This window comes from Salvelinus namaycush, chromosome 6 (genome assembly GCF_016432855.1).
Source record: "Salvelinus namaycush isolate Seneca chromosome 6, SaNama_1.0, whole genome shotgun sequence".
Classification (NCBI taxonomy): Eukaryota; Metazoa; Chordata; class Actinopteri; order Salmoniformes; family Salmonidae; genus Salvelinus; species Salvelinus namaycush.
This window is the reverse complement of record NC_052312.1, coordinates 5,860,788-5,988,287: the sequence shown is the minus strand read 5'-3', so window position 1 is coordinate 5,988,287 and position 127,500 is coordinate 5,860,788. Positions and strand designations below refer to the sequence as shown.

Sequence of the window (127,500 nt, the reverse complement as noted above, 5' to 3'; positions counted from 1 at the left end):
TGTCTGTCCTCTCTCTCTCTGTGTTGTATTGATGTCTGTCCTCCTCTCTCTGTGTTGTATTGATGTCTGTCCTCCTCTCTCTGTGTTGTATTGATGTCTGTCCTCTCTCTCTGTGTGTTGTATTGATGTCTGTCCTCCTCTCTCTGTGTTGTATTGATGTCTGTCCTCCTCTCTCTGTGTTGTATTGATGTCTGTCCTCCTCTCTCTGTGTTGTATTGATGTCTGTCCTCTCTCTCTGTGTTGTATTGATGTCTGTCCTCCTCTCTCTGTGTTGTATTGATGTCTGTCCTCCTCTCTCTGTGTTGTATTGATGTCTGTCCTCTCTCTCTGTGTTGTATTGATTTCTGTCCTCTCGCTGTGTGTTGTGTTGATGTCTGTCCTCTCTCTCTCTGTTGTATTGATGTCTGTCCTCCCTCTCTGTGTGTTGTATTGATGTCTGTCCTCCTCTCTCTGTGTGTGCTGTTCCAGTGGTGAGTGAGCAGGATAGTGCAGCAGCCCAGCTGTACAGTAGACAGGGGTGTCCTGCCAGCTTACGAGCTGACCTCTGGACTCTCATCTTCATCTCTACCACTGAGCCTAAGGTAACACACACACACACACACACACACACACACACACACACACACACACACACACACACACACACACACACACACACACACACACACACACACACACACACATATAAACACACAAACACACAGACTAACTGGTCAGCAGTGTTTTTGTAAATTTTACGTATCATTATGTCAATGAGAGAATGATGTTGAACCTGCTGTTGGGGTTTTTCCCTCAGTCTGCTTGTGTTTGGTCTGAAGCTGCCAGGTAAACACAGATGCTGTGGTTCCCAAGATCCGTGTTTTCTACCCTCTCGTTCACTCTGTGGACCCTCTTCAGTGTTACAGATTCTTACAATCACTTTGGCACTAATTTCAGAACCTTGTGGTCATTTTTCAAAACTCTAGACACAAAACTCAAAACGGTCATCACGTGTAACACAGGCTGTCCAATGTTAAAAACATTGCATTGTGTATTTCATAGCTTTAAAGAAACTTTGCACTTGCAGAATCATTGATTCAAATAACTTATTTATCATGAAATACCATAGGAACATTAATTTAGATCATCCTTTTCCTCTACCACGTTCCCCCACAACTCTCAAACGAGGCGCACGACCACCTCTCAGAAGGGGTGCTTGTCCCCTGCCATTCCTTTGACCACCATGTCTTGCTCGTCTTCCTCCTCCCACTGCTTGACCTCTATTGTGACCTGGATCACCTGCCGGCTCCATGTTATCGCCATGTTGTTGTAGGTGGATACCACTCATTTCACTATATACTCGTACCACAATGTGAAATCAATCATCAGTAACAAGTTGGCAGTATTGGAAAAGCAATTACAAGGGCCTGCATTCATACCCTCACCGGCCACTTTATTAGGTACACCCGCGTGTTAACGCAAATAGCCTGCTCCTTCGAACAGCGAATCATGTGGCTGCCTGCAACTCAATGTATAGAGTATATAGAGTAGAGAACCAAACATTAGAACGGGCAAGATGCGTAATCTAAGCAACTTTGACCGTGGTATGATTGTTGGTGTCACACATGTTGATTCCAGCATCTCAGAAACAGCTGCCCTCCTGGGATTTTTACGCACTACAGTCTCTAGAGTTTACAGAGAATGGTGCGACAAACAAAACACATTCAGTGAGCGGCAGTTCTGTGGGCAAAACACCTTGTTAATGAGAGAGGTCAGAGGAGAATGTCCAGACTCATTCAAGCTAACAGAAAGGCCACAAACGCTCAAATAACAGCCGTTTAAAACAGTGGTGTGCAGAAGGGCATCTCTTAACGTACAATACCGTGAATAATTCAGGCTGTTGTGGAGGCAAAAGGGGGTCCTAACCAGTACTAGATAGGTGTACCTAATAAAGTGGCCGGTGAGTGTACAGTAATGTCAAATCTGAAACATGGTCTGGAAAAGTGGTACATGGGACCATAGAAACAGTGTCTGATAAAGAATGATGATGAAATATTACATCCATAGATAATGTAGTCCAATTGGTTCATGTTCCACGGTAATTGGTGTCAATGGATCTCGTTATCCTGAAACTTTCATGATCCAAACATGGAATATTAAGAGTAACGCAACAGTTACTTATCGTTTTGAGCAGTTGTATCAATTGATAGTTAGATCGTTCTAATGAAATGAATAGACAGTCATCCCAGATTTAATGTTGTTAGGTTCTTATTCTCGGAGTAAAAAACTGAGCAGACACTATGATAGCTTCACCAAGTTTATTCTTCCAAGAGGATCAATACAGCTGCATTGGACAAAACATGTTTCCACCACCACAAGTATATATATACCCCAATTTACGCAGTCCTCCTTCTCTCCAACCCTTACATCTGTTATGGTCCGACAGGAAGAGGAAGTGATGTGTAATAAACCATTCCTTCTCCCTTAAGGTGACCTGACCTAAACCCCCTTGATGCCTAATCCAAAGCTCTCCACCCATATCACCTATAGCACTCCTGTGATTGCCTCCCGTCTACCCAGCACATTCCAAAGCCATCTGGCTCCTATAGATAACCATTAACTTATATATCTAAAAACCAGTCTCTATCACTCCTCAGATACTATAGTCTTACTTCTGATGCAGCATGTCTCTAGGATAGCGATGTTCCTAGTTTAACCCAGTATCCAACGTTGTGAATTGCATTTTGAAATGGTAAAACTTTGATGTTAAATTGTGTCATTTTGAACAGGTGATTTTAGTTCAATGAACAAATGATCTTAGCTTTATGTGTATTGTATCCAAACAATTGGAAAAAGTGTTAGAGTTTTGATCATAGTTTGTGAGTTTTGTGTCTGGAGTTTTGAAAAATGACATCAAGGTTCTGAAATTGGTGTCGAAGTGATTGTAAAAAACTGTAATGACAGGGGTGGAAAAAGTGCCCAATTGTCATATTTGAGTAAAAGTAAAGACACCTTAATAGAAAAGGACTCAAGTAAAAGTGAAAGTCACCCAGTAAAATACTACTTGAGTAAAAGTTTTAAAGTATTTGGTTTTAAATATACTTAAGTATCAAAAGTAAATGAGTATATCAAACATTAAGAACACCTGCTCTTTCCATGATAGACTGACCAGGTGAATCCAGGCGAAAGCTAAGATCCCTTATTGATGTCACTTGTTAAATCCACTTCAATTAGTGTAGATGAAGGGATGGAGACAGGTTAAATAAGGATTTTTAAGCCTTGAGACGATTGAGATGTGGATTGTGTACTTTGCGTTCGGAAAGTATTCAGACCCTTTGACTTTTTCTACATGTTGTTACGTTACAGCCTTATTCTACAATGGATTAAATAAAACATTTTCCTCATCAATCTACACATGATACCCCATAATGACAAAGAGAAAACAGGTTTTAGACATTTTTGCAAATGTATTAAATATAAAAAACAGAGACCTTATTTAAGTATTCAGACCCTTTGCTATCAGAATCGAAATTGAGCTCAGGTGTATCCTGTTTCCATTGATCATCCTTGAGATGTTTCTACAACTTGGGGACAAGTCTCTGAACGTCCTTGAGTGGCTCAGTCAGAGCCCGGACTTGAACTCGATTGAACATCTCTGGAGAGACCTGAATAGCTGTGCAGTGACGCTCCCCATCCAACCTGACAGAGCTTGAGAGGATATGCAGAGAAGAATGGGAGAAACTCCCCAAATACAGGTGTGCCAAGCTTGTAGCGTCATGCCCAAGAAGACTGGGGTTATATCCTGCCTGGTTGGCCCTGTCCAGGGGTATCGTCGGAAGGGGCCACAGTGTCTCCCGACCCCTCCTGTCTCAGCCTCCAGTAATTATACTGCAATAGTTTGTGTCGGGGGGCTAGGGTCAATCTGTTATATCTGGTGTAATTCTCCTGTCTTATCCGGTGTCCTGTGTGAATTTAAGTATGCTCCCTCTAATTCTCTCTCTCTCTTTATCTCTCTCTTTTTCCTTCTCTCTCTCTCTTTCGCTCTCTCTCTTCTCTCTGAGAACCTGAGCCCTAGGACCATGCCTCAGGACTACCTGGCCTGATGACTCCTTGCTGTCCCCAGTCTACCTGGTTGTGCTGCTGCTCCAGTTTCAACTGTTCTGCCTGCGGCTATTGAACCCTGACCTGTTCACCAGACATGCTACCTTGTCACGGACCTGTTGTTTTCGACTCTCTATCTCTCTACCGCACCTGCAGTATCTAATTCTGAATGATCGGCTATGAAAAGCCAACTGACATTTACTCCTGAGGTGCTGACCTGTTGCACCCTCTACAACCACTGTGATTATTATTATTTGACCCTGCTATTCATCTATGAACGTTTGAACATCTTGGCCATGTACTGTTATAATCTCCACCCAGCACAGCTAGAAGAGGACTGGCCACCCCTCAGAGCCTGGTTCCTCACTAGGTTTTTCCCTAGATTCCTGCCTTTCTAGGCAGTTTTTCCTAGCCACCGTGCTTCTACACCTGCATTGCTTGCTGTTTGGGGTTTTAGGCTGGGTTTCTGTACAGCCCTTTGTGACATCAGCTGATGTAAAAAGGGCTATGTAAATATATTTGATTGATTGACTCAAGGCTGTAAATGCTGCCAAAGGTGCTTCAACAAAGGACTGAGTAAAGGGTCTGAATACTTATGTGAATGTGATATTTCAGTTTTTATTTTTAATACATTTGCAAAAATGTCCAAAAACCTGTTTTTGTTTTGTCATTACGGGGGTATTGTGTGTAGATTGATGAGGGGTAAAAAGCAATTTAATCAATTTTAGAATAAGGCTGTAACGTAACAAAATGTGGAAAAGTCAAGGGGTCTGAATACTTTCCGAATGCACTGTACGTGTGCCATTCAGAGGGTAAATGGGCAAGACAAAAGATTTAAGTGCCTTTGAACTGGGTATGGTAGTAGGTGCCAGGCTCACTGTTTGTGTCAAGAACTGTGTATCAAGAACTGTGTATCACCCAAAGGACATCCAGCCATCCTGACACAACTGAGGGAAGCTTTGGAATCAACATGGACCAGCATCCCTGTGGAGTCAACATGGACCAGCATCCCTGTGGAGTCAACATGGACCAGCATCCCTGTGGAGTCAACATGGACCAGCATCCCTGTGGAGTCAACATGGACCAGCATCCCTGTGGAGTCAACATGGACCAGCATCCCTGTGGAGTCAACATGGACCAGCATCCCTGTGGAGTCAACATGGACCAGCATCCCTGTGGAACGCTTTCAACGCCTTATAGAGTCCATGTCCTGACGCATTGAGGCTGTTCTGAGGGCAAAAGGAAGGTGTTCCTAATGTTTGTTATACTCAGTGTATGTCAGTTATACGTGTGTGTGTGTGTGTGTGTGTGTGTGTGTGTGTGTGTGTGTGTGTGTGTGTGTGTGTGTGTGTGTGTGTGTGTGTCTATACTTCAGAATCAAAAGTAATAGTATAAATATTTTGCATTCTGGAAGAGAGGAACTGTTTTAGGGGGCCATTCTGGTAGAGAGGAACTGTTTTAGGGGGCCATTCTGGTAGAGAGGAACTGTTTTAGGGGGTCATTCTGGTAGAGAGGAACTGTTTTAGGGGGCCATTCTGGTAGAGAGGAACTGTTTTAGGGGGCCATTCTGGTAGAGAGGGACTGTTTTAGGGGGCCATTCTGGTAGAGAGGAACTGTTTTAGGGGGCCATTCTGGTAGAGAGGAACTGTTTTAGGGGGTCATTCTGGTAGAGAGGAACTGTTTTAGGGGGCCATTCTGGTAGAGAGGAACTGTTTTAGGGGGCCATTCTGGTAGAGAGGAACTGTTTTAGGGGGCCATTCTGGTAGAGAGGAACTGTTTTAGGGGGCCATTCTGGTAGAGAGGAACTGTTTTAGGGGGCCATTCTGGTAGAGAGGAACTGTTTTAGGGGGCCATTCTGGAAGAGAGGAACTGTTTTAGGGGGCCATTCTGGTAGAGAGGAACTGTTTTAGGGGGTCATTCTGGTAGAGAGGAACTGTTTTAGGGGGCCATTCTGGTAGAGAGGAACTGTTTTAGGGGGCCATTCTGGTAGAGAGGAACTGTTTTAGGGGGTCATTCTGGTAGAGAGGAACTGTTTTAGGGGGTCATTCTGGTAGAGAGGAACTGTTTTAGGGGGCCATTATGGTAGAGAGGAACTGTTTTAGGGGGCCATTATGGTAGAGAGGAACTGTTTTAGGGGGCCATTCTGGTAGAGAGGCACTGTTTTAGGGGGCCATTCTGGTAGAGAGGAACTGTTTTAGGAGGCCATTCTGGTAGAGAGGAACTGTTTTAGGGGGTCATTCTGGTAGAGAGGAACTGTTTTAGGGGGTCATTCTGGTAGAGAGGAACTGTTTTAGGGGGCCATTCTGGTAGAGAGGAACTGTTTTAGGGGGCCATTCTGGTAGAGAGGAACTGTTTTAGGGGGCCATTCTGGTAGAGAGGAACTGTTTTAGGGGGTCATTCTGGTAGAGAGGAACTGTTTTAGGGGGTCATTCTGGTAGAGAGGAACTGTTTTAGGGGGCCATTCTGGTAGAGAGGAACTGTTTTAGGGGGCCATTCTGGTAGAGAGGAACTGTTTTAGGGGGCCATTCTGGTAGAGAGGAACTGTTTTAGGGGGCCATTCTGGTAGAGAGGAACTGTTTTAGGGGGTCATTCTGGAAGAGAGGAACTGTTTTAGGGGGCCATTCTGGTAGAGAGGAACTGTTTTAGGGGGTCATTATGGTAGAGAGGAACTGTTTTAGGGGGCCATTCTGGTAGAGAGGAACTGTTTTAGGGGGCCATTCTGGTAGAGAGGAACTGTTTTAGGGGGCCATTCTGGTAGAGAGGAACTGTTTTAGGGGGCCATTCTGGTAGAGAGGAACTGTTTTAGGGGGCCATTCTGGTAGAGAGGAACTGTTTTAGGGGGCCATTCTGGTAGAGAGGAACTGTTTTAGGGGGCCATTCTGGTAGAGAGGAACTGTTTTAGGGGGTCATTCTGGTAGAGAGGAACTGTTTTAGGGGGCCATTCTGGTAGAGAGGAACTGTTTTAGGGGGCCATTCTGGTAGAGAGGAACTGTTTTAGGGGGCCATTCTGGTAGAGAGGAACTGTTTTAGGGGGCCATTCTGGTAGAGAGGAACTGTTTTAGGGGGCCATTCTGGTAGAGAGGAACTGTTTTAGGGGGCCATTCTGGTAGAGAGGAACTGTTTTAGGGGGCCATTCTGGTAGAGAGGAACTGTTTTAGGGGGTCATTCTGGTAGAGAGGAACTGTTTTAGGGGGCCATTCTGGTAGAGAGGAACTGTTTTAGGGGGCCATTCTGGTAGAGAGGAACTGTTTTAGGGGGTCATTCTGGTAGAGAGGAACTGTTTTAGGGGGCCATTCTGGTAGAGAGGAACTGTTTTAGGGGGCCATTATGGTAGAGAGGAACTGTTTTAGGGGGTCATTCTGGTAGAGAGGAACTGTTTTAGGGGGTCATTCTGGTCATTACATCTGCAAAATATGTGTACTCGACCAATACATTTGCTTTGATTTGACACACACACATTCCACTTTTGACATTATGGGTTATTGTGTGTAGGCCCGGGGGACACAACATCTAAATTGAGTAAATGTTTAATTGAGGCTGTAACACAACAAAATGTGGAAAAAGTCAAGGGGCGTGACTACTTCCTGTTTATAGGTTCTAATATGTTTATGAACGTTACCACCTACGTGGCTTCCAAATAGGCTCTCCAGTAAAACAAAAAGTAAGGGTTGCATGCATCAATAGTTTGGAAGCTTTGCAGTTGATTGAACCGTCCTTCCGTAGACCCTAGAGAATGTTTCACACACTTTACATGTAGATATGCACATACATCTTTCATTATACTGAACGCCATAGGCCTAGTTCACCGGACAGGTTTCTACAGTTGGATGCCATCCCTTGGCCATAATAAATTAGCTTGGCTTGTGTTTACCCCATCCTGCCGTAACTCGTCCCGGGGCGCTGTGACCGCCAACGTAATCAAAACGGGTGCGATTTAGCAAAGTTAGCTCAAACAAGAGGGCCAGCTCCCTGTGTGGCAAATGGCTTTGCCCCCCCCCGTGTTTGTATAACCCAGGGGAAGGACCTCCGCCTTGCCGCAGGCCCGATCAAACAAGGTCCCTGCCGTAGCAAGATTGATCCTCGATGAGATTATAGGGGTCCAGAGGAGGTCTGGAGAGTATCCCCTTCACCAGGTTTGACAGTAGGATAAACAGAGTTACGTTCAGGACAGGAGAGAAAGCAATCCGCTACCCATACTCTATGTTTACCACTGTCTGGGGTCTAGTGTGACATGGAGCTTTTGTATGACATAGAAGGACACTCGGGATATCGTGTCAATGCACAGAGCTTTATGTTACTAGAGTATAACCTAGACGTCTTCAAGGACAGCCTCCAGGTTGTATTAACCAATCACCACCATCCTCTTACACAGAACACGCCCACTATGTCCCAGATATCAACCATCCATCAAATCTCCTTCCCAGTCGGTGACACACTGTTGCCTGCATGCTTCCCCCAGTCCTTCGTGTTGGTAAGGGTAATTGTTGTCTAGCGCAGACAGGCTAATGGATGGACGCCTTTAAGGGGCCTCGCACAAGAGACAGGGCTTTCCACGGGGTGATGGATGGAGGTGGTGGTGGGCGGCCATTCCTCACCCACTATGTATGGCATAGCCTCCTTATGTACAGTCTCTTAAAGCTGGTTTGAGGCACAGAGGCAGCTGTATGTATACTCAATGTCCCTAAGGTAAATCAAGCAGTTAAGTTGGAATGTCAAGGGCTGAAACGTCAATCCGAAAGACTTCTGCAAATATTTGTTGTGGATATATTTGCCATCTCATCTAAAGGACCGGGAGGAAAGTTCATGTGAATGTTAAGTTTCAGTTACAATTAAAAAATAAATAAATTACAAATAAATTATATTGCTAAATATCTTAATTAGTCTGTGAATGGAAATTAGCCTCATATCTAAGACAGTAAAATAAGATAGTTATTTGTTAATGTTTTAAAGGAAATGTTAATGTCTCAAATTGACGATATCCAGAGAATTTAAAATCTCATCTTTGTGTTTTGAATATGTCTGGGAAGCCCTACCTTTTGACTCGGACGAGAAACCCGAACCCCATCTCAATTTTCCTCCCCACCGTTCTCTCATTTCCAAAAGTGCTTGAAGTCTGTCAGAGTTGAAGTTGTATTCCTTTTTTCCTCCCTGTCTTCTGTCCCCTCGGTCTTTTATGATAGCTCATCTCAGACCGGAGACATGTCTGATGTTAACTATGTGGAGAGAAGTGTCAAAGTACTTCCCGTTGCAGTAACCTCGTCTCCTTGTCTGAATAAATCACTGTCAGGTCAATGTCAACGAGCACATAAATAACAAAATACACAAGGTGATTTAAGGACATCAGCCAGTAGGCTTTCTTAAGTAGATTCAGATAGATTATTGTATTATAAGAGGGAAAACATGGAATGAATGCTGCCATCTTGAATTCAGTGGGGGCTGCTGAGGGGAGGACGGCTCATAATAATGGCTGGAACGGAGTACATGGAACGGCATCAAACACATAGAAACCATAGAAACCATGTGTTTGATGTATTTGATACTGTTTTTTGTCTTCTCATCATCAGATATGTAAAAAGAAAAATGTATATTTAAGTTACAAAAACATAAATGCAGCATGTAAAGTGTTGGTTCCATGTTTCATGAGGTGAAATAAAAGTTTTGTGCACAAATGTGTTTACATACCTGTTAGTGAACATTTATCCTTTTCCAAGATAATCCATCCACCTGACAGGTGTGGCATATCAAGAAGCTGATTAAACAACAGGTGCACCATGTGCTGGGGACAATAAAAGGCCACTCTAAAATGTGACCGACCTGCTCGATTTGGTCTTATGTAGCAACATTTGAAATTGTGTTTTTTACATTGGATAAAAGTAGAGACTCATAGCTAGAAAATGGTATATCATACACTACAGTTGAGGAACAATGGCAAAGTAATTCTGCTTTGAAAGTTGATTAACTTGTAACCCCACTTTTGAGAAAATGGCGCTTGAATGTTTTGGTACTACTATTGGAGAGCCCTTCTTTGTCTACACCCATTCAGCATTGTTCACACCCTCTTAAGCCTTAGCCCCACCCATCTCTGAAGCCTAAGCCCCACCCATCTCTTTAAGGGTTCACATGCATGACATCAGCAGCTTGGTGGTCAAAAATAGCATAACTGGTGTATTTTAACACCAATAAACCCATCCGTTTGAACATGAATTTAATATATATCATTCTAGCAAACCAGGCAACTAAAAGCAACTTAAATTTTTGTTTTGTTTGTTTCTAGCTCGTTAGCTAGCTAGCTAAGGTTAAGTCGTTAATCCCAACTCATAATGTTACTTTACTGACTTTATTGTCCCCATGGGGAAATTTTGTTGCAGTGTCATGTACACGTTTAATGTGGTGTTTAAATACAAAATAAATTGACAATACAACTTTCATAACAGTTACATACCAATAAAAAGAGACTAGCCTGCTGACCTTACTGGGTCAATAGGAACATTAGCCTGCTGGCCTTACTGGGTCGACAGGAACATTAGCCCAAGATATTTAGGAGGGATATCACACCTTACTACCCTGCATTAATCTGCAGGTAGCTAACCAACTAGATACAATGTTAGCTAGCTAGCTAACATTATGTATTAACTAGCAATGTAAATGGCTCTGAGATATGAATAATATTACTACACAGATCATACACGTAACGTTAGCTAGCGAGCCAGCCAGCTAACATTAGCTAGCTAAATTGCAACGATTTAAAAATATATATATATATAATCTTTATTTAACTAGGCAAGTCGACTTTCTGACAAAATTAGAAACGTATAATATCTGAAAATGTAGCTAGCTAGACTATCTTACCGGTATACATCGATGGACTCTTCTCCCTCTCTGTCACGGATGCCATGGTTGCCTTAGTTTGAAGATGTAATCCGGAGACAGGTGTTTTATACAACAGCCTTCTGTGTGTTCTCTGTTCGACTCCCTCCGCATATTTGCAATCAAACGCCAGAATTTTCTCCATCTCCTTAGCTATCATACTCTGCTTCCACCGGCATTTCACTGATTTCAAAACTTGGTGCTCCAGAAAGCTGAAAGCAACACGTTTGCAGTTATTTGTGATATATTTCAAAAAGCAGCGTTAGAAAGTATTACCTACACATACTGAGCAGCCCTTTGTTATAGACATAAGCGCGCTACATGGCAGACCAATCCGAACTCATCTCTTGGCATGTCCAGCCCATCCAATCATAACTAGAGGGAAGGTTCCTTCCTTTTTCTGTGGCTAAACCAATTAGGCTCGTAATTTAACAATTGTATTCGTATTTACAGATGGCATACAAGCTTGGTATTAAGGCACATGGAAGTTCACATGTTCCAGAAGACTTTTCTGCATTTTGATTAAAAAAAAAAATGTTTACGTTCAAATGCCTCCCCTGTGAAGTAGTGACGCTTGAGCGTGACATACGCCTAGTTTCCTGAAACGAGTCACAAATGTGCAGTTTAGTCACACAACACAATGCCAAAGATGTCTCAAGTTTTGAGGGAGCATGAAATTGGCATGCTGACTGCAGGATTGTCCACCAGATCTGTTGCCAGAGAATTTAATGTTAATTTCTCTACCATAAGCCGCCTCCAACGTTGTTTTAGAGAATTTGGCAGTACGTTCAACCGTCCACACAAACGCAAACCATGTGTAACCACGCCAGCCCAGGACCTCCACATCCGGCTTCTTCACCTGTGGGATCGTCTGAGACCAGCCACACGGACAGCTGATAAAACGGAGGTGTTTTTCTGTCTGTGGGGAAAAACTCATTCTGATTGGCTGGTTCTGCCTCCCCAGTGGGTGGGCCTGGCTCCCAAGTAGGTGAGCCTATGCCCTCCATGGCTCACCCATGGCTGCGCCCCTGTCCAGTCGTGAAATCCATAGATTAGGGCCGAATGAATTTATTTCAATTGACTGATTTCCTTATATAAACTGTAACTCATTAAAATTGTTGAAATTGTTGCATAGTGTGTTTATATTTTTGTTCAGTATAGTAGTGATGTGTCAGATATTTATTTCTTCTGGATTTGAAAATAACTCAAAATAATGATGACTACAACTTTGTGCTTGAAGGTTTCCTGTATCAGGTGAGGGTGACAAATTTTCCCTCTTTCATTTCTCTCTCTCTTTCTCTCTCTCCCTCTCTTTCTCTCTCTCTATCTTGCTCTCCCTGTCTCTCTCCCACTATACTCTTTCTCTGCTTCCCTCTTTCTCTCTATCAACCACTCAGCAGTATGACTCTATACCATTACCATGTTTTTGTAACGCTAGACATAAGTAAACACATCCATACAGTAGCTGGAGTGTTATCTATGTAGGGGGTGTTAGAGCGTATACATAATGGTTATAATATTAACATGGGCATGTATATTAATACCACTATACTAAACTACTCCCTCTCCTACATACACAACCTTCCATTGTAACACATACAGTTTTAGAAAAAAGGGCTCTAAATGGGTTCTACGGCTGTCTCCACAGGAGAACCCTTTTGGGTTCCATGGAGAACCCTCTGGAGAGGGTTCCACATGGAACCCAAAATAGTTCTACTTGGAGCCAAAAGGGTTTTACCTGGAACCAAAAAGGGTTCTTCAAAGGGTCCCCTATGGGGACTGCCAAAGAACACTTTTAAGTTCTATTTTACAAAAAAAAATTCTGAGTGTATAGTTACACGCACAATTGTACAGATGTAGGATCTTAATTTGAGCCAGTTTACTACAACAGGATTTTTTTGTTTCAGTGAAAGATAGTAACTATTTTGCCAAATCTTGCGAGCGGTTTACTGAGTGGCAGTGGCACGAAAGGTTATGCCATCTGTATGGCGGCTTATCAGCTCGGCCCAGGTGTGACCCGATAAACCACAACATCATCAGTATTTGTTGAAGAATTCTGCCAACATGCGGCACAGGTCTGGGTCTACTCACAAAAGAGGCAGTACATCAGAGACACAATTCCATTTTATGTGCAATTAAGAGTTGAACTGCACTCCAATGTGGGAAATACCACGTCCGATTTTCCTGACTGGAATTGACCCCAGCTCAGCCGTTCAAACACAGGCCCCATCTGCCGTGACTCAACAATGTTAACTGAGAAAATCGGTTGATAAATTATTTTGGGGGATTGTGCGGTTGATTGAGCGCCTGTATATTTTTCTGAACATAATGAAACATAATCATTATTTAGTGGGTCTAAGTAATTGAAATGCATTCCCAATCGGAAAGAGAAGATGAAACTACCATCTAAAATCTCCTCTCATGTTGTCGTTTGAAGAACCGAGTTGCCACTTGAGTTTCTGGTATTTTCCCAGTGATTTCTCCTCAGTAGATCTTGGAATGCTAGAGCAAGGCTATGCAGACCTTTTTAAAAATACTTTCTCCTTGAGCGAAATGAAGAAACTCAGAGTAATTTGCCACTGACCAAATAGCATATTAATGTGTATCAGGTAAGCGGAAGTACAAATGTGTATGTGCATGCGTGGCTGTATACTCTGTGTGTGTGTGTGTGTATACTTTGTGTGTGTGTGTGTGTGTGTGTGTGTGTGTGTGTGTGTGTGTGTGTGTGTGTGTGTGTGTGTGTGTGTGTGTGTTTGTGTGTGTGTATACTTTGTGTGTGTGTTTGTGTGTGTGTATACTTTGTGTGTGCGTGTGTGTTTGTGTGTGTGTAAACTTTGTGTGTGTGTGTATACTTTGTGTGTGCTTGTGTGTGTGTATATACTTTGTGTGTGCGTGTGTGTTTGTGTATACTTTGTGTGTGCGTGTGTGTTTGGGTGTGTGTAAACTTTGTGTGTGTTTGTGTGTGTGTGTATACTTTGTGTGTGCTTGTGTGTGTAAACTTTGTGTGTGTTTGTGTGTGTGTGTATACTTTGTGTGTGCTTGTGTGTGTGTGTATACTTTGTGTGTGTTTGTGTGTGTGTGTGTGTATACTTTGTGTGTGCGTGTGTATTTGTGTGTGTGTGTGTATACTTTGTGTGTGTGTGTGTGTGTATTTCTATAGTTGCTGCTATGTTTTTTTGAAGACACTGCTTAGCAGTGTTGTAGCTAAGGAGCACCTAAGCTACAACAGTGCCAGGTGTCATCCCATTCCATGGTTTCTCAATGTTTGGTACGTGTGTTTTCTACCTTCTATATCATGATACCAGCTGAAATCAGAGAGAGAAAGACAGGCTGAGAGAGAGAGACAGGCTGAGAGAAGGACAGGCTGAGAGAGACAGGCTGAGAGAGAGACAGGCTGAGAGAGGGACAGGCTGAGAGAGAGACAAGCTGAGAGAGAGACAGGCTGAGAGAGAGACAGGCTGAGAGAGGGACAGGCTGAGAGAGAGACAAGCTGAGAGAGAGACAGGCTGAGAGAGAGACAGGCTGAGAGAGGGACAGGCTGAGAGACAGACAGGCTGAGAGAGAGACAAGCTGAGAGAGGGACAGGCTGAGAGAGAGACAGGCTGAGAGAGGGACAGGCTGAGAGAGAGACAGGCTGAGAGAGAGACAGGCTGAGAGAGAGACAAGCTGAGAGAGGGACAGGCTGAGAGAGAGACAAGCTGAGAGAGGGACAGGCTGAGAGAGAGAGACAAGCTGAGAGACAGACAGGCTGAGAGAGGGACAGGCTGAGAGACAGACAGGCTGAGAGAGAGACAGGCTGAGAGAGAGACAGGCTGAGAGACAGACAGGCTGAGAGAGAGACAGGCGGAGAGTGAAAGAGAGATGCACAAAGTGATCATCATAGAGAGAGAGAGAGAATTGAATTGAAATTGAGAGAGAGCGAGGGGGAGATGGAGAGGGAAGGAGAGAAATTAAAGAGGGAAAATAAGAGTTGACAGTTGTCTCTCTCTTCTCTGTTCATACTTTTGTTTCTATGTATATGTGTTTATGTATTCACTAAAGTATGTTGTCTTGGTTGGTTAAGTGTTTGGTTAACTGTGTTAGTATGGTTCAGTGTTTCTGTGTGTGTGTGTGTGTGTGTGTGTGTGGTGTGTGTCTCTGTGCCTCAAGTTTGAGATGCTGCTACAGATCCAGCCGTGGGCACGCACACACACACCAACCTTCATAAAACTCTTTCGAAATGTGGCAGTATTTTAAGCAATGCTTCCATCTAGTGGCAAAATACCGCAAACAAGTTATTTTGGGGCTTTTTGGAAATGAATGTGGCTTCATATAAAATATAATGTTCTTTGTCACATGCTTCGTAAACAACAGGTGTAGACTAACAGTGAAATGCTTCGTAAACAACAGGTGTAGACTAACAGTGACATGCTTCGTAAACAACAGGTGTAGACTAACAGTGACATGCTTCGTAAACAACAGGTGTAGACTAACAGTGAAATGCTTACTTACGGAACCCTTTTCAACAATGCAAAGATTAAGATAAAAAAAATATTTGAAATAGTGACACGAGGAATAAATACACAGTAAATAACGAATAACGAGTAAAAATAACATGGCTTTAAGTCAAGTCAAGTCTATTTGTCATATGCACAGAATGCACATGGTACACAGTACAATGAAATGCTTACCTGCAGGTTCACCCTCGACAATGTGAATAATATAAGGAATAATAAAATAAGCTCAATGGAATAAAATTACACTAATTTGCAGGAATAAAGATACGGAGAAGGCACTCAAATGTACAGTAGGTTTAGAGTAGGGTTTTCACACGTGCAGAGGAGGGGGAGAGGGGAGCAAAGTGTTGAGCTGTAAAAAATGGTGCAATAATAGTATGGTCAGTTTGCCGCATTCTATGCGAGAAAATAATATTAATCTCAAGGCCCTTTCAAACTGCAAGTTCCCCACAGGGAGAGAAACACGGCCTGTCATTGTACCACATTCTTAAGAATGCAATCGTGGGAAAACACACCTCTGAAAGCAGCTGATGGCCACTGTTAAAAGAAGGAGGAGCACAGAGCTTTTTAGGGTCACAACACTTATTTAACTAGCAACAAGACAATGTTTAGAGTTTGCGATCTAGCTAATGATTGGCCCAATGAGGTAAATGCAGATAGCAACCGTCAGTCTATTTATAGCCACTCTACTGCATCAGTTGGGCTAACGATGATGCTTTTTGCTCAATAGCACACCTGCCTGATAATATGGACCAATATGTTATTGGGCTCATTTCTGGAGGGGGAAATTATATTTTAGATGTCCTTTTAAAATGTCACCAGAATTGACCTTCTCACAGTCATTCTCCCCAAAGAAATTGTAGGTCCCTCCACGACCTGTAAAATGCTGTGATATGTACTTTTGTCAGTACAGCGCCTTCAGAAAGTATTCACACCCCTTGACTTTCTCCACATGTTGTTGTTGTTACAGCCTGAATTGAAAATGGATTAAATTGAGATTGTTTTGTCACTTGCCTACACAGAATAACCCCATAATGTCAAAGTGAAATTATGTTTTTAGATTTTCTTTTTACAAATGAATTAAAAATTAAAAGCTGAAATGTCTTCAGTCAATAAGTATTCAACCCCTTTTATTATGGCAAACCTAAATAAGTTCAAGAGTAAACATTTGCTTAAAAAGTCACATAATAAGTTGCAAGGACTCCCTCTGTGTACAATAATAGTGTTTAACATGATTGTTGAATGACTACCTCATCTCTGTACACCACACTGTAAGGTCCCTCAGTCGAGCAGTGAATTTCAAACACAAATTCAACCACAAAGACCAGGGAGGTTTTCCAAAGCCCTGCAAAAAAGGGCACCTATTGGTAGATGGGTATATAAAAAAAGACATTCAATATTCCTTCGAGCATGGTGAAGTTGTTATTAATTACGCTTTGGATGGTGTATCAATACACCCAGTCACTACAACGATATAGGCGTCCTTCCTAACTCAGTTGCCGGAGAGGAAGGAAACTGCTCAGGGATTTCACCATGAGGCCAATGGTGACTTTAAAACAGTTACAGAGTTTAATGGCTGTGGTAGGAGAAAACTGAGGATGGATCAACAACATTGTAGTTACTCCACAATACTAAACTAGTTGACAGAGTGTAAAGAAGGAAGCCTGTACAAAATATTCCAAAACATACATTCTGTTTGTAAATACATTTTTGTCCTGAATACAAAGTGTTATGTTTGGGGCAAATCCAGTAGACACATTACTGAGTACCACTCTCCATTTTTTCAAGCATAATGACAGCAGCATCATGTTATGGGTATGCTTGTAATCGTTATGGACTGGGGAGTTTTTGAGGATAAAAAGAAACGGAATGGACCTAAGCACAGGCAAAATCCTAGAGGAAAACCTGGTTCTGTCTGCTTTCCAGCAGACACTGGGAGATTAATTCACCATTCAGCAGGACAATAACCTAAAACACAAGGCCAAATCTACACTGGAGCTGCTTACCAAAATACACTGAATGTTCAAAGTGGCCGAATTACAGTTTTGACTTAAATCTACTTGAAAATGTATGGTAAGACCTGAAAATGGTTGTCTAGCAATGATCAACAACCAATTTAACAAAGCTTGAAGAATTTTGAAAAGAATAATGGGGAAATGTTGCACAATCCAGGTGTGGAAAACTCTTAGAGACTTAGCCAGAAACACTCCCAGCTTTAATTGCTGCCAAAGGTGCTTCTACAAAAGTATGGACTCAGGGGTATGAATCCTCAATAAATGAGCAAACATTAAAAAAAACTTTTTTTTATGGGGTATGTGTAGATGGGTCATTTTATTCAGGCTGTAACACAACACAATGTGGAATAAGTCCAAGGGTGTGAATACTTTCTGAAGGCTCTCTATATAGTGTTTAGGCTAGTATATTATGTCACATCGGGGCCATCTGGGCAAACGGCTTTGTGAGTGTTCACTCTTGAGAGTTTTCCTCACGTCTGCCTCGGAGAGCGAAATCACATGGTCGTCCAGAGCAACGAGAGTCTTCCAGGTTAGTTCAGTGTTGTCCGCCTCGAAGCATAACATGTATTATGCTTGTCTGGGAGCGCAGCCTCGATGGACATCACACGGCTGGATTTTCCTCTGCAGTCCGTAATAGCCGGTAATCCTTGCCACATGCGCCACACGTCTTCGTTGTCATACTGTGATTCCAGTTTGAGTCTATATTTTATTTGATCTTTTTGTGTCCCTAATGGATTTTCGGGGCTCGCGCCTGCTTGCCTTGTACACATCAAGGTCACCGGTGATGAATGCTGCAGTACGGGCCGTCAGCGCGGATCTCACTGTTAATCCAGGGTTTTTAATTGGGGTATGTCCGGATTGTTATTGTAAGTTCAACATCATCAACACATTTCCTGATGAAACCTGTGACTGATGATGTCTAATCCATTGATGCTAAAGGATGAGTCCTGGGTGGATGAGTCTTTGAACATATTCCAATCAATACCATCAAAGCAATCCTGCAGCATTGAGTCCTCCTCCTCCAGTCAGCGCCTCACTATTCTCTCTGATGGTTGGTCCTCTTGAGTAGCTGTTTGTAGGCGTGGAGTAGGAACAGAGATATGTGATCTGATTGGCCGAAGTGGGGGTGGAGGATTGTTGCGGATGTTTATGTAAACATGGTCTAGTACACGTAGCTCTCGTGTGGGACAGGAGACATGCTTATGATATTTTGGAAGGACTCGTTTTAGGTTTGCCTAGATTAAATATCCTGCGATGATAAAGACTGCTTCTGGGTGAGAGGATTCTTGCTGGCTAATGGTCTCATACAGTCCGCTGAGTACCACCGTGGTGTTGGCTTGTGGCGGTATGTAAACATTGGTGTTGATAACAGACGTGAGTTCCCTCGGCAGATAGTAGGGCCGGCATTTTAACATCCGAAACTCCAGTTTGCGTGAGCAGGAGCTTGGGATGACTTCCACATCATTACACCAAGAAGAGAAAGCTCCTCCCCCTTACTCTTGCCATAGGCCGCTGTTCGATCCCATGAGAAAAATGGAGAACCCATCTTTCGGTGTAGTTTCCGTCAGCCATGTTAACTTGAAGACAAAAACACAGCATTCCTTGATGTCTCGTTGTGATGTTAGCCGCACTCTGAGTTCGTCTACTTTATTATCCCGTGATCGGACATTAGCCAGAATAATACCAGGAAGAGAAGGATGTTTTGCCCGACATTTCAGCCTCGCTCGGAAGCCTGCTTTTCTTTCTCTTCTTAGCTGGCGCTTGCTTCGGTCGTCTCGATCGCGTGATCACATAACAGTTAAACCCGTTGTACAGGGCACTTGCTTCGGTCGCCTCGATCATGTGATCCAGATGGCCAGAAGAGTTTGGTGGTTGTAGGAAATTTGAACAAAAGCGTCTTAACGTAGAAATACACATGAAATAGCCAAGTGGAGCGGGAGCCGGCATCATACGTTTAAATATGGAAGAATCCAATTGGTTGTCTTTCATTCAGATATAAAAGGTGCATGTGCAAATATACAGCACATTTGGACCCAGAAGATGGTACATGAAAGCACGATGCAACAGTGTCTAACTGTTGTGTGGTTGTAAACGTACCCTCAGGTTGCGTATTGGTTTCAAGTGGATGGTGAGGGCGTTTTCTGGGTACCTCTCCACTGACCGGCTTCTACTGCAGTGGGACTGAATCCTGGGGTACGATTCACTGGAGATAGCTGCAGGTATGGCAGCCCTCATAGAGATATGTAGGCACATATTAATAACACAATACACCTTGTGACAGTGCATTCTAGTGTTAAAAGTTAGTTCACTAGTTGCTACATAATTATTTAGATGTGTGTTATATAAAGGGCTGCATTGATGCTTAAGTGTAGTGAGGGCAATGCCCCTCTCTCCTCTCTCCCTCTTTGGCCTCAGCTGAGGTGAGTGTGCCTTTCACTGATGAGGAGAGGGGGTGAGAGGGGGTGGGTGACTCTCTGGTTCCAGCTCGGTCCGCTTACCACCCACCTACTGGGACGCAAGCAGCCCCCCCCCCCCCCCTCCCTCCCTCTCTCTCTCTCACACACGCGTGCGCACAGGCACACACACACTGGACTCCACTCTGGCCCGGGGTGACTCAAATAGCCCCAGACTCCCAACCAGCACCAGTAACCCAGTCTTCTGCATGCACATGCCCTAAAAACGCTGAGTGGTCATTTCAAACCTCCTGCCCCTCAACACCCTGCTGCCGCCCTATCCCCCAATAGCCCTGAAATGCTCACGGGTCTGTACACAGGTTGTGTGTGTGTGTCTATGTGTGTGCATATGAGAGAGAGAGAGAGGTGACATTTTATTTTTTACAGACGACACGAAAACAGACAAAGAACACATGTATTGAGCATTACTAAGATCCCAATCTGTACGAACCATGAACCCACTTAAGACAGACCTTACACTGTTTCCCCATTAGACTGACAGCCATAGTAAACCTTAAACCAGGTGAACCTCCCACTGTCCTTTCTTGCCTCCCCCCTCCAGAATGTGACACACAGGCATCAGGTTGACCTAATGCTAAGATGCTGGCCCACAGTATTTCCTTGCTCATTTACCACCTGATCCACTGGAGAAGGTTTCATAACATGGCTTCTTATTTTTAGAGTCAGAGCCGAGGGCCTGAAATATTAGACCCTTTCTGTAAATCCCAAAAGGCCAGGGCGGGGGAACGGCACATTCCCTGCATGAAGCATGCGAAAAGGCAATCTGCAGCACAATAGTGTTTTTAAAAATGTGCCCCTAAAAAGAGTTTCTGGAGAGACTTTATTACATGGATTTTTTTTTTTTCACTGGTTGGTTTGTGTGAGTCTGCTGTTGGTGTCTGTGTTTTGACAAAATGGCCGCTGACTGACTTGTGTTCTCTTTGACGACCACCCTCACCACAGGCCGTCCTCGCCGACCTTTCAACTATGAAGGTCATGCCCCTCATCCAGATATTTCTGTTCTACACTGTCATCTGAAGACCTGTGTGTGTGTGTGTGTGTGTGTGTGTGTATGTGTGTGTGTGTGTGTGTGTGTGTGTGTGGGGGGGGGGGGGGGGGGGCATGTTTCCATGCCAACGCCAGCGATCATCCGTCAGTCAGAGATGCCAACCACACCTTGTATGAAAAGGCAAAAGAAAGACCTCTGAAACCATGTATATTCATCCTGACATATTCCTTTGACTGTGTCAAAGTTGCATGTCCTTGCATTTCTGCATGCTACAGAAATAGTTATTGACATGTATCATATTATTAGATATATTATATAGTATGTAAGTCTAGCCCTCAGATAAGCTAAGCTAACCTAACCTCCTTAAGCTATGCCCTCTAAGTAAGATGATACATACAGTATGCCAAATTCTTGGAACCAGCTTGAGGAGTCCAATGAAAGCTGGATTCCATGGAACAGTATTGTATTGGGTTGTAATTGGCATTGTGAGAGAGGACAGTGGTAGCTATCTACAGTGTGACCATTGATAAGTGTTAATGAAACACTGATAAGTGTTTAAATGGGGTCTTAAAAGTCCTATTTTAGTGAAGCGCACCCTACAATAATAATCCTGTGTTAGGAACAGATTGGAAGCTGCCGTGTGCCAGTTAAAAACTTCTTATGGCTGCAAGCCCGACATCGGTACACTTATGACAACAGCCAGCTCAAGTGCAGGGCGCGAAATTCAAAATATATATTTTTTAAATATTTAACTTTCACACATTAACAAGTCCAATACAGCATATGAAAGGTACACATCTTGTGAATCCAGCCAACATGTCCGATTTTTAAAATGTTTTACAGCGAAAACACCACGTATATTTATGTTAGCTCACCACCAAATACAAAAAAGGACAGACATTTTTCACAGCACAGGTAGCATGCACAAAGCCAACCTAACTAACCAAGAACCAACCAAACTAACCAACAAACAACTTCATCAGATGACAGTCTTATAACATGTTATTCAATAAATCTATGTTTTGTTCGAAAAATGTGCATATTTCAGGTATAAATCATAGTTTACATTGCAGCTACAATCAGAAATTGCACCGAAAGCAGACAGAATAATTACAGACACCAACGCCAAATAACTAAATACTCATCATAAAACATTTCTGAAAAATACATAGTGTACAGCAATTGAAAGACAGGCATCTTGTGATTCCAGACAATATTTCCGATTTATCAAGTGTTTTACAGCGAAAACACAATATAGCGTTATATTAGCTTACCACAATAGCCAAAAACACAAGCAATTTCCCAGTAGCAAAAGTAAGCGATCGTAACAAACAAGCAAAAGATATATAATTTTTGACTAACCTTGATTTTCTTCCTCAGATGACAGTCCTATAACATCAGGTTATACATACACTTATGTTTTGTTCGAAAATGTGCATATTTAGAGCTGAAATCAATGGTTACACATTGTGCTAACTTAGCTACTTTTTCCCACTACGTCCGGATTTTTCCTGACACTTTTTCTGACACACATATTCTGACCAAATAGCTATTCATAAACATAACTAAAAAATACATGTTGTATAGGAAATGATAGATCCATTAGTTCTTAATGAAATCGCAGTGTTAGAATTCTAAAAATAACTTCATTACGATATGCAGCTTCGGTATAGCTAGAGTACCCAAACGTTGGGCGTCGGCGACTAGTTCACATTTACGACAGATATATGAAATAGCATCATAAAATGTTTCTTACTTTTGCTGATCTTTCATCAGAATGTTGGACAAGGTGTCCTTTGTCCAGAACAATCGTTGTTTGGATTTAGAACGGCCACTTTCCCTCTTGATTTAGCACGCGCACTAGCCAAGTGGCACGGATCTCTCCATCGTCAACAAAGTCAGAGAACGGAACACGGCAAAACTCCCGGAAAAATTTCAATAATCTGATTAAACTATATTGAAAAAACATACTTTACGATGATATGGTCACATGTATCAAATAAAATCAAAGCCGGAGATAGTAGTCGTCCATAACGGCAGCTAAACAGAAGGCAATCCCACTGTCCACCTCGCGCTCCCAAGAGTACCGGAAATGAGGGACACGTCATACAAAGAGCTTGTATTCCAATTCAGACCAAGATAAACACTAAATTTCTTCTCTCACAGCCTCTTGACATCCAGGGGAAGGTCTATGAAGTGCACGTAGACTCTTACGTATCATGCCCATGTATAGGCAGGAAGAAGAACAGAGCCTCGATTTCAGACTTTCCACTTCCTGGTCAGGAAGTTTGTGCCAAATGAGTTCTGTTTGACTCACAGATATAATTCAAACGGTTTTAGAAACTAGAGAGTGTTTTCTATCCAATAGTAATAATAATATGCATATTGTACGAGCAAGAATTGAGTACGAGGCCGTTTGAAATGGGCACCTTTAATCAGAGCTACTCAATACTGCCCCTGCAGCCATAAAAAGTTATTAACTCAAACGAATTATATCAGTTCATTATCTAGGTCTTAATTAATCATCTTAATAATTAATAGGTCTTAATTCATAATTCTTAAACTAATATGATGTTTGTTTTTAATATGCAAGATATTATAATAAGACATGACTTGTGTTTATAAGTATTACAATACTACGAGTTTTTGTCTCAGTATTGTTTTATACATAAAACAATTATGTTGTAAAAAATGTTTTATGGATTTCCTGAATTATTGCATTCACATTCTATATTTAAGCAATAAGGCACGGGGGGGGGGGGGGGGGGGGGGGTGGTATATGGCCAATATACCACAGCTAAGGGCTGTTCTTAAGCACGACGCGATGCGGAGTGCCTGGACACAGCCCTTAGCCGTGGTGTATTGGCCATATACCAAAACCCCCCGAGGTGCCTTATTGCTATTATAAACTGGTTACCAACGTAATTAGAGCAGTAAAAATACATGTTTTGTCATCCCTGTGGTATACGGTCTGATATACCATGGCTTTCAGCCAATCAGCATTCAGGGCTCGAAACACCCAGTTTATAATTGTATTTGTCTCATCATACTATTTGATCCCATAACCTATTTTATTCAGTTTTGTACCCATTGTCAAATGTATCTGCCCAGATTACGTACGTTTCTTTCTATGTCAATGATATCAATGTCGCTGAGTTAAGGGGATATAAATCAATCATAGCATGTTTTAATTTAGTTTTTCAATTAAAATACAATGAGAATAACTGTATATCTACTAGTTTGTATCTTCAATTTGACTTCTCCTCTGTAGAATAGCTTAAAACCTTGACAAACTCATTATTTCATCGCCCCCTAACCCCAAGATGTAACATATGGCTCCAGGATCTCTGTTTGGCAGCCTCCTTCCATTCTGCCACAGCAGTAGCATACTCCATCGTCCAACATAATTAAATGTCAGTCTTCTTATTGGATAGGGTAAATATTTGGACGTGGTGTACTGTACTTTGGCCACTCACCAGAGCATTGAGCCTGAGGAGTCAGTAGGCAGAATCAGTAATTGACAGGTAGCAGCACTGAGCAACTACACATGATCCGCCCCCAGTACACCCGAGCATCTGCGCTGCCTTCCCCCCATCCATTCTGTACGCTCCTATCCAATTATGCTGCTCTTCTTTTTACTGCCCTCCTTCTCTCCCTCATTCCTTCTTCCTTCTTCCCCTCTCTCATGCTGGTCGCTGCGGTCTGGTCATGCCTGCTACCTGTCTAACCCAGACTCCCACGGCCTTTCCTGCTTATCGCCACCCTCCCCGGGGGCCACTGGCTTCCCTTTTGGTTTCCCTTCGTCCCACCACTGGACAAGACACCACCTTTGGCTCCTTGCAACAGCGCCCCTTTGGTTGAAACGATGCACTGCAGGAGCGATGTGCCATGATGACTGTTATTCCATCCGTCATCACTCTGGCTCTTCCCGTTGTTGAAAGATTACATGTAGATGGCTCTATCAGGTTGCCTGTCTCACTCACTGTGGTACTCTCAATATAAAATGTGCAAGTATGGTCCAGTTGATAGTAATGATACAGATATGGGAATAGTGGGCCAAATATATTCATTTCAATGTCAAACAAGCAGAAGGGCGGACTGGGACTAGAAATCGGCCCTGGAATTTCTATCACGCCGGTCCATTTTTTTCCTTGAGGCCCCCATAATTAGCTAGATTATTTTGCCTGCCTAAACAAAACAAGTTAGACTGGCCCACTGGGCTAACGATAAATCTGCCCATCTGGCATTTGCCCGAAATGCCAGATGGCCAGTAAGCCCCTGAAGAAGCATCTAAGAAAGCATATTGGCATACATTTTAATTTGTTTTAAGCTATAACATGAAAATGTAGCCTATAATTTGCCACTTTTCGAATTTACAGAAGCCTATATGCATATGAGTTCGAATTTACAGAAACCTATAACCTGCTATATGAGCAGCTAACCGATCGCTGCAGCTGTACATTGTCCATCTGTAAACAGCCCACCCAATTTACCTACCTCATCCCCTTACTGTTTTTATTTATTTACTTTTCTGCTCTTTTGCACACCAGTATCTCTACTTGCACATGATCATCTGATGATTTATCACTCCAGTGTTAATCTGCTAAATTGTAATTATTCGCTCCTATGGCCTATTTATTGCCTACCTCCTCATGCCTTTTGCACACAATGTATATAGACTCATTATTTTTTTTCCTACTGTGTTATTGACTTGTTTATTGTTTACTCCATGTGTAACTCTGTGTTGTTGTCTGTTCACACTGCTATGCTTTATCTTGGCCAGGTCGCAGTTGTAAATGAGAACTTGTTCTCAACTAGCCTACCTGGTTAAATAAAGGTAAAATAAAATAAATAAAATATGCATATGAGTCATTACTATTAGTCTAATGAAATGTATAGCCTAAACGGGGATATATTAGCCTACTGTAGCCTGGCTAACAATTTTCTTCAGACCATGAATGCAAACTTCCCACAGGGCACACACTGGTTTAATCAACGTTGTGTCCATGTCATTTCAACGTGGAATAGACATTGAATTGACGTCTGTGCCCAATGGGTTTATGGGCTACTGCATTAAAATCGGTCTCCTAATATCATTTTTTAAATGTTTTAATTAAATCCGCTGTCATCTGACAGCTAATACTATGACTTTATTTTGTTGCCAATAGGCTACATTACATCTTGTGGGTTTTAGCTCCAAACCCAGTTGTTAGTGACCTGATTGTTTATCGACCAACTATCTATACGCATCGTGTATGCTAGATTTTGGTTGGAGTGAAAATGTACAGGATGACTCGCCGAAAACTGGGTTAGAGAGCTCGGGGCTACAGAAATGCTGGCCAATGCATGTTTGATCTATACATGTACGAAACGCTTTCTCCCCCGCGTGTTAAAAAGTGGCAAAGGGTGTCTCGATTAACCAATCACACTCTGCCATGTTGGACAGTCTGACCAATGACAGCGCTCAGCAAGGAGGAAACCGTGGATGATTCGATAAGTGTCGCACGATGGGAAGCAAAACAAAAAGGGAAGTGGCGGATGAACCTCGTTAAGGTGGCGAGAAAACACCCACGAAGTTGCTGAAAATTCCTCTGCTTTGAAGGCAGTTGAACATAGGGAAAAGCCCCGGGGGGAAAGTGAGTCTTTGGCGTGGGCTTCTGCAGTGTTCAGAACACGACACTATGTAACCGCCAAACCCCCACGGCAAATTGTTACTATGTAGCCTAGCATATCATCCCCACGTAAAAAAAATTCCTCCACACATCAGGGAGAGAATAGGCAAGTTCGTTTTGAATCGGCCGGTGCCCCGGGTGAACCGTGTTTAAGTATTTTGGACGATTCCATTCGTCCTAAAGAGAGAGATACCATTCCGGGGCAGCGGGCAATGCAAAACGAACTCGCTCAATCCATTTGCTGTGGCTGATGTCAAGTGACCGACTTCCGCCCCATGTCTTCAGTTCTGCATCAGCCGGCAAGCAGTTGAGAAACGACGCCAGGGGAGGTAGACGGACAGATGTTGTCAAACGAAGGAATGGAAACCTGACATTAACTTTGAATAGGAAAAGAGAGTAAACGTCGTCGTGGGCAGCTGTCGTATGTGGACGCGGTGGTGAAACTGGAGGGAATAGGGCGACAGAGAGAAGCTGATGAATACGTTTCATTTGAGGAGGCGGACCCCTGACTGCGTCTTCGATATGCGGAAAGCAGGCCCGGTGTGTTCATACTGTATGTGGAAGTACAGATAGGCTACTATTTTGTCTTTATTCAATCATGAGGATCGGATACATTGTACTTTAAACCGCGTTGGACACACCGCGTATTATTTCCTGGCCGCGAGCTAGAGCCAATTTATTTGGTCGTGTGTTTTTTCAGATAGAAGATACCATACTTCTACCCATTTGCACTTTTTTCTTTGGAAGTTGACTTTAAAGTAGAGTATGCTACCGGTTTGTCTCAGAGCTAGCTTTAAATCGTTCTATAAGATCTGAGTAACGGATGAGGGGAATCGCTTGAGGTCTAGCCTACTTCATGCCACGCACCTGAGCAGGCCTATCATTTTTGGATGGAGTTTTGAAGTATTATGGCCTAATTTTTGACGTTGCGAACACTTGAATTAGATACCTTTTGTAGATAGGCCTAGCCTATTCATTGTCATTATCTATAGCCTATAGATGCAAATAGTGGAGCATTTCTAAACACCAACAGCTCCTAGTCTATTTCGCTGTTATCTATTCATATGTGGTATTTATCTAAACACAGCGTTTTTTTTAAAGGTGATGCATTTTATCTAACTGTCGTCTGACGTTTCATTCTTGTGGCTCGACATATTCGAATATTTATATCCCAAACGCAATTCTCCGGGTAGTCTTTACACCCGGTGGAATCCTTGGAGAAAGCGTTCCATTTCGGAATAGCCATTATTTTTGTATTTATTCTCTCTTCACACGGAAAATAATTAGTGGCTTCCCCCACAATGAGTTACTTCTACCAAGCAGTGCTTCTATTGCTACGTGGACTCGTCATCTCTGCGGTACTGGGATTGGAAAGCAGTTACTCAACCGATCTGTCGACCCGTGCTTCTAATGCCGCAATTGTAGCCACTACAGGTAAGTGTGCCAATCCAAGATACACTGTTACCGATTATTCACGCATGTTTATCGCTTCGCATTCTCACATAATGCCACCCTGACGCACAGTCCTTCTGAGAGACTGATGGTAAGCGGGAGTTGTGTCTACGTAGGCAGTCACCTTTCCCCCCCTAGCTAGCAGGTTGTAACGGGCTAATGTGATGCTTCCAGTGGTGGGGTGCATGGAGAAGTCGGTATACTCTAATTTTGCCAAAACATTTCTAAAAGGCCGCCCGGCAAGGAAAGGCTTGGAACGGAAGGGTTCTACCTGGAACAAAAACGGTTCTTCAAAGTATTCTCATATTGGGACAGCCAAATAACCCGTTTAGGTTCTAGATATCACCTTTTTTCTAAGAGTGCAACCGAAGCTGTACTGTATAGGCTAATAGTATAGGCCTACTATTGAAATAGATAAATGCGGCTGTCCGCTCATTCACAGGATTTCCCATTGTTTTCAGGTTTTTGCTCTGTCACACTGTTTTAATAGAAAGAACATCCAACTTTGTTGTTCTAAGTCCACAACAATGCTTAAACCACCTCAGACATCTCTAAAGGCATTTTCACACTGTGTTGTTCTTAGTCCCAGGCTATCTTGGGCTCCCGAGTGGCGCAGCGGTCTAAGGCAATGCATCTCAGTACTGGAGGCCTCACTACAGACACCCTGGTTCGAATCCAGGCTGTATCACAAACGGCCGTGATTGGGAGTCCCATAGGGCGGCGCATAATTGGTCCTGCTTCGTCTGGGTTTGGCCGATGTAGACGTCATTGTAAATAAGAATTTGTTCTTAACTGACATGAAAGTAAAAAATGTTTTTTTTGCCCTAGGTTAGACAGGCCTTGGGCCAGTTTAGTCTGTGTTCACACAAACATTTATTTACCCTGGACTAAACTTTAGCCCTGGGCTAAGGATTCACACGTATATTCCAAAGCCCTGGGCTAACTGACAAGCACAACATGCACCCAACATTCTATCTCTGTCTCGCACCAATGTTATAAGCAATAAGACAGTTATTAACAAATTTTTCCCCCTCTTGCTTCTGGATTAGCGTTTGATTTCCAACAGTGATGGTTTGTATAAATGTTACTGTCTAACCTCGGAAACAATGTTTCACTTTTGAAATTCGATCTCGCCCCTGTACAGAGAACGCTGTGCAGTGCACAAACGAGACATCAACTTTTCGGATTCAGGCAAAATCATGCAATAAGTATTATCTTGGATATATCCAATTAAATGTCAATATAAAAGCTATGGAAACAGAGGAAAATGTAGCTTTTTCTGTCCTTTGAGCTGCAGAGTTTGGGGGAGGTTCTACTGATGTTCAGTTTGTGAGGGAGAGTGCAGTTCATGGGTGCTGAAAGTAGGCTAATTCGAGAAGATTTAAACATTTTAATTTGACTTTATGCTACTAACAACAAGAGAGCTTTGTGTTGGAGCCCATTTCTTCCTATTTAAGAAGAGGTAGGACTACCTGTTTGATATACAACATTATAGTCGACTATCCATGGACTTTGTCAGCCAATTCATTCAATCACCGTGCACCTCTTCAATAGCTCCGTGTCAGTGAAGAGCTTAGTGTGTTAAGTTAAAACCAGGGCTTGAATTGAGCGGTGTATGTGAGGGTATTGTGGGTTTTGTTCAAGAAAATGTCTAAAAGCATAGGCCTACCCTTTGTTAGCTTAAAATAAAACCAAAAATATTGGACCTGATTTATATAAAGCGATCTATAACGACGCTTTAGTTCACAATGCTTTGAACTAGAAACAAGCTGTAAAATGTCGGTGCGGGGCGGCAGGTAGCCTAGTGGTTAGAGCGTTGGGCCAGTAACTTAAAGGTTGCTGGATCAAATCCCCTAGCTGACATGGCAGTTAACCCACTGTTCCCCGGTAGGCCATCATTGTAAATAAGAACTTGTTCTTAACTGACGTCCCTAGTTAAATAAAAGTTAAACGTAAAAAGAAAAGTGTGACTCCAGTCCAGTTTGTCTCTGCCATTTGGACCATCAATAGCCCAGGAGACATAGAAAAAAAAAAAAAACTTTGTTTGGGAAGTCATTTGTGATTCTGTCACTATCAATTGACGTTTGACATTTCAATAGGCTATTAAACAACATACTAACTCTAAATGTGACCTGTTTAAAGAAGCTAGGTGTATGTTGCAAGTCACTACTTTACAGGAGAGGCATTATATATATATATTTTTTAATCAAAATGCATTTTTTGGGCTGAAATGCCTTCTGGAACGTGTGAAATTTCAAGTGCCTTAATAACAAATATGCCATCTGTAAATACGAATACAATTGTTCAATCACGAGCATAGTTAGTTTAGCCACAGAAAAAGACAGGAACCTTCCCGCTAGCCATGATTGGATGAGACCTACACCTTCTCTGGATTGGTCTGCCATGTAGCATGCTTCTGTCTATTACATTAGCTGCTCAGTATGTGTAGAAAATCCTTGCTACTGCAGCTTTTTTTAAAGATATAACGTTAGCCACGGAGAACTGCAAAGGTGTTGCTACTGCTCTCAACAACATTGCTGCCCTAAATTCAGCAGGTGCTATCGACAAAGATCAGTGGGAATAAGTTGAGATGGACAACTTTCTGCACACAGTCAGTGTAAACCAGAGTGACTTGATACAACAGTCCAAACAAGCTGTAGCTAGGTACAAACAACGGAAAAGACAGGTTGCTGTGAATCGTTCATCCATGTATATGGGTAAGAGTCTAGCTACATTTTCAGATATTATACATTAAAAAAATTCTCAGTCGTGTTTATTGCAAGTTAAAGCGTACTGTTTCCTAGCTAGCGAACGTTAGCTTGCTGGCTCGCTTGCTAACATTACGTGTATGACATCTGTACTAATATTATTAGTATCTCAGAAAGACATTTGCATTGCTAGTTATAGCCTAATGTTAGCTAGCTAGTTAACATTGAACCAAGTTGGTTAGCTTTAGCTACTTGCTGATTCATACTACAGCATTTTATGCATGTGGCTAGCTATGACAATCCGTTTGTACTGTAGCTATGGGTTGGGATTATGGTTTATTGTTTAGCTAGCTAGCTATCTACATGTCTAAACAAAAGTCTCCACTTCGCCAGATGATTACATGACCCATCAAGTTAGCCAGATGTGTCTGCGGGTGATTACAACCATCTATTGTATTTCATGAACATGTGTACATGTCTAGACAATAGTAACCCATCCACTTAGCTAGATGTGGCTGGGGGGCGGTTAGCTATAGCATGTATTTCACATGACCCATCAATTTAGACAAGTTTGTCGGGGTAAGCATCATCTAACAATTATAAAATATGTTTATCTGGACACTTTATTTTTGATATTGCTATTATGCAATTGTGCAAGTAACCATTTCACTATACCGTTTACAGCTTCTGTATCCTGTGCATGTGAAAAATAATTATTTTATTTGATAGTGTGTGTTTACCGGAGACGGTAATGTAAAGAACAACATGACCTGCACCAACGTCAGATTAGGACAAAGGCCAAGGACTAGATCAAGTGTATTTATACCTGGAGTGTTTCCTTATTGTAGGCTACTACTTTTAACACTTTTAGTCTTAATCTTTGGTTGTTTACTACACTACCTCGCTCACTCTGTTTAGCACATGGCCTCAGGGGAATTCTTAAAGAGATGGGTGGGGCTAAGGCTTAAGAGGGTGTGAATGATGTCGAATAGGTGTAGACAAAGAAAGGCTCTGAGGTGTAACAAAATATTCAAGGGCCATTTTCTCAAAGTGGTGTTACAAGTTTATCTACTTTCAAAGCAGAATTACTTTCCCATTGTTCCTCATTTGCAGTGTATGATATACTATTTTGTAGCTCTAAGTTTCTACTCTTATCCAATGTAAAAAAATAAAAAATAAGGCGGTCGGTCCCAAATCAGTCAGGATCAAGCCAGGTAGCCTGAAAAGGAACAAAAATGAATTGTTCATGGCTTTATTCTGTCATTTAAGAAATAAATTGTGACGCATTTGTGACATGCTACAGGCTGACAGGAGCACTCAGGATTTCAACAACTCATCAACAACAGCACTTCAACATGCCTATATATTAAGCATTTAGGATGTAAAAAATGCCTTATTAGGCTATACATTAATTCTACAGTGGATTTGAATTCACTTTTAGAAACAAGACTTTGGGCAGTCTTTGGTTTGAGGATCATGTGGTGAGCTATGCATGCCTAGTTTGTTAATTTAGGCTAGCAGCTGCTCTTATATTCCCCATAACCTAATCACAGTCAACACATCTATTTTGTAACAACAATATCATGGAATAAAATAGAATAATTTAGAAAATGATAGTTTCCCAAATTAAAAAGGTTACTGCATATAGACCTACCTGATGATATGCGGCTGCTGTGTTAAACAACTAATGGCTTTTTCTCGAATTCATTGTTGATCAGATACTTCAGTTGTAACTGGTTCTGTTGAGCTCCATTTGTACAGTTGATAGACGACTTCATCACAGTTCCAAACTTAGACTATCGTCTGTTTTAGTTTTTTTAACAGCCTGTATAGGAATCAGAAGGGACCTGGTGCTGCAGCATGTGCTCATTCGTTGTCATGCTCTGTTGTGGTATTAAGAAATATTCTGCTTATCTCCAGTCATGTAAAACGACGTAGAATTGAATGAAATGCGTCTATAAAAGTTTTTTTTCTTTTCTCAGACTGCAAATAAGATGATAGATTCATGCAGTGCTTTTATTCTAATGGATATCTTTTCATCCACAACCTTCCATATAATGCTTACAAAATAAAAAACAGTTTCTGAAACTGCATCTCTAAGGCTCTGGTCTGTCCTAGGAGTGATGGTAAACGGTAGGCATGTTCTCTGCTATCAACTAATAATGAAAACAAAGGGTTCTTTCTAGTGTTCAGGTAGGGTCGTGTAAAATATATATTTTACTGAAGGCAAGGCCATCCATTTTCATTTCACAGAGGTCTGATTTTTCTCCAGGTATCCCTCATTATAAATAGGTTAAAATCCCCCCTTAACCCCGGGCTAAAATCCCCCCTTAACCCCGGGCTAAAATCCCCCCTTAACCTAGGGCTAAAATCCCCCCTTAACCCCGGGCTAAGGTGCAGTGTGAACGCATTAAGACATTTTGATTTTTGAGTGTAGTTACCCTTTAATTCAAGTGTTCAGGCACCTAGCACTGTTTGGTAAGCAGTGTTTCTATAGCACACATGGAGATGGAGTTTGCAAAATTTAAAAAAAAAAAGGCCACCGGATAGAAGCAAATGATCATGATGTCATTCTGCCAGGTCAGCATAGGCTACTTTGTAGCTAGTTAACATTTCATTGAGAAGTTTTTTGGTAAAGGCTTTCCATCTACCAGAAGACAGTTAGGTTGATCATTACCATCTCTATATTTTTCCTGTTCCTAATTTGTTTGAAACCTGGACGTTTTACTTCACATTGAGGCATGTCTTACCTTGCTTCAAAGTAGCTGAGACAAAACCACACCATTAGAAATGATGAGGGAAATGTTTTATGAACACTTCCTCATACGCGCTCTCCAGTATTGGTTTTCTTATCAGCTTTCTTTCATTGTCTAGCAGCCAAAGGCATTATCCTAGTCATATTAGCTCGCCATGACAGTTGCTGGAACTTTAGAACTGTCAACATTTCTAATGGGTATTGCCATCTCTGTCCATCAAATCGCTCCTGTGTGCGTTTTTAGAACTGTGTTTTTTCCCCCGCAATTTGCATTTAGGAACATTTTGCGCATAGTCAAACTGCCGTGTGCACATTGCTGCCCTTAAAATGTGAAGAAATAATGGTTTGTCAACATTTTTTAAGCTAAATATTCTGATCTGTTCCATCAGCCTTATTAATTTATATGGTGTATACCTCCACTACACTATGTTGAGACGCATCAGTGGGGATTAAGAAGTGAATATACACGTTGTCTACCGGGGAAAAGGTTGGGTGCTGTTGGGTGTAGTGCAGAGACTTTTCATCCACCGTTAAAGTGGCACTCAGGTCTCCTTCCTTTTATCACCTCATATAACACCTGGTTTACTTAACCTAGTTTACTTCTCTATTGGTCGATGACATCACAACTTCCCATCAGGCCAACTCCTTGCCCATGACATGCAGGACTTTGGAGTTATGAGTAACTGCATACGTGGAGTGTGTCTGAAAGTGGGCGTTGTGAAATAAGTGGGAGGATCAACACAAGTGGGTGTATGGAAACCTAACAGGTAATTGGGCAGATTGGTATGCATTGTCTATTGTTTTTGATGGTAGGTCTACATTATGATCAAATAGCCACAGTAACCTACTTGGCCACTGTTTAAAACTAACTTAAAGCGGGTGCAGCCTCAGTGTTCACAGTAGAACTGTAACTTAAAGCAGCTACAGCCTCAGTGTTCACAGTAAAACTGTAACTTAAAGCAGCTACAGCCTCAGTGTTCACAGTAAAACTGTAACTTAAAGCAGCTACAGCCTCAGTGTTCACAGTAGAACTGTAACTTAAAGCAGCTACAGCCTCAGTGTTCACAGTAAAACTGTAACTTAAAGCAGCTACAGCCTCAGTGTTCACAGTAAAACTGTAACTTAAAGCAGCTACAGCCTCAGTGTTCACAGTAGAACTGTAACTTAAAGCAGCTACAGCCTCAGTGTTCACAGTAGAACTGTAACTTAAAGCGGCTACAGCCTCAGTGTTCACAGTAAAACTGTAACTTAAAGCGGCTACAGCCTCAGTGTTCACAGTAGAACTGTAACTTAAAGCGGCTACAGCCTCAGTGTTCACAGTAGAACTGTAACTTAAAGCGGCTACAGCCTCAGTGTTCACAGTAGAACTGTAACTTAAAGCGGCTACAGCCTCAGTGTTCACAGTAGAACTGTAACTTAAAGCAGCTACAGCCTCAGTGTTCACAGTAAAACTGTAACTTAAAGCGGCTACAGCCTCAGTGTTCACAGTAAAACTGTAACTTAAAGCGGCTACAGCCTCAGTGTTCACAGTAAAACTAACTTAAAGCAGCTACAGCCTCAGTGTTCACAGTAAACGTGCGCTGGAAGTTGCACAGAATTTTCACAACGTTGAAGTTTGTGCTCAGCAGACCTGAAATTTGCTCAGTACCGGGAAAAAATAGAGGGAACATGGCTGGTAACCCAGTATCAGGTCTGGATTGGGTTTTACAGTGGTGATGATGACGGGGGTTTGGTTTACGCCCTCGCAGGACAGGAGCCTGTAGGATCAGTGAGGGACACGCAGCCAGCTTAACAAAAGGCCATGCTACTGGGATGGGCATGGGCACCCTGTCACTTTCACACACATCTTTATGTAAGTGGGAAGGCAGATTAGGTAGTAACTACTTATAGATGAAACGTGCTCACTGAGTTTCTCTTATAGATGAAACGTGCTCACTGGGTATCTCTTATAGATGAAACGTGCTCACTGGGTATCTCTTATAGATGAAACGTGCTCACTGGGTATCTCTTATAGATGAAACGTGCTCACTGGGTTTCTCTTATAGATGAAACGTGCTCACTGGGTATCTCTTATAGATGAAAAGTGCTCACTGGGTATCTCTTATAGATGAAACGTGCTCACTGGGTTTCTCTTATAGATGAAACGTGCTCACTGGGTTTCTCTTATAGATGAAACGTGCTCACTGGGTTTCTCTTATAGATGAAACGTGCTCACTGGGTTTCTCTTATAGATGAAACGTGCTCACTGGGTTTCTCTTATAGATGAAACGTGCTCACTGGGTTTCTCTTATAGATGAAACGTGCTCACTGGGTATCTCTTATAGATGACACGTGCTCACTGGGTTTCTCTTATAGATGACACGTGCTCACTGGGTTTCTCTTATAGATGACACGTGCTCACTGGGTTTCTCTTATAGATGACACGTGCTCACTGGGTTTCTCTTATAGATGACACGTGCTCACTGGGTTTCTCTTATAGATGACACGTGCTCACTGGGTATCTCTTATAGATGAAACGTGCTCACTGGGTATCTCTTATAGATGAAACGTGCTCACTGGGTATCTCTTATAGATGACACGTGCTCACTGGGTTTCTCTTATAGATGACACGTGCTCACTGGGTTTCTCTTATAGATGACACGTGCTCACTGGGTTTCTCTTATAGATGAAACGTGCTCACTGGGTTTCTCTTATAGATGAAACGTGCTCACTGGGTTTCTCTTATAGATGAAACGTGCTCACTGGGTTTCTCTTATAGATGAAACGTGCTCACTGGGTTTCTCTTATAGATGAAACGTGCTCACTGGGTATCTCTTTTGGCACATGATTTTGAATCGTGATAGAAGTGGTCTGTGGAAGTCTCTAACGTTCATTAAGTATACCCTGAACAGCATCACAAGTGAAATGGAGCCGTATTTGGAGCCATGTCAAAATAAAGACAAGTCCTACAAGCGTCAAGTGCTCTTCTCCACTGAATGGTATGAAGGTTGTCAGGTCCTATTGAAAGTACACTGGCTTGCCACACAGCTTTCAAAAAATCTAAGTAAATATTTGGTTGAAAGTGTTCAGTCCCCTGTGAGATATTGTGGGTTGTTCTAAGCAGAATGGTTGGAGACCTACGACACAGACAGACCCAGTGTGGTTGAATATGAGTTCGACAGTAGGCATTAGAAGCCTGCTTCTCCTGTCATCCTTATCCAGAGCAAATAGACAAGGCCTCCATAAACAAGGCTCACTTTGTGACTTGCATAACTCATATTTACATATAGTGACTTGTGTACTCAGCTGGGTATTAGCTGAAGTACAGGAGGTTACCTGCCCAGATAAACTCTCTTCTTCTAGTTTTTCCTTATTGGCTGTTAGTTGACAATGATCTGTGATGAAATAAGAGATGAAAGACACTCATTTCTGCAGAACTGCCACTTCCCACAGTTTAAATATTTATGGAGAATAATTATTCAAATGTAAAACTAGGCCATGAAATTTGTAAAAAAAAAGAAAAAAGGTTTAGCTGACACTTGAAAGATAAGCCTATAAACCCAATCTTAAAGTTTTCAAAACATTTCTCCTCTGTAATATCTGTTTAAGCTATTTGTGAAATAAATCATTTACATCTGTTTTAAAATGACAAAACCATGGCCTTAAAATAAAGTGATATCTTTAATTAAGGTGAAAGCATGCTTGCCTTTTCCACATCAACTGTGGAAAGGGATTTCTTACAGCATAGGAGTCAGGAGGGCTGTCCGCTTTTCAGGAGGGCTGTCCGCTTTTCAGGAGGGCTGTCCGCTTTTCAGGAGGGCTGTCCGCTTTTCAGGAGGGCTGTCCGCTTTTCCTCCCAGTGGGCCTTGGACACTTTGATTAGGGAGGACAGACTCATGGTAATGGCTGAAGTGGAATCATATCAAATACATCAAACACATGGTTTGATACTATTCCATTCGCTCTGTTCCAGCCATTACTATGAGCCGTCCTCCCCTCAGCGGCCTCCTGTGATGCTGATGGTGGCGTGTGTGTGTCAAATTAAATGTATTAGTCGCGTACACATATTTAGCAGATGTTATCGCTCGTGTAGCGAAATGCTTGTGTTCCTTCCTGTCGCCAACACTACAAAACAATACACGCAAATCCCAACAATAAAAATAAAGGAATTAAGAAATATGTAATAGTCCGGAATATAAATATATGTACAGTATATGATGTGTATAGACGTTATGGACAGTATACAGTATGAATAGAAATGGTGTGTATAGACAGTAGTTATAAAGGATGGTGTGTATGGATGGTAGTTATATAGGATGGTGTGTATGGACAGTAGTTATATAGGACGGTGTGTATGGACGGTAGTTATATAGAACGGTGTGTATGGACGGTAGTTATATAGGATGGTGTGTATGGACGGTAGTTATATAGGATGGTGTGTATGGACGGTAGTTATATAGGACGGTGTGTATGGACGGTAGTTATATAGGACGGTGTGTATGGACGGTAGTTATATAGGATGGTGTGTATGGACGGTAGTTATATAGGATGGTGTGTATGGACGGTAGTTATATAGGATGGTGTGTGTAGACGGTAGTTATATAGGACGGTGTGTATGGACGGTAGTTATATAGGATGGTGTGTATGGACGGTAGTTATATAGGATGGTGTGTATGGACGGTAGTTATACAGGATGGTGTGTATGGACGGTAGTTATATAGGATGGTGTGTATGGACGGTAGTTATACAGGATGGTGTGTATGGACGGTAGTTATACAGGATGGTGTGTATGGACGGTAGTTATACAGGATGGTGTGTATGGACGGTAGTTATACGGGATGGTGTGTATGGACGGTAGTTATACGGGATGGTGTGTATGGACGGTAGTTATACGGGATGGTGTGTATGGACGGTAGTTATACGGGATGGTGTGTATGGACGGTAGTTATACGGGATGGTGTGTATGGACGGTAGTTATACGGGACGGTGTGTATGGACGGTAGTTATACGGGACGGTGTGTATGGACGGTAGTTATACGGGACGGTGTGTATGGACGGTAGTTATACGGGACGGTGTGTATGGACGGTAGTTATACGGGACGGTGTGTATGGACGGTAGTTATACGGGACGGTGTGTATGGACGGTAGTTATACGGGACGGTGTGTATGGACGGTAGTTATACGGGACGGTGTGTATGGACGGTAGTTATACGGGACGGTGTGTATGGACGGTAGTTATACGGGACGGTGTGTATGGACGGTAGTTATACGGGACGGTGTGTATGGACGGTAGTTATACGGGACGGTGTGTATGGACGGTAGTTATACGGGACGGTGTGTATGGACGGTAGTTATACGGGACGGTGTGTATGGACGGTAGTTATACGGGACGGTGTGTATGGACGGTAGTTATACGGGACGGTGTGTATGGACGGTAGTTATACGGGACGGTGTGTATGGACGGTAGTTATACGGGACGGTGTGTATGGACGGTAGTTATACGGGACGGTGTGTATGGACGGTAGTTATACGGGACGGTGTGTATGGACGGTAGTTATACGGGACGGTGTGTATGGACGGTAGTTATACGGGACGGTGTGTATGGACGGTAGTTATACGGGACGGTGTGTATGGACGGTAGTTATACGGGACGGTGTGTATGGACGGTAGTTATACGGGACGGTGTGTATGGACGGTAGTTATACGGGACGGTGTGTATGGACGGTAGTTATACGGGACGGTGTGTATGGACGGTAGTTATACGGGACGGTGTGTATGGACGGTAGTTATACGGGACGGTGTGTATGGACGGTAGTTATACGGGACGGTGTGTATGGACGGTAGTTATACGGGACGGTGTGTATGGACGGTAGTTATACGGGACGGTGTGTATGGACGGTAGTTATACGGGACGGTGTGTATGGACGGTAGTTATACGGGACGGTGTGTATGGACGGTAGTTATACGGGACGGTGTGTATGGACGGTAGTTATACGGGACGGTGTGTATGGACGGTAGTTATACGGGACGGTGTGTATGGACGGTAGTTATACGGGACGGTGTGTATGGACGGTAGTTATACGGGACGGTGTGTATGGACGGTAGTTATACGGGACGGTGTGTATGGACGGTAGTTATACGGGACGGTGTGTATGGACGGTAGTTATACGGGACGGTGTGTATGGACGGTAGTTATACGGGACGGTGTGTATGGACGGTAGTTATACGGGACGGTGTGTATGGACGGTAGTTATACGGGACGGTGTGTATGGACGGTAGTTATACGGGACGGTGTGTATGGACGGTAGTTATACGGGACGGTGTGTATGGACGGTAGTTATACGGGACGGTGTGTATGGACGGTAGTTATACGGGACGGTGTGTATGGACGGTAGTTATACGGGACGGTGTGTATGGACGGTAGTTATACGGGACGGTGTGTATGGACGGTAGTTATACGGGACGGTGTGTATGGACGGTAGTTATACGGGACGGTGTGTATGGACGGTAGTTATACGGGACGGTGTGTATGGACGGTAGTTATACGGGACGGTGTGTATGGACGGTAGTTATACGGGACGGTGTGTATGGACGGTAGTTATACGGGACGGTGTGTATGGACGGTAGTTATACGGGACGGTGTGTATGGACGGTAGTTATACGGGACGGTGTGTATGGACGGTAGTTATACGGGACGGTGTGTATGGACGGTAGTTATACGGGACGGTGTGTATGGACGGTAGATATACGGGACGGTGTGTATGGACGGTAGATATACGGGACGGTGTGTATGGACGGTAGATATACGGGACGGTGTGTATGGACGGTAGTTATACGGGACGGTGTGTATGGACGGTAGTTATACGGGACGGTGTGTATGGACGGTAGTTATACGGGACGGTGTGTATGGACGGTAGTTATACGGGACGGTGTGTATGGACGGTAGTTATACGGGACGGTGTGTATGGACGGTAGTTATACGGGACGGTGTGTATGGACGGTAGTTATACGGGACGGTGTGTATGGACGGTAGTTATACGGGACGGTGTGTATGGACGGTAGTTATACGGGACGGTGTGTATGGACGGTAGTTATACGGGACGGTGTGTATGGACGGTAGTTATACGGGACGGTGTGTATGGACGGTAGTTATACGGGACGGTGTGTATGGACGGTAGTTATACGGGACGGTGTGTATGGACGGTAGATATACGGGACGGTGTGTATGGACGGTAGATATACGGGACGGTGTGTATGGACGGTAGTTATACGGGACGGTGTGTATGGACGGTAGTTATACGGGACGGTGTGTATGGACGGTAGTTATACGGGACGGTGTGTATGGACGGTAGTTATACGGGACGGTGTGTATGGACGGTAGTTATACGGGACGGTGTGTATGGACGGTAGTTATACGGGACGGTGTGTATGGACGGTAGTTATACGGGACGGTGTGTATGGACGGTAGTTATACGGGACGGTGTGTATGGACGGTAGTTATACGGGACGGTGTGTATGGACGGTAGTTATACGGGACGGTGTGTATGGACGGTAGTTATACGGGACGGTGTGTATGGACGGTAGTTATACGGGACGGACGGTAGTTATACGGGACGGTGTGTATGGACGGTAGTTATACGGGACGGTGTGTATGGACGGTAGTTATACGGGACGGTGTGTATGGACGGTAGTTGAATAGAAAAGTTCCTCCCCTTCACTTTTTTAACATTTGCTGTGTTAAAGCCTGTATCAAAAATGTTATGGTCACTGGCCTACGCACAATACCCGATTAATGTCAAAGTGGAATTATACATTTTAACAAATTAATTAAACATTTTAAAGCTGAAATGTCTTGAGTGAATAAGTATTCAACTCTTTTGTTATGGCAACTCTACATAAGTTCAAGAGTAAGAATGTGCTTAACAAGTTACATAATTAGTTGCATGGACTCACTCTGTGTGCAATAATGGTGTTTAACATGATTTTTGTCAATGACTACCTCACAGCTGTACCCCACACATACAAATATCTATAAGGTCCCTCAGTTGAGCAGTGAATTTCATACACTGGTTAAACCAACAAATCAAATCAAATGTTATTGGTCACATACACATGGTTAGCAGATGTTATTGCGAGTGTAGCGAAATGCTTGTGCTTCTAGTTCTGACAGTGCAGCAATATCTAACAAGTAATATCTAACAATTCCCCAACTACATAATACACACAGATCTAGTAAAGGAATGTAAAAACCACGGAGACCAGGGAGGTTTTCTATTGCCTCGCAAAGAAGGGCACCTATTGGTACATACAATTTTAAAAAGCAGACATTGAATTTCCCTTTGAGCATTGTGACGTTATTAATGACACTTTGGATGGTGTATATTAATACACCCAGTCACTACAAGGTACAGGCGTCCTTCCTAACTCAGTTGACGGAGAGGAAGGAAACCACTCAGGGATTTCACCATGAGGTCAATGGTGACTTTAAAACAGTTACAGAGTTTAATGGCTGTGGTAGGAGACAACTGATGATGGATCAACAACATTGTAGTTACTACAGAATACTAACCTAAATGACAGAGTGGAAAGAAGGAAGCCTGTACAGAATAGAACAATATTCCAGAACATACATCCTGTTTACAACAAGGCACTAAAGTAATACAGCTCGAAAATGTGGCAAAGCAATTAACTTTTTGTCTGGAATACAAAGTGTTATGTTTTGGATTTCCCCCCAACACATTACTGAGTACCATATTTAAAGCATAGTGGTGGCTGCATCATGTTATGGGTATGCTTGTAATCGTCAAGAACTGGGAGTTTTCAGGATAAAAAAGAAACTGAATGGAGCTAATCACAGGCAAAATCTTAGAGGGGAAAACCTGTTTCAGTCTGCTTTCCACCAGACACTGGGAGAATAATTCACCTTTCAGCAGGACAATAACCTAAAACACAAGGCCAAATCTACACTGGGGTTGCTTACCAAGAAGAATGTTCCTGAGTTGCCGAGTTACAGTTTTGTCTTAAATCTGCGTGAAAATCAATGACAAGACTTGAAAATGGCTGTCTAGCAATGATTGACAACCAACTTAACAAAGCTTGAAGAATTTTTAAAAGAATCGTATGCAAATGTTACTCTTAGACTTACCCAGAAAGACTCACAGCTGTAGTCGCTGATTCTAACATGTATTGCCTTAGGGGTGTGAATACTTATTTAAGTGAGATAGTTCTGTATGTCATTTTCAATACATTTGCAAACATTTCTAAAAACACGTTTTCATTTTGTCACGATGGGGTATTGTGTGTAGATGACTGAGATGAAAAAGTCAATGTAATCCATTTTGAAATCAGGCTGTAACACAACAAAATGTGGAATAAGTCAAGGGGTATGAATACTTTCTGAAGGCAAGTAGGATGATCATTGACTAGAAACCCCCAAAATATAAATAGACATGAATAAATATCAGAATGAGCAAGGAGTCCGTAATATATGTAAGGGTGTGTTGCCAGTATATGAATAGAAAAGGTGCGTACAGCAGTAGTTATATAGGATGAGCCTTGACTAGAATACCCACGGACCCCTCACACCCCATGCCAATCCCACCCCGGCAACCAGAAAACAGTATCGGTTATCTATGCTTGACAAGTAGTCTGAAGCTGCGGATTGGATTATTGCTTCTTCAACCTTTTTTTGTAACGTATTCCCTGTGAATCTGGTGATGTTTTTCCCCTGTGATGTTTCGCAGTTCAAGGAAACTAAGATGGTTGAGAATTGATGCCTGATGTGGTTATTATTAGGGTTACTAGTGTGCTAGAACTAATGATCACATGGACCGTCAGACCAAGCGAGGTTAGAGGATATGTCACGGAGCTAAGCTTATGTGCTTTTATACATGGTGGGGCCTACTGACATGTCTTACCACTTGGTCGTTTTTATGGTTGACCAGAGTGGTTTTCTGTGGTTCGTCAGTGTAAAGAGGCCTTTCTGGGATGTTCATATAGGATAGTGGTGGGTAGCTCATGCTGCACATGCTGAATGAATGTGGTTGTTATATCAAAGTTCCACAACTGTCTAACTCTAACAACTTGTTATATGAGAAAACCTCCTAACTCAGCAAATGTATGAAGTTATTGGTGAAACTTGTCGTCTAATGAGCATATACTGTACAGTACCTTCAGATACATCCTCTCTCCTCTTATAAGGGGGTGATTTGAATCTCTAAGGGTGGTTGGTGGCTGGGGCTTGCTTGAGTGACAATGGGTGTTTCTCAAAAGTGGTCAACCGCGTTATCTTGAGTACGTTCTTGTGAGGACGAGTGTGTGGAGAATACATAAAACAATACATATGAGAAGCACTCACACTTCCCCTACTGTATTAGCTCACTCATGACAGATTCACTGAACCGTCTTCCCGCCAGGACAGCAATGGCTGAAACAAAACAACATGTACACAAAGCAGCTCTTTTACTTCATAACTATCAGTTAGCTATATGTGAATCGTCATGTAGCTAACCAGCTAGTTAAACAGGCAAAAATGACACTAAAACGAATATTATGCAAGATAGATGTCAATTATTCGTAGGTAGCTAGCTATCAATTCTTTGTGGCTAACGAAAAGTGCTAGTAGCTAGTCAGTTATCCCTATTGACTTATTATGGACTTGCTATCTACGGTACGTAGGCAGGTAAACATGCCAAAATTAACACGGAATGTATTTATTAACGTATCAAGATAAAATATTGTAGACAGGCAACATATGAGATGTGAATAGGCAACATTTCATTTTGAGGTCCGAGTGTATTTTCTTTCGCTTTAGCTCAAATAATAACTGCCATTGATTTTAAGAAATTGTGCGTAATTTTTTTACGTGGTTGAGTCATATTTCTTTGCATACTTCATGTTGAAGCTTGCATCGACGCATGATTCCAAATGTGTACAAACGGAGTACACATTCGACAAGTGCCCTCCCTGCTCCTTTTCACATACTTTGATTTGGACTCGATGCTGCAATTTGCGTGCTCACTGCACGGTAGTATGCATTTTGAGAAACACCACATGTCTATGTGGACTTCCTGACATTTGAATGAAATGCCGCTGTTTATTTAACTTGTTTAGTGTTTCAACAAAGCCCTTGCCTCTTTCTCCCAGAGTGGAACACAGTGTTCTGAAATTATGTCTGGAAGAGGACAGTCCTTAAGAGAGAAGTAACTTTTTACATAAGCTTTCATTGGACTCCGAGAAACTCCTGTCTTTACTGTAACAGGTTTTATGAGTGGGTTACTCATAGATGGATGTTTATAACATTTTGAAGAGGCTGAAATATTTTTTGGGCTATTTTTACAGTGTTCGTCCCTCAACGTTGTTAGTAAGAGCCCACTAAAAGCCTGTGAGTTTGGAGAAAACCCACTCTCTCTATTGCTCTGTTATGAAGCTAAGTGCACAGCGTCCATCTCAGCATTGATATGGTTATCTCTCTGAACAGAGCAGGAAATAATGAGGTGATTTGTTTGAAAAGAAAGTGAACATTTGCCTCTCCCCTAGAGCTTGTTGACTCGGACTCGGAAGTTTGGTGGAAAGAATTGGAATCAGGATTTGCATTTTAGGGACTCTCATTTTGTTCTTCGTTTCTTTAGTTTTTCTTTTTTGACCAAAACCAGGTATTATCTGCTGCTGCAAGGTCAGGGGTCAGGGGTGAATTTCAGGGTTCCGCGTGACAGCGTGGCCGTCGAAAGTGGACCGCCTCACAATTCTGTGGCTCTATGTATAAGCTCCTTTTAGTGTTTGAACAAACTAACCCATTCTGTCTCTACAGAGAGGAACACACAGTTCTCAAGTGATCCATCCAGAGGAAACTAACACTTCAAACGGAATGAACATTCAGTTCAACCGTACAATGATATCAAATCCATAAAAAAACGGACCTCGCCAAAGAACTCAACAGTCAAGCCACCAACTCAATAACTTTGAAACATTAAACAGAGATTCCTTCTCCAAACTAATGTCTTGAACAACCCCTTGTCTCAATTTCCATACTGAATGCACTTATTGTTAGTCACTCTGGATAGGGGTTATCTGCTAAATGACAAGATTGCATACTGTAACCCTGCCCTGACCACAGAGTCCATCCATTGAGAGTTCTCTTAGGTAAGGTTGGTGGGACTGTGACACAGGCCCAGAGTTTCACGTCACTCCGTCAGACTGTTCTGCTGACCCTAGGCAGCTGGGTGTGATCTCCATCAGGGGCTTCGGGGGTAGAGAGCCGCCCTATTAGGGACAGACTCCAGGCCCAATGAAACCAGGGTGTATTTATAACCAATGTTCCCTCTAAGCTGCACGCTTGCGTGGGCGTGCAGCTCCCCGGGACTGCTGTGCAGAAGCAATATCGACGCGTGCAGAGAACCACGAGATTGGACTCCTCAACGTTCTCGAGATTTCCCTGTCAACACTATCAACGTTTCCCTTCACTGTGGAAATTGCGATTGAATCAACGCAATATTAGCCACTTTCAATGCAACGTACTGAAACTAAATGAACTATGCAAGAATGCAAAACTAACTATACAAGAGATTTTTGTTGTAGGCAGAATGCATTGACTGGCACCACTCAGGCATGTGCTCTACACAGACCGAGAAAGCGAGAGCTACATGAAGTGCCATGTGCACTTGTGCTCATATCCTTTGCGAGTGAGTGAATTATTAGCCCAGTTATAGGTCATTTGTAGTCAGCAATGGGGGAGTGATTTTGCTTCCTACAAGAGCACAAAACATGTGCATTTCTTATGGAGCCAGATAGCTGCCAAACGGCTGAACGTACGTATCGTTAGGATCGGAAGAAAATCCATATGTAAATTGTTAGGATCGTAAGGAAAACCATGCTTGAAACATGAAACGTTAAATTACATCCTGTAAACGTACAAACCCTACGAATGAACACTTACACATTCACTTCTTACTGCATGCCTCCTGAGACTGAGGGGGGCTTTCCTGAAGGCGCATGGTGCTGCATGGAGATCACAAGCTACTCAACTGGGCAGCAGTGTCGCTATGAGAGGGAATAGCCGAAACGGAGACTACCTAAGACCACTGCAACAGAGTTATTGTAAAGTGTGAGAATAAGATTATGCCAGACTAGCCTACGTTTTAACCTCTCCCTTGTTCATTTCAATGTCCTATATATATGTTCATGACCCGATTCATATAAATCACATCAAAATATTGTGTTAAAAAAATATTTTGAGTGGCAAAGACTCCAGTGGGGTCATACATAATTCATAGATTTAACAAACATCTATTATTATGCTGATTCATTATTCTGATAGATACTACTGGTTATGTTTCATTATTCCTGGTAGATACTACTGGTTATGTTTCATTATTCCTGGTAGATACTACTGGTTATGTTTCATTATTCCTGGTAGATACTACTGGTTATGTTTCATTATTCCTGGTAGATACTACTGGTTACGATTCATTATTCCTGGTAGATACTACTGGTTATGAGTCATTATTCCTGTGATATACGACTGGTTATGTTTCATTATTCCTGGTAGATACTACTGGTTATGAGTCATTATTCCCGGTAGATACTACTGGTTACGATTCATTATTCCTGGTAGATACTACTGGTTATGATTCATTATTCCTGGTAGATACTACTGGTTATGATTCATTATTCCCGGTAGATACTACTGGTTACGATTCATTATTCCCGGTAGATACTACTGGTTATGAGTCATTATTCCTGGTAGATACTACTGGTTATGATTCATTATTCCCGGTAGATACTACTGGTTATGATTCATTGTTCCTGGTAGATACTACCGGTTATGATTCATTATTCCTGGTAGATACTACTGGTTATGACTCATTATTCCTGGTAGATACTACTGGTTACGATTCATTATTCCTGGTAGATACTACCGGTTATGATTCATTATTCCTGGTAGATACTACTGGTTACGATTCATTATTCCTGGTAGATACTACTGGTTATGATTCATTATTCCTGGTATATACGACTGGTTATGATTCATTATTCCCGGTAGATACTACTGGTTATGATTAATTATTCCTGGTAGATACTACTGGTTATGATTCATTATTCCTGGCAGGTACTACTGGTTATGATTCATTATTCCTGGCAGATACTACTGGTTATGATTCATTATTCCTGGTAGATACTACTGGTTATGATTCATTATTCCTGGTAGATACTACCGGTTATGATTCATTATTCCTGTGATATACTACTGGTTATGATTCATTATTCCTGGTAGATACTACTGGTTATGATTCATTATTCCTGTGATATACTACTGGTTACGATTCATTGTTCCTGGTAGATACTACTGGTTACGATTCATTAATCCTGGTAGATACCACTGGTTACGATTCATTATTCCTGGTAGATACTACTGGTTATGATTCATTATTCCTGGTAGATACTACTGGTTACGATTCATTATTCCTGGTAGATACTACTGGTTACGATTCATTATTCCTGGTAGATACTACTGGTTATGATTCATTATTCCTGGTAGATACTACTGGTTACGATTCATTGTTCCTGGTAGATACTACTGGTTATGATTCATTATTCCTGTGATATACTACTGGTTACGATTCATTGTTCCTGGTAGATACTACTGGTTATGATTCATTATTCCTGGTAGATACTACTGGTTACGATTCATTATTCCTGGTAGATACTACTGGTTACGATTCATTATTCCCGGTAGATACTACTGATTATGATTCATTATTCCTGGTAGATACTACCGGTTACGATTCATTATTCCTGGTAGATACTACTGGTTACGATTCATTATTCCTGGTAGATACTACTGGTTATGATTCATTATTCCTGGCAGATACTACTGGTTATGATTCATTATTCCTGGCAGATACTACTGGTTATGATTCATTATTCCTGGCAGATACTACTGGTTATGATTCATTATTCCTGGTAGATACTACCGGTTATGATTCATTATTCCTGGTAGATACTACCGGTTATGATTCATTATTCCTGGTAGATACTACTGGTTATGATTCATTATTCCTGTGATATACTACTGGTTACGATTCATTAATCCTGGTAGATACCACTGGTTACGATTCATTATTCCTGTGATATACTACTGGTTATGATTCATTATTCCTGGTAGATACTACTGGTTATGATTCATTATTCCTGTGATATACTACTGGTTACGATTCATTGTTCCTGGTAGATACTACCGGTTATGATTCATTATTCCTGGTAGATACCACTGATTATGATTCATTATTCCCGGTAGATACTACTGGTTACGATTCATTGTTCCTGGTAGATACTACTGGTTATGATTCATTATTCCTGGTAGATACCACTGGTATTGATTCATTATTCCCGGTAGATACTACTGGTTACGATTCATTATTATGATAGATACTACTGGTTATGATTGCAGACAGAGCCCAAAGAATGGGATGGTGCAATATTGAATGAGTCATATGTTGATAAGGTGCATGCATGGGGATGTCCACTTTACCCAGAGATATGTCCATGATGTAGAGATACACCTAGCGGACTGAAACTTCACTGTTGTAGACATAATACAGCCAGTGCGATCTAGACTCGTGCTGGCAAACAAATCCATTACATTAGCTACCTAAATGTGAAGTAAACTCAACTGACGAGTCATAGAGAGAACATGCAGGATACCTTTTTCTGGTTTCCCTGTTTGTTTTATACTGTGTTATATTAGTTTGTGTAGCACTCCTCACAGGCTGTTTGGTGTATGTTTTTTGTTGTTGTTGTTGGTGAGATGAAACTGCCAAAACTCTGAAAGGTATTATTGTACATCAGAATTGCAACACAAGATTTGTTCGAGCCTAAAATGTTAGTCCGTAATCGTAACATGGTGTTTGTCAAATCAAATCACATTTTATTGGTCACATACACATGGTTAGCAGATGTTAATGCGAGTGTAGCGAAATACTTGTGCCTCTAGTTCCGACAGTGCAGTAATATCTAACAAGTAATCTAACAATTTCACAACAACTACCTAATACATACATCTAAAGGGGTGAATGAGAATATGTACGTATTAATACACTGCTCAAAAAAATAAAGGGAACACTTAAACAACACAATGTAACTCCAAGTCAATCACACTTCTGTGAAATCAAACTGTCCACTTAGGAAGCAACACTGATTGACAATAAATTTCACATGCTGTTGTGCAAATGGAATAGACAAAAGGTGGAAATTATAGGCAATTAGCAAGACACCCCCAAAAAAGGAGTGATTCTGCAGGTGGTGATCACAGACCACTTCTCAGTTCCTATGCTTCCTGGCTGATGTTTTGGTCACTTTTGAATGCTGGCGGTGCTCTCACTCTAGTGGTAGCATGAGACGGAGTCTACAACCCACACAAGTGGCTCAGGTAGTGCAGTTCATCCAGGATGGCACATCAATGCGAGCTGTGGCAAAAAGGTTTGCTGTGTCTGTCAGCGTAGTGTCCAGAGCATGGAGGCGCTACCAGGAGACAGGCCAGTACATCAGGAGACGTGGAGGAGGCCGTAGGAGGGCAACAACCCAGCAGCAGGACCGCTACCTCCGCCTTTGTGCAAGGAGGTGCACTGCCAGCGCCCTGCAAAATGACCTCCAGCAGGCCACAAATGTGCATGTGTCTGCTCAAACGGTCAGAAACAGACTCCATGAGGGTGGTATGAGGGCCCGACGTCCACAGGTGGGGGTTGTGCTTACAGCCCAACACCGTGCAGGACGTTTGGCATTTGCCAGAGAACACCAAGATTGGCAAATTCGCCACTGGCGCCCTGTGCTCTTCACAGATGAAAGCAGGTTCACACTGAGCACATGAGCACATGTGACAGACGTGACAGAGTCTGGAGACGCCGTGGAGAACGTTCTGCTGCCTGCAACATCCTCCAGCATGACCGGTTTGGCGATGGGTCAGTCATGGTGTGGGGTGGCATTTCTTTGTGGAGCCGCACAGCCCTCCATGTGCTCGCCAGAGGTAGCCTGACTGCCAATAGGTACCGAGATGAGATCCTCAGACCCCTTGTGAGACCATATGCTGACACATGCACATTTGTGGCCTGCTGGAGGTCATTTTGCAGGGCTCTGGCAGTGCACCTCCTTGCACAAAGGCGGAGGTAGCGGTCCTGCTGCTGGGTTGTTGCCCTCCTACGGCCTCCTCCACGTCTCCTGATGTACTGGCCTGTCTCCTGGTAGCGCCTCCATGCTCTGGACACTACGCTGACAGACACAGCAAACCTTTTTGCCACAGCTCGCATTGATGTGCCATCCTGGATTAACTGCACTACCTGAGCCACTTGTGTGGGTTGTAGACTCCGTCTCATGCTACCACTAGAGTGAGAGCACCGCCAGCATTCAAAAGTGACCAAAACATCAGCCAGGAAGCATAGGAACTGAGAAGTGGTCTGTGGTCACCACCTGCAGAATCACTCCTTTTTTGGGGGTGTCTTGCTAATTGCCTATAATTTCCACCTTTTGTCTATTCCATTTGCACAACAGCATGTGAAATTTATTGTCAATCAGTGTTGCTTCCTAAGTGGACAGTTTGATTTCACAGAAGTGTGATTGACTTGGAGTTACATTGTGTTGTTTAAGTGTTCCCTTTATTTTTTTGAGCAGTGTATATGGTTGAGCAATGGCCAAGCGGCATAGGCAAGGTGCAGTGGATGGTATAAAATACAGTACATACATGTGATATGAGTAATGTAAGATATGTAAACATTATTAAAGTGCCATTATTTAAATTACCATTGTTTAAAGTGACTAGTGATCCATTTATTAAAGTGGCCAGTGATTGGGTCTTAATGTTGGTAGCAGCCTCTGAGTTAGTGATGGCTGTTTAACAGTCTGATGGCCTTGAGATAGAAGCTGTTTTTCAGTCTCTCGGTCCCTGCTTTGATGCACCTGTACTGACCTCACCTTCTAGATGATAGCGGGGTTAACAGGCAGTGTCTCGGGTGGTTGTTGTCCTTGATGATCTTTTTGGCCTTCCTGTGACATCGGGTGCTGTAGGTGTCCTGGAGGGCAGGTAGTTTGCCCCCTCCTGGAGGGCAGGTAGTTGTGCAGACCGCACCACCCTCTTAGGGCCTTGCGGTTGAGGGCGGTGCAGTTACCGTACCAAGCTGTGATACAGCCCGACAGGATGCTCTCGATTTGTGAATCTGTAAAGTTTGTCAGGGTTTTGGGTAGAGGTTGACCGATCATGATTTTTCAACGCCGATACCGATTATTGGAGGACCAAAAAAAGCTGATACAGATTAATCGTCCGATTTTTATTTATATATATATATATGTAAAACAGTGTTGGAGAAGAAAGTAAAAGTGCAATATGTGCCATGTAAAAAAGCTAACGTTTAAGTTCCTTGCTCAGAACATGAGAACATATGAAAGCTGGTGGTTCAATATTCCCAGTTCTTCAATATTCCCAGTTAAGAAGTTTTAGGTTAGTTATTAGTAGTTATTATAGGAATTATGACGCGTCGACTATTTCTCTCTCTACGATTTGTATTTCATATACCTTTGACTATTGGATGTTCTTATAGGCACTTTAGTATTGCCAGCCTAATCTCGGGAGTTAAAAGGCTTGAAGTCATAAACAGCGCTGTGCTTCAAGTATTGCTAAGAGCTGCTGACAAACGCAGTAAAGTGCTGTTTGAATGAATGCTTACGAGCCTGCTGCTGCCTACTACCGGTCAGTCAGACTGCTCTATCAAATATCAAATAAGACTTAATTATAATTTAATTAACAGAGAAATATGAGCCTTTGGTCATTAATATGGTCAAATCCGGGAAATATCATTTAGAAAACAAAACATTTATTCTTTCAGTGAAATACGGAACCGTTCGGTATTTTATCGAACGGGTGGCAACCCTAAGTCTAAATATTGCTGTTACATTGCACAACCTTCAATGTTATGTCATAATTATGTAAAATTCTGGCAAATTAATTACGGTGTTCACACAGTTTGCAACGAGCCAGGCGGCCCAAACTGTTGCATATACCCTGACTCTGCTTGCACTGAACGCAAGAGAAGTGACACAATTTCCCTAGTTAATATTGCCTGCAAACATGAATTTCTTTTAATTAAATATGCAGGTTTAAAAAAAATATACTTCTGTGTATTGATTTTAAGAAAGGCATTGATGTTTATGGTTAGCTACATTTGTGCAACGAATGTGCTTTTTTCGCAAATGCGCTTTTGTTAAATCATCACCCTTTTGGCGAAGGTGAAGTAGGCTGTGATGCGATGATAAATTAACAGGCACCACATTGATTATATGCAACGCAGGACAAGCTAGTTAACCTAGTAATATCATCAACCATGTGTAGTTAACTAGTGATTATGTGAAGATTGATTGTTTTTTATAAGATAAGTTTAATGCTAGCTAGCAACTTACCTTGGCTCCTTGCAGCCACAAGGTCCTTTTGACGCTGCACTCGCGTAACAGGTGGTCAGCCTGCCACGCAGTTTCCTCGTGGATTACAATGTAATCGGCATCTAAAAAGGCTGATTAACGATTGTTATGAAAACTTGATATCGGCCCTAATTAATCGGCCATGCCGATTAATCGACCTCTAGTTTTGGGTGACAAGCCAAATTTCTGTTGCACCTTCTTCACCACACTGTCTGTGTGGGTGGACAATTTTAAGGTTGTCTGTGATGTATTCGCCCAGGAACTGATAACTTCCCACCTTCTCCACTGCTGTCCCTAGAGGTCAATGTTGTTTTCTGAGGCTGACCGGAACATATTCCAGTCCGCGTTGATCAAAACAATCTTGAAGCGTGGCTTCCGATTGGTCAGACCAGCGTTGAGTGGTTGTATGTTCACAGATGGAATTTTACATTTCACGTTTCATGCATGGCTTTTCTTACGATCCTAACAATTTCCGTATAGATTTTCTCACGATCCTAACGGTGCGTATGTTGAACCTTTTGGCAGCTATCTGGCTCCAAAACGTCTAGACATCTTTGAAAAGCTAGTCAGATGAAGAGCTTTTTTTTTGCCTTAATTAAAGGGGCAGTGTTGTATTTTTAGGTAGGCTTGATTAAGCTAAGTAGCCAATAGGTAGAGGGTAGCATAATTTGTCTCATTCTCTGTAATAATGTCATGGGAATAATGATGCATTTTATTTTGTAAAGTGGTTTCTTGCATTAAAAAACACAACATGTCCAGTCACCACCTTGTCTGAAGGACAAGTGGATAAACAGGTTGATGTCAAGCCCTGCATTTCTCATGGAATGTAGGCCTACATTGAACACCACACATTGGCTGCTACTGTAGGCTGAATGATAGAACAGCTATTTCCATGTTAAAATGTTATGGGATGCATTTTCTCCATTGTTTTTGATGGTAGGCCTCTCTGGTAGACCTACATTATGATCAAATAGCCACTGTTAAAACTGTAACTTAAAGCAGCTACAGCCTCAGTGTTCACAGTAGAACTGTAACTTAAAGCAGCTACAGCCTCAGTGTTCACAGTAAAACTGTAACTTAAAGCAGCTACAGCCTCAGTGTTCACAGTAGAACTGTAACTTAAAGCAGCTACAGCCTCAGTGTTCACAGTAAAACTGTAACTTAAAGCAGCTACAGCCTCAGTGTTCACAGTAAAACTGTAACTTAAAGCAGCTACAGCCTCAGTGTTCACAGTAAAACTGTAACTTAAAGCAGCTACAGCCTCAGTGTTCACAGTAGAACTGTAACTTAAAGCAGCTACAGCCTCAGTGTTCACAGTAGAACTGTAACTTAAAGCGGCTACAGCCTCAGTGTTCACAGTAAAACTAACTTAAAGCGGCTACAGCCTCAGTGTTCACAGTAAAACTAACTTAAAGCGGCTACAGCCTCAGTGTTCACAGTAAAACTAACTTAAAGCAGCTACAGCCTCAGTGTTCACAGTAAAACTAACTTAAAGCAGCTACAGCCTCAGTGTTCACAGTAAAACTAACTTAAAGCAGCTACAGCCTCAGTGTTCACAGTAAAACTAACTTAAAGCAGCTACAGCCTCAGTGTTCACAGTAAAACTGTAACTTAAAGCGGCTACAGCCTCAGTGTTCACAGTAAAACTAACTTAAAGCAGCTACAGCCTCAGTGTTCACAGTAAAACTAACTTAAAGCAGCTACAGCCTCAGTGTTCACAGTAAAACTAACTTAAAGCAGCTACAGCCTCAGTGTTCACAGTAAAACTAACTTAAAGCAGCTACAGCCTCAGTGTTCACAGTAAAACTAACTTAAAGCGGCTACAGCCTCAGTGTTCACAGTAAAACTAACTTAAAGCAGCTACAGCCTCAGTGTTCACAGTAGAACTGTAACTTAAAGCGGCTACAGCCTCAGTGTTCACAGTAAAACTAACTTAAAGCGGCTACAGCCTCAGTGTTCACAGTAAAACTAACTTAAAGCAGCTACAGCCTCAGTGTTCACAGTAAAACTAACTTAAAGCGGCTACAGCCTCAGTGTTCACAGTAAAACTAACTTAAAGCAGCTACAGCCTCAGTGTTCACAGTAAAACTAACTTAAAGCAGCTACAGCCTCAGTGTTCACAGTAAAACTAACTTAAAGCAGCTACAGCCTCAGTGTTCACAGTAAAACTAACTTAAAGCGGCTACAGCCTCAGTGTTCACAGTAAAACTAACTTAAAGCAGCTACAGCCTCAGTGTTCACAGTAAAACTAACTTAAAGCAGCTACAGCCTCAGTGTTCACAGTAAAACTAACTTAAAGCAGCTACAGCCTCAGTGTTCACAGTAAAACTAACTTAAAGCAGCTACAGCCTCAGTGTTCACAGTAAAACTAACTTAAAGCAGCTACAGCCTCAGTGTTCACAGTAGAACTGTAACTTAAAGCGGCTACAGCCTCAGTGTTCACAGTAAAACTAACTTAAAGCGGCTACAGCCTCAGTGTTCACAGTAAAACTAACTTAAAGCGGCTATAGCCTCAGTGTTCACAGTAAAACTAACTTAAAGCGGCTACAGCCTCAGTGTTCACAGTAAAACTAACTTAAAGCGGCTACAGCCTCAGTGTTTACAGTAAAACTAACTTAAAGCAGCTACAGCCTCAGTGTTCACAGTAAAACTAACTTAAAGCAGCTACAGCCTCAGTGTTCACAGTAAAACTAACTTAAAGCAGCTACAGCCTCAGTGTTCACAGTAGAACTGTAACTTAAAGCAGCTACAGCCTCAGTGTTCACAGTAAATGCATGCTGGAAGTTACACAGAATTTTCACAACGTTCAAGTTCGCGCTCCGCTGACCTGAATATTTTTCAATGATGAAAACAATTGTTTATAACCTCGGTGATTTGTTCCCGATAAGAGAGCAGCCTTGCGTTTTCCTTTCCGCGGTCCGTCATTAAGTGTGCCGGCAGTATCCGGGTCGGGATGCATGGCCGACCCGACGATGATACGGACGCAGGCTCCGAGCGTTCCTCATAGCTGGGCTCTGGTATCACTAACACGGGGCCTACTCGGCTTTCAACCTCGCTCGCCGGCCGGAGAACTAATTGGACTTTAATGGCTTACTTTGGGCCGCTCTGTTTCTAGTCACTCAACACCCTGCCACCAGGACAGCTTTAAATGAGACAGGACTAGGTGCTTAAACATGTCATTAACATGTACTTTAATGTATAATTAATACGAACTTTAATGTATAACTAACCTGTACTTAACATGTATTTGTTAATCAATGATCACATTTGTGTGGCCTGAAGGGATATTGGCTATCTGAAATAGAATGTACTTGCTCTACAATATAATTGATATAGAATGCATTTGATAAAAATGTAATTGATGATGGCATTGGCCATCCTGTCGTAAGAGGTCACATGTAAATACACGGAGTATCTCTCAGTGTCTGGGTCAGACAGTCCTTTCCCATGGTGTCTCCATCAGACCATGAGGAATGGCATCCTCACTATGGTGCGACACTGCCCCGTTGAGACACCAGGCCATTGAGTCGTTAACCACAATTTGGTCATCGAACTGCCGGTTGTATTCTGACTGTCGTGTCATGATATGTTGTGGATTACGTACGTGATGCATTCAGTGTTTAGTTTACTAACAACAGTCAAAATATGGATGCTAGATATGTAAAACTAATGTTTTGAACTCTTTACGCGCATATATTTACACAAACCAATGCACCATTATTATCTTCTAATCATTTTCTGGTACTCCTTCTTCCTGACAGTAAAGTAGAAACCACGACCAACCTCCCACTGGTTGCTTAAGTGACCCCTTGATTTAGGTCACCAGCTGTACTGTACTCGACTTCCTGCTGTGAGTGGCCTGTTAGCAACAGTCAGAGCAGAGGAACCTGGCCTCTCAGCCTGCCGGCTGTCAGACAGGGCTTTTGTTGTTCCACGTCCCAAGGCGTTGATCCCTGAGCTGGCGTCTGCTCGGCTCCTGTCTGTCTCTCTGTCTTCCGTTGTGATGCAGATCGGTCCCCTGAAGGACACACTCATTGACTGGCATGTAAACACACACTTGTACAAGCTGTCAGTATTTGTTTTGATGATGTGGGACACATGTTATGTAAATACTGAGACATACACATGCATGTATTTCACATGGTGTGGCATGACTATGTATACACACACACACACCACACACACACACACACACACACACACACACACACACACACACACACATACATACATATAGGGATGGCACAATTATTGTATAACTGGTAAAAAAAAAATGACTTCATGAAGTTGGTTGAGAGAATGCCAAGAGTGTGCAAAGTTGTCATCAAGGCAAAGGGTAGATACTTTGAAGAATATTAAATATATTTTGATTTGTTTAACACTTCTTTGGTTACTACATGATTCCATATGTGTTATTTCATAGTTTTGATGTCTTCACTATTCTACAATGTAGAAAATAGTAAAAATAACGTGTTTGTATTTTGGAACGAACAGCTGACTGAAGACGGTACGGCCCGACATTCGTGCGGTTGAGTCTGTTTCTGCGATAATATAGACTCTTAACAACGTGATGAAACTTTGTTGCCCCTTGCTGAAACAAGACAGCTGTTGTAGTCAACAGTGAATAGAATGGGCTTGGAACCTTGAACACTGGCAGTATGACTGGTAAACTCATGGCTGCAATGGCTGCCTGGTATTGTGATGCAGTCATTTCCATGGTAATGTAGAATGTTCATTCAAATTATGGTAACTGATGTGGCTCATGCAATGGAATGTCCTTTTTTGTAATGTCCGTTGAATCAACAAATCACAGCACATATTGATGGGTACACTTCCTGCTTTTACTTCCTGCTTTGCTCCTACAGTATGGGTACAGTCCTCCCATTACGCTATCATTGACTTGAATATGGACACCGTTCTACTCGTTCTATTTACATATATACATGCAGTCAGGAGCGAAGGAAAGGAGAAAATGTGCGACACAAATAAACACAAAATTCTATTTTGATTTTTTTTTTGGCCATTCGGACGGTTGTTATGGAGACCGCAGTCATTTGGCTGGCCAATTACCGTCATCCAAAATTCCATCCCATCAGACACATGCACACGACACACACGTGTCTGATAAATGGGGGTCATAGTGGTGGCTGAAGTAAGATAAGGAGGGGATTATGGCATGTTAATACCGAGTACAGGAACAACCCACTGTGAAAGGGGCTTCATGATGACATGTCCTTCACTGTGACATGTTGCTATTGGCAGCCAGTCTTCTCATTGTGACATTACAGGCATATTTATCAATCCTAGACCACTGACCAGGCCTCTCTTGCAGAAGAGATTTCTATCTCAACGAGACTAACCTGGATAAACGCAGCTGTAGAGACCTGTTGTAGTCTCCATTTTTCTTTTTGAATGTGTGAAGAAGAAAGATACAGGAAGCCATTGACATCTCGCTGCTGGTGTTGCCACCCTACATATAGAGCGGGTGTGAAAAGAACCACAACACCCTACACTAACTTCACTGCTGTCTGCTGTCAACAATATTGCACAAATGGAACTCTCTTCAACCGTACAAGGGCAGAGTGTTTTGCCTTCCACCAGCTCCCCATGCAAATCCAGTCAAATGACAACGGCTGCGAACATCTGGATGGAGGAGAGGTTCTGAGGAGGAGAGGTTCTGGTATGCAGGTTAGGCCATGGATGTTGGGGGGGGGGGGGGGTTAGAGTGGTGTGATGAATCACACTTGGTCCTCCAATACCAACAAGACCAAAGAGATCTGCATAGACTTCAGGAAGCACATACCTCTGCAACCTCAGAACATAGAGATCGTAAAGCAATCTGTAAATGTACAGACCTGATATACAGAAATAGTAAACAGAGATCTTTAATGTTGACTACTACATTGACTCTGTTTTTACAAATCTTTCATTTGAGAATATTTAAACTTTTCGTGTTTGTTTGTTGGTTTGGCAATCCCACCGTCAGCCAGAGAAATATGTTGAGAAGGATTGTCACCACAGCAAGCAAGGTACTAGGAGTCAAACAAACAGGCTTGGATGAGATCTTTAAGGTCAGGGCCTTCAGCAAGGCTCACAAAATCATTTTTGACCAATGCCACCCCCTGTACCCGGACTTTGAACTCCTCCCCTCTGTTTGCAGGTACTGTATAGCCCCCCCCCCCCCCCCCCCCCCCCCCCGGCAGGAAAAACACAACTAGATAATAATTTGTGCCAGGTGTGATATCCCTCATAAACAGCCCGGGCTAATGTTCCTATTGACCCAATGAGGCCAGTAGGCCTCGAAACAAAATGTCCACATGGGGACAAAGTCAGTTAGGTAGAATTTTGGATGGGCATAGCAGTGCCCTCTGATTTCAGGGACTTTCCCTTGGCAGGAGGATGTGGTGGGGTCGGCGGGTAGGGGAACGAGGGGACCGGGTGCAGATTTCTTAGGCATGCTCTCTGCCCTGGCTCCTCTGTAGCTCATATAACTCAGCTATGCATACTCACTCACAATCCAAGACTAAGCATAAACTCTCACTCCCACACGTGGGGAGAAAGAGAGGTGGAGTGATGTTTTGTTATGTGTCTCTGGCATACAGTTAGCTGCATGTGGAACGCGTTAGGGATTCTATATAGGTTTTCTAAGGACTGCTCTCTCACTCAATGATGAGAGGTGTGTGAAAGAGATGTTCCCTCAAGACTCACAACTACATCCAGACTCTATATTAGTGTGGGTGCCAACCTTTAGAACTGCTGTGGGCTAGGATTCCTGTGTCACCACATAACCAATCCACTTTACCATTCAACAATGCCGTTGTCTGACTGTGGGAAGTGCTAGCTGTCTATCGAGTACATCAAATACATGTGTCATGCTGACTAACTAGTAGATACACTACATGACCAGAAGTATGTGGACACCTGCTCGTCGAACATCTCATTCCAAAATCATGGGCATTTAATATGGAGTTGGTCCCCCCTTTGCTGCTATAACAGCCTCCACTCTTCTGGGAAGGCCTTCCACTAGATGTTAGTACATTGCTGCGGGGACTTGCTTCCATTCAGCCGCAAGCATTAGTGAGGTTGGGCACTGATGTTGGGCGAGTAGGCCTGGCTGTCAGCATTCCAATTAATCCCAAAGGTGTTTTGATGGGGTTATGGTCAGGGCTCTGTGCAGGCCAGTCAAGTTCTTCCACACTGATCTCATCAAGCCATTTCTGTATAGACCTCGCTTTGTTTATGATGGCATTGTCATGCTGAAACAGGAAAGGGCCTTCCCCAAACTGTTGCCACAAAGCTGGAAGCACAGAATCATCTAGAATGTCATTGTATGCTGTCGCATTAAGATTTCCCTTCACTGGAACTAAGAGGCCTTGCCCAAACCATGAAAAACAGCCCCAGACTATTATTCCTCCTCCACCAAACTTTACAGTTGGCATTATGCATTGGGGCAGGTAGCGTCTCCTGGCATCTGCCAAACTTTACAGTTGGCATTATGCATTCAGGCATGTAGCGTCTCCTGGCATCTGCCATACCCAGATTTGTCCGTCGGACTGCCAGATGTCGAAGCGTGATTCATCACTCCACAGAATGCATTTCCACTGCTCCAGAGTCCAATGGCAGCAAGCTTTACACCACTCCAGCCGACACTTGGCATTGCACATGGTGATCTTAGGCTTGTGTGCGGCAGCTCGGCCATGGAAACCCATTTCATGAAGCTCCCGACAAACAGTTTTTGTGCTGATGTTGCTGCCAGTTTTGAACTCGGTAGTGAGTGTTGCAAACAATGACAGACAATTTTTGTATGTGCTTCATCACTTCGTGGGACCGTCCTGTGAGCTTTTGTTGCCTACCACTTCGCGGCTGAGCCGTTGTTGCTCCTAGACATTCTCATTTCACAATAACAGCACTTACAGTTGACCGGGGCAGTCTCTAGAAGGGCAGAAATTTGACGCATCCTATGACGGTGCCATGTTGAAAGTCACTGAGCTCTTCAGTAAGGCCATTCTACTGCCAATGTTTGTCTATGGACATTGCATGGTTGTGTGCTCAATTTGATACACTTGTCAGCAGTGAGTGTGGCTGAAATGGAAGAATCCACTATTTGAAGGGGTATCCACATACTTTTGTCTGTCTGTTTAATGTAATGTCCTTTGACTACTTCCTCTTAGCTACATTTTGTATTGTCTTCTAGAAAGGGGGAGGAGGAAGTAGACTGGTTCCAAGGCGATTGAAAGGTCACTCAAACCCATTTCGTAACGTGGCGTTGTGGATTTAGTTGGCGGCCGAGGGTGGTAATCCATTTCAGCGCTAGAAAACAGTGGTGTGTGTCCGGGCGAAACAGGTGCGTTCTCAGGAGCTGCTTAGCCACCCCCTTGATCACTGTCCAAAACTCACCGCGGCTATTATTACACATCGAAGGAGACCCAGTAGCACTGAAAATAATCACCTTTTTATTTAGCTTTTTCTGCCTTTCTTGACTCTTTTCAAAAGGCACTGGGGTCGTGTAGGTTATGGGTTCAGTTTTTCCATCAGCACCTCGTTTGTAAGGGCTACGTTTCACTCACAGTACGGTAGCTACTGCTTTCCTCTCTGAGCCCTCACTGCTGTCTGTTCCAGTTGTTGAGCGATCGGTCTGGTAACCTTCACAAGTGTGGCGATGCTAATCGCCTGTTTCATGTCACTTGACGGCTTGACATTTTGTGTCTCAGATTCCGCCTGTGGAGTTGGAGGCGTCTGTTTCATGTTTGTCCTTGGCATCAAATGGATGAGAGAGATGTAGGTCTTCACACATCCCATGTGTAAAGAGTCATCACATTTTGCCCATGAAGCTTTGCAAATGGTACAGATGCAATTCTGAGGTAAAGTACAGTAGAAAATGAATAAAAAAGTTTCTAATTTTAGTGTACCGTGGAATGCTAGCACCAGTTGCAGCGTTGAAGAAGCATCAGATTGACAGGAAGAGTCCGTTCTTTATTTAACAGGAAGTTCATCCAATGTGACAGAAGTGAGACAAACCAGTAGTCGTCTTCTTACTGGCTGTCGATATGGCCGGGTGCTCTGCTGTTTCTCAGGACATCTAAGCCTGGAGGTTCCCATTAAAGTCCAGGGAAGAGGAGAGTATATGCTGAAATAACATTGAAAGTAGAGCTGGGTACAAAGATGTACAACTTAACTCTCATTCACCCTGCTGCTGCTTACAGGAACAGGAAACCAATATGTCATTTTGTAATTTGGGTGTACTATCCCTTTAAGACTTAACCTCACAAAGCCATGGAACATTTTAAAGTTGCATACAATTTAAAAAATATATATATATATTAATTCAGGTATCACAGTTATCTTATTAGAAACTGTGTTTCGAGCACTGAATGCTGATTGGCTGACAGCCGTGGTATGACAAAACATTTATTTTTACTGCTCTAATTACGTTGGTAACCAGTTTATAATAGCAATAAGGTACTTTGGGGGTTTGTGGTACATGGCCAATAAACCACGGCTAAGGGCTGTGTCCAGGCACTCCGTGTTGTCGTGACTAAGAACAGCCCTTAGCCGTGGTATATTGGCCATATACCACACACCCTCTGGCCTTATTGCTTAAATATAGAGTTTAGTATTTATTTGCTTGTTAGTTGGCAGTATAAACTGGTGTGTGTGTTGGCTGCCTTGCTGCTCACTGGACTGTTTGTTTTGGTGTACTACCCAGGTTAATGGGTCCAATGTGGAGGGACTGTTTGTTTTGGTGTACTACCCAGGTTAATGGGTCCAATGTGGAGGGACTGTTTGTTTTGGTGTACTACCTAGGTTAATGGGTCCAATGTGGAGGGACTGTTTGTTTTGGTGTACTACCCAGGTTAATGGGTCCAATGTGGAGGGACTGTTTGTTTTGGTGTACTACCCAGGTTAATGGGTCCAATGTGGAGGGACTGTTTGTTTTGGTGTACTACCCAGGTTGATGGGTCCAATGTGGAGGGACTGTTTGTTTTGGTGTACTACCCAGTGTCGTGTTGTTAATTATGCCAGATTAAGTCATATGACCGGCTATTCTATAAAATTATTTCTCTGTAAATTAATAATACCTGATTAAGCTAATCAGGTAGGTAATTAACTAGAAAGTGGAGGCACCACGAAATAATGTTTATAGAGCTGTTATCTTCCGAATAAACTCTTAAAGACCTGGTAATCTTTTACGTCAATTAGCAGTCAATATTTAATCGGCACCTTATTCAGTCTCATCTGAAAGTGGTAAATTATTGGTTATCTTCACGAACCCTAGCTAACAAGTTAAATCAGCAATACAAAATTGGGTTTAATTATTTACTAAATACCTAACTAATCACACAGATTTACATATAACGACTAGATAATACATTGATTACAAATTGTCATAAAGAAAAAGTCCCTGGCGGACGCAGCCAAAGTTTTAGTAACGTTGTTGTGTGGTAGACGGTATACTCTGTCTGTCCTTTCCCAGTCCACGCTTGGCGGCTGGAGTGAATCAGAGTTCAAAGTTCCTACCCCGTTGCCGTGCTTATATGCTCATGCTATATTCTGGCTGGTATTGTCGAAATTCATCATATTCGACGTGTCGATCGTCCTCTTCACGTGGGAATTCAATGCTAATTTCGTTAGGTAGCGGAGATTGGCTTTGCTCTGTAGGTGTCACCTGTCCTTCTAACGTCAAGGCCGTCGCCTTAATGTCCCCGGAACAGGAAGTTATATTGTTGTCAAGGCTTTATATAGGAATGCAGAGGAGGGCGTGTTTCATAGTTTATAAGCAATGTCTCTTTATGTGGGCGGGCCACTGAGTCGGGCCTAATTCACTCATGAAAACCCAATTCTCACATTTTAGAAGCTAAAATTACATTTCATCGATTCACAAATAATTTCATATTTAAACATTTCAATTGCACAACAATAACATGTGAATCTGATAACTATAATGTGTAGACTTTCCACTGTACAGTTTGTCATCCTATCATTGATGAGTATGTCTCAGATGACAACCGAACTGACATCATATTTATTAAGTACCAACGCATATGTTCAACTGGTTGGATTACCAAAATATGGTTCATTTCCCCCCACCTTCTGATGTTCCCAGAATCTCTATGTTAACCAAGGCATTTTCAATAGTCACATCAGTATGGTAGAGAGAGGAAAAAGGGGGGAGAGGTATTTATGACTGTCATATACCTACCCCCAGGCCAGCGTCATGACACCAGTTTAATGGGTCCAATGTGGAGGGACTGTTTTGGTGTACTCCCCAGGTTAATGGGTCCAATAAGTACCGGTGGAGGGACTGTTTGTTTTGGTGTACTCCCCAGGTTAATGGGTCCAATAAGTACCGGTGGGGGGACTGTTTGAGCTGGCTGTTGTCTCTCTCTCTCGGCTTCTTAACACAGACGTGTGTCACAGTTATAGTCTTCCCCATATTAAACACAGACCTGTGTCATAGTCATGGGGTGCGTTCGAGCAGATCACTTTTGTCAAGTCTGTGACCATCGTCTTTCACCGCCTTTCAAAGTGTGTTGCATTATGGGGATGAAAATTGTCCGACTTGCACCTACATGTCGACTGCATGAACTTTAAATAAAAAAAATCCTGTGATCAAAGGTCGTGAAGTTCTGAGTTCAGTCGACTGCAAGTTTCTGCAGTTGGTCTTTACCAGCTTCATCCTGCAGCCAAAACCTGCATTGTGGTAGGCTCTATTGTCACGTGACCAAAGACGTGACTGAAAAAGGAACCAACTTTGCCGCAATTGATATACAGTATATACAGTGGATATGTACAAATGTTGATATTTGAGGCTCGGTCTCACCAATTGATTGTACAATGTGTACACACACTTTCAGTTTGCGAGTGTGTGATACGGGGGTTGGAGACATGTTTGTATTTTTTATTTGTATTTATCGATCCCCATTAGCTGTTGCCAAGGCAGCAGCTACTCTTGCTGGGGTTTATTATGGATCCCCATTAGCTGTTGCCAAGGCAGCAGCTACTCTTCCTGGGGTTTATTATGGATCCCCATTAGCTGTTGCCAAGGCAGCAGCTACTCTTCCTGGGGTTTATTATGGATCCCCATTAGCTGTTGCCAAGGCAGCAGCTACTCTTCCTGGGGTTTATTATGGATCCCCATTAGCTGTTGCCAAGGCAGCAGCTACTCTTCCTGGGGTTTATTATGGATCCCCATTAGCTGTTGCCAAGGCAGCAGCTACTCTTCCTGGGGTTTATTATGGATCCCCATTAGCTGTTGCCAAGGCAGCAGCTACTCTTCCTGGGGTTTATTATGGATCCCCATTAGCTGTTGCCAAGGCAGCAGCTACTCTTCCTGGGGTTTATTATGGATCCCCATTAGCTGTTGCCAAGGCAGCAGCTACTCTTCCTGGGGTTTATTATGGATCCCCATTAGCTGTTGCCAAGGCAGCAGGTACTCTTCCTGGGGTTTATTATGGATCCCCATTAGCTGTTGCCAAGGCAGCAGCTACTCTTCCTGGGGTTTATTATGGATCCCCATTAGCTGTTGCCAAGGCAGCAGGTACTCTTCCTGGGGTTTATTATGGATCCCCATTAGTTCCTGCCAAGGCAGCAGCTACTCTTCCTGGGGTTTATTATGGATCCCCATTAGCTGTTGCCAAGGCAGCAGCTACTCTTCCTGGGGTTTATTATGGATCCCCATTAGCTCTTGCCGAGGCAACACCTACTCTTCCTGGGGTTTATTATGGATCCCCATTAGCTGTTGCCAAGGCAGCAGCTACTCTTCCTGGGGTTTATTATGGATCCCCATTAGCTGTTGCCAAGGCAGCAGCTACTCTTCCTGGGGTTTATTATGGATCCCCATTAGCTGTTGCCAAGGCAGCAGCTACTCTTCCTGGGGTTTATTATGGATCCCCATTAGCTGTTGCCAATGCAGCAGCTACTCTTCCTGGGGTTTATTATGGATCCCCATTAGCTGTTGCCAATGCAGCAGCTACTCTTCCTGGGGTTTATTATGGATCCCCATTAGCTGTTGCCAAGGCAGCAGCTACTCTTCCTGGGGTTTATTATGGATCCCCATTAGCTGTTGCCAAGGCAGCAGCTACTCTTCCTGGGGTTTATTATGGATCCCCATTAGCTGTTGCCAAGGCAGCAGCTACTCTTCCTGGGGTTTATTATGGATCCCCATTAGCTGTTGCCAAGGCAGCAGGTACTCTTCCTGGGGTTTATTATGGATCCCCATTAGCTGTTGCCAAGGCAGCAGCTACTCTTCCTGGGGTTTATTATGGATCCCCATTAGCTGTTGCCAAGGCAGCAGCTACTCTTCCTGGGGTTTATTATGGATCCCCATTAGCTGTTGCCAAGGCAGCAGCTACTCTTCCTGGGGTTTATTATGGATCCCCATTAGCTGTTGTCAAGGCAGCAGCTACTCTTCCTGGGGTTTATTATGGATCCCCATTAGCTGTTGCCAAGGCAGCAGGTACTCTTCCTGGGGTTTATTATGGATCCCCATTAGTTCCTGCCAAGGCAGCAGCTACTCTTCCTGGGGTTTATTATGGATCCCCATTAGCTGTTGCCAAGGCAGCAGGTACTCTTCCTGGGGTTTATTATGGATCCCCATTAGTTCCTGCCAAGGCAGCAGCTACTCTTCCTGGGGTTTATTATGGATCCCCATTAGCTGTTGCCAAGGCAGCAGCTACTCTTCCTGGGGTTTATTATGGATCCCCATTAGCTCTTGCCGAGGCAACACCTACTCTTCCTGGGGTTTATTATGGATCCCCATTAGCTGTTGCCAAGGCAGCAGCTACTCTTCCTGGGGTTTATTATGGATCCCCATTAGCTGTTGCCAAGGCAGCAGCTACTCTTCCTGGGGTTTATTATGGATCCCCATTAGCTGTTGCCAAGGCAGCAGCTACTCTTCCTGTGGTTTATTATGGATCCCCATTAGCTGTTGCCAAGGCAGCAGCTACTCTTCCTGGGGTTTATTATGGATCCCCATTAGCTGTTGCCAAGGCAGCAGCTACTCTTCCTGGGGTTTATTATGGATCCCCATTAGCTGTTGCCAAGGCAGCAGCTACTCTTCCTGGGGTTTATTATGGATCCCCATTAGCTGTTGCCAAGGCAGCAGCTACTCTTCCTGGGGTTTATTATGGATCCCCATTAGCTGTTGCCAAGGCAGCAGCTACTCTTCCTGGGGTTTATTATGGATCCCCATTAGCTGTTGCCAAGGCAGCAGGTACTCTTCCTGGGGTTTATTATGGATCCCCATTAGCTGTTGCCAAGGCAGCAGCTACTCTTCCTGGGGTTTATTATGGATCCCCATTAGCTGTTGCCAAGGCAGCAGCTACTCTTCCTGGGGTTTATTATGGATCCCCATTAGCTGTTGCCAAGGCAGCAGCTACTCTTCCTGGGGTTTATTATGGATCCCCATTAGCTGTTGCCGAGGCAGCAGCTACTCTTCCTGGGGTTTATTATGGATCCCCATTAGCTCTTGCCGAGGCAACACCTACTCTTCCTGGGGTTTATTATGGATCCCCATTAGCTGTTGCCGAGGCAGCAGCTACTCTTCCTGGGGTTTATTATGGATCCCCATTAGCTGTTGCCAAGGCAGCAGCTACTCTTCCTGGGGTTTATTATGGATCCCCATTAGCTGTTGCCAAGGCAGCAGCTACTCTTCCTGGGGTTTATTATGGATGCCCATTAGCTGTTGCCAAGGCAGCAGCTACTCTTCCTGGGGTTTATTATGGATCCCCATTAGCTGTTGCCAAGGCAGCAGCTACTCTTCCTGGGGTTTATTATGGATCCCCATTAGCTCTTGCCGAGGCAACAGCTACTCTTCCTGGGGTTTATTATGGATCCCCATTAGTTCCTGCCGAGGCAGCAGCTACTCTTCCTGGGGTTTATTATGGATCCCCATTAGTTCCTGCCAAGGCAGCAGCTACTCTTCCTGGGGTTTATTATGGATCCCCATTAGTTCCTGCCAAGGCAGCAGCTACTCTTCCTGGGGTTTATTGTGGGTTTACAATGTTTGGCTTTTTATAATTTGGTCAGATATACTTGGATGTGTAGTGTTAGCCTTGACATGCCAGCAATAAACGCTAAGTTTGCAACATCAGTGGGTTTTGACACTGAATTGGAAACAATTGGCTTTGAATGTGTTGCATTCTGTCACGTCACCATTATATACAATGGTTATTACTATGTAGTTAAGTAATATTGTACATCAGATTTTTCAGCTTGGTCTGGTGGTTGATAAATGTAAATAACAGAGCGATGGGGACATCATATGGACAAGTGGCTAAAAGGGTTCAAAATGGGAGCACTTTGTCTACCTCGTGCGCAGGGCTTCTGAGTCAAGTGCACCTACCGCCAGCAGCGCAACACGAATGAAAAAAGGAGCGCAAGCCTTTATTCTGATCTCAAAGTAGTTCTGTGTAGCTCTGTTGGTAGAGGATGGTGCTTGCAATGCCAGGGTTGTGGGTTGGATTCCCACGGGGGACCATTATTAAAATGTATCCACTCACTACTGTAAGTTGCTCTGGGTAAGAGCGTCTGCTAAATGACGTGAACGTAAATGCAATCTACTGGTTGGTGACCTCTGGTCTAAGGGGTCACTTAAGAGGAGTAGAATAGTAGCCTGGTTCCAGATGTGTTTGTGCCATCTTGCCAACTCCTATATGAGAATGGTGTGACAATGATCGTAGGAGTTAGCAAGGTAACACAAACACATCTGGAACCAGGCTAGCATTATCACCCTCTGCATTAGCATTCATTATCATTCAAAGCTAGCATTATCACCCTCGGCATTAGCATTCAAGGCTAATATTATCACCCTCGGCATTAGCATTCAAGGCTAATATTATCACCCTCTGCATTAGCATTCAAGGCTAGCATTATCACCCTCTGTATTAGCATTCAAGGCTAGCATTATCACCCTCTGCATTAGCATTCAATGTTGTGTCTCATGAGTTCATAGGGAGAGGAGTCTGGCTCTTTGCTGCTTCACAAGGCTCTTCCTCCCCTAGGCCATGAGACGCATGAGGAAACCGTTAGGCTCAGACCAGTGCTTAGTGTGTATACTCTGTTTGTTCTCTCTCTGTTTGTACTCTACTCTCTCTATCTCTGTGTGTGTTCTCTCTCTCTCTCTCTCTCTCTCTCTCTCTCTCTGTGTACTCCGTGTGTACTCTCTCAGTGTCTACTCTCTCTCTCTGTGTGTGTGTGTACTCTCTGTCTGTGTCTGTGTCTGTGTCTGTGTCTGTGTCTGTTCTCTCTCTCTCTGTCTCTCTCTCTCTCTCTCTGTGTCTGTGTCTGTTCTCTGTGTCTGTTCTCTCTCTCTCTCTTTTTTTTGTTGCCCGGCTGGCTGCACACATCACATCCCCTGTTCCGTCGTTGATCCAAGCATTCCAGGGACGCCAGGCCATGAGGAGTGTCTCCTTTTCTGGAAGTTTTTGGATCGGGAGGCCTCGTGTGCTGCCTGGTTGCATGTAGCTTAATTTTCCTCCCCTCTCCTTTGTTTTTGCCCATCTAGGCAGATGTTGATGAGATTTATAAGGATCCCCATTAGCGACAGCTTGTCTTACTGCGGTCCGACAGATAACAAAAAATACATTTTTACATTTTATTCATTTAGCCGACACACTTACAGCAGCGAGTGCATACGTTCTCATACTATTCTGTTGTACATTACAGACAAAATACACCACTCTGTGGTGGACTGGGGTTGTGTTGGCTGATAGGCGGTGGACTGGGGTTGTGTTGGCTGATAGGCGGTGGACTGGGGTTGTGTTGGCTGATAGGCGGTGGACTGGGGTTGTGTTGGCTGATAGGCGGTGGACTGGGGTTGTGTTGGCTGATAGGCGGTGGACTGGGGTTGTGTTGGCTGATAGGCGGTGGACTGGGGTTGTGTTGACTGATAGGCGGTGGACTGGGGTTGTGTGGACTGGGGTTGTGTTGGCTGATAGGCGGTGGACTGGGGTTGTGTTGGCTGATAGGCGGTGGACTGGGGTTGTGTTGGCTGATAGGCGGTGGACTGGGGTTGTGTTGGCTGATAGGCGGTGGACTGGGGTTGTGTTGGCTGATAGGCGGTGGACTGGGGTTGTGTTGGCTGATAGGCGGTGGACTGGGGTTGTGTTGGCTGGTGGTGGGAGGTTGATAGGCGGTGGACTGGGGTTGTGTTGGTTGATAGGCGGTGGACTGGGGTTGTGTTGGCTGGTGGTGGGAGGTTGATAGGCGGTGGACTGGGGTTGTGTTGGCTGGTGGTGGGAGGTTGATAGGTGGTGGACTGGGGTTGTGTTGGCTGGTGGTGGGAGGTTAATAGGCGGTGGACTGGGGTTGTGTTGGCTGGTGGTGGGAGGTTGATAGGTGGTGGACTGGGGTTGTGGTGGCTGGTGGTGGGAGGTTAATAGGCGGTGGACTGGGGTTGTGTTGGCTGGTGGTGGGAGGTTGATAGGTGGTGGACTGGGGTTGTGGTGGCTGGTGGTGGGAGGTTGATAGGCGGTGGACTGGGCTTGTGTTGGCTGGTGGTGGGAGGTTGATAGGCGGTGGACTGGGGTTGTGGTGGCTGGTGGTGGGAGGTTGATAGGCGGTGGACTGGGGTTGTGGTGGCTGGTGGTGGGAGGTTGATAGGCGGTGGACTGGGGTTGTGTTGGCTGGTGGTAGGAGGTTGATAGGCGGTGGACTGGGGTTGTGTTGGCTGGTGGTGGGAGGTTGATAGGCGGTGGACTGGGGTTGTGTTGGCTGGTGGTGGGAGGTTGATAGGCGGTGGACTGGGGTTATGTTGGCTGGTGGTGGGAGGTTGATAGGCGGTGGACTGGGGTTGTGTTGGCTGGTGGTGGGAGGTTGATAGGTGGTGGACTGGGGTTGTGTTGGCTGGTGGTGGGAGGTTGATAGGTGGTGGACTGGGGTTGTGTTGGCTGGTGGTGGGAGGTTGATAGGTGGTGGACTGGGGTTGTGGTGGCTGGTGGTGGGAGGTTGATAGGCGGTGGACTGGGGTTGTGGTGGCTGGTGGTGGGAGGTTGATAGGCGGTGGACTGGGGTTGTGTTGGCTGGTGGTAGGAGGTTGATAGGCGGTGGACTGGGGTTGTGTTGGCTGGTGGTGGGAGGTTGATAGGCGGTGGACTGGGGTTGTGTTGGCTGGTGGTGGGAGGTTGATAGGCGGTGGACTGGGGTTATGTTGGCTGGTGGTGGGAGGTTGATAGGCGGTGGACTGGGGTTGTGTTGGCTGGTGGTGGGAGGTTGATAGGTGGTGGACTGGGGTTGTGTTGGCTGGTGGTGGGAGGTTGATAGGTGGTGGACTGGGGTTGTGTTGGCTGGTGGTGGGAGGTTGATAGGTGGTGGACTGGGGTTGTGTTGGCTGGTGGTGGGAGGTTAATAGGCGGTGGACTGGGGTTATGTTGGCTTGTGGTGGGAGGTTAATAGGCGGTGGACTGGGGTTGTGTTGGCTTGTGGTGGGAGGTTGATAGGCGGTGGACTGGGGTTGTGGTGGCTGGTGGTGGGAGGTTGATAGGCGGTGGACTGGGGTTGTGTTGGCTGGTGGTGGGAGGTTGATAGGCGGTGGACTGGGGTTGTGGTGGCTGGTGGTGGGAGGTTGATAGGCGGTGGACTGGGGTTGTGGTGGCTGGTGGTGGGAGGTTGATAGGTGGTGGACTGGGGTTGTGGTGGCTGGTGGTGGGAGGTTGATAGGTGGTGGACTGGGGTTGTGGTGGCTGGCGGTGGGAGGTTGATAGGTGGTGGACTGGGGTTGTGGTGGCTGGTGGTGGGAGGTTGATAGGCGGTGGACTGGGGTTGTGGTGGCTGGTGGTGGGAGGTTGATAGGCGGTGGACTGGGGTTGTGGTGGCTGGTGGTGGGAGGTTGATAGGCGGTGGGACTGGGGTTGTGGTGGCTGGTGGTGGGAGGTTGATGGGCGGTGGGACTGGGGTGAAGAGACTCCTATATTACATCATGTTCTTTAGTACAAAACTTAGACTCACGTGTAGCTTGTTACCAGCTTGTCTTCAGTACAGGATATTCCAGTGTGTTTCAACAGAGCACATTCAGACCCACATTTCTGTAACAGCCTGTGTCAGCCTCAGCCAAGATCAGAGCTGCTTTGCCATTTCGACCCCTCAATCCCCTTACTATGCAGAGGTGTGTGTGTGTGTGTGTGTGTGTGTGTGTGTGTGTGTGAGCCAGTGATCGGCAGAGCTTGTATTTTACAGGAGAAACTTGATCCTTTTGACTCTGTATGGGCGGCACTTGAGAAATGTGGCTTGTGTTTGCACCCGTGTGAATTTCGAAGTGTTCACCCCTGTCTGGGAAAGCAGTGTGTGTGGCGCCCCAGTACTACGCACAATTACCGTCTAAAACAGACCACCATGAAAATAAAATATCCTCCATAATCATTTAATAAATACAGATTCCAGATGTGACTCTTGGCATTCAGGCCAAGGAGATCAATCTTGATTTCATCAGACCAGAGAATCTTGTTTCTCATGGTCTGAGAGTCTTTAGGTGCCTTTTGGCAAAGGACAAGAGGGCTTTCATGTGCCTTTTACGGAGGAGTGGCTTCCGTCTGGCCACCCTACCGTAAATGCCTGATTGGTGGAGTGCTGCAGAGATGGTTGTCCTTCTGGACGGTTCTCCCTTCCCCACAGAGGAACTCTGTCAGAGTGACCATCAGGTTCTTAGTCACCTCCCTGACCAAGGCCCTTCGACCCCGATTGCTCATTTCGGCCGGGCTTCCAGCTCTAGGAAGAGTCTTGGTTGTTCCAAACTTCTTCCATTTAAGAATGATGGAGGCCACTGTGTTCTTGGGGACCTTCAATGCTGCAGAAATGTTTTGGTACCCTTCCCCAGATACAATCCTGTCTCTGAGCTCTACGGACAATTCCTTCGACCTCATGGCTTGGTCTTTGCTCTGACATGCACTGTCAACTGTGGGACCTTATATAGACAGGTGTGTGCCTTTCCAAATCATGTCCAATCAATTAAATTTACCACAGGGGGACTCCAATCAAGTTGTAGAAACATCTCAAGTATGATCAATGGAAACAGGATGCAACTGAGCTCAATCTCATAGCAAATTATCTGAATACTTATGTAAATGTATTTCAGTTTTTTTATTTATAATACATTTGCAAAAATGTCTGAACCTGTTTTCCGTGTGATTGTGTGATGAATAGAACTGAATCTCTAACCCTGGCAATTTGACTGGTAAACTCAGGTACGCTCACAATGGCTGCCTGGTATTGTGATGCAATCATTTTCATGGTAATGTAGAACGTTCATTCAAATGATGTTAACTGATGCAGTGGAATGTATTCTCAGTTGAGTTGAATCAACAAATCACAGCACTATTGATGGGTTCACTTTCTGATTTTACTTCCTGCTTTGCTCCTATGGGTACAGTCCACCCATTATACTATCATTGACTTGAATGGGGACACCTGTTCTATTCATTCTATTTCTATGGCAGTACATGCGGATGAGAAGAGAATGTGGGTCTTTAAGAAATGATCTATTTGAACGGTTATTAGGGTGACCACGGTCATTTGGCTGGCCAATAAGCGTCATCCAAAATCCCATAACCGTCACAGCCATACCCACAATTCCAGCTGCTTTTGTATCAGTTCAGTGAAGATTCTGCTGTAATACCACACGTCTGACAATGACTTTCGCCATGCCTCAAGGCACCATGGGTAGGGTAGTGTCCAGTTGTCACCGTTGCCACGCCGCCTCACTAACTCAGATTTGGACTCCCGTCAAACAGAAACCAAAATGTTGGCGGCGGTTCAATCATAACAAAAACTGACAGCCGGGCGAATAAACATTAGCTGTGTATTTAAACGGGGAATCAAGATACATCTCCTCACTGTCATTTCATTAAGGAAGTTAACACACAGGGACATGGAACTCTTTAACACATTTAACAATGTGCTTTTTGGTCCACTTATCAAGTACTGTTAAGTCCAACTTCAGTTTTATGGGCTCTGGATTTGGCTGAATAACTTTGCAGTAATTGGAACTCGAAGAGAAACTAAGTCAGTACAGGAACAAACAAAGTGGAAGACCAGTGTCAGGTGTGTGTTCCTGTACTAAGTGGAAGACCAGTGTCAGGTGTGTGTTCCTGTACTAAGTGGAAGACCAGTGTCAGGTGTTTGTTCCTGTACTAAGTGGAAGACCAGTGTCAGGTGTGTGTTCCTGTACTAAGTGGAAGACCAGTGTCAGGTGTTTGTTCCTGTACTAAGTGGAAGACCAGTGTCAGGTGTGTGTTCCTGTACTAAGTGGAAGACCAGTGTCAGGTGTTTGTTCCTGTACTAAGTGGAAGACCAGTGTCAGGTGTTTGTTCCTGTACTAAGTGGAAGACCAGTGTCAGGTGTTTGTTCCTGTACTAAGTGGAAGACCAGTGTCAGGTGTTTGTTCCTGTACTAAGTGGAAGACCAGTGTCAGGTGTTTGTTCCTGTACTAAGTGGAAGACCAGTGTCAGGTGTGTGTTCCTGTACTAAGTGGAAGACCAGTGTCAGGTGTTTGTTCCTGTACTAAGTGGAAGACCAGTGTCAGGTGTGTGTTCCTGTACTAAGTGGAAGACCAGTGTCAGGTGTGTGTTCCTGTACTAAGTGGAAGACCAGTGTCAGGTGTGTGTTCCTGTACTAAGTGGAAGACCAGTGTCAGGTGTGTGTTCCTGTACTAAGTGGGAGACCAGTGTCAGGTGTGTGTTCCTGTACTAAGTGGAAGACCAGTGTCAGGTGTGTGTTCCTGTACTAAGTGGAAGACCAGTGTCAGGTGTTTGTTCCTGTACTAAGTGGAAGACCAGTGTCAGGTGTTTGTTCCTGTACTAAGTGGAAGACCAGTGTCAGGTGTTTGTTCCTGTACTAAGTGGAAGACCAGTGTCAGGTGTTTGTTCCTGTACTAAGTGGAAGACCAGTGTCAGGTGTTTGTTCCTGTACTAAGTGGAAGACCAGTGTCAGGTGTTTGTTCCTGTACTAAGTGGAAGACCAGTGTCAGGTGTTTGTTCCTGTACTAAGTGGAAGACCAGTGTCAGGTGTGTGTTCCTGTACTAAGTGGAAGACCAGTGTCAGGTGTGTGTTCCTGTACTAAGTGGAAGACCAGTGTCAGGTGTGTGTTCCTGTACTAAGTGGAAGACCAGTGTCAGGTGTGTGTTCCTGTACTAAGTGGAAGACCAGTGTCAGGTGTGTGTTCCTGTACTAAGTGGAAGACCAGTGTCAGGTGTGTGTTCCTGTACTAAGTGGAAGACCAGTGTCAGGTGTTTGTTCCTGTACTAAGTGGAAGACCAGTGTCAGGTGTTTGTTCCTGTGGAAGACCAGTGTCAGATGTGTGTTCCTGTACTAAGTGGAAGACCAGTGTCAGGTGTTTGTGTGTGTGTGTTCCTGTGGTGCTAAGTGGAAGACCAGTGTTTAATTTGACACATGCCCCTCTGGATTTTAAGCGCTTGTGCAAGTTGAGTGACAGCCATACATTTGTGAAATTTTACTCTCGCTCGCTGCTCTCTCTCTCTCTCGCTCCCCGCTCTCTCTCTCTCTCGCTCCCCGCTCTCTCTCTCTCTCGCTCCCCGCTCTCTCTCTCTCTCGCTCCCCGCTCTCTCTCTCTCGCTCCCCGCTCTCTCTCTCTCTCGCTCCCCGCTCTCTCTCTCTCTCGCTCCCCGCTCTCTCTCTCTCTCGCTCCCCGCTCTCTCTCTCGCTCCCCGCTCTCTCTCTCGCTCCCCGCTCTCTCTCTCGCTCCCCGCTCTCTCTCTCTCGCTCCCCGCTCTCTCTCTCTCGCTCCCCGCTCTCTCTCTCGCTCCCCGCTCTCTCTCTCTCGCTCCCCGCTCTCTCTCCCCGCTCTCTCTCTCTCTCGCTCCCCGCTCTCTCTCTCTCTCGCTCCCCGCTCTCTCTCTCTCTCGCTCCCCGCTCTCTCTCTCTCTCGCTCCCCGCTCTCTCTCTCTCTCGCTCCCCGCTCTCTCTCTCTCGCTCCCCGCTCTCTCTCTCTCTCGCTCCCCGCTCTCTCTCTCTCTCGCTCCCCGCTCTCTCTCGCTCCCCGCTCTCTCTCTCGCTCCCCGCTCTCTCTCTCTCTCCCCGCTCTCTCTCTCTCGCTCCCCGCTCTCTCTCTCTCGCTCCCCGCTCTCTCTCTCTCGCTCCCCGCTCTCTCTCTCTCGCTCCCCGCTCTCTCTCCCCGCTCTCTCTCTCTCTCGCTCCCCGCTCTCTCTCTCTCTCGCTCCCCGCTCTCTCTCTCTCTCGCTCCCCGCTCTCTCTCTCTCGCTCCCCGCTCTCTCTCTCTCGCTCCCCGCTCTCTCTCTCTCGCTCCCCTCTCTCTCGCTCCCCTCTCTCTCGCTCCCCTCTCTCTCTCTCTCTCGCTCCCCTCTCTCTCTCTCTCTCGCTCCCCTCTCTCTCTCTCTCTCGCTCCCCTCTCTCTCTCGCTCCCCTCTCTCTCTCGCTCCCCGCTCTCTCTCGCTCCCCGCTCTCTCTCGCTCCCCGCTCTCTCTCGCTCCCCGCTCTCTCTCTCGCTCCCCGCTCTCTCTCGCTCCCCGCTCTCTCTCGCTCCCCGCTCTCTCTCTCGCTCCCCGCTCTCTCTCTCGCTCCCCGCTCTCTCTCTCGCTCCCCGCTCTCTCTCTCTCTCTCTCGCTCCCCGCTCTCTCTCGCTCCCCGCTCTCTCTCGCTCCCCGCTCTCTCTCTCTCTCTCGCTCCCCGCTCTCTCTCGCTCCCCGCTCTCTCTCTCTCTCTCGCTCCCCGCTCTCTCTCTCTCGCTCCCCTCTCTCTCTCTCTCTCTCTCGCTCCCCTCTCTCTCTCTCGCTCCCCTCTCTCTCGCTCCCCGCTCTCTCTCTCTCTCTCTCTCGCTCCCCGCTCTCTCTCTCTCTCTCTCGCTCCCCGCTCTCAATCTCCTCTCTCTCTTGGTCCCTGCTAGCCTACAGTTAACGACTAGCTGGCTAATGAAATGTGTCTTAATAGCTGTGCTGAGGACCTGAAATAGTAGACCCTTGAGAATCGTTATTTACTGTTCTTTAAGAGTGGCTGGCCTGTCCAGTTGAGTTATGACACTGCCATGTGGTTACAGTTGACAAGGAGCTAGTTTGTTCCAAGTTCACGCCACTTGTATACATGTGCTCACATGCTATTGTTGCCTTGATAGAGTCGGGGGGCCTTGATAGTCGGGGGTGTTTTCCCAGTCCTCTGTTTGGTTTAGACCCCCTGCTCCATCGCTCCAGAAACACCGAATCCTTAGATTACGGTAGATCCAATATTGAGTTAAGGGATCAGAATGTGTTAACATAACACAGTGACGTGTATGAAAGTGTTCACGTACAGGTGAGAGTAAAGTATACATGTCGTGTTGTCATTGGATAATGCTAGCTAGCCAATGAATGAAGCCACAGGAATTTCTGGTGAATAGTGCCATCTTTGGCCAGGGTACGTTGGAGAAGTCCTGGTGAGAAAGGCTGTCTCTTTTGGTATCAATACAATGGACCCATGTGTCTGCTGAGGCTGGGTAGACTCATGGCATTTTAGGGTGGTGTGGATGTTTTAAAGGTTACATGAGACTGTGTGTGACCTGACAGGTAGGATGTCCCTTGCGTTGCATGTCAGGTAATATTTGTCTGTGTCAGCATATGGCCTTTGACCTCTTTTCTCTCCTCTGACTACCACATAATCTACACCATCCACAGGAACCCACAACCACACGCAGATCCAGTTCCCCTGCTCATAGGGACCCAGCGTCCCCGGTGTCTGTGTGCATGCTTGTGTTGTTTGTGTGTGTGTGTGTGTGTGTGTGTAAGCGAGTGATCTGTGCCTAAGGACAACTACAGAATGAGAATTACAATGCTTTATCTTTTAGCTCGTCCCAGTTAGTAACTCTGGTATTAGCTGTCTGAGTAGAAGTGGTGGTTACTACTGCTTCTCTCTGCTTCAGCTCTTTGACATTGATGTTCTTTCACCTTGTAATAAAGAGGTGTATTGTGATGTGCTGACTATAGCTGTTCTCTCTGTTTTGGTGGTTTATTTATATACATGGGGAGGGGAATTAGTGTCATGTTGATAACTTCAACAATTGATATTGTCGTTAAGGTAAGGAGAACCGGTACACTGTATCAGTTAGAAGACAACAAGATAACACCAGGAACAACAAGTAGCGCAACCAACACATCTCACATGAATGGAAAACATCTCGTTTATGTCATCTCGAAATAGACTTCTTCCTTTATGTCCTTTCATCTTGCCGCCCACTCACCCAGAATGCTTTGTGACCCTGCGAGCGCTGAGTTTATCGATTTTCCCTGTGAAGCCAGAGACGGCGTACCACCAGACGACCGCGTCACACAGGAAGTTGTCTTCATAAACAACGCGTCCTCATAAACCCACAAGCAGATGTGGCGTCGGTCAAACCCACAAACACTTTCAGATATGACTCGGTGTTTCACACCTTTTACAAACGGCACCAGAACAAGTTGTATCTGCTCTGTCAGCAATACTTAATAGATTCAGATGTTTCCTTATGCATTCAGGACGTCTTTCTTCAGATGGGCCATTTTACTGCAGATGTTTAGCATAGTTTCATATTGGCAGTAGATCTGCTGTAGTTGTAACAGTGACAGGACTACAGTACACATTTGCTCTGAAACAAGCTGTTTCCTTCATGTTGTGAGTTTGTTCGCGTGTGTGAGAGAGAGAGCGAGCGAGAGGGAGACGTTCCATTGTTGAGGTTTTACAAGATAAGCCAACTGGTTTCCAGGGACTATTTTTAGTTAATTGGACCCCTTTTTTGTCGTATTCTGACGGGTGTTTTTATTTAGCATGAGTCCCCCGGAACACCGTGTCACCACGGATCACTTCACTTCCTGTCACATGGGTCATTGTAGGGTCAACACGTCACACACATACATACACTCGCACACTGAGAATGATGTGACACACACACACACTGAGAATATGACATCTGAGCGGAAAGGAATGGGAAGGTGAGATTTGTTTTCCTGAATTGCAGCAGGTGGCCTTCCCAAGTTCCATTGTTATTTACCAAGACTTTTGATAATAACTTTTCTCAAATTGGGCTCAACTTAAACAAATTAGTAGTATTACTGTACAAGGTCTACAGGGTTTCTGTCTTCTGTACAGCGATAAAACATGAGCCTTCATCACCATCTCTTTCCTCGGGTGGACAACATAACATGTCTTTGTAGAACGGATGTTCTGTAAGAAGTGGTGAGTGAGTTGGACTTGAGACCCGACCAATGGTTGTTGTCACACTGATGCAATACGGAATGCACTGGACGTCGTGCTTAAGATCTCACCAGGTAGCCAAATAGATGCTATGTAAATATGTACATTTCTGTGACGGAGGGCGCCTGCTAAGCAAATGGATTATATGATCTTTGTAAACATTTAGATATGATAAGCCTCCCTCAAAAACGTTTTGTCTTCATGACAGGTTGCTTTTCATTATTTAGCTGCATTACTTTGGTTATGTCAATGATTTACTGAACATATTTTCTATATATTTTTTCCAGTTAAGTGTTATCGTCCAATCACGCACCCTTGACAATAGTTTTGCCAAGTAACATGGGTTTCTTACCCAGTGTCCTCTCACCTGAACCTAGCCTGGGCTGTGGTCCAATCAAAAGTCTCCGTTAGCTATTGCGTTGCTGCTTGGCAATGTGGCAGCTAACGTGTCAAGTCTTGTTTCAGTAAACAGATCCTACATTTAAAAAAACATCTTACCCTGCCTACGCAGTCTACACTTACTTTGAACTTCAACTTTCTAACCTAAGCAATATGTTACTAATGGTATGCATTTTATTTTACCTTTATACATCTTGTCTCATCGCTGCAACCCCCCAACGGGCTCGGGAGAGGTGACGGTGGAGTCATGTGTCTTCAACACACCCGCCAGCTTAACCCGGAATCCAGCCGCACCAGTGTGTCGGAGGAAACACCGTTCAACTGGCGACCGTGTCAGCCTGCAGGAGTCGCTAGGGCGTGATAGGCCAAGTAAAGCCCCCCCCTCTGGGCCAAATCATCCCCTAACTCGGCCGACGATGGGCCAATTGTGCGTCGTCTTATGGGACTCACAGCCAGGTGTGACACAGCCCGGGAATGAACCTGGGGCCTTAGACCGCTGCGCCACTCGGGTGGCCCCATTTGACCTTTAATTTAACAGGGAGTCGCAAGGAGTCCTGGATCTTAAAATTACCAACAAATTACACATTGGAAATACACACAAACAAAACAGACAATACAAAAAAAACAATCACATTCCTCAGCAAAGAGGTCCTCAATCAACACTCTGAACTGCCGAAAGACACCATTTGTAGGGAACTCTGAAAATTGCACACCATGCATGGAACAAAGAAACTAAAGGTATACAGTGGAAATGCCCAGATATTTGTAAGCATGGACATGATCAATGTGGGTACCATCCAAGGTACATATGCTTTAATCATTAGAATAATTTTGTGTGCTCAAGAAAACATCTACTTTGTTTTACCTGCATTCAATACTAATTTAAGGTCAAAGGTTTTCTGTAAAACAATGAAAGCAGACTGGAATACACAACAGTATCATCCACATACAGGTTCAGGTTAATGTTATTGACAGACAAGCCAATATTGTTAATGTATACAGTAAAAAGTACTGGACCCAGAACTGACCCCTGTGGGACACCTTTTGTTATATTCAGAAAACTTGATTTAACACCATCCGTAGACATGCATTGAGTTCGATCTGTCAAGTAGTTTCTAAACCAGTTGCATGCACTCTGGTCTAGGCCAATTGAAGAAATCCTCTGAATTAGCAATGAGTGATCAACAGTATCGAAGTCCTTCGACAAGTCTATGAAGAGGGTAGCACAATGTTGCCTTTTATCCACACAGTTAACCACATCATTTATAAGATAGGGACGCAGCAGAGATAATGCCATGACCTGGTCTAAAGCCAGACTGATGAACATTCAGAATACAATTCATAGATGAGAAGGATCTTGGCTGAGAATTAATCAAGAATTCTACACCGAACAAAAATATAAATGCAATATGCAACAATTTCAAAGACTTTACTGCGTTACAGTTCATACAAGGAAATCAGTCAATTGAAATGAATTAAGCCCTGTTCTATGGATTTCACATGACTGGGAATACAGATATGCATCTGGTCAAAGATACCTTTTTAAAAAATGTTACGTAGGGGAGTGGATCAGAACACCTGTCAGTATCTGGTGTGACCACCATTTGCCTCATGCAGCACGACACAACTCATTCGCATAGAGTTGATCAGGCTGTTGATTGTGGCCTGGGGAATGTTGTCCCACTCCTCTTCAATGTCTGTGCAAAGTTGCTGGATTTTGGCAGGAACTGGAACACGCTGTTGTAGACATTGATCCAGAGCATCCCAAACCTGCTCAATGGGAGACATGTCTGGTGAGTATAAAGGCCACGGAAGAACAGGGACATTTTCAGCTTCCAGGAATTGTGTACAGATCCTGGCGACATGGGGCCCGGCATTATCATGCTGAAACTGGAGGCGGATAAATGGCACGACAACGGGCCTCAGGATCTCGTCACAGTATCTCTGTGCATTCAATTTGCCACCGATAAAATGCAATTCATCCATGAAGAGCACACTTCTCCAGCGTGCCAGTGGCCATCGAAGATCAACATTTCACTGAAATTGATAACGATGCCAACCTTTAGTCAAGTCAAGACCCTGGTGAGGACAACGAGCTCGCAGATGAGCTTCCCTGAGACGGTTTACAGTTTGTGCTGAAATTATTTTGGTTGTGCAAAACCCACAGTTTCATTAGCTGTCCAGGTGGCTTGTGAAGAAGCCGGGTGTGGAAGTCTGATTTTAACACATTTTTAGAGAAAAATGCTTTTTGTGCGTATTGAATATTTCTGGGATCTTTTCTTTCAGCACATGAAACATGGGACCAACACTTTCCATGTTGATGCAGTGTTTACGTTTCTGTGTTATTGTGTATTGTTCAACAGATAATGCCTTACTCATTGTATGCAGTGGAATATTGTTTAAAGAGAGTCTTATTCTATAGATCCCAGCTGGTTTGACACTCTGCACTCACTAGCCTGTCTGTCCTGACTAACATAGTCTGGTTTAGAGTAATGACTGGTCCATGTGCAGTATACACTACATTATCAGCTGTGTGTAGGTTGTCAGCTGTGCATGTGTCTGCTCACAGTGTGTGTGTGCACTTTTGTGTGTTTATAGTGAATACGTAGCCATGCTTTTGTGAGTGTGTATGTGTTCTATTGGACTGTATAGCTAATGTGTGGCACTCGCTCAGACAGTTTGGCGCAGGCCTAGATCACACTGTCCTTTTGAAAAGGATACAGTGGCTTGCGAAAGTATTCACCCCCCTTGGTATTTTTACTATTTTGTTGCCTTACAACCTGCAATTAAAATTGGGGGGAAAAAAACATTTGGGGGGGGTTGTATCATTTGATTTACAAAACATGCCTACCACTTTGAAGATGCAAAATACTTTTTCTTGTGAAACAAACAAGAAATAAGATTAACTGAACTTGAGCGTGCTTAACTATTCACCCCCCAAGTCAATACTTTGTAGAGCCACCTTTTGCAGCAATTACAGCTGCAAGTCTCTTGGGGTATGTCTCTATAAGCTTGGCACATCTAGCCACTGGAATTTTTGCCCATTCTTCAAGGCAAAACTGCTCCAGCTCCTTTAAGTTGGATGGGTTCCGCTGGTGTACAGTAATCTTTAAGTCATACCACAGATTATCAATTGGATTGAGGTCTGGGCTTTGACTAGGCCACTTAAATGTTTCCCCTTAAACCACTTGAGTGCTGCTTTAGCAGTATGCTTAGGGGTCATTGTCCTGCTGGAAGGTGAACCTCCATCCCAGTCTCAAATCTCTGGAAGACTGAAACAGGTTTCCCTCAATAATATCCCTGTATTTAGCACCATCCATCATTCCTTCAATTCTGACCAGTTTCCCAGTCCCTGCAGATGAAAAACATGGTGTTCTCGGGGTGATGAGGTGTTGGGTTTGCCTCCAGACATAACGTTTTCCTTGATGGCCAAAAAGCTCAACTTTTGTCTCATCTGACCAGAGTACCTTCTTCCATATGTTTGGGGAGTCTCCCACATGTCTTTTGACGAACACCAAACGTGTTTGCTTATTTTTTTCTTTAAGCAATGGCTTTTTTTCTGGCCACTTTTCCGTAAAGCCCAGCTCTGTGTGGGGTGTACGGCTTAAAGTGGTCCTATGGACAGATACTCCAATCTCTGCTGTGGAGCTTTGCAGCTCCTTCAGGGTTATCTTTGGTCTCTTTGTTTCCTCTCTGATTAATGCCCTCATTGCCTGGTCCGTGAGCGTTGGTGGGCGGCCCTCTCTTGGCAGGTTTGTTGTGGTGCCATATTCTTTAAACATTTTTATAATGGATTTAATAGTGCTCCGTGGAATGTTCAAAGTTTCGGATATTTTTTTATTACCCAACCCTGATCTGTACTTCTCCACAACTTTGTTCCTGACCTGTTTGGCGAGCTCCTTGGTCTTCATGGTACCGCTTGCTTAGTGGTGTTGCAGACTCTGGGGCCTTTCAGAACAGATGTGTGTGTATATAATGAGATCATGTGACAGATCATGTGACACTTAGATTGCACACAGGTGGACTTTATTTAACTAATTATGTGACTTCTGAAGGTAATTGGTTGCCCCAGATCTTATTTAGGGGCTTCATAGCAAACGGGGTGAATACATATGCACACACCACTTTTCAGTTTTACATTTTTTAGAATATTTTGAAACAAAAATAAAAACGTATTTCACTTCACCAATTTGGACTATTTTGTGTATGTCCATTACATGAAATCCAAATAAAAAATCTATTTCAATTACAGGTTGTAATGCAACAAAATAGGAAAAACGCCAAGGGAGATTGCAAGGCATTGTAGGCTGTACTGTTGGACTCATTTGCTGAAGGATTCTCTAGAGCACAAATGAAAACAATGTGGCCTCTTGGGATGTGAGTGGAATATCATCCCAGAGTGTAAAATGGAAACATTGCTGGAAGAGGGTATCTCAGACGGGATGTTTTTGACAGGGTACAATAGTGCCCATGCTGAAATCCAATGACACAGTTTTGCTCTCTGATGCTGTTAAATGTCTTCAATACAATCTCTAGAATGAAGTTTGAAAATTGCAGACACTCCATTTTTGAGACGTTCTGTTCTTTGTGACTTGGAGTGACGTGACCTTGTGGTCCAGCAATATTCACCCATCCCATTTGCAAAGCACAGTGTTTTTAAAAACAGATCATGTCAAATAAATATGTACAGAATACATTATGTAAATAATACATTATGTAAATCTGTCTGGACGTGAATTGTGAACATCTGTCAACGTCTTGCCAAATGAATGTTTATAGATGTGATTATACCATGGCATTATGGAATTCTCATTTCTGATTGGCTTGAAGGGCATTCTAGAGCGTTCATTATTTCCTTACAGCGCACGGTTTATCTGCCCAGGTCAAATTCAATGGCTATAGTTCATTCTTACATGTTCTATATTTGAGCTGCTTTTGAAAGCAAAAGTCAAATTTGGCATTGTTGAGTTAGATTTTCCTAATAGCAAGCTAGGACTGATGGTTTGGTTAGCTAAACGAGCAAGTATGTGTTTGGTTATCAAGGCAACTACTGTATCTATCTAGTCAACTCGCTAGCTACTTCAGTGGATGTTGAACACATTTCTAGTGCCAAATGAAATTAAAATATAACCATGGTATAATAGGGATAATCAAATAGAGGCTCTATGCATTTTCTGGAAAATAATATAACTCTGTGGAAGGTGAGTTCCACCTCTTCCACGTCATTAATTATTTTACGCATAGGCCCTCGTTGATTATCCCTTACTTAATACACAAGACTTGACGCCTGCGACCTTTAACCTGAGTATGACCTTTAACATTTGATCTTTGAACTCTCTCTCCAGACCCCTGTCTGACAGTGATGCCTCCATGCATGGGTGACGCAGACCGTTTCAGCCTGGAGGCCCTCCGGGTCATTCACAAACAGCTGGATGACGACAATGACGGGGGAATCGAGGTCAACGAGAGTGTAGAGGTGAGTAATACTAAAACTGGATTAGTCTATGTATGTGACATTCGCTGATCATTTGTGATACCAAGTCATTGGTGTTATCAAGTCATGTATGTGACCTGCTTATTTCTGTTACAAATCATGTGTGTAATTTGGTCATTGTTGTTATGAAGTCATCTCTGTTACCAAGTCACTGGTGTTATCAAGTCGTCATTGTTCCCTGGTCATTTCTGTTTTCCAAGTTATTTATTTTTGAGGATATTGTTTTGAGTATGCATTAAGGTGGGAATGCTTTGTGGCTTTAAAGGTTGATCTGAACCTGGCCTTAAAGCCTTACAGCCTCATAAACAACGCCATAAACTAATGGAATAATGTTTGCAAGCCATTATCAGCTTAGGAAGCTAGTGGATAGATAGTGGAGATAAGAGAGGGAGAGAGATAATTATAATATGATAGGCCTTTCTCAGTGTGATTGACAGTAAGACCACCATGACCTGGTCTGACCTATACCCTCTTAGTGCCCTCTTAGTTGAATAAAAAAACAAATTTATTGTGTGTGTGTGTGTGCTTACACATTTGTGTTTGTGTGCCCATGTGGGATGACGGAGCAAGGTATTGCCCTGCGACTTTAAGGGTAAAGAGAAGCTGAGTAAAAGCCCATGTTTATGGCCCCAGTAGGATTTGATGGCTCTTCTGGAGTGCAAGGAAGCAAAGAGTTGCCCATTCTGCCAAGACATGAGCTGTCCTCAGATCAGCCCTTAAGAGGACGGTTGTAGTGTCACTAGAGATCCCCAGTGGTGTACGACTAGGTGTAGGGTGAAGTTGCACCTAGATGCTGATCTTGGGTGATTTTTTTTTTTTTTTAATTTTCTCCGCTAATGGTTAAGGTTAGGATTTGGGGAGGGGAATTTGATCCTACATCTGTACCCCAAGCGAAACTTGACCATGGAATGTGTGACTTCCCAGGGAGATTGGATTGACACACTCAGGCCTACATGTGACATGGTCTGCTCTTTTCTGTTCATGCTGTTTTAGGAGCCTAAGCGTCTTAGAAAATTCACCCAATTTATACACTGAGTGTACAAAACATTAAGAACACCTGCTCTTTCCATGACATAGACTGACCAGGTGAATCCAGGTGAAAGCTATGATCCCTTATTGATGTTAGATGAAGGGGAGGAGACAGGTTAACCTTTTATGGCTGCAGGCCGGTGTCGGGCTCAATATGACAACAGCCCGTCCAAGTGCAGGGTGTGAAATTCAAAATATATTTTTTAGAAATATTTAACTTTCACACATTAACAAGTCCAATACAGCATATGAAAGATAAACATCTTGTGAATCCAGTCAACATGTCTGATTTTTAAAATGTTTTACAGCGAAAACACCACATATATTTATGTTAGCTCACCACCAAATACAAAAAATCACAGACATTTTTCACAGCACAGGTAGCTTGCACAAAACCAACCTAACTAACCAAGAACCAACCAAACTAACCAAGAAACAACTTCATCAGATGACAGTCTTATAACAAGTTATACAATAAATCTGTTTTGTTTGAAAAATGTGCATATTTGAGGTATAAATCATAGTTTTACATTGCAGCTACAATCGGGAATAGCACCGAAGCAGCTAGAACAATTACAGAGACCAAATTGAAATACCTAAATACTCATCATAAAACATTTATGAAAAATACATGGTGTACAGCAAATTAAAGACAAACATCTTGTGAATCCAGCCAAAATTTCCGATTCTTTAAGTGTTTTACAGCGAAAACACAATATAGCATTATATTAGCTTACTACAATAGCCAACCACACAACAGCATTGATTCGTTAGGCACGTTAGCGATATCGAATAAACCATCAAAAGATATTAATTTTTTCACTAACCTTCTCAAACTTCATCAGATGACAGTCCTATAACATCATATTACACAATACATATATGGTTTGTTCGAAAATGTGCATATTTAGAGCTGAAATCCGTGGTTATACATTGGGAAAACTTAGCATCTTTTTCCCAGAATGTCCGGATATATTTCTGACACTCACCTATTCTAATCAAATAACTATTCATAGACTTTACTAAAAAATACATGTTGGACAGCAAATTAAAGATAGCTTAGTTCTTAATGCAATCGCCGTGTTAGAATTCTAAAAATAACTTCATTACGACATGCAGCTTACGTTATGGCGAGAGAGCGCCCAAAATCTGGGCGCAAACTAATAGTACACATGTTCGACAGATATATGAAATAACATCATAAACGGGTCCTACTTTTGATGATCTTCCATCAGAATGTTGTACAAGGGGTCCTTCGTTCAGAACAATCGTTGTTTGGTTTTAGAACGGCCTTTTCCCCTCTCGATTTAGCAAGCAAAACTTGCCAAGTGGCGCGAAGCTCTCCATCGTCAACAAACTCAGAGAACGGAACACGCCAAAACTCCCGTTTTTTTTTTTTTTCCAATAATCTGATTAAACTATATTGAAAAAACATACTTTACGATGATATTGTCACATTTATCAAATAAAATCAAAGCCGGAGCTATTAGCCGTCTATAACAACAGCTTTTCAGAAGCCAATCCGGAAGTCCTTTCCGCGTCTTCCTGAACAAAGGAAATTGGGGTCCTGTCATTCCAAGCGCTCTCTTTTGACCATAGAAAGAGCTAGAGACCCCATTTCACCTCTCACAGCCTATTGACATCTAGTGGAAGGCGTATGAAGTGCATGTATACTAATAGATTTCAAGCAAAAGATTAGGTAGGCCCTGGAACAGAGCCTCGATTTGAGATTTTTCACTTTCTGACAGGAAGTTTGCTGCAAAATGAGTTCTGTTTTACTCACAGATATAATTCAAACGGTTTTAGAAACTTAAGAGTGTTTTCTATCCAATATTAATAATAATATGCATATTGTACGAGCAAGAATTGAGTACGAGGCCGTTTGAAATGGGCACCTTTCATCCAAGTTACTCAATACTGCCCCTGCAGCCATAAGAAGTTAAAGAAGGTTTTTTTAATCCTTGAGACATGGATTGTGTATGCCATTCAGAGGGTGAATAGACACAAGATTGAAGTGCCTTTGAACAGGGTATGGTAGTAGGTGCCAGGCACATCAGTTTGTGTCAAGAACTGCAATGCTGCTGGTTTTGTCACTCTCAACAGTTTCCAGTGTGCATCAAGAATGGTCCACCAGCTACAGGACATCCAGCCAACTTGACACAACTGTGGGAAGCATTGAAGTCAACATGGACCAGCATCCCTGTGGAACGCTTTCGACACCTTGTAGAGTCCATGCCCCGACGCATTGAGGCTGTTCTGAGGGCAAAAGGAAGGTGTTCCTAATGTTTGGTATACTCAGTGTATATACATTTTTCCCAATGACTTAAATGCCTTTTTGAGAGTTTGTTAAAAAATTGGTGAAGTACGTGTTAACGGTGACGGGGTTGACGGTGTTGGCGGTGACGGGGTTGGCGGTGACGGGGTTGGCGGTGACGGGGTTGGCGGTGACGGGGTTGACGGTGTTGGCGGTGACGGGGTTGGCGGTGACGGGGTTGGCGGTGACGGGGTTGGCGGTGACGGGGTTGACGGTGACGGGGTTGACGGTGTTGGCGGTGACGGGGTTGGCGGTGACGGGGTTGGCGGTGACGGGGTTGGCGGTGACGGGGTTGACGGTGTTGGCGGTGACGGGGTTGACGGTGACGGGGTTGGCGGTGACGGGGTTGGCGGTGACGGGGTTGGCGGTGTTGGCGGTGACGGGGTTGGCGGTGACGGGGTTGGCGGTGACGGGGTTGGCGGTGTTGGCGGTGACGGGGTTGGCGGTGACGGGGTTGGCGGTGTTGGCGGTGACGGGGTTGGCGGTGACGGGGTTGGCGGTGACGGGGTTGGCGGTGTTGGCGGTGACGGGGTTGGCGGTGACGGGGTTGAGGATACAAGGGTTGGGGAAAGGGGGCCACTTTAGGGATGTCCTCACCCCCTGCCACACACATCTTGGCCCATAATGTGGGAGTGACACCAGCGTTTCCCCTCTACTTCTCTTACACACACACACACACACACACACTCACACTCACACACACACACGCACGCACGCACACACGCACTCACGCACACAACCTTACTCAGTGATGATGTAACGGGGTTGACAGTAACCTTGTCACAGAGGGACAGGGGACATAATATGGTGATAGTGACATCAGTAGTGAGGTGGTTCTAGTGACACCAGTAGTGAGGTGGTTCTAGTGTAGGGCTACTGGATAGTGACACCAGTAGTGTGGTGGTTCTAGTGTAGGGCTACTGGATAGTGACACCAGTAGTGAGGGGGTTCTAGTGTAGGGCTACTGGATAGTGACACCAATAGTGAGGGGGTTCTAGTGTAGGGCTACTGGATAGTGACACCAGTAGTGAGTTGGTTCTAGTGTAGTGTAGGGCTACTGGATAGTGACACCAGTAGTGATGGGTTTCTAGTGTAGGGCTACTGGATAGTGACACCAGTAGTGAGGGCGTTCTAGTGTAGTGTAGGGCTACTGGATAGTGACACCAGTAGTGAGGGGGTTCTGGTGTAGGGCTACTGGATAGTGACACCAGTAGTGATGGGGTTCTGGTGTAGGGCTACTGGATAGTGACACCAATAGTGAGGGGGTTCTGGTGTAGTGTAGGGCTACTGGATAGTGACACCAGTAGTGATGGGGTTCTAGTGTAGTGTAGGGCTACTGTATAGTGACACCAGTAGTGAGGGGGTTCTACTGTAGTGTAGGGCTACTGTATAGTGACACCAGTAGTGAGGGGGTTCTAGTGTAGTGTAGGGCCACTGGATAGTGCCACCAGTAGTGAGGGGGTTCTAGTGTAGTGTAGGGCTACTGGATAGTGACACCAGTAGTGAGGGGGTTCTAGTGTAGTGTAGGGCCACTGGATAGTGACACCAGTAGTGTGGTGGTTCTAGTGTAGGGCTACTGGATAGTGACACCAGTAGTGAGGGGGTTCTAGTGTAGGGCTACTGGATAGTGACACCAATAGTGAGGGGGTTCTAGTGTAGGGCTACTGGATAGTGACACCAGTAGTGAGTTGGTTCTAGTGTAGTGTAGGGCTACTGGATAGTGACACCAGTAGTGAGTTGGTTCTAGTGTAGTGTAGGGCTACTGGATAGTGACACCAGTAGTGATGGGTTTCTAGTGTAGGGCTACTGGATAGTGACACCAATAGTGAGGGGGTTCTGGTGTAGTGTAGGGCTACTGGATAGTGACACCAGTAGTGTGGTGGTTCTAGTGTAGTGTAGGGCTACTGGATAGTGACACCAGTAGTGAGGTGGTTCTAGTGTAGGGCTACTGGATAGTGACACCAGTAGTGATGGGGTTCTAGTATAGGGCTACTGGATAGTGACACCAGTAGTGAGTTGGTTCTAGTGTAGTGTAGGGCTACTGGATAGTGACACCAGTAGTGATGGGGTTCTAGTGTAGGGCTACTGGATAGTGACACCAGTAGTGAGGGCGTTCTAGTGTAGTGTAGGGCTACTGGATAGTGACACCAGTAGTGAGGGCGTTCTAGTGTAGTGTAGGGCTACTGGATAGTGACACCAGTAGTGATGGGGTTCTAGTGTAGGGCTACTGGATAGTGACACCAGTAGTGAGTTGGTTCTAGTGTAGTGTAGGGCTACTGGATAGTGACACCAGTAGTGATGGGGTTCTAGTGTAGGGCTACTGGATAGTGACACCAGTAGTGAGGGCGTTCTAGTGTAGTGTAGGGCTACTGGATAGTGACACCAGTAGTGAGGGGGTTCTAGTGTAGGGCTACTGGATAGTGACACCAGTAGTGTGGTGGTTCTAGTGTAGGGCTACTGGATAGTGACACCAGTAGTGATGGGGTTCTAGTGTAGGGCTACTGGATAGTGACACCAGTAGTGAGGGCGTTCTAGTGTAGTGTAGGGCTACTGGATAGTGGACCATCACCTGTTTGACTGAGTGCGAGTTGGACCTCGGTCAACAAAGTTATACGAATAGATTAGCTATTTTTATAGACGTGAATTATTCATATTATGACCAATTTTCTTAATATTAAGTTACTTTAAAGTTACTTTTTACTTCAGTTGGGGGTTGTTGCTTTGTTGTGATTTCCTAGCTGGTCTCCAGTGTAAATTATAAGGGCTTTGTGGTACCCATAGACATGCCTGGAAGCGTACACACACACACACACACACACACACACACACACACACACACACACACACACACACACACACACACACACACACACACACACACACACACACACAGGCATAATTTATTGAGGGAAGGATAGCTCAGTGAGTTGTTGACATGTGCTACTGGTCACCACCAGAGGATCCATGGCTAGATATTCAGACCTCCTAAAAACACACACACACTGCCCCCCTGCCCCATCCAGCCCCTTCATCTCTCACGCACACACTGCCCCCCTGCCCCACCAGCCCCTTCATCTCTCACGCACACACCGCCCCCCTGCCCCACCCAGCCCCTTCATCTCTCACGCACACACTGCCCCCCTGCCCCACCCAGCCCCTTCATCTCTCACGCACACACCGCCCCCCTGCCCCACCCAGCCCCTTCATCTCTCACGCACACACCGCCCCCCTGCCCCACCCAGCCCCTTCATCTCTCACCACACACTGCCCCCCTGCCCCACCCAGCCCCTTCATCTCTCACTACACACTGCCCCCCTGCCCCACCCAGCCCCTTCATCTCTCACTACACACTGCCCCCCTGCCCCACCCAGCCCCTTCATCTCTCACGCACACTGCCCCCCTGCCCCACCCAGCCCCTTCATCTCTCACTACACACTGCCCCCCTGCCCCACCCAGCCCCTTCATCTCTCACGCACAACCTTACAGAAGTTCCGAGTGTGTTGTTTGAAAGGGCAGGAGAGGCTCATGGGATGACTCCTTCGACCCAACTGGAATCCAACTCAGACAACCAGCCCCTTTGTATTGTGTGCGTGCGTCCTGTCCATTTGAGCTAATGTCCTAGTCATTTGTCAGGTGACTCAGCTATTTTCAAAAACTCCCCTTGGATAACAACATCAATAGCAAACAAACTGAAGTTGTGCAACTTGTCAATGTGTTTGTTAACAAATAAACGTCCACTGTTTTAACTTTGTCATTGTGTTTGCTAGGAAACCAACTCAAGTGGAAATGGCAATCATTTTCTCCTGTTCAGCCATTTAGGAGAATTACAGCTGATCGATTTGACTAAAACACTGAATATTAACAGTCACACTTGTCTCACTAGCACTGATGTTACTGACAGTTGGTTTGAGTAAAGGTTTTACGTAATTCACTTACCTAGCTACCTTGAGATAAATACACTGGTCGTTGCTCTGGATAAAATCGTCTGCTAAATGACTAAACCATCTACTGTATCTATGACCCATATTCATTCCTGAAACATGAGGAAGTTATTTATTCTCAGTATGCTTGACATTGCCTTCCAGTCACTGATCTCAACCCACAGCAGACCACAAATGATCACAGCAATTAATACCGTAGACGGCCCAACCCACAAAACCCACACTGAGAACCACATTGAGCTAGTCCTCGAAGGTAACCACTGGTTTAGAACCACGTTGAGCTAGTCCTCGAAGGTAACCTCTGGTTTAGAACCACATTGAGCTAGTCCTCGAAGGTAACCTCTGGTTTAGAACCACATTGAGCTAGTCCTCGAAGGTAACCTCTGGTTTAGAACCACATTGAGCTAGTCCTCGAAGGTAACCTCTGGTTTAGAACCACGTTGAGCTAATCCTCGAAGGTAACCTCTGGTTTAGAACCACGTTGAGCTAATCCTCGAAGGTGACCTCTGGTTTAGAACCACATTGAGCTAATCCTCGAAGGTGACCTCTGGTTTAGAACCACATTGAGCTAATCCTCGAAGGTAACCTCTGGTTTAGAACCACGTTGAGCTAATCCTCGAAGGTAACCTCTGGTTTAGAACCACATTGAGCTAATCCTCGAAGGTAACCTCTGGTTTAGAACCACGTTGAGCTAATCCTCGAAGGTAACCTCTGGTTTAGAACCACGTTGAGCTAATCCTCGAAGGTAACCTCTGGTTTAGAACCACGTTGAGCTAATCTTCGAAGGTAACCACTGGTTTAGAACCACGTTGAGCTAATCCTCGAAGGTAACCTCTGGTTTAGAACCACGTTGAGCTAATCCTCGAAGGTAACCTCTGGTTTAGAACCACGTTGAGCTAATCCTCGAAGGTAACCTCTGGTTTAGAACCACATGATTTAGCCCCTGTAGTCCTTATATCCTACCTTTATGGTGTACAGCGCTGTTATTGGTCAATGCAAAGGGGTAGGAGGGGTGGGGTAGGGGAGGGGTTTAGGGTGAGGTAGGTTGCAGAATAGCAGTGCTTTATTATGGCGTAGCAACACAACTCGTGCCAAATCAACTCATGCTGTTCCCAAGGCGATTGGAGCTTTTAAGGTTTTGTTGTGTTGCCCATACCTGTTTCCTTGGCAATGGCTGTTGGTGCTGTGGCTATTCAGGGGCTGTTGTGAGGGCTCGAGAAAAGCAGGTTGTTGATGGTAGGGTGTTATGGAGGAGATCTAGTGTACCAGAGAAAGACCTCTGGCGGTTAGGCTGCTATGTGGGAGGAGAACACACAGTCTAGTCTGCTCAAGCACCATATTCACAACACCTGTGGTCTGACCATAGAGACTAGAGGTCGACCGATTAGGATTTTTCAACGCCATACAGATTATTGGAGGACCATAAAAAGCTGATACCGATATATCGCCCAATTTAAAAAAAATAAAAAATAAAAAAATAAAGTTCTATACACTGCTCAAAAAAATAAAGGGAACACTTAAACAACACAATGTAACTCCAAGTCAATCACACTTATGTGAAATCAAACTCAATTTAGGAAGCAACACTGATTGACAATACATTTCACATGCTGTTGTGCAAATGGAATAGACAAAAGGTGGAAATTATAGGCAATTAGCAAGACACCCCCAATAAAGGAGTGGTTCTGCAGGTGGTGACCACAGACCACTTCTCAGTTCCTATGCTTCCTGGCTGATGTTTTGGTCACTTTTGAATGCTGGCGGTGCTTTCACTCTAGTGGTAGCATGAGACGGAGTCTACAACCCACACAAGTGGCTCAGGTAGTGCAGCTCATCCAGGATGGCACATCAATGCGAGCTGTGGCAAGAAGGTTTGCTGTGTCTGTCAGCGTAGTGTCCAGAGCATGGAGGCGCTACCAGGAGACAGGCCAGTACATCAGGAGACGTGGAGGAGGCCGTAGGAGGGCAACAACCCAGCAGCAGGACCGCTACCTCCGCCTTTGTGCAAGGAGGAGCACTGCCAGAGCCCAGCCCTGCAGAATGACCTCCAGCAGGCCAAAAATGTGCATGTGTCTGCTCAAACGGTCAGGAACAGACTCCATGAGGGTGGTATGAGGGCCCAACGTCCACAGGTGGGGGTTGTGCTTACAGCCCATCACCGTGCAGGACGTTTGGCATTTGCCAGAGAACACCAAGATTGGCAAATTCGCCACTGGCGCCCTGTGCTCTTCACAGATGAAAGCAGTTTCACACTGAGCACATGAGCACATGTGACAGACGTGACAGAGTCTGGAGACGCCATGGAGAACGTTCTGCTGCCTGCAACGTCCTCCAGCATGACCGGTTTGGCTGTGGGTCAGTCATGGTGTGGGGTGGCATTTTTTTGTGGGGCCGCACAGCCCTCCATGTGCTCGCCAGAGGTAGCCTGACTGCCATTAGGTACCGAGATGAGATCCTCAGACCCCTTGTGAGACCATATGCTGACACATGCACATTTGTGGCCTGCTGGAGGTCATTTTGCAGGGCTCTGGCAGTGCACCTCCTTGCACAAAGGCGGAGGTAGCGGTCCTGCTGCTGGGTTGTTGCACTCCTACGGCCTCCTCCACGTCTCCTGATGTACTGGCCTGTCTCCTGGTAGCGCCTCCATGCTCTGGACACTACGCTGACAGACACAGCAAACCTTTTTGCCACAGCTCGCATTGATGTGCCATCCTGGATGAACTGCACTACCTGAGCCACTTGTGTGGGTTGTAGACTCCGTCTCATGCTACCACTAGAGTGAGAGCACCGCCAGCATTCAAAAGTGACCAAAACATCAGCCAGGAAGCATAGGAACTGAGAAGTGGTCTGTGGTCACCACCTGCAGAATCACTCCTTTTTTGGGGGTGTCTTGCTAATTGCCTATAATTTCCACCTTTTGTCTATTCCATTTGCACAACAGCATGTGAAATTTATTGTCAATCAGTGTTGCTTCCTAAGTGGACAGTTTGATTTCACAGAAATGTGATTGACTTGGAGTTACATTGTGTTGTTTAAGTGTTCCCTTTATTTTTTTGAGCAGTGTATATATATTTGTAATAATGACAATTACAACAATATTGAATGAACAATGAACCCTTTTATTTTAACTTAATATAATACATAAATAAAATCTATTTAGTCTCAAATAAATAATGAAACATGTTCAATTTGGTTTAAATAATGCAAAAACAAAGTGTTGGAGAAGAAAGTAAAACTGCAAATGTGTCATGTAAGAAAGCTAACGTTTAAGTTCCTTGCTCAGAACATGAGAACATATGAAAGCTGGTGGTTCAATATTCCCCGTTTTTCAATATTCCCAGTTAAGAAGTTTTAGGTTGTAGTTATTATAGGAATTATGACGCGTCGACTATTTCTCTCTATACCATTTGTATTTCATATACCTTTGACTATTGTATGTTCTTATAGGCACTTTAGTATTGCCAGCCTAATCTCGGGAGTTAAAAGGCTTGAAGTCATAAACAGCGCTGTGCTTCAAGTATTGCTAAGAGCTGCTGACAAACGCAGTAAAGTGCTGTTTGAATGAATGCTTACGAGCCTGCTGCTGTCTACCACCGCTCAGTCAGACTGCTCTATCAAATATAAAATCATAGACTTAATTATAATAAACACACAGAAATACGAGCCTTTGGTCATTAATATGGTCAAATCCGGAAACTATCATTTCGAAAACAAAATGTTTATTCTTTCAGTGAAATACGGAACCGTTCCCTATTTTGTCGAACGGGTGGCATCCATAACTCTAAATATTGCTGTTACATTGCACAACCTTCAATGTTATGTCATAATTACGTACAATTCTGGCAAATTAATTACGGTCTTTTGTTAGGAATAAACAGTTCGCAACGAGCCAGGTGGCCCAAACTGTTGCATATACCCTGACTCTGCTTGCACTGAGCGCAAGAGAAGTGACACAATTTCCCTAGTTAATATTGCCTGCAAACATGCATTTATTTTAACTAAATATGCAGTTTTAAACATATATACTTCTGTGTATTGATTTTAAGAAAGGCATTGATGTTTATGGTTAGGTACATTTGTCAACGAATGTGCTTTTTTCGCGAATGTGCTTTTGTTAAATCATCATCACCCTTTTGGCGAAGTTGAAGTAGGCTGTGATGCGATGATAAATTAACAGGCACCACATTGATTATATGCAACGCAGGACACGCTAGATAAACTAGTAATATCATCAACCATGTGTAGTTATAACTAGTGATTATGTGAAGATTGATTGTTTTTTATAAGATAAGTTTAATGCTAGCTAGCAACGTACCTTGGCTCCTTGCAGCCACAAGGTCCTTTTTACGCTGCACTCACGTAACAGGTGGTCAGCCTGCCACGCAGTTTCCTCGTGGATTACAATGTAATCGGCCATAATCGGTGTACAAAAAGGCAGATTACCGATTGTTATTACAATTTGAAATCGTCCCTAATTAATCAGCCAACTTCTAATAGAGACACAACTAATAGATCTCACATCACACTGAAAGGCACGTCTGCTGGTATCCATGATTCTCTACAATGTCATAACTCTATACCTCTATTTAACTTCAGTTAGTTTATGTTCACACTGTGTCAGTTTCATTGCAGTCTGTAATGATAGAATAACCAGTAATAATAACCAAATGTGTTTTTCTTCTTGCAGTTTATTAGAGAAGATATGAAGCAACAACAAACGAACAAACACAGTAACCTTCACAGGGAAGACCAACACATCACTGTGGAGGAGCTGTGGAAGGGCTGGAAAACCTCCGAAGGTAGGAGAGAGATGGAGGGAGGGGAGAGAGATGGAGGGGCTGGAAAACCTCCGAAGGTAGGAGAGAGATGGAGGGAGGAGAGAGGGGAGAGAGATGGAGGGGCTGGAAAACCTCCGAAGGTAGGAGAGAGGAGGAGAGAGGGGAGAGAGATGGAGGGAGGAGAGAGGGGAGAGAGATGGAGGGAGGAGAGAGGGGAGAGAGATGGAGGGAGGAGAGAGGGGAGAGAGATGGAGGGAGGAGAGAGGAGAGAGATGGAGGGAGGAGAGAGGGGAGAGAGATAGATGGAGGGGTTTAAAATAGGGAGGGAGATAGATGGAGGGGTTTAAAATAGGGAGGGAGAGAGATGGAGGGGTTTAAAATAGGGAGGGAGAGAGGGTAAATGGGAGGGAGGAAGGGAGAGAGGGTGAATGGGAGAGAGGGAGGAAGGGAGAGAGGGTGAATGGGAGAGAGGGAGGAAGGGAGAGAGGGTAAATGGGAGAGAGGAATGGAGAGAGGGTAAATGGAAGGGAGAGAGGGTAAATGGAAGGGAGAGAGGGTAAATGGAAGGGAGGAAGGGAGAGAGGGTAAATGGGAGGGAGAGAGGGTAAATGGGAGGGAGGAAGGGAGAGAGGATAAATGGAAGGGAGGAAGGGAGAGAGGGTAAATGGGAGGGAGAGAGGGTAAATGGGAGGGAGGAAGGGAGAGAGGGTAAATGGGAGGGAGAGAGGGTAAATGGGAGGGAGAGAGGGTAAATGGGAGGGAGGAAGGGAGAGAGGGTAAATGGGAGGAAGGGAGAGGGTAAATGGAAGGGAGAGAGGGTAAATGGGAGGGAGGAAGGGAGAGAGGGTAAATCAAATCAAACTTTATTTGTCACATGCGCCGAATACAACAAGTGGAAACTTTAACGTGATACGCTTTCTTACAAGCCCTTAACCAACAGTGCAGTTCAAGAAGAAGAACATATTTACCAAGTAGGCTTAAATAAAAAGTAATAATGAAAAGTAACAATAACGAGAATATATACAGGGGGCACCGGTACCGAGTCAGTGTGCAGGGGTACAGGTTAGTAATGAGGCTATATACAGGGGGCACCGGTACCGAGTCAGTGTGGAGGCTATATACAGGGGGCACCGGTACCGAGTCAGTGTGGAGGCTATATACAGGGGGCACCGGTACCGAGTCAGTGTGCAGGGGTACAGGCCGGTTGAGGTAATCTCTACATGTAGGTGGGGGTGAAGTGACTATACATAGGTAACAAACAAACAGCGAGTAGCAACAGTGTACAAGAGGAGGGGGGTGTCAATGTAAATTGTCCGGTGGCGATTTTTATGAATTGTTCAGCAATCTAATTGCTGGGGAGAGGGGGTACATGGAAGGGAGAGGGGGTACATGGAAGGGAGAGGGGGTACATGGAAGGTAGAGGGGGTACATGGAAGGGAGGAAGGGAGAGAGGGTAAATGGAAGGGAGAGAGGGTAGATGGGAGAAGAAAATGTCAATTTCAGTCTCTCTGTCTGTAGTTCATAACTGGACGACGGAGGACACGGTCCAGTGGCTGAAGGAAGCTGTGGAGCTGCCTCAGTACGAGATGAGCTTCAGAGAGTTCCGGATCAATGGAAACACTCTTCCTCGGTGACTACATTATCACACAACACAAGACACCAACAACATCCAGAACACCACTGAACTGAATCGTGTCTTACATGATGCGTAAACAGTGGTGATTTTGTGTGATGGGGAAGATGTCGCCTTGCACTGCTTTATCAAGATGTAGATATATGCTACACGGTTTCAGGTTCAGGTTGAGAAGTTGAACGGCACATCATAAACACAGCTCAATATGTTACTCGGACCAATGCTTCCTTCTGCTGGATATGTGAGGTAGTGCAGGTGGAATGGGAGAGAAATGATCAAATATCACACACACATAAAACATATGCCCACTTCGACTAACAATCTCCCCACCCGTGTAGTCAGATGGTCACGTTAGTGCAGTTTAGACATCCCAGTTTATGTCATGACTCCGGAGTCAGCAGGTGATTGTTATATCAAGGTGTCACCTTTAAATGGACTTGAACTTGTTTAGACGGGACCAATGACACGAAGGGGAGAGTCAGAGCAGTTATATTAGAATCTCTTCAGGAACGAGACTCGCTGAGACCATGTACTCATGTATGGAATGACTACATGGGTTGAAGAGGAGGGTTGAAGGGGGTCAAGGGTGTTGTTTTACCCCCGTACCCGTGGGGTGCTGACTCATTAAATGATGTCACAGGAGTGGATTGGGTGTCGCTGGCTGCCATGTTGTCTGATCCTGTTTATGATGGTGGTGGTGGCACGAGTACACCGACATGTTCAGACACGCACTGACGCACACGCACTGACGCACACGCACTGACGCACACGCACTGACGCGCACACGCACTGACGCGCACACGCACTGACGCGCACACGCACTGACGCGCACACGCACTGACGCGCACACGCACTGACGCGCACGCGCGCGCACACTGACGCGCACACTGACGCGCACACTGACGCGCACACTGACGCGCACACTGACGCGCACACTGACGCGCACACTGACGCGCACACTGACGCGCACACGCACACTGACGCGCACACTGACGCGCACACTGACGCGCACACTGACACGCACACTGACACGCACACGCACACGCACACTGACACGCACACGCACACTGACACGCACACTGACACGCACACGCACACTGACACGCACACTGACACGCACACTGACACGCACACTGACACGCACACTGACACGCACACGCACACTGACACGCACACGCACACTGACACGCACACTGACACGCACACTGACACGCACACTGACACGCACACTGACACGCACACTGACACGCACACACACACGCACACGCACACTGACACGCACACTGACACGCACACTGACACGCACACACACACGCACACGCACACTGACACGCACACTGACACGCACACTGACACGCACACACACTGACACGCACACACACTGACACGCACACGCACACTGACACGCACACTGACACGCACACTGACACGCACACGCACACTGACACGCACACGCACACTGACACGCACACGCACACTGACACGCACTCAGATGCCAACGCCTGTTCAAGACAGACCTTGTCTTGCTTGGTCATGTATCACATACTGTGTAGTTGGTTGATCAGAGTTCTATTCTAGTTCTCAGTGGAGGATGTCGTTCTCAACACGTTTCATTTTCTCTCTCTGTTTCAGATTAGCGGCGAACGAACCGTCGTTTATGTCGGGTCGGCTAAAGATATTAGACCAGCGGCACAAACAGAAACTGAATCTCAAAGCACTAGACGCTGTGCTCTTTGGCCCTCCCTCACGTAAGTACAACATACGTGTATATATGAGAGTGTTTGGTGCCACTACGGGGGTGTCTGGGTAAGAACCATGATTACTCATCATATGTCATCATACTCAGGAAATGATCAACAATATTACTCTGATCTGCAGACCCCCTTCTCTACATTCACCAGGACCTTTTTACCAAACCATCAATCCAAAGATACCATACATACTATAGTACAGTTTTCCTGTAAGGTCAATACGTCCGTAATGCTTTTTAACGTATGGGTGGTCACGGGAATCGAACCCACTATCATGGCATTGCAAGGGTCATGCTCTACCAACTGAGCTGTGCTGGACCGCCAATAAACAATGTTCCATTCCATCCCTCTCTCCCCCAGGTCCGCAACACAACTGGTTGAAGGACTTTGTGTTGATGGTATCTATAGTGATTGGGGTGGGAGGCTGCTGGTTCGCTTACATCCAGAACAAGTCTTCCCGGGTCCACATGGGACAGATGATGAAGGACTTGGAGAGCCTGCAGAGTGCTGAGCAGAGCCTCATGGACCTACAGGGACGGTACGTAACCTAGTAGTTTTTATTAAGGTTTTATAAAGGGTGTGTATACTTTTATATAGATGTTACAGGTATTGTCCTGACCTCACTAGAACACCTAGCCACCTTGTTAAAAGGTTCCGATCTCTTTGTGTAACATCTGATGCATTGGACTGGGCCCAAGGTTCGGGTATATTACGTGAAGTAGGTTGTTTTTGGATGGTGATGATGTCAGGTTTTCATGGCTCTCCCCAGGTTGGAGAAGGCGCAGGAGGAGAACCGCACAGTGGCGGTTGAGAAGCAGAACCTGGAGCAGAAGATGAGAGACGAGATCAGCGGGGCCAAGAAGGAGTCGTACCGCCTCCGGGAGCTCCGTCAGGGTGCCGAGTGTGAGCTCAGCCGCCTCAAATACGCAGAGGAGGAGCTGGTGCAGGTAGGAACCATTGAGAGTGTGTCGCATGTCATTAAGGTTGCAAAACTACCGGTCATTTACCAAAGTTACCAGAATGTTAACTAATTTTGGTAACTAACCGGTAATTTATGGAAACCGGTCATTTAATTTAGTAATTTTTATAAGGATCCTCCTTAGCTAACGCCATAATTAACAAGACATTACAAACAACCACAATCAAGACATAAACATTCAACAAGTAGACAATACAGATAATTAAAATACCTGACAGGAAACACATTTAAACTTCTTATGGATCAAATCTCTGCGGGATCGATTTGACAACATCCGATAAAAATGCAGATTTTTTTTTCATACATTTACAAGTACAATACACCAAATTAAAGCTTAACTTCTTGTTAATCTAGCCAACGTGTCAGATTTCAAAAAGGATTTACGGCGAAAGCAAACCATGCGATTATCTGAGGACAGCACCCCATCAAACAAACACATGACAATCATATTTCAACCCGCCAGGCGCGACACAAAACTCAGAAATAACGATATAATTCATGCCTTAACTTTGAAGAGCTTCTCCTGTTGGCACTCCAATATGTCCCATAAACATCGCAAATTATATTTTTGTTCGATTAATTCCATCGTTATATCCCCAAAATGTCAATTTATTTGGCGCGTTTTATTCAGAAAGACACTGGTTCCAACTCGCCCAGCATGACTACAAAATATCTAATAAGTTTACCTGTAAACTTTGTCCAAACATTTCAAACAACTTTCCGAATCCAACTTTACGTATTTTAAAACGTAAATAATCGATCAAATTTAAGACGGGATAAACTGCGTTCAATAGCGGATAAAATGAAAGTGGAGCGAGCTTCAGGTCACACGCCCCAAACAAAAGAGTACACTTGGCTATACACCCAGAAAGGAAAGGAAAGCTACTTCTTCGTTTCTCAAAAGAAAAACATCAACCAATTTCTAAAGACTGTTGACATCTAGTGGAAGCTATAGGAACTGCAAGCATATTTCTATTAAAACGGGCTTGCCATAGGAAATCAATGGAAAACAGATTGACCTCAAAAAATGTTTTCCCTGGATGGATTGTGCTCAGGGTTTCGCCTGCCAAATCAGTTCTGTTATACTCACAGACATTATTCAAACAGTTTTAGAAACTTCAGAGTGTTTTCTATCCAAATATACTAAAAATATGCATATCCTAGCTTCTGGGCCTGAGTAGCAGGCAGTTTAGTTTGGGTACGCTTTTCATCCGAATGTGAAAATAGGGCCCCCTATCCAAGAGGGGTTTTAACATTCAGTTGATACTATCTATTTCCTGTCCAGTCATATGGTCTATCACATTAGATGTTCTTTAATTTTTTTCTTGAAGGTGGATTTACTTTTTGCCTGAGAAATATGGATTGGTAAAAGTTCCATTCGGCTATAGCTCTATATAAAACTGTAGATTTTTAGGCGATTTGTCCTTGGCTTGAGTTGTTTGTAGCTGCCCTGAATTTGCCTGTCTGGTTTTGTGGTTATGCGTGTTGCTAGTATGTACTAATTGGACTGAAAAATATATATATATATTTTTAAATATAACATTCCTAAAGGAAATCAGAAGACTAGATAGTAATTTGTTTTTAATGTGAAGCCATGAGAGATTCTGATGCATTTGGATAATATTCATATGGTTAGAGCAATGAAGAGGTAATCTGCCAGCCCTGTTCTGAGCCATTTGGAGATTTTTTATATCTCTCTTTGCTGCAGATGACCATATAACTGGACAGTACTCTAAGTGTGATAGGACCAGGGATTAACCATATAACCGGGCAGTACTCTAAGTGTGATAGGACCAGGGATTAACCATATAACTGGGCAGTACTCTAAGTATGATAGGACCAGGGATTAACCATATAACTGGGCAGTACTCTAAGTGTGATAGGACCAGGGATTAACCATATAACTGGGCAGTACTCTAAGTGTGATAGGACCAGGGATTAACCATATAACTGGGCAGTACTCTAAGTGTGATAGGACCAGGGATTGACCATATAACTGGACAGTACTCTAAGTGTGATAGGACCAGGGATTAACCATATAACTGGACAGTACTCTAAGTGTGATAGGACCAGGGATTAACCATATAACTGGGCAGTACTCTAAGTGTGATAGGACCAGGGATTGACCATATAACTGGACAGTACTCTAAGTGTGATAGGACCAGGGATTAACCATATAACTGGAAAGTACTCTAAGTGTGATAGGACCAGCGATTAACCATATAACTGGACAGTACTCTAAGTGTGATAGGACCAGGGATTGACCATATAACTGGACAGTACTCTAAGTGTGATAGGACCAGGGATTAACCATATAACTGGGCAGTACTCTAAGTGTGATAGGACCAGGGATTAACCATATAACTGGGCAGTACTCTAAGTGTGATAGGACCAGGGATTGACCATATAACTGGACAGTACTCTAAGTGTGATAGGACCAGGGATTGAATCACCTGATTCAGAGTGCTAGATGTTACATACTCTGAACATTTTCTTGTAACAGCAATTCCCTTACCCATTTTAACAACAATATTATCTATGTGTTCTGACCATGATAAAGCTGCGTCCAAGATGACGCCTAGTAGTTTTGTTTTTTTCCACTTGCTCTACATGTATTCTATTCATCAACTAATTCAATTGGGGGTCATCAGCAAGCATATATCTTGAACCAAATACAATACATTTAGTTTTAGAAATGTTCAACACCAATTTGTTCATATCAACCCACTCAGACACCATTCTTATTTCACTGCTCAGTACATCTGTTAGCTCATTACATTCTGATGCTGCGGTATACATTGTAGAGTCATCAGCATACATGACCACTCTTGCTTTGTTCATTACTGAAGGTAAATCATTAGTAAAGATTTAGTAGAGCAGTGGGCATAGGCAGCTTCCTTGAGGAACACCACGATGTATATCTTTACTATTTGAAAAGCTACCATTTTAAAGAACACTTTTTGCCTTCTCCTGGATAGATATCTTTCTATCCAGGACAGAGCTACATCCTTAAAACCATAACATTTGAGTTTTCCTAGTAACAGTTCATGATCAATTACATCAAAAGCAGCACTGAAATCCAGCAACACTGCACCATCTAACTTCCTGCCATCCATACTCTTTAACCAATCATCTGTCATTTGTGCTAAGGCCGTACTCATAGAACGCCCTTCTTTGTATGCTGGAAACCTGTTATCAGACCATTACATGAGAAATAATCCTTGATTTGTACAGATACAATTTTTTCCAATAATTTACTTAACACAGGCAGCAAGCTTATAGTATGACTATTAGGACCAGTGAATGCAGATTTTTTTATCCTTAGGTAGTGGAATAACCTTTGACTCTTTCCAGACTTCTGGGCACACCTCATACATCAAGCACTTATTAAAAATATGAGAGATTGTGTAGATATTTGGTTAGCTGTGACTCTAAGCAATTTGGTGTCTAGATGATCTGTACCAGGTGACGTGTCATCAGAAAGAGACAACAGCATCCTTTCTGCCTCTTCTTCTTCTACTGGATGACATTTGAACCTGTATAGCCTCTCCTTCATGATACAATCTTTTATAAGGGTATATGACACGGAGCCATCAGTTGGAATCATAGCATTCCTCAATTTGTCCACTTTGCCTGTAAAATATTCATTAAAGTAGTTTGCGTTGTCATGTGGTTTTGTAATAAATATATCCTCTGATTCAACAAAAAGAGGCGGACATGTTAGAATTCCTACCCATAATAGTGTTCAACGTTCTCCACAGCTTTTTTCCCATCACCCTTCACTTCATCAATTTGGTGCTGATAGAATCCTTTCTTCTTTTCTTTGTTTAGCTTGGTCACAAGATTTATTCATTTACAATAACTTTGCTTATCAAACAAATTACCAGAATTATCTGCTACTTTTTTGGCATCATACCGTTGAATCATTAAATTTCTCAGCTCATCATCAATCCACGGGGCACCGTTTGACGTCACAGTGCATTTTCTTAAAGGGGCGTGCTTATCAGCTATACTCATAAATAATTCATAAACAAGTGTGATAGTGACATTTCAGGATCATCCGTACTACACACTTCTAAACATGGCACATTCTTAATCTCATCCACAAATGAGTCCTGATTGAACCCTCTGTAGGACAGGCGGTAGATTACCTTAGAGACAGCCTTGGGTATTTTAGTTTTCCTAGTGAGTGCAACCAAGTTATGATCACTGCAACCTAGTGCCACTGATACAGCTTTAGAACAACGTTCAGCCATGTTGGTAAAAATGTGATCGATACGAGTTGATGATGTGATACCAGACCTATTAGTGAACGTTCTGGTTGGTAATGTCATAACTTGGGTCAGGTTACATACATTGGCAACAGAAATAACTTTCTCTTTGGACAGTTTGTATTAAAAAAAATCACCCATTGCGCCTCTATTCCATTGAACATTAAGTCCTTACGTTGTTTTGCTTGAATATGCCTCTGGATGTAAACTGGAACTCCACCTCCATATCTATTTCTGTCCCTCCTGAACATATTGTCTCCATGTATAGAGATCTCAGCATCCTCAAAATAAGAGTCCAAGTGAGTCTCTCATATTGCCAATACATGAATATTGTTTGACTGCACTAGACAGCATATTTCATGACTTTTGTTCCTTAAACTGCATATATTCAAGTGAGCAATTAACAGACCTTTCTTTGGTATATTTACAGTATTTATACGTCCATTCATGAATCAGTAGCTGGAATCTGAGAGAGAGAGATACTCAGTGTGTGTATGTGGGTAATGTATACTTGAATAACAGAATTTTCTTATTTTTCATATAAAATATTCATTTTTGGTATAATCTATGTGTCAATATTGTCCACGAGTTTTAGTGGATAGACCATTTGGTGAAAGAGAAAATAGCCTAATTTAATAAAAAAAGCATCTAATCAACATTTAGAAAGCTTTTATAGAAATCAGATGCAACAATGTGGAGTGGCTTTCTAGTTAGTTGCGTGATGACATCACGTCCCCCCCGAGTACCTTCAAAATTATTTGGCAAAAATAATTTATTTGAAGAACCGTCTTTTTCATCATCATTTGTCGCAAAAAAAGAAAGTTAGACAAAATAATAATCCATCCCTGCCAAACAGCATTTTTATTTTTATCGTTCTTTAGAGCGTTTCTCCTATCTGCCGTTTCCATTACACACGTCACAATGTTTTAGTTTTGAGATATTGCTTTTGTCAATGGAGACCTGCCTAATGACATAATTAGCTATTAACTCTGCTACTCTTCCAACTATAGACTACGTCTGCCCCCAGTTTAGCCCCAAAACATTGACAACAAAAACATATAGACATAGTCAAATAAGTGTAAAAATGATAAAGGGTAGTTCATGCTGAAACCCTCATATTAAACACCAATGGTATTCACTAAGTTAATATTTAAGATAATGTTTTACAGCTTTGTCAATCTATTTTTCATATTTAAAACATCTTGTTTTATTATTCGATCTTTTACATGTTATGAAAATGACCTAAAATCCTTGAACGTTTCCGTACATCTGCTAGTTTACTGGTACATTTTCTCACCGGTACAATTCCCTCCCTTTGAAATGATAAACAGAATACTGTCCACCTGTGTCATGTGAAATACTGTCCCCCTGTGTAGCGTCAAATCCTGTCTCTCTGTGTCACGTGAAATACTTCCCCCTAGTGGCGCGTACAGTACAATGCATTCATATGGTAATTGGGATTGCAGTGTGGAATTCAGATCATATGCTTACCACACATAGAATACTATTCCTCTGTGTATACTGGTATTCCACAGTAAAGCATTTGACACCCTTCCCCTGTGCATTGCATAATACCATCCCTTATGTACAGTAACAGTACTGCCCCCACTTTTATGCCATGATACCGTTTTATTTCATACTTGTGCGACGCCTAAATGTGTCCCCCCTCCTGTCTCCAGGTTCGTATGGCCCTGAAGCGGGCGGAGAAGGAGATGCAGACAGAGTGGTCGGTGCCAGACGCCCTACAGATGTGGCTACAACTCACCCACGAGGTGGAGGTCCAGTACTACAACATCAAGAAACACAGTGCGGAGCTACAGCTCATGGTCGCTAAGGAAGAGGTAACTTCCTGGAGAACAAATGACATCGCTAAGACATCACGTCCTTTGAGAGAGTTTTTCTAAGTAGGAGCAGACTTTAGGGGGATTTTGGGGTGTAACAGGATTTGGTTCAAACCTCACTGGGTTCTGACTTTGTAAACGAGTTGAGTGTTCAATTCTGAGGTGCAATTTGGAACAAGCGTTGCCCTTGTATAATTGAAAACTTACACGCACGTAAGCACACACACACACACACACAAGCACGCACACAGATACACGGACAGGCAGACGCGTGTGCACACAGATACACGGACAGGCAGACGCGTGTGCACACAGATACACGGACAGGCAAACGCGCCCACACACACACAAAGAAACAAAATTAAAGTTTTTTTTTCCTAATGAGTTTTTTTTAATGACACAGCTAAATTACTTTTTAATTGCATTGTTTGTTTTTGCCTTTGTTTTTGCCTTTGCAGCGAGACTGACTCATCAGGCAATTTCAGAAGTCAATTAAATGCGGCGCTGTGATAGCAGAAACCAGGAGACACAGCAATATGTTGCTCTCATTAAAGTAGATGTGGCCCAATTTGAGGACTTATTGATCAAACTAGTCGCTGTAGTAAATTGTATTGTGTATCAGTCTAGATACCAGTCTGTTTCTGCTCTAGCCAACAGATTGTGGTCTTGGCAAGAGATGTACAGTACCTTCAGAAAGTATTCATACACAATATGTATTCACATACACTTATTACACATTTTGTTGTTACAGCCTGAATTCAAAAAATGGATTACATTGACTTTGTATCTCACCCATGTACACACAATACCCCATAATGACAAAGTAAAAACATGTTTTTAGAAATGTTTGCAACTGTATTGAAATGCAGAAATACTGTATCTCATTTACATATGTATTCACACTTCCTTTAGCAGCGAATACAGCTGTTAGTCTTTCTGGGTAAGTCTCGAAGAGCTTTGCGCACATGTATTAAACATTATTCAAGCTCTGTCGAGTTGGTTGTTAATCATTCTAGCCAGCCATTTTCAAGTCTTGACATTTTCAAGTCAAGCCGATTTTAAGACAAAACTTTAACTGGGCCACACAGGAACATTCAATGTTGTCTTGGTAAGCAACTCCAGTGTATATTTGTCCTGGTGTTTCAGGTTATCATCCTGCTGGAAGGTGAATTTGTCTCTGTGTCTGAAAGCAGACTGATCCAGGTTTTAAGACTGTGCTTAGCTCTATTCTGTTTCTTTTTATCCTCGAAAAACTCCTTAGTCCTTGCCGATGACAAGCATACACTCAACTTGATGCAGCTACCACCATGCTTGAAAATATGAATAATGGTACTCAGTGATGTGTTGTGTTGGATTTGCCCCAATACATAACACTTTGTATTCAGGACATAAAGTTAATTTCTTTGCCACATTTTAGCAGTTTTGCTTCAGTGCCTTTATTGTAAACAGGATGCATGTTTTGGAATATTTGTTTTCTATACAGGCTCCCTTTTCACTCTGTCAACTAGTTTAGTATTCTGAAGTAACTACAATGTTGTTGATCCATCATCTGTTTTCTCCTATCACAGCCATTAAACTCTGTAACTGTTTTAAAGTCACCATTGGCCTCATGGTGAAATCCCTGAGCGGTTTCCTTCCTCTCCAGCAACTGAGCTAGGAAGGACGCCTGTATCTTTGTAGTGACTGGGTGTTTTGATACACCATCCAAAGTGTAATTAATAACTTCATCATGCTCAAAGGGATATTCAATGTCTGCTTTTTGAAATGTTTTACTCATCTACCATTAGGTGCCCTTTGCGAGGTGTTGGAAAACCTCCTTAGTCTTTGTGGTTAAATCTGTTTGAAATTCACTGCTCGTCTGAGGGACCTTACAGATACTGTAATTGTATATGTGGGGAACAGAAATGAGGTAATCATAAAAAAATCATGTTAAACACTATTATTGCACACAGAGTGAGTCCATGCAACTTATGTGACTTGTTAAGCACATTTTTACTCCTGAACTTATTCAGGCTTGCCATAACAAAGGGGTTGAATACTTATTGACTCAAGACATTTCAGATTTTCATTTTTTAAATACATTTTTTAAAAGGTCTAAAAACATAATTTCACTTTGACATTATGGGGTATTGTGTGTAGGCCAGTGACAAAACATCTCAGTTTAATCCATTTTAAATTCAGGCTGTAACACGACAAAATGTGGAAAAAGTCAAGGGGTGAGAATACTTTCTGAAGGCACTGTAGGAATGTATTCATGAACAGCTGCTACAATGGGCCGATTTTTCACAAGATAAGGCATGAACATGTAGCATAGAATGGATATATTGAATGATAGTGGAGATCAGCCATATAGTGTTGTTAGGTTCTCAGTCTCAGAGTGAAAACTCAATCGACACTATGAAAGCTTAAAGATATACTTCTCCTTAATGCAACCGCTGTGTCAGATTTCAAAAAAGCTTTACTCAAAAAGCACACCATGCAATAATCTGAGTACAGCGCTCAGGCACCAAAACAAGCCATACAGATACCCGCCATGTGGAGTCAACAGAAGTCAGAAATAGCATTATAAATATTCACTTACCTTTGATGATCTTCATTGGAATGCACTCCCAGGAATCCCAGTTCCACAATAACTGTTTGTTTTGTTCGATAAAGTCCATTTATGTCCAAATACCTCCTTTTTGTTCGCGCGTTTAGTTCACAAATCCAAATTCACGAGGCGCAGGCACTTAGTCCAGACGAAAAGTCAAAAAGTTCCATTACAGTTCGTAGAAACATGTCAAATGATGTATATAATCAATCTTTAGGATGTTTTTATCATAAATCTTCAATAATGTTTCAACCGGACAATTCCTTTGTCTTTAGAAATGAAGAGGAACAGAACTCGCTCTCACGGCCGCGCGCCTGACTTAGCTCATGGCATTCTGCCAGACCCCTTAGTCAAACAGCTCTTATTCTCTCCTCCTTCACAGTAGTAGCCTGAAACAAGGTTCTAAAGACTGTTGACATCTAGTGGAAGCCTTAGGAAGTGCAATCGGACCAAATTTACACTATCTTGGATAGGCAAAGACTTGAAAACCTACAAACCTCAGATTTCCCACTTCCTGGTTGGATTTTTTCTCAGGTTTTTGCCTGCCATATGAGTTCTGTTATACTCAGACATCATTCAAACAGTTTTAGAAACTGTTTTCTATCCAAATCTACTAATAATATGCATATCTTAGCTTCTGGGCCTGAGTAGCAGGCAGTTTACTCTAGGCACACTTTTCATCCGAACGTGAAAATAGCACCCCCAGCCATAAGAAGTTAACCTGACCTGATCTCGATGCCCCTTCATCACAAATCCATGTCTCTTTCCCCTAATCAATGCCTGCCATATGTGATCACTTCCCTGCACTCACTATTTCAATAGGATACCTGACATAATGTAAATGTTATACATTACCCTCTCTCCCTCAGTGAAATGAATAAGTATATTTCATATTGTCAGAACCCAACAGTGTCTATGTCTTTGTGTCAGGCAGAGAAAATCAACAGAAAGAGGAGTAGTGTGTTTGGGACCCTTCACGTCGCTCACAGCTCATCACTGGACGAGGTGGACCACAAGATCCTAGAGGCCAAGTAAGAGAAGACGCATGCTCACCATTCATTTACTCTGCTGTCAAGTCATGGTGCTGTGCATTGTCACCTTGATCCGTATGTCTTTGTCCATTGAGCTGAATGGATGTGAGACGGCTGATGTGGAAAGGCTTGGGGATTTATGCCAGATCTATTGCTTACTGACGGAGGCTAGCAGGATCCCCACATATGTCAAACTCTACCTATCGGGTATAAATACCTATTAGAGTAACTTGTCCATGCATTAGTGGTATCTGCTTCAAATATAAACACACAAACCCAGGTTTCTGGATAAAGGCCAGTACTGCCAGAAGAGGATGGGCCTCCCCTCTGAGCTGGGTTCCTCTCTAGATTTCTTCCTTCTAGGGAGATTCGCCACCGTGTCTCTGCTTCTGCTTGCTCTTTGAGGTCTAGGCCGGTTTGCTGTGAAAGCACATGGTGATAACTATTGGTATAAAAATGGCTTTCTAAATACATTTGATTGTTTCCAGGAAGTCCCTGTCGGAGGTGACTGCCTGCCTGAGGGAGCGCCTCCACCGCTGGCAGCAGATGGAGAAGCTGTGTGGTTTCCCCTTGGTGCACAACGCTGGGCTTCCCAGCCTGACTGCCACCCTGTACTCAGACCACAGCTGGGTGGTCATGCCCCGCGTCTCCGTGCCCCCCTACCCCATCGCCGGTGGGGTGGACGACCTCGATGAGGACACTCCTCCAATCATTCCACAGTTAACCTGTAAGTGTGGAGGTTGTCATGGAAATGCAAAAATACTCCATTTACAGTTGTAAAGTGACAGAGTGTGTGGTCAGTATGACCTCAACAAGGCTCAAATAGATTTAAGATGTGTGTTTTTAATTTGTGTGTATTCAGTATCCACTATGTATGATTATGATAGTAACCATACAAACCCCTCTCTCTCTGGTTTTTCCCAGCAGCCTCTATGATGCGGCCCCCTTTAACACGCAATAGCAGCCTGTGCCGTTCCCGCCGGAGCCTCTACAGCACTTCAATGACGTCAGCTGACCCCGACCTGCTCTCCATGACCAGCTCACCCCTCTCCTATCATCCCGAGGGGGAAGAGGGATATATCTTCTTCATGGAGAGAAAGGGGTATGTTACCTTAAACCACTTCTGCCCTATTTTTGTGCGGGTCCGTTTATGATAATGCGTTCAGAATAGAAAGGGGAAAGGGAGATACCTAGTCAGTTGTATGACTGAATACATTCAACTGAAATGTGCCTTGTGCATGTAACCCAACCCCTCTGATTCAGAGGGGTCTGAATCTTTGAATATGTGCTGATCTGACTTTCAGTTTCTTGCTCCCTCCTTCATTTTGCTCTCTGCTCTCTCTCTCTCTGCTCTCTTACTTTCTGTTCTCTTACTTCCTCTCTCTCTCTGCCTCATACTCGCTCTCTCTGCTCTGTCTCATACTCTCTCTCTGTCTCTCTCTGCCTCTCGCTCGGCCTCTCGCGCTCTGCTCTCTTTTTTGTCTTCTCTCTCTGCCTCTCGCTGTGCCCTTTCTCTCTGCGCTCTATCTTACTCTCCCTTACTCTCTCTTGCTCTCTCTCTCTGTGTGTGTGTTCTGTCTCTGTCTCTTATTATCTTTATCTCCCCCTCTTGGAGACAGGGATACTCAGGACACGTGTTCAGACACAGACTCTCTCAACTCCTCCAAGGGGCGTAAACAGTCCTACACCAACCCCTGCACACCGGGCCCAGAGACCCCCTACCGCAAGATCTCCCGTGAGGAGCTGATGATGCTGAGCCAGCAGGAGCCTCAGTCTTATGTCCGGGACTCACCTCCTCCTCAAGGGGGATCCTCGGCCCCCTCCCCAGCCCTGGAGCACCACAGACACAAACACAAGGGTTCGCCCGACCTCACCCGTGGATCTATCCCAGAGTCCCACAGCATGTCCTTCGCCACTTCGTCAGCAGGCAACAAGGCCATGTACAACGGCATCCTGGAGAAGTCCTATAGCATGGGCCAGCTGCACGCGAGCATGACAGGGGCAGGCGGGGTAGCGGTCGGGCGCTACCCGTCCCTCACCTCAATGGACAATGAGGGCAGGGGGACGGGGGCCAAGGAGCAGAAGCAACCGAGTACCTCCTCCCAGGACTCCAGTGGCAACGGAGACAAGGCCAAGAGGTCCTCGTCCAAAATCAAGAGCTTGTTCAAGAAGAAAAAATAGTCCTACACACAGAGAGAGAGATTCTAGCCTTAATAAAAAATGGCCGTCATCAAACGAAGCCAAAACATTATTTTTGTTCCTTTTTTTTCTCTTCCAAGATGGAATGTATCTCTGGCTGGACCCCTCAGACCTCTTCCAGATCGGTAGCCTTATTTTTCAATAATGCCTTTTTTTTTTCACTCATAGGGCGCTGCTGATGCATACCAGATCTGACATACACCTGGATAGGTATTTTACTTATCAGCTGACCACATCATATGTTGTAGCAATCTGTCAGTCGATGATGTGGCGCGCAAACATTGGTTGATGCATGCAACGTATGAGTAGGGTAACGCGACCATAGCTTCACATTCAAGCCTTCAAAGGTCACAGAAAAGTCAAAAGGACAAGGGTCGTGCCAGCTGCCGTCGCCCAGGCAATCGTGAAGAGCATTAGCCTGGTCACTTCTCTTGTCTTCTCTTGTTCTTTTTGAGTTAAAGAACCCCAAAATAAATAACACTTGTTCTATCTGGAAACTGAGGGGGGTTTACATGGTGGGCTTGTTAGCTTGACATCACTTCCTGTCTGACAGAGGCTCCTGAGCTCTGGACTCATTTCCTTTGAGAAATAAAAATCCTGCTGAGTTTGTTGCACTACTGCCTTCCTGTTTTCTGGGAAAGGACCGCCGCTGTGTGCGGAGTAAATATTGATGTGTAGAAGAGAATGATGTATGGATAGAGGCCTTGGGGAGATGCAACATGTGGTAGACTATTGCAGCCAGAACCAGTTGGTGCGTTTTCCAATGTCTCTCGTTATGGATTGTTCTATATATATATATACACACACACACACACACACACACACACACACACACACACACACACACAGAGAGTGAGGTTCGAAATTATTGACACCCTTGATGAAGATGAGCAATAATGACTATAAAATAAATAATTCAAATAATGAGCTATATTCTATTCTAAAAACAATTCTACTATACTGAACAAAATATAAACAACAATTTCTATGATTTTATTTAGTTACAGTTAAGGAATTCAGTCAATTTAAATAAATGAGGTAGGCCCTAATCTAGGCCCTAATCTCACATGACTGGGAAATACAGATATGAATCTGTTGGTCACAAATACCTTTATAAAAGGCAGGGGTGTGGATCAGAAAACCTGTCAGTATCTGGTATGACCACCATTTGCCTCATGCATTGTGGCACATCTCCTTCGTATAGAGTTGATCAGGCTGTTGATTGTGTTCTGTGAAATGTTGTCCCATTCCTCTTCAATGACTGTGCTAAGTTGCTGGATATTGACGGGAACTGAAACACGTTATCGAACATGTCGATCCAGAGCATCCCAAACCTGCTCAATGGAAGACATGTCTGGTGTGTATGCATGCCATGGAAGAACTGGGACATTTTCAGCTTCCAGGAATTGTGTACAGATCCTTGCGACATGGGGCCGTGCATTATAATGCTGAAACATGAGGCAATGGCGGCGGATGAATAGCAGGACAATGGGCCTCAGGATCTCGTCACGGTATCTCTGTGTGTTCAAATTGCCATCGATAAAATGCAATTGTGTTCGTTGTCTGTAGCTTATGCCTGCCCATACCATAACCCCCCCTCCATCATGGGGCACTCTGTTCACAATGTTGTTCTCAGAAAACCACTCGCCCACACGACGCCATACCCGTGGTCGGCGGTTGTGAGGCCGGTTGGACGTACTGACAAATTCTTTAAAACGATGCTTACGGTAGAGAAATAATTTAATCTGGCAACAGTTCTGGTGGACATTCCTGCAGTCAGCATGCCAATTGAACGCTCCCTCAAAACATGAGACATCTGTGGCATTGTGTTGTGGCAAAGAAACTGCACATTTTAGCGTGGCCTTTTATTGTCCCCAGCATAAGGTGCACCTATGTAATGAGCATGCTGTTTAATCAGCTTCTTGATATGCCATATCTGTCAGGTGGATGGATTATCTTGACAAATGATAAATGCTCACTAACAGGGCTTTTTTGTGTGTATGGAACATTTCTGGGATCTTTTATTTTAGCTCATGTTGCATTTATATTTTCTGTTTAGGGTAATACAATTGCTCAGAGTAAGAGATTTTGTTTAACAACTTACACATTTTTTTAGTTGCTGACACCCCTAAAGTTTCTTATAAATAAATAGTCAAAAGTGTAGTATTTGGTCCCATATTCCTGCCACGTAACGACCACATCAAGCCTGTGACTACAAACTTGATGGATGCATTTGCAGTTTATTTGGTTGTTTCACACTCTTTTTTTGTTGTTTTTCCCAGGAAAAATGAATGGTAATTAATTTATTCTGTCATTTTGGAGTCACTTCTCTTATAAATAAGAATATAATAGTTTCTTAACTTCTATTGACTTTTGGTTCTGAACGCCTAATGAGTCAAAGACGACTTCCACCCTACACATCCTCAATGTAATGTAACAATGCTTTCATTCTATGACGTAATTCCTTAGAAGCATGCCTCTTTGAGTGACAAATACTGGAGAAAAAAGTCAAAGTAATTTACTGAAGACAGCATTGTTATAGAATATGTTTCTAAACATTTCTACATTAATGTGGATGCACAATTCATTCAGGATTTTCCATAATCACGGTACCAAGTGTTTAGACACATATTCTATTTTAGCAATGAGGCCCGAGGGGGTGTGGTATATGGCCAATATACCACGGCTAAGGGCTGTTCTTAGGCACGATGCAACGCGGAGTGCCTGGAAACAGCCCTTAGCCGTGGTATAATGGCTATATACCACAAACCCCCGAAGTGCCTTATTGCTATTATAAACTGGTTACCAACGTAATTAGAGCAGTAAAAATAAATGTTTTGTCATACGTGTGGTATACGGGGCTCATTCAGCGCTCGAACCACCTAGTATATAATCTTATTTATAATAAAAGTGACTCCAAAATGACACAATACATTATTTACCAATCATTTCTACTGGGCACAAAATAATCTGAAACGCAACCAAAACGAACAGCAAATGCATCCAACAGGCTGGATGTAGTCGTTACGTGGCAGGAATATGGAACCAAATACTAACATGTTGACTCATTTATTTTTTAAGAATCTTTAGGGGTGCCAATAATTTTGACCCTTTTTTGAGGGTAAAAAATAATTACTTGTTAAACAAAATCTACTGAGCAATTTGAATTCGTATAAAAAAAATATATAATTTTCCTTTTATTTGTAATTTTTTTGTTGCAATATAGCTCAGTGTTTTAATTATTTATTGTAAACAATTATTATTGCTCATCTTTATTGAGGAGGTCAATACTGTCAGACCTCACTGTTTATACACTTTGTTTTGACATTTTGTTCTTGTAGATGTTTTGTAGACAATGTGATTTCTATTGGTGGGGGTTCACAAGGACTGACTGGTGTTTACTGAGGAGAGCTAAATACTATCCAGATTTGACCTGTACTTGTCGTTGTAAACTTTCCTAAGCTTTTCCTGAATATTTTACCATTACTTTCACCTGTTACCTCTCAACGTCCTTTTCCATCATTTACATACGCTATGATAGGGACTGGTCACTAGCAACATACATAGTAGGAGACAAGCTAAACTGAAGAGTGAAGTTAATTGTTGCTATTTTACGATATACATTTGTAATATCAGAAGTCTGCAGATGTGACAAATTAGCTTTCATAGCACATCCCTACATTCTTATACCTACAGTCACCCATTTACACCTACAGTCACCCATTTACCCCTACAGTCACCCATTTACCCCTACAGTCACCCATTTACCCCTACAGTCACCCATTTACCCCTACAGTCACCCATTTACCCCTACAGTCACCCATTTACCCCTACAGTCACACATTTACACCCACAGCCACACATTCACACCCACAGTCACCCATTTACACCCACAGTCACCCATTTACCCATCTACCCCTACCGTCACCCATCTACCCCTACCGTCACCCATCTTCCCATTTACCCTGTCTGTCTATCAAATCCCTGCCTCACCCCTGTTCCCTCTAAACCTCCCTGTCTGTCCATCAAATCCCTGCCTCACCCATGTCCCCTCTAAACCTCCCTGTCTGTACATCAAATCCCTGCCTCACCCCTGTCCCCTCTAAACCTCCCTGTCTGTCCATCAAATCCCTGCCTCACCCCTGTCCTCTCTAAACCTCCCTGTCTGTCCATCAAATCCCTGCCTCACCCCTGTTCCCTCTAAACCTCCCTGTCTGTCCATCAAATCCCTGCCTCACCCATGTCCCCTCTAAACCTCCCTGTCTGTACATCAAATCCCTGCCTCACCCCTGTCCCCTCTAAACCTCCCTGTCTGTCCATCAAATCCCTGCCTCACCCCTGTCCTCTCTAAACCTCCCTGTCTGTCCATCAAATCCCTGCCTCACCCCTGTCCCCTCTAAACCTCCCTGTCTGTCCATCAAATCCCTGCCTCACGCCCTCACCCCTCTCATTGTTCTGTGTTTGCTCACCTCTGGGCCTATAGACTGAGTGCTCTGTTTCAAGGGTTCTCTGTTCTCACTGTGATTATACTGCCCTCGCCCCTTCATCTCGGACAAGCCATCATTACTGTCACGTCATCCCTGTAACCCGTGACGGAGCTGATATCGCGGCCTGTTACGGTGATGACGCGAATGCGATGACACAACGGTTGTAGGTGGCGGCGTTCCCGCCGGGAACGAGAGTATACGTGCTGTTACGGCACACGGACCCAAAAATAAGGAGTTATAGATGAGCAGAACATATGAATGTTTACGAGACGTTAGGGGATTTTTGAACATTTGGTGTGTGACTATTTGTATACCGTAGACAAATTAATAAACAAAACATTGCTGTCTTCAGTGAATTACTTTTTCCCAGTATTTGCCACCCAAAGACGCATTCTTTAAACAAATAACGTCACAGTATGAAAGCATATTTTAGATTTACTTCACATTGAGGATGTGTAGGGTGGGGTTTGTCTTCGACTCATTAGGTGTTCAGGACCAAAACTGACTCTGCATTGGTGACTCACTCCCCACAGTGGAGAAATGTTGATGATTCCCAAATTGTCTTCACAGGATAGTAGAAACAAGAAGAAGAAGAAACACCATTTTGACGCTCCCGTTTGTCTTGAGAGTGGAGGAACAGTGACACATCGGAGAAAGCAATGCGTGATTGCTTTATCAATATAAACGGAATGTGATGAAAATTGCACTGATGGTTCATCAATTCCACACATAGCAGGAATGAACCGGAGCCGTCTGGCTTGGTGATGAATGTGTTGTTTGGCTGCCACTGTACACAACATCCCAGCCTTCCACACACGTACACAAGCCCATTGGCTTGTCCCTCTCAGGGTGCAGTTCCAGAAACGACCACTGGGTTGCAGTAATATATTGGAGAAATCATGATTACTACCAAACACCGCCTGAGGTGGTGCACCAGTGGAGGCTGCTGGGAGAATGGGCTCATTGTAATGGCTGGAATGGAATGAATGAAAAGGTATCAAACATTGATTCTATTCCAGTCATAACAATGAGCCCATTCCTCCTAAAGCTCCTCCCACCAGCCGCCGCTGTGACACACCATGTTCCTGCTGCATGAGACATCTTCAGAAGGAACAAATGTAAGCTACAAGCTGATTCACCTGATTCTTAGTTGTGAGAAAACAAGAAGACGTCATTTCATCTGCAGCCAAATGATTTGCTTGATATCACCGAAGGAAGACGACAGCACCTCCTGCTGTCTGTGTCCACTAGTATCGGGGAACATTATATTGCGTGTGCTTTACGTTTAGTCTTATTTCAGAGGTTATTTACCTGGTATTCTCTGAGGAATGATGTGTTACCAATGTATCAAATCACAAGGAAACAAACATGTAAACATTAGCGTGTACAGTGGGTGGTCATTATTTCATACTATCTCAAAGTAAACAGCGAACTGTAAAATACACATCATTCCTCAAGTCAAAACCAGGTAAAAGCTGAACCATTAAATCCTTACCGACGTGAAAGGGGGGATGGGTTAACACTATCCCACATAGTACTACTATCTACCCCCTCTCTCCTAGTGGTGTTGATGGGTTAACACTAGCCCACATAGTACTACTATCTACCCCCTCTCTCCCAGTGGTGTTGATGGGTTAACACTAGCCCACATAGTACTACTATCTACCCCTCTCTCCCAGTGGTGTTGATGGGTTAACACTAGCCCACATAGTACTACTATCTACCCCTCTCTCCCAGTGGTGTTGATGGGTTAACACTAGCCCACATAGTACTACTATCTACCCCTCTCTCCCAGTGGTGTTGATGGGTTAACACTAGCCCACATAGTACTACTATCTACCCCCTCTCTCCCAGTGGTGTTGATGGGTTAACACTAGCCCACATAGTAGTACTATCTACCCCTCTCTCCCAGTGGTGTTGATGGGTTAACACTAGCCCACATAGTATTACTATCTACCCCTCTCTCCCAGTGGTGTTGATGGGTTAACACTAGCCCACATAGTACTACTATCTACCCCTCTCTCCCAGTGGTGTTGATGGGTTAACACTAGCCCACATAGTACTACTATCTACCCCTCTCTCCCAGTGGTGTTGATGGGTTAACACTAGCCCACATAGTACTACTATCTACCCCTCTCTCCCAGTGGTGTTGATGGGTTAACACTAGCCCACATAGTACTACTATCTACCCCTCTCTCCCAGTGGTGTTGATGGGTTAACACTAGCCCACATAGTACTACTATCTACCCCTCTCTCCCAGTGGTGTTGATGGGTTAACACTAGCCCACATAGTACTACTATCTACCCCCTCTCTCCTAGTGGTGTTGATGGGTTAACACTAGCCCACATAGTACTACTATCTACCCCCTCTCTCCTAGTGGTGTTGATGGGTTAACACTAGCCCACATAGTAGTACTATCTACCCCTCTCTCCCAGTGGTGTTGATGGGTTAACACTAGCCCACATAGTACTACTATCTACCCCCTCTCTCCTAGTGGTGTTGATGGGTTAACACTAGCCCACATAGTACTACTATCTACCCCCTCTCTCCTAGTGGTGTTGATGGGTTAACACTAGCCCACATAGTAGTACTATCTACCCCCTCTCTCCTAGTGGTGTTAATGGGTTAACACTAGCCCACATAGTACTACTATCTACCCCCTCTCTCCCGGTGGTGTTGATGGGTTATCAACCTGTTGAGGCTATTTAGTGAAGCACCCGGTACTCTAATTGGCTGCAGTATGATGCCTTAAAGAGATGCGTATGTCAAGCGGACAGGAGATATAGGAATCTGACGATGGCACATTCATTCTTTAATGCATAGGAGTGAAGGTAATGCATAGGAGTGAAGGTAATGCATAGGAGTGAAGGTAATGCATATGAGCGAAGGTAATGCATAGGAGCGAAGGTAATGCATAGGAGCGAAGGTAATGAATAGAGGCCCTGAATGTATGTAGCAGTGCTGAGGCTTTAACGTGTGTGTGTGTGTACGTAGAGTGGGTCAACTGGTCTAGCTATGTCCCAGTTGGATTCCATTCTACCTTGTCTGCTGCTCCCATCTCAGTGTTATGGGTTAATTAGTGGGGTTAATGAACTGGGACCCTGGTGGCCAGTCCCTGTACCTTTCTCCTCACATGGAGGGAGGGAAGGGGGGGTTTTGAAAGGGTGAAAGGACTGGGGAGGGCCCGAACAGAGAGAGAAGAGAAACAGTGATTGCCTACATGAAAACCCACTGGTTTCTCCGTTACTAAACACGAGGGCCTTTTCAAAGTGGCTTTCCCTCCTTGGCAATAGACACACTCCTTAACGTTTGACTCAGTCCCAACCCCATTGTAAATAGACAGGAGCAGCCAAGGTCAATTAGTAGCGATGTTTATCCACGCGAGGCAAGACAAAGTCAGCTTTGGCAAAGGCAGACCGGGTGCAAACAGACTGATGCTACTGTAGCATCTTATGACTTGTCTGACTCTGAGGCACATTAGGAGACTGAATACTGTAGGGTTGGCTAGGATATTATTAGGAGACTGAATACTGTAGGGTTGGCTAGGATATTAGTAGGAGACTGAATACTGTAGGGTTGGCTGGGATATTAGTAGGAGACTGAATAATGTAGGGTTGGCTGGGATATTAGTAGGGTACTGAATACTGTAGGGTTGGCTAGGATATTAGTAGGAGACTGAATACTGTAGGGTTGGCTAGGATATTAGTAGGAGACTGAATACTGTAGGGTTGGCTGGGATATTAGTAGGAGACTGAATACTGTAGGGTTGGCTGGGATATTAGTAGGAGACTGAATACTGTAGGTTTGGCTAGGATATTAGTAGGACACTGAATACTGTAGGGTTGGCCTGGATATTATTAGGAGACTGAATACTGTAGGGTTGGCTAGGATATTAGTAGGAGACTGAATAATGTAGGGTTGGCTGGGATATTAGTAGGGCACTGAATACTGGAGGGTTGGCTAGGATATTAGTAGGAGACTGAATACTGTAGGGTTGGCTAGGATATTAGTAGGAGACTGAATACTGTAGGGTTGACTGGGATATTGAAGTTAAAGTGTCTATATTTGCATTACAGGAACAAGACAATACACTTGGTTATGGTTGAGTCTGACATGACATCTAGGTCAGGAGTGTCGCTGCTTTACTTTGCTGCTAGTTGATTGATTAACATCATCGAGTCCACTGCACTCACCTGGGGACCCAGGTCTGAATCAGTCCCTGGTTAGAAGGAGAGGGGGAACTGTAGACATGCTGTCGAAGGCCAGATTTGAATACTGCCGTTTAGCCTCTGTCTTCCTGATTCTTCAACAGCGTGGCAAGCTGTCTCCCGAATGGCAGTCAAATGACAGTGCTTTGAATGTAGCTGCTTTTCAATGACCTGTTGATGACTGTGTTTTGAAATGACACACCGTTGAATGATGGTCTTTGGAATGAGCTGAGTGACGGCCTTTCTGAATCACAGAGAAGGATTGACAGTTGTCAGGCTTCAACAGAACAAGATGGCTGGTGTTTAAACACGATCCTGAACCCTGAGGGTCAACCTTTTCGCTTGAAATAATAATGTCTCATCATATAACCACACACTGTATGTACATTTGCAGTAAAATCCTTTCTCGTTGAATTGGAGTGGCGTTTCACTTGCAGTTGTTGGCCTATTGCAATCGAGCAGGCAACACACAGTCCCAGCACAAGCCTTTCGCCCGCAAAAACAAATAGAATCAGCATATGCAAATACCATGATGTTATCATCATTAGCCATAAATTGGGGAAGGGTCAGTGCTGTCTAAGAGTACCAGCTGTGGTTCGGGGACTAGCGCTCTCGCCTTGCCCGCTAGGAGTAATGCACGGTGGGTTTAAAACGAACGTGACACCCTCCCGACTGACTGGAGCTCCCATGAGTAAGAGATGAGCTTCCGCTTGGAGTTTCCAACGAGAGAGAGAAACGTAATCAGAGCTGCTACCCAGAGACTACAGCCAAGGACATCTGGACCTGTGCTTATTGACTGGGAAAGATATGTGTTTGTGTCAGAGAATAGCTCTCTCTCTCTCTCTCTCTCTCTCTCTCTCTCGCTCTCTCTCGCTCTCTCTCGCTCTCTCTCGCTCTCTCTCTCTCGCTCTCTCGCTCTCTGCATGCTGGGAGTGTTTGGTGCATGCTGGGAAGTGTGTGATCGAGGGAGTGCGTGTGTTGTGTAGAGTTGGATATTCAGAACTTTCTTTCGGTTTTTTCTTTCTTGGTGGCATTCTTTGGTTTCTTCTGTGCATGATTAAGATTATTATATATTTTTTTTGTGTGGTAGAATTAAGTATTTGGGTTTTTTCGTATCGAAATTACCTTGATTTTGGCGGGGATGGCTTCCAGAATTGGAATGCCGTCCCTGTCACTTCGGCACGGCTTTAGGTGTGTTACTGAAGCTACTGTCACGGTGGAGGAGTTTCTGGTCGCCGTAGGAGAGAAGGTAGGATACGATAATGTTGCTTATGCGTCACGGATGAATAAAGCGGTGGTGGTATTTCTTAAGGAAGAGCGCCTTGTTGATCGTATGGTTGAGCAGGGCGTACTTCTTAAGGGAATGTTTATTCAAGTTACCCCGCTTTTTTCTCCGTCAACAAGGGTAACGATTTCAAATGTACCACCGTTTATTCCAAATGAGCTATTGGAGCGCGAGTTATTGCGCTTTGGGAAGTTTGCAAGCTCAATTAAGGTTGTTCCGTTGGGTTGCAAACACCCGGCGTTGAAACAGGTTATGTCGTTTCGGCGACAGGTGTTTATGTTTTTGGACTCACCGGAGCAGACTTTAGAGATATCGTTTAAAGTCAAGTATGACAATAGAATGTATATGGCGTATGCTAGTACGGGTAGTCAACGGTGTTTTGAGTGTGGGGATGTTGGCCATAAGCGACATGCTTGTCCGAAAAGGGAGAAGGCAGAGGGAGGGGCGCAGGTGGTCACCGTAACGCCTGGGCCCACTGATGTAGGGAGAGGTGGGCTGACAGTGGTTGAGCAGCCACAAGCACCTGTTGCCGAGGAACAAGTTATCCGTGCTGAGGCCACGAGTTTGCAACTTGTATTAGAGGGAGATGTTATGCAGCATATTGTTGTAGAAGGTAAGGATGGATCTGAAGAGCCAGTTCCTCAGACTGGTGAGGAGGTGCCCAGTACGAGTACTGGGGCACAGGAGGGGGTTCATATGGAGTTAATCTCACAGGTAGTGGAGGAGATGCCCACTACGAGTAATGGAGTACAGGAGGGGGTTCATGTGGTGCTAATCTCACAGGTAGTGGAGGAGATGCCCACTACGAGTAATGGAGTACAGGAGGGGGTTCATGTGGAGCTGGGCTCTCATGTAGTGGAGGAGATGCCCACCACGGGTAATGGGGTTCAGGTGGGGCTAGTCTCCCAGGTAGTGGAGGAGATGCCTGGTACGAGTGATGGGGTGCAAGTGGGGAGTGTTGAAAGGGATGTGGTAGAGGGGAGTCAGTGGTCTGTGGCCTCAGCTGAGGAGGATCAGGAGAAGGATATGGATATCTCTTCTGATATGACAGCAGCTGGTGAGGACTCAATTTATGATCTAGAGGAGGTAAATGGGTTTCTGGATCAGACTTTTGGGAAATCTGTCAAATTGGCAGAATATTTTGAGGTTGATAAGTTTGTGAGGTCAGCTGTGATGTTACAGAAGACGGTGGGGTTAGACCAGTTGAGTGTGAAGAAGCGGTTTCGCTTGAGGAAATTTGTTACTGCTGTTACAGCAGCAAAAGGTGGTGGGAAACGTGGTCAGGTTAATAAGAAAACATTTAAATAATGATGATGATCATGCTTCATAGGGTGTCTTTTTTCTCTTTGGTTTCTCTGTGGTATCTTCTGCTTTTCCTTTCTCTTTTCTACATGGAGGTACTAAGGGTGGGCTCTCTCAATATTAATGGGGGAAGGGACAGGAATAAGAGGGCTTGGGTTTTAGAAGAAATAAAACAGAAAAGGCTTAATGTAGTTTTCCTACAGGAGACACATAGTGATGAGGATAATGAGGTTGACTGGGGAATGTGGTGGGAGGGGCAGCATATACTCAGTCATGGTACTAATTTCAGTGCTGGGGTGGCCATCTTGTTTTCCTCAGGTTTAGGGGTGACTGTGATATCTACAATAGAGATTGTCAAGGGTCGGGTTTTATTGGTCAAGGTGGATGTTATGGGGTTTTTGTTTGTTTTTTTGAATGTTTATGCTCCTAATGAGGGTACAGAGCGTCTTGTTGTGTTTGATAAAATAAAAGAAACCTTAAGACAGTGTGACCAAGAGGGGTGTATGGTTTTAGGGGGGGACTGGAACTGTACTGTGGATTTTACTGTTGATCGCAACGCTGAAGAACCTCACCTGAGGTCAGCCACTTTCCTGTCTGGTCTATTAACTGAGTTAGAGCTTTCTGATGTGTGGAGAGTAAAGAATGCAAAAGTTAGGCAGTACACATGGTTGAAAGTTAATGAAGGTCGTGTCAGTGCAGCAAGGTTAGATAGGTTGTACGTATCTGATCAATACTGTAGTAGGGTTGGAAGGTGTGCCATTACTCCTGTGGGTTTCTCTGATCATCACATTATAACTGTTGATATTCACTTGTCCTGTCCACGAAGGTCATCACCTTACTGGTATTTTAATGTTAAATTGTTACATGATGTCAAGTTTTGTGAAAGGTTTTTGTTGTTTTGGGAAAAATGGAGGGTTACAAAAGGGAATTTTGAGTCCTTGAGACAATGGTGGGATGTTGGGAAGGCCCAAATACGAGTATTTTGTCAACAGTATACTGCTTTGTCTCAAATTGAAGTTAAAGAGACTATCAATGCCCTTGAACAGGACATCAAATCAATTGAATTGAAGCTGCTCACTCAGAATGACCCTGGACTAGTCATGAACTTACAGGACAAGAGACATGAACTGAGGTCGTTTCTGCATGAAAGAGTGAAAGGTGCCTTGATTAGGTCTCGTTTCGCTTCCCTCAAGGATATGGATGCTCCTAGTGCCTTTTTTCTTTAACCTTGGACAGTCGAAATTACAACGTAAACAGATGGTCTGCCTTCGTCTCTCTGATGGGAAGGTGACCACGGATGACAGTGAAATGCGTCAACATGCCGTGGATTTCTACTCTGCCCTCTATAAGGCGGAGGATTGTGACTCTCTGTGTACTGAACAGTTGTTACACGGTCTTCCTAAATTGGGACCTGAACAGAGAGTCGCATTGGACTCTGACATTACACTGCAAGAGCTGTCCACAGCAGTTATGCAGCTCTCAACAGGCCGAGCTCCTGGCATTGATGGTTTACCATCTGAGTTCTATAAGCACTTTTGGGGGTCTATTGGGGAGGATTTTTATGAAGTGGTGTGTGAATCTTTTCATGAGGGTTCTCTTCCTGTATCCTGTCAACGTGCGGTGCTTTCACTGTTGCCAAAAAAGGGGGATTTGGCTCTCATAAAAAATTGGAGACCTGTTGCTTTGCTGTGTGCAGAATATAAAATAGTTTCAAAATGTCTCTCAAACAGGTTGAAAGAGTATCTGGGATTGTTGGTCCACAAGGACCAGTCCTACTGTGTACCTGATCGCTCAATTGTTGACAACTTGTTTCTGATAAGAGATGTTCTAGACATTTGTAAACTGTCTGATGTAAATGTGGGTTTACTTTCTTTGGATCAGGAGAAGGCTTTTGACCGAGTGGACCACCAGTATTTGTTCAAAACGATGAAAGCCTTTGGGTTTGGGGATGTTTTTTTGTCTTGGATGAATTTACTGTATGCTGGGGCCTCGTGTATGGTGAAGGTGGGGGGTGGTTTGAGTTGCCCCATCCCTGTCCAAAGGGGTATCAGGCAGGGATGCCCAATTTCAGGGCAGTTATATAGTCTGGCGATTGAACCAATGCTTTGCTTTTTAAGAGCGAAGCTTACTGGTTTCTCTGTGCCAGGTGTAATGAAGGGTCCCACGATAGCACTGTCTGCGTATGCAGATGATGTGACAGTTTTTATTACAGGGGCTGAGGATGTTAAGGTTCTCTCAGACGCTTTAATGGTGTATGAGGGTGCCTCCTCAGCTAGAGTCAATTGGGGAAAGAGTGAAGCGCTGTGGGCAGGTCAGCTTCAGATAGGGTCCGCTCCACGGTTACCAGGGGGGCTTCAGTGGGGCAGAGATGGGATGAAGACATTGGGTGTTTTTCTAGGCTCTGATGTCTTTCAGAAAAAGAACTGGGAGGGTGTAGTGGAGAAAGTGTGTGCCAGACTGTCAAGATGGAAATGGGTGCTACCCCAGTTGTCTTATAGGGGAAGGGTACTGGTAATTAATAATCTTGCTGCCTCTACCCTGTGGCACAGACTAATGATTTTGCAGCCACCAAAGGGTCTGATACAAGAGCTTCAGAGGACCCTTGTCAATTTCTTCTGGTCTGGACAACACTGGATCAAGGCTGCAGCTTTGTACCTGCCACTGCACGAGGGGGGGCAAGGCCTGGTGGACATTTCCTCTAGGATCATGGCTTTCCGGCTTCAAGCAGCCCAGAGACTGTTGTACAGTGACGGTTCTAGCTGGGTCGACACAGCCTACGCACTGATGAGGAGAGCAGGCTGTTTGGGCTTAGACAAGCACCTTTTCCTCTTAAAGCTGGAGGGGGGTGAGTTGAATGGCC

General features: G+C 44.0%; 1 protein-coding gene across 2 annotated transcripts; it reads left to right on the top strand.

The window, feature by feature from the left end:
* Positions 1–26,778: 26,778 nt before the first annotated feature.
* LOC120049566 (stromal interaction molecule 2-like) lies at positions 26,779–113,971 on the top strand. 2 transcript variants are annotated; one of them, XM_038995844.1, is made up of 12 exons: positions 26,779–28,026; positions 84,852–84,982; positions 96,972–97,083; positions 98,581–98,692; positions 100,328–100,443; positions 100,807–100,984; positions 101,216–101,393; positions 107,376–107,537; positions 111,058–111,158; positions 111,647–111,885; positions 112,083–112,260; positions 112,778–113,971. In XM_038995844.1, the coding sequence occupies exons 1-12, from the start codon at positions 27,894–27,896 to the stop codon at positions 113,337–113,339; spliced, it is 2,202 nt and encodes a 733-aa protein (XP_038851772.1). In that variant the 5' UTR covers positions 26,779–27,893; the 3' UTR covers positions 113,340–113,971. The 2 variants fall into 2 exon arrangements, with proteins under 2 accessions (XP_038851772.1, XP_038851773.1); XM_038995845.1 differs by having other exon boundaries at positions 26,783–28,026; positions 112,086–112,260.
* The last annotated feature ends 13,529 nt before the right edge of the window (positions 113,972–127,500 follow it).

Coding starts and splice junctions, on each gene's coding strand:
- LOC120049566 (XM_038995844.1), top strand. CDS start 27,894: ATGAGTTACTTCTACCAAGCAGTGCTTCTATTGCTACGTGGACTCGTC. Junction 100,444..100,806: donor GCTCTTTGGCCCTCCCTCAC/GTAAGTACAACA, acceptor TCTCTCCCCCAG/GTCCGCAACACAACTGGTTG. Junction 107,538..111,057: donor TCATGGTCGCTAAGGAAGAG/GTAACTTCCTGG, acceptor TCTTTGTGTCAG/GCAGAGAAAATCAACAGAAA.